At 44.4% G+C, this 115567-nt stretch overlaps 6 protein-coding genes and 1 pseudogene across 9 annotated transcripts; 5 read left to right on the top strand and 2 right to left on the bottom strand.

The window, feature by feature from the left end:
* Window positions 1–12685: 12685 nt before the first annotated feature.
* DKK4 (dickkopf Wnt signaling pathway inhibitor 4) lies at window positions 12686–19296 on the top strand. The gene is made up of 4 exons (XM_007430863.3): window positions 12686–13579; window positions 14532–14682; window positions 15266–15415; window positions 18001–19296. Exons 1-4 carry the CDS (start codon window positions 13469–13471, stop codon window positions 18252–18254), a joined length of 666 nt encoding a protein of 221 aa, XP_007430925.1. The 5' UTR covers window positions 12686–13468; the 3' UTR covers window positions 18255–19296.
* Window positions 19297–25939: 6643 nt separating this feature from the next.
* On the bottom strand, window positions 25940–47249 carry POLB (DNA polymerase beta). Its single transcript, XM_088152093.1, has 14 exons — window positions 47117–47249; window positions 45836–45893; window positions 45577–45643; window positions 45157–45231; window positions 44878–44936; window positions 43641–43690; window positions 43080–43131; window positions 42375–42429; window positions 42219–42291; window positions 31425–31495; window positions 28891–28977; window positions 27745–27809; window positions 26692–26831; window positions 25940–26230 (listed from the first exon to the last, which is right to left on the bottom strand). Exons 1-14 carry the CDS (start codon window positions 47175–47177, stop codon window positions 26136–26138), a joined length of 1008 nt encoding a protein of 335 aa, XP_088008219.1. The 5' UTR covers window positions 47178–47249; the 3' UTR covers window positions 25940–26135.
* Window positions 47123–52251, top strand: UFM1 (ubiquitin fold modifier 1). The gene is made up of 6 exons (XM_088152094.1): window positions 47123–47312; window positions 47391–47447; window positions 47938–47995; window positions 48254–48293; window positions 49780–49812; window positions 51199–52251. The coding sequence occupies exons 1-6, from the start codon at window positions 47134–47136 to the stop codon at window positions 51294–51296; spliced, it is 465 nt and encodes a 154-aa protein (XP_088008220.1). The 5' UTR covers window positions 47123–47133; the 3' UTR covers window positions 51297–52251.
* On the bottom strand, window positions 51860–75603 carry KANSL3 (KAT8 regulatory NSL complex subunit 3). 4 transcript variants are annotated; one of them, XM_088152089.1, is made up of 22 exons: window positions 75465–75603; window positions 73514–73791; window positions 73132–73302; window positions 68480–68570; window positions 68071–68256; window positions 67536–67667; window positions 66608–66724; window positions 64925–65026; window positions 64701–64772; window positions 64057–64131; window positions 63598–63755; window positions 62743–62806; window positions 62308–62511; window positions 61517–61670; window positions 59737–59916; window positions 57656–57740; window positions 57004–57161; window positions 55875–55987; window positions 55042–55264; window positions 54446–54591; window positions 54023–54185; window positions 51860–53316 (listed from the first exon to the last, which is right to left on the bottom strand). In XM_088152089.1, exons 2-22 carry the CDS (start codon window positions 73729–73731, stop codon window positions 52736–52738), a joined length of 3393 nt encoding a protein of 1130 aa, XP_088008215.1. In that variant the 5' UTR covers window positions 73732–73791; window positions 75465–75603; the 3' UTR covers window positions 51860–52735. The 4 variants fall into 4 exon arrangements, with proteins under 4 accessions (XP_088008215.1, XP_088008216.1, XP_025024126.1 ...); XM_088152090.1 differs by lacking the exon at window positions 75465–75603 and adding an exon at window positions 75078–75343; XM_025168358.2 differs by lacking the exon at window positions 75465–75603 and adding an exon at window positions 74829–75298.
* DUSP11 (dual specificity phosphatase 11) lies at window positions 75579–91060 on the top strand. The gene is made up of 10 exons (XM_088152092.1): window positions 75579–75952; window positions 78354–78429; window positions 80152–80283; window positions 81735–81858; window positions 82546–82606; window positions 84076–84122; window positions 84991–85066; window positions 87062–87178; window positions 89346–89384; window positions 90402–91060. Exons 1-10 carry the CDS (start codon window positions 75579–75581, stop codon window positions 90661–90663), a joined length of 1308 nt encoding a protein of 435 aa, XP_088008218.1. The 3' UTR covers window positions 90664–91060.
* A 1929-nt stretch (window positions 91061–92989) lies between these two features.
* STAMBP (STAM binding protein) lies at window positions 92990–114966 on the top strand. The gene is made up of 10 exons (XM_007430868.4): window positions 92990–93140; window positions 95222–95435; window positions 101239–101314; window positions 102487–102582; window positions 105997–106360; window positions 107431–107555; window positions 109389–109526; window positions 110362–110474; window positions 111005–111104; window positions 114696–114966. Exons 2-10 carry the CDS (start codon window positions 95233–95235, stop codon window positions 114750–114752), a joined length of 1272 nt encoding a protein of 423 aa, XP_007430930.1. The 5' UTR covers window positions 92990–93140; window positions 95222–95232; the 3' UTR covers window positions 114753–114966.
* On the top strand, window positions 93618–95012 carry LOC148214418 (uncharacterized; annotated as a pseudogene).
* Window positions 114967–115567: the final 601 nt, after the last annotated feature.

Genomic DNA, 115567 nt, shown 5'->3' with positions numbered 1-115567 from the left:
ATATAGATTTATAGGCTTAATATATATTAAGCCTATAAATATAGGCTTAAATTCATTACATATTCAAAAGTTGCTCTCATCAGAAAAGAGGACCTTGGACCACTGGGCAACAGACCAGTTCTTTTTTTCTGTAGCCCAGGTAAGATGCTTCTGACGTTCAGGAGCGGCTTGACAAGAGGAATACGACATTTGAAGCCCATGTCCAGGATCCGTCTGTGTGTGGTGGCTCTTGATGCACTAACTCCAGCCTCAGCCCACTCCTTGTGAAAGTCCCCAACACTTTTGAATGGCCTTTTCCTGACAATCCTCTCCAGGCTGCGGTCATCCCTGCTGCTTGTGGACCTTTTTCTTCCACACTTTCCCCTTCCACATAACCTTCTATTGATGTGCTTTGATACAGCACTTTGGGAACATCCAACTTCTTTTGCAATTACCTTTTGGGGATTTCCCTACTTATGGAGGGTGTCAATGATGGTTTTCTGCACAACTGTCAGGTCAGCAGTCTTTCCCATGCTTGTGATTCCTACTGAACCAGCCTGAGAGACCATTTAAAGGCTCAGGAACCCTTTGCAGGTGTTATGGATTCATTAGCTGATTAGAGTGGGACACTTTGAGCCTAGAATATTGAACCTTTTCACACTATTCTAATTTTCTGAGATTGTGAATTTGGGGTTTTCATAAGCTGTACGCCATAATCATCACAATTATACCAAAGTAAGGCTTGACATATCTTGCTTTGCATGTCATGCATCTATCTCATATATTGGTTTCACCTTTTGAGTTGCCTTACTGACATAAATGAACATTTGCATGATATTCTAATTTTTCGAGTTTCACCTGTATATTTCAGAAATAGATATACCACCACACTCATTTATGAGTAACGTGATGTGAACACTCCTGTGTTGCAGGCCCAGCCCAAGAACAACGGTGAGACGGTCCAGTTGAGTTCAGTTCCTTTATTTGCTTACACCATATAGACAGAATCTTGCCAGATTAAATCTATACTCCTGCAACTAATGGATATTCCCTGGGAGATTCTAGGGAGTGGCAACCCTGAACCTCTTATGTTTCCCGCGCTGCACCTCCGGACTGTGTTGTCTCTCGTCTCCTTTCCCCTCCTGGAATGCGCCCCCTCCTTCCTGACAGCCTTGCTCTCTGCTGCAGTCCACCACATCACCCTCCCCTTCGCAGATACATTCCATCACACGTGTCCTGAGCGTGTATCAGTACACTGCTTATACCTCGTAAGTGGTGGAATGCAGACCACAATATATTGTCTCAGGCCTGTAGCCATCAGAACTCTGTAACAATAAGGAGGACTAGAAATGAACAGCCAAAAAAGTTATTTATATTTATGAAGGAAAGTTAATGACAGCCCAAGAATTCCAATTGGTACCTTTGCTTTCAAATATGAGCCCCATCTATAAGTCATTCAAGACACTTAACTCACTCTCCCACACTTTTGGGGGAGGTGGGGTGGAGTCCCTCACTTCTGGAGTTGTGATCTGACTTGCACCTGGGCAGTATTTACACAGCGGTAAACACTAAATGATGAATGTGCTTTTGTGTGCACAGAAAAGTGAGCATGGCTGAGGTAAAATGGGGCTTCAGTTGTGCATATGGCCAAAAGGTGGCCAAACTGACTGGTAGCGCCCTTACTGTTAGCATGGAACGCTGCACAGGCCATGGAGGTGACTTAGATAACCTAGTCTACACCATCTCTGCCTTTCTATGTGTTATGTGAAAACCTCCATTTATCACCCACCATGATGGGCAACAGAGGTAAATATTTATTGGCCGATCTGGTGATGATAATGGTATCCAGAAGATTCCATCCTGGAATGTGAAAAGCATGAACTAATTAATGAAATGAAAGAAAAAGAGAAAAATAGGTATGTTGTATATCTGGGGAAACTAAAAGAAAGGGAAAGTGTGGAGTCCTTGGTGCTCTCTGAGCTTGGTGGTTTGCTTGCAGACATTTCATTACCTGACTAGGTCACATCATCAGTGCTATGATGAGCGTGGGGTCTGCTCCCTGTTTATATACAGTCGCTTGCCCTGCCAGTGTTGGTGGGGGTGTGGCTTTCTCCTTGGTAGTTCCTTGATTAGTTTTCTGCGTGATTGTTTGATGTATTGGTGTGTAAATGGTGTGTAAATGTGATTTATCTCTATGAGGCTACTGATGGGTGATTTGTCTGAATGCCAAGCTTCCAAGAATTCCCTAGCATTTTTGGATTTAGCTTGGTCTAGGATGCTCAGAGTTTCCCAATTGAAACTATGGTTGAGTCTATGTGTTGTGAGATTAAGGAGTTTTCATTGTGTCTTCTGACTGCTAGTTGGTGTTCATGGATGTGCTCTGCTAGACTTCTGTCCTACATAGTGGCTGTTACAGTCCTTACACTGTCTGTTGTAGATGACTCCTGTTTTTTCTTCTTGGGCTACTGGGTCTTTTTGTTTGCTTAAGATGTTTTGGGGGGCTTTAGTTGGTTTGTGTGCTACGGAGATGCCATGTGGTTGTAATAGTCTGTTGGTAGTTTCTGAGACATTTCTGATGTGTGGCAGTGTTATCCTTTCCATAGCTTGTGTTGGTTGTGCTGTACTGGGTTGAGTGGTCAGGCACATTTTGATAAAGTTGCGTGGGTATCCATTTTGTTGGAAGATGTTGTATAGGCGGTTTGTTTCCTTTTTCTGGTGTTCTGGTTGCTGCAGTGCGTTTGTACTTGTCTGAATAACATTCTTACAAAGCTCCTCTTGTGGGAGGTTGGATTGTTACTTTGGTAATGGAGCACTTGGTTAGTGTGGGTTGTTTTTCGATAGACTTGTGTTTCTAATTTGTCATGGTTTCCTCTGCTGATGAGGATATCCAGGAAGTGTAGTGAGTTGTTTTATTCATCCCTTGTGAATTTTATTCCTTTGAAGAAGTTGTTGATAGTTTCATGTCTTCTCTAGTTCCTTTTTTATTGTGACAAAGGTGTCATCTACATGATCTATATTTTGGTTGTATGCATGGAAGTGCTATAGTTTCTAGATGCTGCATTACGGTCTCTGCTATGAGTCCTGAGAGTGGTGATCCCATGGATGTTCTTTTGATTTGTTGGTATATTTGTCCATCACACCGAAAGTAGGTAGTGAGGCAGAGGTTGATGAGGTCCATGATTCTGGGTATTTCGATCTTAGTGTATTTGACTAGGTTGAGTGCATTGTGTAGTACTTCTGCCATGGATTCTTTCGCTAGTCCTAGAACTATGGACGTGAAGAGTGCTGTGACAACAAATGAAACCATACTTTCATCTTCTTCTATTTTTAGGTCTTTGATTTTCTGGAGGCACTAATAGACACACAGAAATAAACCACATTTACACACCATTAAAAAGAGACGATAAAAAAAAAGCTAAGAAAGAAACAAAAAGACCAGAACACATCCTCTCTAGCAGCCAACACCCAGATAACCAGGCAAACAATCACGCAGAAAACAATACCCTAATCAAGGAACTACCAAGGAGAAAAACACCACCCCCACCAACACAGGCAGAGCAAGCTGCTGTATATAAACGGAGAGCAAACCCACTCCCTTCTAGCACTGATGATGTTACCCAGATGGGTAACGAAATATCTGCAGGAAAACAACCAAGCACCAAGGACTCCAAAGTTCAACCCTGAGCTGCATATATTCTCTTCTATATGAGAAAGGGGAAGGATGTCATAGATCTGAATCAAACTGAATTCATTTATTACAGCTCCAATGCCAGATACAACAAAATATCTAATTGTAATTAGATTGTAATTGTAAATATCTAATTGTAACTTACATGCATACATGCATACATGCATACATGCATACATGCATACATACATACATACATACATACATACATATAAAACAGAAAAACAATAAGTATAATAGGATCTAAAATAATGAAGAACAAATAAAACAGAATAAAAATAGTATTATAAGAAGTTCCAAACTTAATTAATGATGCGGCATATTGTACAGATGGTAGCACAAAACTGGGCAACTTGGGAAAATATTTTTGAATCCTTGTCTGAAAGAAGTAACATTAAGTAGAAATCACATGTCCTACTCAGAAATTTCATCAAGATAGGATAAATGAAGGTCTGTCGAGAGTCCTTACAGAGGGAGCAGCACAGCAGCATGTGGCTTAGAGTTTCTCCTGAGCACCGCCACGTGGACGTAGCTGGAGAGACGTGGGAGCAATGTGAAAATGCCCAGAAAGGACTGCTGAGGTCCTTGCATCCAGCCTGGCTAAAGTGAAGGCCTTACGAAATTTCAGAATCATAATGGATGATAAATAAGAGACTGGAGCAGACTCTTTTGGAAGAATATGATAAATTTTGGGGTGTGACACCTTGCTTAAATTTGTTTGGAGATCTATATCCCAAATTTGTTATTTGAGGGCAGTTCTAGCATTGTTGAAACCTAATGGGCACAAGCTTTCCATAGAGAAGCCCAGCAATTGAATTTTATCTACGGCTTTTTTAAGCCATGATGATTTAAAACAATCTCTACTAATGAAGCCAAACCTATAAGAAGTAGGATTAACTTTTGCCAAAAAGTAGTAAAAAGAACCCATGCTCTAGCATCCAACAAGACTATACCTGTCTTTACACATAAGGTGGCATTTTGGATATTTTTTGGAACCATCAGTATGGCTCGAATAAACTTATTTTGAATAATTTCAAGAATGTTAAGCTTTGCAAAAGAGCAAATTTCAGAGCTATAAAGAAGCTGAGGGGCTACCTTAGCTTGGAAAACTTTGCAAGCTGCAAGGATATAATGGGCTCCTTTTGAGTGGTAAACCGTATGATAGCTGAAGAGGTACGCTGCGCGACACTTGCCCAGTAAAAGAAGTGAACATGGAACTGCACTCCGAGGTATTCATAGGTGTGCACCTGTTCAGTTTGAATCCTGTTTATTTGCCATTTGTGAATTCTATGATAACGTTGGGCAAACCCTAAAACTGTGGCTCTCTGATAGTTTGTTGATAGCTTTTGTTCTGTGCAAATAAAGCTAGAGCCGTAAGTGCTTTTCTCATTCCCACCTGTGAAGGAGACATAAGAACTACATTGTCGGCATACAGTAATGCTGGGATCGCACAATCAGCCCAAATGGGTGGGTGATGGGCTGGAACCGCAAGCCCTTGAATTATTGGATTTAGATATAAATTGAAAAGTAGTGGAGCTAAATGCAGCCTTGTCTTACACCTCTATAAGTTGGGACTGCTTTAAATAAATGTCCCCAAAGAGTACATCTAGTTCTCAGGGAGATATCTGAGTAAAGTGACTGAATACATAGGAGCAGCCTTTTGCCAATACAGTAGTGGACTGCCCCAGATTGTCCCACAGTCTTTCCCTTGGTATTAGGTCAAAAGCTGACTTAAAATCAACAAAATTTGCAAAAAGGGAACCTTGAGGGGGCACAGAATATTTTCCTGTCAAATGACAGAGAACCAAGCAATGATCTAATGCTGATTGCTCCCCTCTAAATCCAGTCTGTTCTTCAGCAATGATATTTTAATTTTGTACTCAATCCACTAATTTTAGATATAAAAATTCTGGTATAAAGTTTACACTAATAGGCCTATATTTGTAGGGTCAAGTCTATTTCCTTTATTTTTGTATAATGGTACAACAATAGCCTGATTCCAATTAGATGAGAATTGGCCTGTGGTATTAATATGTATGAATAAAGTCAGAAGAACCAGGGCCCACCAATCTTTGTTTCCCTTATTAATTCTGGGGGATGAAATCACCTCCAGATGCTTTACTTGGTTTTAATTGGGCAATAAGAACTTTAACCTCAGCTACGGACACTGGCAGCCAATCCAGGAGGTTACTATGTGAGGGAATCACGTCTGAAATTACAGCAGATTCCCTTTTAAACATGTTTCAGAAGTGATCCTCCCATTTATCCGAAGATACTTGTGCGATAGGGCTAAAATGTCTAACTATAAGGGACTGATTGATTAAGCACCAAAACCAACTGGAGTTCTTAAGTTTTGCTGCTGAAATTAAATTTCTCCAATTCTGTCTTATAGTCTGCCCTTTCTTTATCTTCAAAAGGTCTTTATAATTTTTTTTCCTGAACCTTAAGTAATTGAGAAGCACTCAAATAATTTTCCTAAGAAAAGGTTATTGCATTTAAGCGAGACTTTTTAGCCTTGATGCAATCATTATCATACCAAGGTTTGGACCTTTTACATGCATGAACACCACTGGCTGTTGAAAAACTTGTCAGGGGGACTTGGAGATCAACAATAATTGACTGATACAGTGACACCATTTTTTCTGAGCAGATTTGGGAGTGCATTTGAAGCAGGGCCTCTGAGGTCAAGAGCCCAGACGGAACTTTGGCCAGACCTTGAGACCGCTTGTTCTGCACTCGCCCCTTTGTTGTAACGTCAACAGGGCAGTGGGCTACTTCTAATGATTCAAGATTTGTTTTAGAATCAAAAAGACAAATTAGTTGGAAAGTAGTCAGTATCAGGGCGAGTTTCAATATAGAAGTCATCTATATGATGTACAACATTTTGGGAAATCATGATATAATCAACCACACTGGCCCTGTTTGGGCCAGAATATAAGCTCCCCTTTTATATCACCCCTGACAGCGCCACTAGATCTAAACTGTCCACAAGTTGGGTCAAACGAAATCCTGCAATGTTACAGTGCTGGTCTTTAGATTGTCTGGCCAATAAGTAGCCCACATCCATTTAAGGGGGCATTGGCCATTTAACATAATTTTGAAAAAGGGCATCGGATTGGCCAATACATGCGTTAAAGTCACGCATTATAAGCTATTATAATTCTGGATATTGTCTGGATATTGATATAACAAATTTAGGTAAGTATTAAACTGATCCCACAAATTATTTATTTCTCTATGCCCACAAACTGGGGGAAAGTGTAGGTTAACAAGTAGGACAGAGTAGGACTTAAATCTGAGCAGGAGGGCTACAGCCACATTTGAGCAAGACTCCAGCATAAGAACAGGAACATTGAGTTTGACAGAAAGCATAGAACTCAAGCCACCCAATGGCCTGCCCTTTTTCTTACTAGGTACTGCATTCAAACTATAGGGAATATATCCAGATATCAACAGATACTACATAGCCCATGTTCCTTGAAACATAAGACTATCAAAGGAAAGAATATATTCCATAAACGAAATATCCTTGGAGACCTTTGCTTTCCAGCCTGCAACGTTCCAGGAGAGGACAGAGATTCCCGCGTCTGTCAGAGTCACTCAGGCTCTCAGGGCACTCTCAGTGGATTAGCTGGACATGCAGCCTTTCATCAGTATAAGTATGTGGGTATTTGAGATGTGCTCTACACCCTCCAACATCTGGAAAGGGGCCAGAGCCAAAGTTTCATCTAGTATTGCCTGTTGTAATGCTACCTGGGTTTGCTTTGCTGTAAACTCTCTTGAATTTGGGAGCTTCTCCATATTCTGATTTTGCATCTTATTTTTAAACTCATTTCTATTTCCCTTGAGGTTAGCAGGTGAGCTAGCAAGTTGTACTGGAGATACACAAGTGAGAGACTGGGAGGGAATCCAGATTTTCATTCAGCTCTTCCCTGACAGGTAGTGAAAGGTCGAACAGCTGTTGTTTTTCAAGTTCTGTTTGAAAGCCCTGCCCCGTTCAGGGGCTGCAAATTTGTTCGAGGTGGGAGAAAAATTCGTTTTACTTACAGATACCTTTTGGATAAAATGTTCTTCTATCTTTGGTTGTTCAGCAGACTTCGATGAAGAAAGGGCCCGGACTGACGCCATGCCATTTCTTTCTTTTTCCCACGTTGTTCGGATCCACACAGAATCTCTTGTTTGCACCTTTTGCCTCCGTGTTTGTTTCACTAGAAAAAGTTAGATTAAATTTTTTAAAAGTCTAATAAGTCTAGTAGAAATCAAAATCTACTGTAGCCTAGGTTACTTATTTTAACTAAAATAAAGTAAAATTAAACAAAAGAGCTAAAATACACTATTTTAAAATAACATAAAATTGAGAGGGTGGGAGCTTAAAAAAACGTGTTGCTGGGCTGACGCGTTGGCTCCACCCCACAGATCTGCATGAAAGTGGTTTGATCTTGTGGAGAGGAGTTGACAAAAACATTCAGGGAAGTGAAGGTGTAGGTTTGATTATGAATGAAAGAGCTAAAATATATGTCAGGAAGTTAACTACGAGCCAGCAGTGATGCAGTTGCTACAAAGGCAAGTGCTATGTTGGGGTGCATTAATGGAAGCGTAGAGACAGAGCATTGCTCTGCCCTAGTCCTCAGAGTCTGGTGTCTGATTCTGGGCATCCCAGTTTAAAAAGGACGGTGACAAGAGAACCTTCCTAGAAGCACAGCCTGGCTTGACCTCCAGGGTTGACCCTTGCCTGAATCCTGAAGATGAAGGGCTTCTCCCCCCCCCCCCCCCACGAAGCACTTGGGTGCTTCCAAGGAGGAAACCTGAAACCAGCCAAGCTGTGATGTGTTGGGTGATTCAGTACCAGCACAAGGCTGAGTTGTAAGTCCACCACAGGAGCGTTGGGGAATCAGGAGGAAATTTGGTCCTAAAGTAAACACATCCAGTTGCCAAAATTTCTGCAACCCTTTTCCCTTTCAATAAATCTGGTCAAAAAGATTGTGAGAAACTAGCTGTTTGACTGTAAGCAGCTGCTAAGGGTTTGGCGCTGGGCCTCTCTTCCTGTTAAACCAACCTTTCAGCAAAGGACTACACTCCTTTAATAGAGGGCTAAACCCATGTTTAAAACGTAGGCCTGGTGGTCTTTCAAAAGACAATAACGGCAGAAAGTGTTGGTCAGACATGACATGGGAAGTGGAAACCAGGTGTCCAATCTCTTCTGCAACATAAGCCAAAATGGTGGGTAGCAATAAGTGACCAGAAGGGGTGGGACATATCGCAGCAGCCTAAAGTTACCCCCAGGAGTTGACCACATCAACAGTCAGATGTCAGTGAAGCAAAATTGTGTCAGGAGAAGAGGGAACCCATTCCTATTAATCAGAGGATGACCGGGCTGCTTCAGAAACGGGCTGGGAATGAGACAAAGACATTATGAAGACATGCCAGAAAAAAAGAGGTCACCAGAGCCCATTTACATTGTGGTTGCAAGCAAGTAAGATGAGCCCCCGTGTCTGTCCCAATCCAAAAAGTTAAAGAATGTCCCAAGTCTTATTTCATAGGGCTTGTTTTAGCTGTTAAGATTTATTTATTTATTTATTTGTATGTATGTATGTATGTCAGTCAAATTTGTCACTGCCCATTTCGTTAAAAAGCGACTGGGCAGTTTACAGAAGATATAAAATCAATTAAAATGCAATATAAAAACAGTCTTAAATAAATAATAACTATCTGGTTCTTTATGAAGATAAATATTGAAGAAACATGGACACAGGAAGCCAGTGACATTCATCATTTGAATTCCCAAATTCCCAAAGTTGACCCTGGCCACTTCTCCCAGGCATGAATCGCCTTTGGGGTCACAGTGGAGGGTTGGACAATGCAGTGATGTCCTCGATATTCCTCCTTTCCCATTAAAAGGCAGAAGGGGAGCTAAGCTGAGAGCCAGAGATGCCGTCACGTCAACAACCAATTGCACCTTCATGTTGACAGAGAACAATCAATTCTTTCAGGGACTTCTTCCTAGCATACAGGTAAAGATTGTTACCAGCTGTGCCATGTTGTGCGTCCGAGAGGCTTAAGCTGAATATAAGCCTGGAGTCTAATCCAACTGCACCATATCAAGAAATTATCCCAAGATCTTGCCATTAAGCCTGACACACCCATATTTGGCCCCAGTAATGTCTCTTGGCACAGAAGGAAGAAGAGGAGATGCAGGTCTTTATGCAATGCTACTATTAAGTGTCAGGTTCTTGACACTATTTAAAAATTATACAGTTTGTCATACATGAGAAAAGCGACCTGTCCAGCATCATCCCTTCAGACATCTCATTGAAAGCCAGACTGCCGTGTGTGCCTCATAAGAGAAAATGCCAAGGGTCCATGATGGCACTGCCCAATAGGGTGCACAATATGCCACATCTTTACACATCACGTATAAACCAATTTGAAGATCTGGACCAAATACATTTTTCTTCCCAGGATGTGTGCAACAATTACAAATACTGATGATATCTCATGCATTTTATGTGTTTTAAATGTATGTATGGAATTTCTTGCTGATCACCACTCCTTTAATCTTTTTAGCCTCAGTGTTGGAAATTGAAACCTTTAACTCCATTTGATGTTTCTAATGAACTTCTGTGAGGAAGGCAAAGACGCCTGATGCTGGTTTACATTTAACCTAATATTCTGGGGGACTTCTCCAGCAGTCCTCCCATCACAATAACAAGGACTTATCTCAGGCAGTCCCCAGGCTATTTTAAATGCTTAGCAGTTATCATCAGACTTCTTGGCAGTTAGTGTGGATGAAAAAGATGATACGTTCATGTAATTCCACAGGCTAAAGCTTCCTCAACCCTACTTCCAACTGCAAATATTTTGGATTTGTCCCCTGATACCACTCACTGGGCTATAGAGCTGCTCAACTCTTATCATTTCACTAGATCCCCTTCCTTGCCAGAGCTGGCAAACTCTGCTCTTTTTTTTCTCTGTGGGCATTAAAATGGGGGTGGGGGGAGGTTGTGAGCGACTTACTGGAGCGACTCGCAACCTTCCCTGCCAGCCTCCCCATTGGCTTGCTTGTGGGAAGCTGGCAGAGAAGGTCGCAAATGATGATCATATGACCACTGCAACCGCCATATGTGCGAGCCAGTTGCCAAGTGCCCAGATCACGATCACGTGACCACAGGGGTGGTGTGACGGCTGGAACTTTGAGGACTGGTCGTAGGTCCCCCTCGTTCAGCGCCATTGTAACTTCAAACGGTTGCTGAGCGAGTGGTCCTTAAAGAAGGACTACCTATAAGGGCAAAATTAATAGCATATATTCACAACAGAAGTTTAACCAAATTTAAGCAAGAGTGGCCTCCATACATATTATGCAGCAAGGCAAATATAAGTATTTAGAATATGGTTTTTAAGGGGAAAAAGAAGTGCCATTGATATAAACACCCCCAACCTTTAAATGTATAAATATTATACATCAGTTGGAGTACAACAAAGGGGAAGTTAGAAATGAATATGTATCTACAATGCATCTAGCAGTTTTTCTTCTTTTTCTGTATTCTTAAATAACAGTGACACAACTCAGATTCAAATCCTTTTTTATATAGTTACAATAATTTAATGTGTTTTTTATGGTTAATTTCTCATCAACTGAGCACAAACTATACAATCTTGGTAATTCCTTTGTCCATTTACTGATATTATATTTTTTTCTCTTTTCTCTTTTTCTCCTTTTGCTTGGTCATTCACTCTTTTTCTCCTCTTCTTCTTTTAAAAATGATTAATACATAAATTAAATTAATTATCTTAGGAATTCTTTAATTTCTGGGGCTGTGATAGAGTAACCAAGTGAAGAGGGTTGAGTGAGGGCATAAGTGGGAGATAAATGTTGCCCTGGAAGAGATGGAATAGCCCCCGAGGCCAATTAGAAGCTGCTAATATAAAATTGGCAACTGACCCTTCCTCACACCCCAAGGCACAGACAATGTTGGTCACAGGAACCCGTGTCTTTCTCCCTCTTTCCAGCCCCTGCCTCCCCAAAAGCTTGTAGCTCCAAACTACAGACCCCAGCCCCAGCCCCTAGAGACTTCCAGAATTCCTAATTAATGTGACAGAAGAGGAAATTATTAAATAGCATGACTGGAGAGTAATCATATGAACTATATTCAAGTTTTATATGTAAGTGAGATGAGATTTTTGCCCTACCTAGAACTTTTGAAGAGGTGAGGCTGGAAAATTACTTGGAGGTCAAGGGCTGTCCTGGGCCTGGAAAATGTGGCACGATTATTCTGCCATGGTGAGAATACTGCTCTGGAACCTGATACTTCTCACTCATGTCACTCCAGTGTTTTCTTCCTGTCCAAAATACTGTGTGCAGCAAGTTCAAGCTGAAGACATTCAGCTTAGAGATATAGTGGAAATACAGATGAAGATCCTTTCAGTTCAAGCAGGTGGTGGTTGCAGAGATGAAATGATGGGTCAATTGCAATAAAACAAGAATGACAGGGTAAAAAGAGTTTGTAAGTTCCCTGATGTAGACAGCTTTGCCATCACATCTCCCTAATGGGTAGATGTGATGGTATAAGCAGAGAACTCTTGGGTGTCTTTGAATTAGGTAGCATTCGGACTACACTAAGCACTGGGGGATTTTAGGAATTAAGAAGATGTGAGGTCGATTGGTCATAGTGTTAATATACATGGAGGTTTGTTTAGAGGGCCTGAAGTGACATGGAGGCAAAGGTGGTGGGCAGAACATCAACCAAATAAGGATGAAAAACAAGCTCCCTTGAGGAGAACAATAGGAAGCAGTTCAACTGCTCTGCAGACCACCTCTCCACAGACACATTCACACACCAAGGAAATGCATTGCTGGAAGGAGATACCTTGTCTGAATGGAGAACTGACTTTTTAGAATGGGTGTGAACCTGCCACAGGATGGGAAGGTGATACTGGGTCCTTGTTGTTCTCCTTATTTCAAATATTGGGGGAGAAGAGGGTGACCACTTGTGACACAGCATGGGTGAAACTAGAGCAGGAGACAGTTCACCATTTTGTAGGTCAAATGGTTTTATTTCAATGTGTGATGTAGAGTTTCTCTGTGTCACATGGGATTTGGCGGGTATTAAGGCCAGAAAGACTCAGGAAGTGTCTTCTTAATTCTTGAAAACAATAGCCGCCTCAGTGGCAAGAGGAAGGAGAGCTTCCTTCAAAGTAGGCCCCGCGTGGCTGCAGCAGGTGTTTCTGCGCAGCTGCTTAGAGCTGCAAATGCACCACGTTGCCGCTCTCTTCCTTCCCACTGCAGTGTGGTCAAGTGAATCATCTGTCAGCTGTGAAAGCAGATCTCAGAACAAAACCACTTTTGCAAAGGGATTACAAAGACCAGGAAATACAGGTGATTACCAACAGGTGCCTTTGATACCTACATCCGTCTCTTTTTCTGGCCCTTTGAACTGACTTTGATATGCTGTAATTAGGAATTGTTGGCGAGAGGAGGAGCTGGCCTCTGCTGGCCTGCTTCCCTCCTAGATCCCTTTGAATATTTGTTTTGAAGTAGTGATCAAAGGGATTTTCAGAGACTGGGGGGTCCAAAGAGGAAGAAAAAGTGAAGCAGGTCACTATAAATAAGGTGGTGGTATGGCCTGAGAGGCAGGTTAACTCCTCCATCTCTCACAAGCAGAGCATCAGTCTGACAGCAATCAAGCACGTGGCCCAAATGCTCTCTAAATGTATCATTAAGTGATGTTTTAGCCAGGAAACCAAGGGCTGAGGGTTGCTCCAGGGACCAGCTCCAGGGATCATCAACGTCCTGCAGGACAGAAGATGGAGGCTACCTTCCTTCTGGGGCTCACTTGCCTCTGCTCCCCGTTGACTGCGCTGGTTCTTGACTTCAACACCATCAGGGGCTCATCTGAAGTGTCCAGCTCCAGGAAGGTGAGAGTTCTTGTGGGAGCTATTTGCAAAGAATACTTGCAGAATGAGGAAGCTACGCTTAGTAGAAAGTCTTACTTTGGCTAGATTCTGGTACCACTAAGTGTATCGCCAATGACTTCTGAATCTGAAATGCATGTAACCCATTTCATATTGTTCTGGATTTGCATCCAGGATCAGGCACCAACTTAGCTGATTCTCAGGTTGGGTGTTTGCTTGTATACAATGTCCTTAATTTCTCTCCCCCTCTTTCTGTCTGCTGGGGATTTGGTCAGTGAACAATGCAGCTTATTCTCCTGTAGCTAAACAATATGGGTTCCCAAGCAAAAATTGTGAGTAATGGGGGAGTTTAGTCCGTGGACAAACCGCCCTCCTGATTCTGGGTATCTTTTGGAATAATAGCAACATGGCAAAAACCCCTCCTCTTGCCTAAGTAGCCCTATTTTGGCGGGGGAGGGGACAACCAACACATGGAGGGGCATGTCTGTTTGAGCCAGCCTGGACCACACCATTTAACTTGAATCATGGGGGGGCGGGGGAAGGAAATTTAAAGGGCTGCATCCCAGCCCCTCCTGGTATGGGTCTGCCCTTTTCCTTCCTTTTCTCTGCAGAAGTTTCTCACCAGGATGAAGGAATCTCCCGTGGGCCTCTCTTTTAAACCCCCACCCTGGGCCAAACCCAAGCAGAGCGGTTCAGCATTACTTGAAAGCGATTCCAATGCACCATAATTCCTCTAACACCCACCCTCCAATTAGCGACTAGCTTGGATTCCCTGGTCTGTCCCCTGTCCCCCAATTTAGACTGCAGTGATCAGCCCTCTGCCTCACTTCCCAGCAAAGCTCTTGAATTAAGACTTGGCACCTCTGGGTCTTGCTTCTTGCTGGTTCTCTTTCTCTCTGGACCTGGGGCTTCTGATCATGCAGTCTTCTCTCCCTCCCTCCCTCCCTTTCTACAGAGCGCACAGTGCTTGACCGACAAAGATTGCCTGTCGGGGAAATACTGTCACAAGCCTCAAGAGGAGCTGCCCTTCTGTGCTCCTTGCCTGGGCTTACGAAGAAGGTGCCAGGGAAATGCAATGTGTTGCCCAGGGATGATCTGCATAAATGGTAAGTTTTAGCAACAGCAGCCCCTCCAGGAACTTTCCTCAAGGCTAGAAGGGGAGGGTTAGGCTGGGCTGGGGGTCCACCACTTGTTTCCTAGCTGGGCAAAGTCTGATCTCTCCTGCAGAGTCTACCTGTGATCCATACTGTGGGCTGGGTGGGGTTGTGATTCCAACCCATCTGAGATCACCAGCCTACAGTTAAAATGAGCCATCTGGAATAAGTTGCAGGCCTTTATCCTGTCCAAGTGTTGACCAACTGGCCTTTGATGAAAAATATTATGCTGTGCTAGGGCAAGGTAAAATGGGAGAGGGGAATTCTTCTAACCCGTTTCAGAACACTGAAAGGACCAAGGTCACGGACATCCATGTGCCGCTCGTATTATGAATCTCTGCATAAACAGGCTGGGGATGAATGTTGTGGGTGGCGGTGGTGGGTTCAGGGAGGTGGCCAAAAGAAACCCCTCCTCCCTCTCCTGTTACGCTCTCCCCCTCTCTCCTGTGTCAGGGCCAACTTGAAGGAGTAGGTGGGCCAGGGAAGAACTCAGTTGCTTTGGAAAATTGTAACCCATGGCTCTTTTTGATGCCAGATGTGTGTGCCCAGGTTGAAAGGATGCCTTTGGCCGAGGAGCAGAGAGATGGGGAGCAGGCTGACTTGAGTGCCAAGGAACGGCTGCCACACCCAGCTCAAGCAGGCCATGTCCGGAAGGAGGGAGCCGGCCCCAGGCCACGCAGCCCAGGTAAGAGCAGGAGCAGGAACCCTCAGCACATCTGGAATGAAAAGGGAAGCCAGAAGGGCAGCCTTTTCTTTAAAGATCAATCATTGAATAGGGAATTTTAGATATGTTTCAGATTTTTAAACTTAAAATAATCCAGGAACAGTAAGTCCAAGCTGGGAGAGGAGTGATGAACGCAAAATCCATAATTTGGCAATGAGGACCCATATGTTGCCCAAATGCATTAAATTTTGATTAATGTGACAGTTGAGATAATCCCTTTTGGTTGCAGACTCAAAGGTGGTGGCGATAGAGGGCTTTAGCCAGATAACACCGCAGGGCATGACATGGACATAAAGCTATAAACAGCTAATGTGGAGGTTTGATTAAGATGCCAGACTAGATGGGAAGGGGCCAATTTCAAGATTTCCTTTAACCATGGAGGTCCTTGGGTGAGCCATAGACTTTCAGCCCAATCTTCCTCACAGGTGGTTGTGATGATGAAATAGGGGCCCCCCACTTATATTGCTTGAGCTCTTGAGAGGGAAAGTGCGCAATGCCCTAAATGTAGTCACAGCAGGGGCGCTGCCCACCTTGGGGCCTATAGGCACAGAGTCCCCAGCCAGGCCTTCATTCCTTAGAAACATGTCCTGGGATGTGGCCTGTTGCAGACTGACAGGGCCCAGGGAGGAACCAAGGCCTTTGCTAGGATGGTGTGACGCTGGGCAGGGTAGGGCGGTAGATGGGCAGGTGCAGCAGACAAGCCTTTGGGCATCTTGACCAGGGCGGCTCCCATGGGGCAGAAGCCATAACTCTCCACTCTCACCTGGGGTTGCCTGGAGTTTTGCAACCCAGACCTAGTAGTGCCTGAATGGGCATGACCTGCTGGCCAGCGGCACCCCAGAGAAGCCCCCGAGGTGCTGCCGGCACTGCTCTTCCTACCCCAGAGCGGCTTGCGTGCACCAGCCCTCTGTCCCTGAAAGGCAGCCCAGCTCTTGAAGGGACAACTAATGTTGGGGTGAGAGCCCATCCGAGCAGTATGTCTGCACCCCCGAAGGTGGGATGTCGTTGCGAGAGAGAGGGAGGGAGGGAGAGGGAGAGAGAGGGAGAGACCCTGCAGCCAGCAGTGGCGGGTCTCTGTCACGGCCTAACGTAGGGCTTGGGCTGCCGGCAGTCCCAGGGCTGATCTGGACTCACTCTCTTTTGGGCTGTTTCCAGAGCTGCTGAGCGAGCTGTGTGGTTTGTTAAAAAGGTGAGGTGGGAATTGCATAAACCAAACTTAGCTTTAGAGAAACCTTCCTAAGATGCAAGTGAGAGTGACCCTGAGGAAATCTCAGCCCCCCGAGTTTGCCCCTTTGGCAACCCGGCCAAGAGAAGGACGGAAAAGATTCTCGCCTGACTGTTCCCCACAAGCTCTTTCTCTTGCACGTGCTTCCAATACAAATCCCAACAAGTAAAGGCTTTTCCTTCCTCCAAATTCCATCTTAAAGAAACCTTTCCTTCCTCGGCTGCTGTTGGAGAGATTGATTTGAAGCGCGTGGTCTCCTAAGGTGCAGCTCCTGGTGGCTTCGTGGACGTGTCTCGGCCGAGATCTGGGGGAATGCTTGGCCTGAGTTTCCAGGCAGCGCCCCAGACGGCCAGGGGTCAACCGGATATGCTGCTTAGCTTTGGGAAAGCAGCCAGGTTCAGCTGGGACACAACTGTTTTGGTTCCTTTAAAGCGTTTCTTCAAGATTGGGATGGCGGAATAAGAGCAGGAGGCCCCCACCGTTGTTTCCTCTCCAGGCTTGGACACGGCACTTTGGGTGGAAATGATAGCTGTTTGGGTCTCAGAGGCCACTCTTAAAACCTCAAAAAAGACAAAAAGTGGGCTAGAAATGTTTTGCATCATCACATGCCTGGAAGGCCTCCTTCGGCCCCCTGGGAGGCGGGGAGGCAGAGCCGCCACCCTCGGCCTCCCAAATGCCGCTTACCCTGCACTAGGAGCAAAGCAAACGAGCTTTTGCACTGGCAGTATGGGAAATAACCGGCACGTTGCGGAGGGGGGAAATACCTGCTGAGCAAGCAGCCCTTTTTCTCATGTGATGCAGAAACAACTCTTTGCCCCCCCCCCGCAGGGACCACTAGCAGCCCACCAAGGCAATGGTCCAAATGGATGTTCAGTAGGAGATACCCTTTCCAAATCCACGAGTAAGTGGCAGGCCAAGTGGTGGGGCAGTGAACCCCATCGTGCGTTTGACAGAGACACCAGCTTCTTCCAGGAGCTGCAAGTGGTGGAGCAAACTTCCCTCTCGCAACCACTCCCCGGCAAGGTAGACTGGCCCATGTCACCTGGTAGCCCCCCGGTCTGAGTTCAGCTCGTAGCTACTTCAAGTAGCTGCTCTTAAGAACTCCCCACCATTAAGGCAGAGTGTGCAAGGGGGGCCCTCTGCTGCCTTGCCCACCTGCAAGGAGGGGATGCCTGCCTGCTGAAGTGGCTGTGCTCCAGGCCTCACTATGCCCAGCTGAACCCACCGCTGGCCCCACTCAACCTCATTGTCACCCAGCTATGCAGCCCCCGGAGCCAGGGCTTCCCCGTGGAAGGACTGATCGCTGTTCTGCTTCTCACAGCAGGCGCAGGAGAGCACTGCCTCCGCACCTCCGACTGCGCCCAAGGGCACTGCTGTGCCCGCCACTTCTGGGCAAAGATCTGCAAGCCTGTTCTCATCGAAGGGGCGGTGTGTTCCAGGCGAGGGCAGAAGGATGGTGGGGCTCCAGGCCCTGAAATCTTCCAGCGTTGTGGTTGTGCACCAGGTCTGGCTTGTCAACGGCCCCTCAGGGGTGCCCCACAGAGAGCTCGCCTGCGCGTCTGCCGCAGCAACTAAGGAGACGGGCATGCCTGCCTCCAGATTCTGCAGCCCGGAAGAGGGCAGAAGCAGAGGAAGCTGGAGCCTGAAGCCTGAAGCAAAGCGGATCTGGATCACTCCTGTCCTCCCACAACTGGCTGGGTGGGCACGGCAGCCATGGAATCGGGCACCCAGGCTCCCTGGACATTGTGCCCCCTTAGGGACTTACCCATCACTGAATTATCCATACCTGAGTTGGCAGAAAACTAACTAGCATGAATTTTGCTGTCCCCATTTCTGCTCCTAACTCTAACCTGGCTTATCACAGGGTGGGTGTCCTGATTACATCTGCACAAGGCACCATAAGTAAAGTGATCAACAGATTCCTCCAGCTTTGCTGCTTTCCCCTCTTTGGGAAAATATACCGATTTTGCAGGGTTACAGTGGGAGAGGGGGCTGTAGGCAGGAAGCCGGTCATCTTTTGGTTTTGGCACCCCGTCTTGGGCTCAGTGAAAGCTGGTTTGCCAAGAATGGAAAAAGGATAATGGAAGGGGAGCCCCCCATCCTCCAAAAATGCACATTTCATGCCAGACCTGCTCATATTAATGTTGTTGGTAACTCTGACTTGCTAGATCAGAGCTGGATTCTCTCCCCCTGCCTCTTTTTTTGGTCCAAGCATCAACAGAGGTCCTCCCCCCACTGCCCTTCACCCTTCATTGTTGCCTAATGCAGCAGAGGAAACCGCACCACTGGCTAAACAAGAAGGCGGGTGCGGCGCTCTCAGTGCCAAGAGGATTTGCTGAGCTGACCATCAGAGCATGCTCTCCCTGGATAAATCTTTTCGTCTGCTTTGGCTGAAGGGAGTAAAAAAAAGGATGACTTCTGCCTCTCCTTTTCATAAATTCTCCTTTCTTGCAACTCCTTTGCATCAATGTGAGGTTATTCATGGGCAAGAGTTGTATGTTTGACAATGTGCAAACTTCCCCTGGACAAAAAGGACTCTTTCATTTGCTCTGCTAAGAAAGCCAACTGTTCTGAGGATGGCAAAAATCCTAGCTTGTTGTCATTAAGGGAGTGGGGAGTGGGATTGGGGGGTAGAGAGAAAGTGCTTTTCTAGCAAGAACTTTGGCCAGGGAGGATTGAGCTGAACCCCCCTCCCTGTCTCCCCCAACCCCACCATCCCCTTCTGCCAGCATCTTTTGGAATCAAAGTGAGAAATGAAACTGAAAAGGCACAAAAGGAGCAAGTACTGACGTAATTCTAACCAAACCCTTTTTATTAACATATAAACTGGCCAAAGTAAATGCAAGGATTTGCGGAGACTCTGTCCTGCTGGGATCTGACTTCAGGGATCCAACCCCCTGAAAGGCTGACAAGGAAAGAGAAGGGAGTCCCATAGTGGGGTGCGCAGTGCGAGGGAAACAGGTGGCCACCTGTTTTGATTTTGGCAATAATGCACAGCAAATGTTTTTATTGCCATTCCACCCGCCTTCGTTCAGCGCTCAAGGAGCAGAAAGGTGATACCCAATAAGTGCCTCTGTTTATATCTATCCCAGTCATCTAACTTCACCTGTAGTGGAATGGATGGTGGCATGTCACCACCCTTATAAAACATTGGGCTCTTCCTCCCAGCTGTTACTGAGCTTTCCTCCGGTCCTTGAGGCTACCGAAAAGTAGGATGGTACAAATTTAATTATCCCAGTGGCCAAGCCCCATAGCACTTCAGGAGTGAGGCAGAAAAAGCAGTGTGTCTTTACAGATTTAAACAGGACAAATTAAGCAATTGGTGGGTTCCCTTAGCTTCATTTCTTTTCCCATTGCATATCAGTCATCTGCTGGGGATGGAAAAACATGCGTGAACCAACCTTCCTAACGTGGAAACTGGGGCTAGGAAGGGGTTCTGAGTTTGCACAAGTGTGCTGCTTTTAGGCATGAGTTTAATGCTATTCTGGAATAGCACTAAACCTGCATTTAGATGTAGCCTGAAAAAACAATCTGACAGGCACCAGGATGGGAGCTGCAAGGTGAAGTGGAGAAGAGCTCCCTCACTGCATCAAGCAACATGTTCCTGTATCTGTCCGCTGCTTTAAAAAGTGAAGTTGGTAGTAAAAAAATACTTTGTGAAGGTTGGAATGAGGGTTCCAATAAGAGATGGATTCAGAAAGAACATGTGTTATATAGAACAGGATGAAATGTCAGTCCCAGCCAGTTAGTACTTCCATGGATGTGCCCACAAGCCTGCCTGTCTGTCACCTTCTTCCCCTTTTTCTTGTCAATGACAACTTTCTTAATGCCAGGGAGATCACTGGATTTAAAGGTACTCCTACAATTCTTAAGCGATTTCAAGGTAATACCGGGGTGGGGGTGGGGGGAGCGGTTGGGGTCGTAAGCTTCAAAGTCACGGTATTCTGTGCTCCTGACAGCTTTGAAACTGTTCGGCTCTGAAACTCTTCAGTGCCAGCTGAATTGGCATTCAGGAAGGAGAGATTATTCTGTCCACATGGAACTAATCAATTTCACCTCTCTAATCAATTTTATAGCAAGTTTTTTCAGAGCATCCAGATTAATGCGGAGGGAGAGGGCGGGGGGGGGAGGACTGCTTAAGGTTTGCAGCAGCTTAATTGAAGGTGAAATGTTACTTGCAACCCCTCCCAGATAGTCTGAATATGGCATGGGGAAGGAGGCCATGACACATACACGTGTATTGTTACTGATTTTTTTTAGTGATGGATCTACTGCTCTTCCAAAAGACTGATAAATCTGTCTTTATAAGGAGCCTTTGTAAGATCTGCAAGTGCTTCAAAGAGCCCTGATCAGGCATTACGTGGACAAACGTCTGTTCAGAAGCCAGATCTAGCAGCCCAAGTGAAGTGACCATGGAGGGCAGTGCTCAATGATGGGAGGGGAGGGGTGTGTGCATACTGTCAGCTGCATGGCCAATAAGGTATCTTTCAATTGCTTGTGCAACAAAAGTATTTGGAAGAAGAGAAATTTAGGCTGCCTCTTCATTGGGCTGGGAAGGAGATGAAAGCAATCTCGTGAGGATGCATCCTTGGAAATAGTTAACAGGAGGCAAGGATGAGCCGGTTGAAGTTGCTGGTGTTGGAATAAGGGAGAAAACACTCCTTTAACATCAGCACACCTGCAGAAGACTTAAGCCAGTCTCGCTCAGCTGGGGGTGTTGGGAAGACAATGTGGGGCCATGGCGGAAAAAAAGGGGTTGCTTGGGCATATTTGCAGTCCTGGCTATGCAGCTGGCAGGCATGGCTCAAGGTTTGAGAAAGCCGGGTAGACTCTTGCAAGGTGGCAGGGCCTGTCTGCAGGATGCTCCCCGACTTACCTTTTTTTCCCACTCAAGCTCCTTCCTGGGCATGTAAATTCTTCCAACCATTTCCCTTACTCTTGTCTTTTTGTGTTTGGATGTGAACACCTCTAAAGCAAACTGAGAGCCAGTTTGGTGCAGTGGCGAAGGTGCTGGCCTGGAAACCAGAAAGCTGTGAGTTCTAGGCCCCTCTTAGGCAGGAAAGCCGGCTGGGGGACTTGGGGCCAGTCACTCTCTTTCAGCACAACACACCTCTCAGGGTTGTTGTTGTGGGGAAAAGAGGAGACAGGAGTATTAAGTATGTTTGCCACCTTAGCTGACCAAAATATATTTTTTTAAAAAGGTGGGATAAAAATATAATAATAATAATAATAATAATAATAATAATAATAATAATAATAATAGAAAATCACAAAATATAAAGACCTGCAAATAGAAGTAGAACAACTGGCAAAAGAAAGCAAAGATAGCCTTAGGTGCCATCCCAAAACATCTGGAGCCCCACTTGAACACCATCGGCATTGACAAAATCACCATCAGTCAATTGCAAAAGGCAGCTTTACTTGGAACAGCTTCCATCCTGTGACAATGCCTTAACGCCATCAAACAGCAACATCTGCCTATCTCAGGTCCTTGAGAAGGACTGGATAGGTGGATAAAAATGCCAAATCCAGTCTGAACATCTGGCTGACTGTGCAACCAACAATAATAGTATGGTTATCCATCATTATTACTTTCTAAGAAAGCTTGCATTGTGACATGGCAGCTTGTACTTTTTAGTTTATTTTATAAAGCGAAAAGTCAGCTGGGTCAAGGAAGGACTCCCTGAAGGTAGCTGTAGGATTGCTGTAGACCACAAGTATTAGAGGTCACCACCGGAAGGAAGAAGCCATTAAAAACAAGCCTAATTTCACTTACTGTGCTAAGTCATAACCTGGGTTGGTTGGTTTCAGCATGTATACAACACAACTGTTGTGGCTTATAAGCTATACAGTATTTATAACTTATAGCAATGTGTGAACAATTTGGGTTGACACACCATGGTTAAAGTGGGAAAACCCAGCCAGAAAGTCTTGTTGAAGTATGTTGAGCAAGTCAATTTAGTAGGAGATTCCCTGGCCCCGCAGACTCCCATTCCCAGTATCAGGCAGGCAGGATCCTTTGGGAAGCTCCCACAGTCCTGATAGGTTTCCCACTGCAGCCCCAGTAACAGTCCCACGTTGCTTATTTAGCAGCCACTTGGAACAGTGGCCAAGTTGTAGGCCGTCTTCAGAGTCTGGTGAAAAACTGGCTAGATCTTCTGGAAAACCCAGTGGCCACCCTGAAGGCCAACAACTGCATAGGCTTGCACCAATCAGGGCCTGGATGAGAGCTTTCCTTAATGGATGAGGGAGAGAGGAAATTCAAAATCCAGCAGTGAGAGGAAGTTCATCTCTGCAGCTGTAGGTCTGTGCCTGGTGGGGCTTTGCTGGCCTCACATCCATTCAGGGCTTTGAAATAACAGCTGGTGCTGCCCAGCAGTTCGGGGACACAGCTCAGTTCTTCTCTTTGACCCTGAAAAACCCTTGCAGGACAAAGGGAAAAAAGGCTGCCGCATACTAGAGTGACAGTGTGCCATGTGCAATTAGAGCCAGAGAATGCCAGGGATTTTTAAACTGCTTCCTCCGTTGAAATGCTACCCTGAAATCAACACAGTGCTGAGCCGAGCCCCACCGCATCGAGCTCCCTTCGTTACAAGGAGAGTGCTTAGGGGCCCGTGGCCTTCAGCAGAGAGTTTCCAGAAGACATAAACGAATCTCTGGTCTGCTGTGACAGCAGCCTGGGCTCACCTGTTCTGTCCGTTTCCTGCCTTCTGCTTGCAGTGCCTTGTTTTGGTGTAAGGTTACGGGTGGGGACCTGATCGGCTCCACGGCCTGCCCGTTTCCCAGCCGCTATGGGCGGGGGGAGATCAGGGCTCTCCCTCTGGGCTGAAGAGCCACCTTGCCCACTCCTCTCACCTGCTGTGCCAGACCCGGCAGCAGGTTCCCAGGCCACAGAGCTTGGAGAAATGCAGGCGGTGCCTGTGCACCAGGGCTGTGCGTGCCTGTCAGCAGCTAGCTGCCGGCTCTATCCCAGGAAGATGCTCTGTGGGGAGGGAAGACCGTTGGGGGAAGGCAACGGCTCCCTAGCCTCCACCCACCACCGCCAGGCTAGTGCCCAGGTTGCAGGGTTGGGTAGATGTATTTTTTGACGCATTTCCAGGGTGGTCTGGAAGACTCCTGGACACACATCCAAACATGTCAAAACATTTCTCCCCACTAGATTTGGTGCTGAAATGCCTAACCCATGGGGGAGTGGCTAAAGATATCCTTTCACCCCTCTCTTCTTCCCCCATGAGAGGTGGGGAGAAGCAGCTCTTAAGCCACCCCTCACAATAAAGCATGGGGAAAAAGGGGTCCAGCGTTCGGATCCTCCACAGCACTCTCAGGGGAGCAGAGAACTGGCAGAAGACCTGTTTCCCCCTTCCTCAAACCCCTTCTCTTACCAAGGAAGAGGGTCTTCTGCTGCATCCCTAGAGGTGCTTCCCACCCTACTTCTCTTTGGGGATGGATCCCCCATTCTCCCTGGTTGCTAAGGCAGAATAGTAAATGAAGATGTGGCGTTTTCTGCTGCTTGTGGGCTGGAGAAGAGTACTTTAATGCTGCAGTCTAGAAGTGCTCAAAGCGCAGAACAGTGAAGTTAAAATATTTGGTGTGTGTATCTGTACATACCTCCAAAATAGCATTGGAGCATTTTTAGCATAAGGACAGTGTAGACTTTGAAGAGTATCCCCTTCCTATTTCTTTGAACTGCCACCTGTTCTCTCCCAATTCAACTGGACTGGACTAAGCCCCCCACCTGATTCAGTTCTATGGCTGAATGCTGCTGCTATGTATCATGTGGAACTTTTCACTTGGATTCAGACACATCTCAAATGTAACTTCAAAGGTCTGCTGAGCTCTACATTCTTTTGTCACCTCGCAGTGGTATGAAGCGCACATGCCTGAGGCGAGAATGCCTGGCGCAGAGCTATTGTACGTAACTGGCCTGGAACCTTTCAACCGAAGCAGATATTTATACTTTTATAGGGTATTTTGATGGACTAACATTCTAGTGAACTCTTCTGCAAAATACTGAAAGCACAATTTTCTGAAATCAACAGCTCTTCTGGCAGAAGAAAGTAAAAACAAATTAAATCCGTATTTTTCAAGGTCTTATTCCATGGTTTAAACTATTTTGGATCTGCTGCAATTGGAACATTTGGCTAGGAGGGCCTTTGCATAGCTTCGCATTGTGCACCAGTTGTGCCCGTTCCTGGATTGTGGGGCTCTGCACACAGTGACTCACGCCCTGGTCACCTCCCATTTGGATTTCTGTAATTTGCTCTACATGGGACTGCCCTTGAAGAGTATCTGGAAGCTCCAGTTGGTGCAAAACGCAGCGGTGCAGGCAGCTATGTGTTCCTCTAGAACAGCACACATTATATGTCTGCTCCATGAGCTGCACTGGTTGCCAGTTTGCTTCCATGTCCAATTCAGGGTGCAGGTTTTGACTTTTAAAGCCCTTCATGGCATGGGGCTGGGTGACCTGAGGGACCGCCTCTCCCTGATTACATCTGTCCGCCCCATCAGGTCTGGCAGAGAAGGCATGCTGCGGGTCCCATCTGTCAGGCAACTACACTTGGCAGGTCCCAGGAGGCAGGCCTTCTCTGCCATGGCACCCACCTTATGGCACGTTCCCCCCCTCCCCCACCAAAGTGAGGTTACTCCATCCCTGTTGAATTTCTGGAAGTCTCCCAAGACCTGGCTATGTCATCAGGCCTGGGATCCCAGGGGATCTTGAGGTGGCTCCATTACCAATGTTACATCTTTTCTCTCTTATGCCTTGTGACTTTTACATTTTTAAAATAATGACTGTTTTTTATATGTTTACTGTTTTATCATTTTGTTGTACACTGCCCAGAGTCACTTTTTGTGAGATGGGTGGGCATATAAATTTGAGAGATGATAGATGATAGATAGATAGATATAAAAACAGGGTAATAAGCATTAGAAATGCATGCTTAAAATAAAACCACTAAAAGGTGTCTTTCTTTAGAGTTCTTGTAAGACCTTGATGCAGTTCCTGCAGTCTCAGCTTACTTGCTTTTTTGATGAAGGGAAGGGTTCAAGCAGGAATAAAAGTCTTGTCCAGAAGGTTTCTGGAGGGCAGAGCTGCCCAGCCTCTCTGATACAAGGACAGCTTCTAAGGAAGCAGCCAAGCTGAAAGTCCCTCTGTGTGATTTTAAATCCTGATTTGCTACTAATTATTTCAGGAACTTACAAACATGGTAACTTAAAGGGAAGATAAGAAGGTTGAACCTTCTTTTTAAACCAAACAAAAGTAGCGTTTCATGTTTATTGGTTACGGTGCATATTCTGCTTGCACACTTGAAGCAGGTTTAAAAGAGCCCTGTGTTCCCCCCACCTCAGCCACAGATTTTTCACAACAGGACCAAGCAGTCAAGTATAATCCCAGGCCAGCTTGCCACGTCCGCCATGGAAAGCGCCTTCCAGGGCCTGGTGTCGGGGGGGGGCAGACTATTCACTCCGCTCTCTCGGCTCCCGATACTGCCACTGGATGTAGTCAAAGATGTCCTTCTCGCAGTCCACAGGGAGTGGCTCTCCCGCAATTCCTGCCAGTTCAGAGCCAAAGAGTTCCACTTGGTTAACCGCCCCAGCAAGAGATCCCCAATTCTCCAGCCACGAGGTTCTGTTAAGTGGTGCTTTGTGGAAGCAGCTGCCACTTGCCCAAGTTTGACTGTGGCAGCTTCTGCTTCCTTCCAGAGGGAAGACCCTTCAGACCTTTTACCGTTCATTATAGGTGGGTGGGTGGGGAGAAGGACAGGAACCAGGAAAAGAGAACAAAGTTGTTGGGCTGCTGTTAGTGTTGTCAACACAAAGGCCCGTGGACCAAAGCATTCTTTCTTACCGACACCAGGAAGCCCTTTCCTCATCCTAAGCTTATCTTTAGTCATGAGGACTAGACAAGACGTGATTTTGCTTGAACAAAAAGTTGGGATTTGTGGCATTATACTCTGACAAAAAAGCTCTTTGTGGCTCAACTCTGTCCTAGAGAGCAATGAAGAATACTCACCAGTGATGCCGAGAGGCCGGATTGTGTACTCATTGAGAGTGAAGCCCATCTCCAAGGCGTGGGCCCGCATGTTCTTATTGAAGAGGTCACTTCCAGTGAAGTACAGGACTCCGCAGTAATACTGATCCTTGGGAATCAATCTATAATGCAATCAAGAGAGGGGCTGACTTTGGTAGCCTGGCAGTACAGGTAGTCCTCAACTAATCCCAACAGCAATTGGGATTGGAATTTCTGTTGCTAAGTAATGTGGTTGTAAAGCAGCCGGGGAGGGTGCACAAGGCTGCGAGGGAGGCATGTTGAGGCTGGAGGAGGGTGTGTGAAGGTGCCAGGGAGGCGCAGCGAGGCTTGGGGAGGGTGTGTGTGGGGGTGAGTGGCTGGCATGGCATGAGCGCAGAGGGCTGAGGGGCGGTGCACGGGTGGGTGAGACGTACCCCAGCGACTTGTGACCTTCCCTGCCAGCTTATCCATTGGCTTTCTTGGGAAGCCGGCAAGGAAGGACGCAAATAGCAATCATGTGACTACAGGGATGCTGGGATGGCCAGAACTCTGAGCACCGGTCGTAACCACCATTCATTCAGCACCATCGTAACTTCAAATGGTCACTGAATGAATGGTCCTAAGTTGAGAACTACCTGTATATAAACATAAGGAAACCTTTTGCTCAGCTTCAAGAAGTATTTTCCACTACTCTTCACAGATATGAGGTCCTGCATCATGGTCTGAACCACATTAGGGTTTACATCTACTTATTGAGGGTATTCAGAACCCAAGCCCCAAATGCCAGCCGCTGCTGGGAAGCAAAAGCAGAAAGTCACAAGGTGAGGGTTGTGGTTTACCCAGGTGGTTTAACTCTTTCAAGTACTCTGCTAACCCCGCCTACCACTCACGTTGCTGCTCAACTTCAGTTCTAAGGATGCTTGCAGTTAGACATCTATCAACCTTATCCTTTTGTTTTTTCACTGCTCCTAGTAAGTCTGCTATGCACAGATTATACGACTTCCCTTTAAAGTACTGCTAGATTTTTTACCTCATCTTGTTCCACGTGAGATTTACCTGATATCAATTCTCCTGTAAGGACAGACAGTGTCATCATCTCTGCTTGGGAGTTGACATACTCCCTAGAACCAAAAAACACAAGTAACAATTAACTGAAGGTCTCCTTTTTTCCAATATGGCAACTGATGAAATAAGAAATATAGAAAAGCAATAAACCTGTCAAAAGTTATAAAAAAAACTTTTAGATCATTCTGCCACACATCAATCCGTTGGACCATTAATTCAGTTAAACAGCCACTTTGGCTCCACCAAAACAGGATTTGGCCAGGATTCTGGGCTCTGAGATTCAGCTTGTTTTTGACAGATGGCTCAGAAGTCAGCAACTGGCATCTGGAGAAAGAGGATTTCAGGACTGGCTGCCTGCATTACAAAGCAGGACTCTTGGCCTCTCTCTAAGATCTCCCTTGTGTCTTCTAACATCAGCGCTGCTGCCTGTGTTTGCAAAGGAAGCAATCACAGAATGTGCATTTGATGTGCAATTTCCTTCATGCAAAATACAGAATTCAAGAGCATGTTAAATGTAAATTCAGCTTTTTTGGGAGCACTCTCAAAATAAGGCAATGCGAATCAGAGGTCAGTTATGACGTAAGGTAAAATTTAACTGTATTTACAGAGTACCACACATCCATTTTGTTCCAAATAACTCTGCAGCAAAAAACCATAGCAAAAATGTCTCCATCTTAATACCTTTCTACTGAACAACACAGCCAAAACTCTTCTGAAGCAGAAAACACATCTGAAACAAGCAAGGACATTTTAAGGAAATGTCTTCCCTTCTGAGGTTAAACCTGAAAGTTTTTTTCTCCTTGACTCTGATACTTAAGTGGAGTTCCAAGCTCACCAGCATTTGAAAGATGAGACAATTCTGGACTTTTCTGAATCTGTTTGCACAGCTCAGTGTTCTCCAATCTGATCCATTTTACTTGTGCTGGGATTGCAACTTCCCAAATTCCCAGGCAACACAGCCAACTATGGCAAAGCACACCAGGAGACCACCAGGTTGAGGAAGGCTGACGCTGGTCATAAACAACCTCTGAATCAGAAGGATTGGAGACCAGCCACTGGGGAGGCTATAATATTCCTCTACAAAGACAGGACTTTTTACGGCACAAAACATTTGTTTTGGAAAAAAAGAAGACTCACCATGAATTTGGTTTCTCCCTTTGACAGTGTGTCTGTAACAAAGTGGATGCTTTCCAGCTGCTCCACAACTTGATGCAAAAGCTTTGGCTTGAAAAGAAAGGAAGAGAACCAAACTGCTTGAGAATGTTATTGTGGTGCCTCATCTAGACCTCAGAAAAGTTTAGGACTGGTTTCAGCCCCTGCACAGGAAATTTGGAAACATGGGGATTTCTGTCCTTGGGACAATCCAGACAATAATAACTAGAAAAGTTATTCCAGAAGTGAACCACCTTCTTTGAGGAGCCTTTCTGGAATGACTAGAAGCTCTCATTCATTTCCAAGGCTTTAGTTGGCCGCCAAAAACATTGCAGGACTATACAAAGGGCAGGGGGGAGGCTGAACTGCATAGAAGAACAATTCTCAATTTTATACAATTCTCTCCGTTTTGCTAACCAGCAATGCAGCACTCAGTGCTGTAGCATGACCTAAGCTGTTCTGATCTGGTTCAGGATACGGAACCGTGTGGGAACCGTGCTGGAACCATTATCAGGTCAGGTTCACGTGGCATAAACTGCAAATCAGCCAACAGAACGTTGTGTAATCAAAATGTGAACGGTTAGTTCATGGCTCAGCATGTCACCCAACCCCCCCAAAGTGGGTTGAATAATCCATGGTTAATTTAACCATGAATAAGCCAGTTATGTAAAGACAATCTTCATCACATAAAGGCAATTTTCAATCAAATTCTGGAAACCTACAACCACTGAAACGAGTGGTTAAAGACAACAACCACATTCACATAACACTCAAAACACAGTTTAGTGTCATCCTTGGTTAAGACATCCACCCAACAGAGATGCCCCAGGCATCACAGCAAAACCCAGTGGGTCTTCTCTTGCTTTTTCATTTTTACTCCTCAAGCAATAGAGCCAGTGAGGGCCCAACTGGGGTCAAAGCCACTGTAGGTGGGACGGTGAAAGGCAAATTCTTTTCCTGGTGCCTTTGTTTTAAAAGAGCACTCCTTCTGCCAGAATGAGAAACAAACCTGGAGCAACAGAAAGCCTGTTGCAAGGGGCTCACCTTGCTGCTATAAACAACCCATTACTCTAGATGCAGGCCACATGCAAAGCCATGGCTGCCAGGGTGGCTTAAACAAGAACAAAGCATGCCACCAATTAGGGCTGGATGACAGGTCCTGAACCATTAACTCTGCCGGATCTTATTTCAAGGTTTGGATGACAGCAGTGTGCATTGCCTGCAGCTGGGCCATATATAGAAATCAGTCCCAGCTTTTAGCTCCAAATCCTTCTCTTATCTTAGTTCTTTTGCTTTGTTCCCTGTGAGATCAACAGCATTGCCCTTTCATGGCAACAGCCTGCAAGCTGTCCAGATCTTTGCCAGCAGAGCAGCTTGGCCACTCCAACATCCAGCCACAAGGACGATGCAATTAGACCGCCAACAAGAATTCCCCATGCAAGCATTCCGTTCCCTTGACCACCACGAAGCAGGCACAGGACCGGTTTCATCCTATTTGGGATCCCTCAGATTGGGCAGCCAGATGTTCTTCTATAGGTTTCAGACCCTCTACTGGGAATTGAATTCATGGCGCCATGCATTTAGATGACTGTGTGGAGTGCATTAATTCTGGGAGCTATCTAGGCCCTGTTGCTCTGTTGTTGCAGAAGCTATTAGATGCAGCTACAGAATTATATATAATCTGCCTACCCATAAGCAATCAGAGCAGAGAGACACAGATGTTACATCATGTCACACCTCTATGCGCACGGTTTTACATGATCACCTGACCAGTAGTGAGTTTGAACCCCACAGAATAGCATCTGGCTACCTTAGGAATCCTAAATAGTACAAAACCAGTCCTGAAGAGCCTGTCTCCTAGTGGTCAAGCTAACTGAAAATCCCACACTGTGAATTCCCCCTGCATCCAAATGATGGTGAAGTCATGTAAAACCCTATACAAGGGGTATGAAATAATTTAACATCTGTATCTCTCTGGTTTGAAAGGGTGAGCTGTATATACTGTTCTGAAATTTCTGCGCAAGCACTAGCTACTATTTTTACCGTGATGCAAACAAAACGAGAAATATTAAAAATTGTAAGGAAAAATATATTGCTCCTTTTGGCAATGAATATCTTCCTTTTATTCAGACAATGCTATGACTGTAACTTTTGAGATAGTCATCTCTAAAATGAGGCTGAGAATGAAATGGCAATATTCCTTAAGAGATTAATCCAAAAGTAATTTGCCATCTTATTTATTAAATTTATATTTATTAAAGCAATTTATATGGCCACCCAACTCACTCACGGTGACTCCGAGCAGCTTACAGAAATAAAACCCCAAATACAAACCCACTAAGCCCTCACGCCCCTGGCGACAGCAATACATTCAAACAAACCACTTTATGGGGTCCGTATCTTTCAGGTAGTTTCTTGGATTTCAGTGTCTGGGAACAGAAAACCCTTGGACTCCAGTGACTGCTGGTGGCTCTCAATGTGTCCTGATTACAACAGGATCGTCCCAAAAGAAAACCCACCTTTTTGGCAGATTCTGAAGTGAAGTCTGGGTGTGTCAGCAGGATATCCATATCTCCACTGGATTCTGCACCTTTCAAAGCAAGGCCAGTCAGCAAAAACAGTCAATCCTGCCTTGGAAACAGTTTCCAATTTAAGAAAAATCTGTGATGAACCAACAGTTATTCTGGTAGAAAGCAAGTAACTTTCTTTCTGCCAACCCTTTGGAATGAAGCCTGGAGGGGGAGGAGGGGAGGTTTTATGGATGAACCTCTTCAGAGAGACCAGCTTCTGTCCTATATTCTCTCTTCATGCAATGTTACTGCAATTATGGAAAATATTCTGGATACAAAATCAATGTTCAGAAAACAAAAATAATTACAAGATTTTTAACACAAGAAGAAATCAATTTTTTGCAAGAATCACCTGGTTATCATGTAGCCCATTCAGCAAAATATCTTGGTTTGCACATGACAGGAAACATATTTTGACATATATATATCAAAATAACTATGTTAAATTATGGCAAGAGATTAAAAGAGACCTTGAAAAGTGGAGGAACCTAAAGCTATCATGGTTAGGATCTACTGCAATTATCAAAATGCATGTATTACCCAAGATAAACTATTTGTTTCAAAGGGCACCAATTAGAATTTCAGAGAGAATCTTACAAGAATGGCAAGAAACTATGAGTAAATTCATATGGAGTGGGAAAAGACCCAGAGTCCAACAAAACTCATACAAGATTCCAAAGAGAGAGGTGGCCTTGCCCTTCCAAACTTTAAATTGTATCATAAAGCAAGCTGCCTGTCATGGATAACAAGAGTACCTAAAACCCCAAATACATTGCAGGATGGCAATTTTGGAGGGAGCCGACTTAGCCAATGGACTTCATAGATACTTATGGTACAGAAATACAAAGAAGAATGAAAACTTAGTAAACGCATACACACGCACAAAGTTAATAATACAATGGAGATTTTAATATTAAGTAATCAGCTTAAGATCAAAACCTCTATTATACAAGAAATACTTTGATGTGAATCCTAGTGGTTGTTTTTTCAATGTTATACTCATATTTGGATGAAAAAGCCAAACAATTTTACTGACATCCTAAACTGTAAATACTATTGATAGAGTTTTTTTTTTTCCTCTTCGCTCTTCTCAATACTCTAGGACAACAAAACGCTATATTGGATTTACTGTGAAGATCCTTTCTTTACTGTGGAGCTGGGAATTCTGCAATAGGATCTCACTTGTCTGGAGACAGGGCTGGAAGGTCCTGGTGGTTCCGCCTGCGGCAGGAAGGAATAGCACCACCCCTGGTTTTGGAATGGAAGGAAAGCTTGAAGAAAGTGTATCTGAGAAAGACAGGGAAAAGGAGGAGGTGCGTATGAAGCTACAGACAGCCGGTTGCTCTCTCAGTGCCTAGATGGACTAGATGCCCTGTCTTTACTACAGAAAAAAGACCCTCATCGTAAGAACAGTGTATACCAGAACTGTCCCTGAAAGAGCGGCCAAAATCCAAAGACTCTCAGTTCTTACATGGAACTATTTTCTGCAGCAACTTCTGCCGGGGGGGCTTTGGCAGAGGCTTATGACTTGAGCTCATACTAGTTTCTAAAGGAGGACATGTCAAAGATCATTTCTTTAAAATACTTATTAAATTTTTTTTTGCAATATTAAAAGGTAATACAAGCTCAAATCAGAAAAAGAAAAAAGAGAATAGAAAAAGAATATTTAAAGAAGCAATTCCCGATCTTCCTTGCAACAAGTACAAGCAAATTATTATTTTTCCGCCCTCTATAAAATTACATATATAGCTCATTCCTTCCCGTAATACCTTCATCCACTCACAGATCCAAAAATCATTGTAATTTTTGTCCAAGTGTCAGCAAAAAGTCCATAAAGGGTTTCCAGAATTTTATAAAAGTATTCCTTATTTTAACCCTGATCAAACAAGTCAACTTTATATTCCTTTCTTTTGCTATCTTAATCTTTAATTCATCAAGTAGTTATTATAGGACCGAGTCTCCATTTTAAACTTTCTTTCTCCCCTCTCAAAAATTTCTTCAGGTTTTTAGAAATCTTCTTTGGCAGGCCCAAAGGTCCTTGCCCAGGTCTTTTTTCATATCTTGGTTTGCCATTTGTATTACCATTCTGACTGTCATTTCCATTTCATAATCCACAATTTATTTTCCAATATTTCTAGCTCAGATATGATCTTTATCCTTTCTTCATCCTGTCTGTCCATAAATTCTTCCCTACTGTTTGTCATGTCCTTCACATCTTCTTTACATTCTTCTTCAAAAAAGTATATTTGCTGGTGCAGAAACTATTGCTGTCAATTTGGTTATAAATTTCTCAAAAATACTTCGAAATGTCTCAAGCAACATGCCTTTCTCCGTCATTTCGCAGATTTTTTTCCTTTTTGCCTGGAGCGTTACTGCCCCCTAGTGGCCTATTTCTATATTCACAAAGCATTAAGTTTCCTTGTTTTCAACTTTCAGCCAATAATCTCTCCTGATAGACTAAACAATTTGCATTCCCACAGAAATATTTTGTTTACTCAATTTTTCAAAAATCTTAGCAAAAGTCCTAATATTCCAAATATGTCTCGTTCCTTAATCCATTTAAAACTTCCTTAAATTCTTATTCAGCTTTTTGCCATTTGTTTTAGATTATTTAAGTTCTTTAAACTGCTAGTTAACTTTTCTTCTATTTTGGGATGAAGTTTTACTCATCAGGTAGTTTTTAAAATTTGTTTGGAAGACCTCTTTTAACTGTAAAATAATTGTAAATCCAAAGGTAATAATAAAAAGAGTAATCAAAGAAAGTGAGGTGGTTGATTCCGATGTCCTTAGAGGCTCTGCCACAGTTGAGAGTTTGACGGCTTCCCTTGTCTCCCAGTGCTCAAACCTGCGGGGTGACCACTGTCCTGCGGTCTCCTTGTGAGGAACAACTGTCCAGAGCAGCAGCGGGCAATGTCTTGTCCTCTCTGTCTGGAGAGGTCCTGTTGGATCGAGCTTGCCACTGGTCTGTCAGTCGTTGCCACATCGTCATCCCTGCTTTCAGAGACATCTAGTTTGCCATTTTCCTCACATGGAAGTCAGGACGTTCAAAGAATATTGTGCATCTACTGCAGTGGCCACAACTCCGAGGCAAACTTATTCTGACACTTGTAGGGTACTTTAATGCAAACTCTGATCCACCTGAAGTCATGGCTTGGTGAAGCTTCTTAGCCAGGGTGAGGCTGTCCAAAGGCTGCAAGGAAGCTATCAGAGACTCTAAACATCTCTGTTCTTTTCAAGTATATCTTGATGGCTTACCTACTTTGTTCCAGTCCCTCTCTACCTGGGGCAGGAAGAAGGGAAGATCACATCCTCATCCTGGTGGAAGACTGAAGTCACCTTGGGTATAAAGGTTGGATCAAGGTGCAAAGTAATGGTGCCCAGTTAGACGACGCACAACTCCTTCTTGACATCTATTTCTGACACTTGCTTGAGTTATCACTAATATGATTGCTATGTTCCACGTAGCGTGTTCTATGGTTGCTTCACAAATTGGTTCAAATATTAGGGCTTGAAGTCCTAGATGGAGGTTCCATGATGGATACTGTTGGATTGTAAGTGGTCATAGTAAGGAAATGCTTCTTAGGAACTTTTTTGATGTGATGGACTAAGAGAGGTTCATTGTTCCCTGGTGCAAAGACCAAGGATTGAGTAGGAAGGCCAGGACCTGAGGCTGGCAGCAGTGAGATCTCTTTCATTTGGCCCATTGCAGAAGGCTCACCAAATGACCCTATACATGGTCAAATGGCAGAAGCTCTTCTACATGTTAGGATGATCTACTGTATGTAGCTTATTATTGTATTCTAGACTGGTGAGGAGGTCCTGTTCATTATTCAGAAGTGTAATTGAAAACAGCTGGGATCTGCATCATTGATTCCCCTTTGGCTCAGCAGGTCTGGTGACGCTGTGGAGATCCAGAGTCAAGCTGCCAACAGGGGCTTCTGCGCCAATTGGGTGCCATCAGTATCTGGTCACACATTGGCCTCAGGAACCTGGGGATGCTGGAAATGGAAAGGCATATAGTAGATCCTTGGGCTAAGTAGCAGCTAAGGTATTTTTCATCTCTACTCTCTGCACCCAGAAGAGCAAACTGAACTGCTCCACCTTGCAAAAGGCAAGAGTTGTAGGAGGTGCATCACTGGCCTCCTGAAGACGGATACCGAAGCTTCACTCGTAGGTTCTAGGTCTTTGGGGCTGAGCCAATCTGTCATGTTTTGACATCCCTGGATGTATTCTGCTACAGAGAAAGTACATTTTCCTCAGCCTGGATGTAAGCCTTAGGATGGAGTTACCCCCTCTCTCCTAATGGGGCCTGTCTGATGAGTCACTCTGAACTGGATGAGTAGAAACTGACAGGTTCTGACCTTGCAAGCCAGGAGCCAGTGGGCTCTCAGATATCTGCAGATGAAGTTCAGAAAGAGCAGGACCTGATGGAAGATGAGCCTGCAGGTCTGGAGCAGTGAGGTAACTGGACACCTGTTGCATAGTGGAAGAACTGTCACCTTATGCATGATGACAACTGATTATATCAAGGAAGCCAAGAAACAATTTTCCAGTACCTTCATCTATCCCAATGCTTGGGGGAAAAACCAGCTAAAAAGGCCTTCTTAAAAAGGCTAAAAGGATGGGAGCCTTGCGGGGAGGATGTTCTACAGGATAGGGGCTCCTACTAAAAAGATGTACTTCCTAGGTCCTACTAAGTGTCCTGGAATGTGCCTACACTGTCTAACCTGGTGGGACGGCAGATACCCACAGGGAGAAGAGGACCCACAGATAATCTGGCCCTATGCTATCCCGGGCTTTCAAGGTGATAACCAGCTCCTTAAATTGCACCCAGAAAGAAACTGGAAGTCAATGCAGCAGCGATGGGGCAAACCAAGGGGTGCCCAAAACTGCACGTATCACTACATTCTGGACCAGCTGTAACTTCTGAATAGTCTTCAAAGACAGTCCCATATGGAGTGCATTGCAGTAAGACAACTGGGAAGTCAGCAAGTCTGTAAGTGAGGTCTCCCAGTCCAGGAATGGGCACAACTAGCACACAAGATGCAGCTGTGCAAAAGCCCCCCAGCAATGACTGCCACCTGCTCAAGCAGGAGCCTGAAGTCTAGGAGGACCCCCAAACTGTGCACGAGCTCTAAGGAAATACTACCCTTTCAAGAATCAAAGATATCACCAGATCTAGAGGGGCCAAAACCTAAAGCTGCTCCACCTTGCTAGGATTGAGCTGGAACCAGTTCCTCCCCATTTTGTATGTGGGAAAAACCTTGGGAGACTGGGCCAAGAAACGCTGTCTAGGGAATGATCAGATAAGAGACAGCATAGCCTGCAGCTGGATAGTGAGCGGGGCAAGAGACCCTCCCTAGTTTCTCAGGCTGTAAAGGAGACAGTGGGAGAATTGTACTTTCAGAGTTGCAAGACTGATGTCAGCCTTACTAGGTAGACCAGACAGGAAACATGAGCAGATGAGCTAACCATACTTTATTGTAAAGCTGCATTAACAGAATCTTGCAAGTCTGAAAGTACAATTCTCCCATCTCCTTTTGCAGCCCGAGAAACATCTTGCCCCACCCACTGTCGAGCTGTGGACAATGCTGTCTCTTGATCATTCCCTAGGCAGAGTTTCTTGGTCCATTCTCCCAAGGTCTTTCCCACATACCATTACACATCCAAAACCTCTCCACTTCCAGGCCCTGGGTCAGCACCTGAATGGCATTGCCTGCCCGGCCAGAGGTGAAAATGTATAACTGGGTAACATCAGCATACTGATGATACTGCACCCCGTGTCACCAAATGACCTCGCCCAGCACTTTCATGTAGATGTTAGACACCTGAACCCTGAGGCAGCCCACACTGCAGGGACCTAGGGTTTGACTTCTCCCCCCATCACCAACATTGATTGGAACTGGCTGTGGAGGAAGGAGGAGAACCACTGCAAACAGTGCCCCCCCAATCCTGAAGCCAGTCCAGAAGGATACAATGGTCAATGGTACTGAAAACCACAGAGGGATCCAGGACAGCCAGGATGGTTGCACTACCCCCCAAGGCTATCCACAAGCACGAGCAATGCCATCACAGTACTATAACACAGCCTGAACCCTGACTGAAATGGGTTCAGATAATATGATTCATATAGGACCCTCGATGCTGAGCACCCACCACCCTCTCAATAACCTTCCCTAAAAAGGTAAGGTTGGAGACTGAATGAAAATGATCTAACACTGTCAGGTCCAAGGATGGCCTCTTGAGAAGGGAGTGCACCACTGACTCCTTCGAGGTAGGTGGCATCATCCCCTCCCACAATGAAGCATGAAGCACTGTGTGGACCCAACCAGATATCACCTTCTGGGAGGCCTTAACCAATCAGGAGGGCCATGGGTCCAGGACACAGGTGACCAAGCTTCAGCCAGGCAATCCAGGCCTTTCCATTCTCTCTAGCACTGGTATCATCACAATTGGAATATCAGGTTTTGTGGACTCTGCTTAGATCTTATGCTACCAGCACTTCCATAACAGGCACCACACACTTCCTAAGAAAATTGAATTCCATAGTCAATCTTCCTAGCAACACCATTTTAGCCACCATGGATGTTGAGGCACCAAAATCCCCCACAAGCATGGACACCAATGGCAAAACAGCACATCTTGTCACCAGACTGTGTGACTTTGTACTCACCCTATTATACTTTTGTACTCACCCTACTATATCTACAACCACATGTACCTGCAAATCAGTGGCCCAGCCCATGGTCCCATGCATGGCTCCTCAATATGCTAACATCTTCATGACTGATCTAAAAGAATGCTTTCTCAAATCTTACCCCTGAAACCCCTCCTTTACCTGAGATTCATTGATGACATTTTTGTCATCTGGACCTATGGATATGAATCTTTCATCAAATTCCATCATGACTTCCATCCCACCATCACCCTCAGCAAAGGCCTATTAACAGAACAAGTTCACTTGATTTCATTGTAGAACTACACCATGGATAGGTAAACACCATATTATACAGGAAACTACAGATCACCACGCTTTCTACATGCTTTCAACTTCCACCCAGAATATACCACCAAATCTATCATCTATAGCCCAGTTCTGTGCTACAATTGCATTTGTTCTGACCCACTTGACAGAGATGCTCAACTGACAAAATTAAATCAGGCATTCAGGAGACTGAAATACCATCCAGCAAGATTAATAGATAAATCAATAGAGCCAGATCAATTCCCAGAGAGGACCTATTAAAAGACAGATCACAGAAACAGAACAACAGCAGAACACTACTGGCTGTCACCTACAGCTCACAGCTCAAACCATTCAAACATATTAATAACCTACAACCCATACTGAACAATGACACTGCACTTTCTAGGCACTGAGTGGCAGGCCCGCACATATAACCACCTAACCTAAAGCAGATTCTCACAAGCAACAAGAAACAACAGGACAATGATGCTAACATGGGAACCAGACTCTGCAACAAACCCAGATGTCTCTCTTGTCCCCACAACTACACCAATAGCACCACCATAGGCCCCAACAAGTACACACGCAAAATTAGAAGCCCCTTCACATGCTCTTCCTTCCACTGCAGCCCCTGCCCTATGGAACACCCCTCTGAGATCTGACAGGCCCATCTATCTTTCTGGAGATCACTAAAGACCTGGCTCTTCCCCCAGGTGTTGGAATAGGGCGAGGTCAGGGTGGGATGAGACTGTGGGTTGCATCAAAGAAGTGTGGTTGTGGCGCCAGGTTTTTTTGTTTTTAGTTTTACTGCTGTTCGTTTTACAGTGGGGCAAAAAAGTATTTAGTCAGCCACCAATTGTGCAAGTTCTCCCACTTAAAAAGATGAGAGAGGCCTGTAATTTTCATCATAGGTATACCTCAACTATGAGAGACAAAATGGGGAAAAAAATCCAGAAAATCACATTGTCTGATTTTTAAAGAATTTATTTGCAAATCATGGTGGAAAATAAGTATTTGGTCACCTGCAAACAAGCAAGAGGTCTGGCTCTCACAGACCTGTAACTACTTCTTTAAGAGGCTCCTCTGTCCTCCACTCGTTACCTGTAGTAATGGCACCTGTTTGACCTTGTTATCAGTATAAAAGACCCCTGTCCACAACCTCAAATAGTCACACTCCAAACTCCGCTATGGCCAAGACCAAAGAGCTGTTGAAGGACACCAGAAACAAAATTGTAGACCTGCACCAGGCTGGGAAGACTGAATCTGCAATAGGCAAGCAGCTTGGTGTGAAGACATCAACTGTGGGAGCAATAATTAGACAATGGAAGACATACAAGACCACTGATAATCTCCCTCGATCTGGGGCTCCACGCAAGATCTCACCCCGTGGGGTCAAAATGATCACAAGAACGGTGAGCAAAAATCCCAGAACCACACGGGGGGACCTCGTGAATGACCTGCCGAGAACTGGGACCAAAGTAACAAAGGCTACCATCAGTAACACACTATGCCACCAGGGACTCAAATCCTGCAGTGCCAGGCGTGTCCCCCTGCTTAAGCCAGTACATGTCCGGGCCAGTCTGAAGTTTGCTAGAGAGCATTTGGATGATCCAGAAGAGGACTGGAAGAATGTCATATGGTCAGATGAAACCAAAGTAGAACGTTTTAGTCTAAACTCAACTTGTCGTGTTTGGAAGAGAGAGAATGCTGAGTTGCATCCAACGAACACCATCCCTACTGTGAAGCATGGGGGTGGAAACATCATGCTTTGGGGCTGTTTTTCTGCAAAGGGACCAGGACGACTGATCCGTGTAAAGGAAAGAATGAATGGGGCCATGTATCGTGAGATTTTGAGTGAACACCTCCTTCCATCAGCAAGGGCATTGAAGATGAAACGTGGCTGGGTCTTTCAGCATGACCATGATCCCAAACACACCGCCCGGGCAACAAAGGAGTGGCTTCGTAAGAAGCATTTCAAGGTCCTGGAGTGGCCTAGCCAGTCTCCAGATCTCAACCCATGGAAAACCTTTGGAGGGAGTTGAAAGTCCGTGTTGCCCAGCAACAGCCCCAAAACATCACTGCTCTAGAGGAGATCTGCATGGAGGAATGGGCCAAAATACCAGCAACAGTGTGTGAAAACCTTGTGAAGACTTACAGAAAACGTTTTGACCTCTGTCATTGCCAACAAAGGATATATAACAAAGTATTGAGATGAACTTTTGATATTGACCAAATACTTATTTTCCACCATGATTTGCAAATAAATTCTTTAAAAATCAGACAATGTGCTTTTCTGGATTTTTTCCCCCCATTTTGTCTCTCATAGTTGAGGTATACCTATGATGAAAATTACAGGCCTCTCTCATCTTTTTAAGTGGGAGAACTTGCACAATTGGTGGCTGACTAAATACTTTTTTGCCCCACTGTATATCGTTTTACTGGTTGTAAGCCGCCCACAATTGTTTTAAGATGGGCAGCTATACAATGTAATAAATAGAGGGAGAGAGAGACCATCATCTGCCAGCAATGGTCCTCCAGATTCTATGTAGGACAAATTTTGTGCAAAATAATAAATGCACATAAATTTGACATCAGAACTCAAAATAAGTGCCAAGTAGTACAGGTAGTCTTGGTCATTCAAATTTGTGACTGTGCTGAATGAGGAGACTTACAGCTGGTCCTTGGAATTCCGGCCATCAGTATCCCCACGGTCACATGATTGTGATCTGGGGGCTCAGTGTCCAGCTTGTGATTAGAATGTCACAGCAGGCCACAGTCACGTGATCGTAACTGCCGATGCTCCTTGCCAGATTCCCACAAGCAAAATCAATGGAGAAGCCAGCAGGAAGTCAGAAGTTGAGGTCATGTAAGGTCCTCGCTTAATGACCTGCACGGTTCTTGCTTAATGATGGCAATTGAGACTGCCAGAACTGCCGTCACTAAGTGGCGCAGTAATGTGATGTCATGCTTTATGACTGCATCACTTAGCGATGGCAATTCTGGTCCCAACTGCCATCGTAAACTGAGGACTATTGTATCAGAGCATTTAAACCTTCCAAGACATTTTACAAGTAGTCCTCGCTTAACAATCATTCCTTTAGTGACTGTTTGAAGTTACAATGGTGCTAAAAAGTGACTTAGGACCAGTTCTCACACTTACAACTGTCACAGCACCCCTGCAGTCATGTGATCAAAATTCAGGTGCTTGGCAACCAGCTCGCACTTACGACAGTTGCAGCATCCTGGGGCCACACGATCACCATTTGTGATCTTCCAAGGGGGCTTCCAACAAGCAAAGCCAATGGGTGAAGCTGGATTTGCTTAATGACCATGTGATTTGCTTAACAACCGCTGCAAAAAAGGTCATAAAATCGGGTCTGATTCACTTAACAAACACCCCGCTTAACAACCAATTTTCTGGTCTCTATTGTGGTCATTAAGCAACAACTACCTGTATAAGAGACCTCAGTGTGACTGTTTTGAAAAACAGGACTTTAATTCCACCTTTGAGTGAGAGGTTGCTTAACACACATACATCAAAAGGTTTCAAGCAATCTCAGAAGGTCTCAAAAAACACAAGAAGTTCACACACACACACACACACTAGCTCCAGATGTGGAAACATGAAATACTGAAGATAGGGAGATCCATGGGGTAGCACAACACATCCAGCTTCCCCATGGAAGTCCTTCTAATCCACATTCTAGCAATAGATTCCAAAAGCCACATGCCAGGCTACAACTGCTACCAGGCAAGAAAAAATACGGAACACCAACCTCGGCGAAAACTGCCACAAACGGTAGCAATGTATGCAGGGTCTACTTTCTTCACTTCACTGAATACAATTTCCTGTTGTGAAGAAAACAGATCAAGTCATTTGATCTCTCATGGACTCTTATGCTTTCTCTTCAGAAGGAGTGATATTTGCTTACCTGCATTTCAAGCATCTCCTTTCTAGGAATTCTTTTTTCAAAGTCTTTGAAGTACCTGTGCATGCAAAATAAATTAGGATCAAGGATGAATAATGGCTGTGATCTACAACAGGTTTATCTTCATACAAGTTCTGCTGAAATAAAATGCTTAGATCGGCATCAAATGCTGCCTTGAGCACATCAAATTAAAGAAAGATTTACATGCATACTAGAAGAAAGGGATGCAGTTTAAAATATTCATTATATTAAATATTTCTGACATCGGACCAATTTTGCAGCAATGCATCCTAAGAATAAATATTGCAGCTAAAAATTCCACTGCTACAAAAGAACCCTTCCAAATATTAATCTCTTTGCTACCAGGAATTGAAATAATGAGGACCACTGCAAAGACCACGCAAGAGAGAATTCTTCATAAGCAGGGCCCAATTTTGCAAGTAATCCAACAGCACTGGCATTCACTTTGAGGACAGAAATTTCTATTTTTAAGAACACACTCTTAGGAATAGATTCAATACATCCATTTGACCCTCTAAAAAAACAAAATGGAAAATAATCTGCTTCCCCAAGTTCAGCCCCTCTCACTCTGGGGACAACTGTTATATCCCTAGACAAGCCTCCCGTGGGTCAAGATAATCATAATTCTCCCAGGCATGAAAACACTGTCTACTCTTCCCTCGGGGGAACTAAGTAAGCAGATCTTACTTTAATCCAATTTGTTGATGGTGGTTCAATTTATGTTCATTTTTCTTTAGGTCTAGAAAAACCAGAGTATGCAATCAGTTAAGCATTTCTTGAATACCAAGCTTGGAGGAAGCCACTTGCCAACCCTTTCCTGAAAGAGGCCTCTGCACTGTCTGAGATCTGTGGGATGCTGTCCCACAGAGATATCGGAGAGGGAGGAAGGAGTTAGAAGTTTAATTACTGCAGGAGCAATTTGATTTCTGTATGAAATTTAATATACCATCAACACACAGATTCTTTTTTAAAAAGCAAAAATACTATAAAAACCAACATGTCATACAAACGCTTAAGAAAAAAAATTAGAAGTCAGTTATACCAACATAACATCATCCTGCAGGAAAATCAAGCCAAACGAGCAACAAGTTTCTCTTCGACAGGGAAGTCAGACTTTGTTTTCAGATGTGCAGAAGGGTGCACATCCACTAATCTGTCTTAGGAGGGTGCTCAACAAATCTCTCAAAGTATCCATGTGCGTTCAGATGTAGATGCAGATATGCAGCTAATAACCTTCCGTTGGCTTACCTTCCAATGTTTTAATGCCTTCATCCACTAGTTTCCTGGCAGCAGCAGGACTGCAAAGGAAAAGGTAACTCATTACCAGATGGACAGAATTTCTACTGCAAAATCTCAGCAGAGCTCAAATTAACGGCATCTGAAACAGAGAACTGACAGATTACCTAACCAAAAGCCAATGGTAGAAGTAATTCAGAAAAGTGAATCAATGACAACTCAAAATCTGTGAGAGGCAGAGAGAATTAAAGTTATCCAGGGTAAGGAAAGTACCAAAAAAAGAGCGAACAATGACAGAGAGACTGCTAAGTGGACTGCTAATATTACAGATGAGACCATCTGTATGTCACCAGGTTCACTGTTTGTAGAGATGGAAAGGAACCTTGGAGAACATTTTCCACCAACATTCTATTCATTGCAGGATTGACAAAGCACTTTATGGTACTCATCACAAGTATGTTTTCTGGGCAGTATAAAAAAAAAACTCCATTCAAAATGAACTTAAAATTAAAAACTAAAACAGCAAAGAAATAAGGCAAGCAACCGTAGTTGTGAGATTATATGAAGTATTAGAACATGTTCTCAGATCTGAAAAGTCTCAATGTGTGTGTGTGTGCGTGCGTGCACGGAAATACATCACTTCACCTGTCACTGAAGAAACTACCAGGTAGGTCTCAGCAAGCCTCTCTGGAAAGGGCGCTGCACAGCCAAGGCACACCCACTGCATTCTTGGCTGCTGCTTGCTTAGCTCTGCTTCAACCTCTGAGGAAAAAGGCAGCCCAACCTTTTCTATAGAAGGAAGGTTTATCTGGTATTTAGCCAAAATTCATCCCTTCAACAAAAGCACACAGAATAGCTCTAGATTCAAAAAGCTCCCAATTTGATTTAGTAGTGCTTCCTCAGTCACAACAGAAAACAAACTGCAGCAGCTTCTTCTGAGCAACAGATCGAAGAATATTTACAGGTTCTAATTATTTCTTCCTTTAACAATCCATTGCTAGCAGTAACACCAGAAGAATACTTCAACTTTTCCAAGGAGAGTTCCGGTCAAGAAGAGTAGCCCCAACATGGGCATTCCAGAATTTAACTTTCTTGAATAGTAATATTTATTACTATTAAGAATAATAGTAATTACTTTTATTAGCATTATTTTCCCAGAAAACCTGAATCCTATCTTTTGGATTTAAATTATTTGACTTTCCAAAAACCTTGTTCTGGCCTTTGAAATTAAAAATGCACATAAATTTACCCTATGCCGCTAACTCTGGTCAGTAAATTGATAGAAGAGCTTGTGTCATCTTGTCGAATCTAAAGGAAGGAAAATACAATAGAATCATTAGTCTGAGTTTCATATGTACATATACATACGCAAAGAGGAAGGCTCATAGCATGGCTGGAAAATTATAGTACGATGCTTCTTGATATGTTCCTTGATATACGAGAGCTTCATGTTAGCATATGAATTGCAGAGATAAAGATGATATGAAATAAGTATATGAAATAAGATTCTAAAAACTCAAATATTTACCTTTTCTAGCTTACGTAATTTTCCAGTAGATAAAAATTCATCAATCTTTTCAGCAATTTTAGCTCCTACACCATCCTAAAAATATGAAGTTGACATTAAAAAAAAGATGACATGTCTGGTGACATCAGACTACAAGAGCTCTTAGCATATAAATATACGTAAATGCTTTTAACTTGGTAATCTTCTGCAAAATTTCTCAACTACCCTTTTCAGCACGGCAAGACCCGTTTTCTGTAAAGAAGTATAAGATTTCTCCTGAACCCGCCCAGTGAACTCTTTCTTGCTAAATAGATTTAATTATATTGTAAATGTTTAAGATCAAGCTATTTCTCAATAAAATCTGACTGAAGTACTAGCCATATCAACTAAAAACTCCTGAAGAATTTTGGAGAATTCCTTATTCTTAGCCCCAGAACTTACCAATTTTCTTGCTTCAGACCCACTTTTTATCTTGCTAGGGTATTTGGATATTACAGATGCTGCTTTCCTGCATGGCATAAGAAAAAAAAAGTCTGTTCCTATTTTGGCAGCACAGTCAGTCTATGGCAAAAGACTTCTGCAAAATGCACGCTAGAATTCCCAGAAGAAGAAATACCAGTAAAATTCTGCTGCATTTTCTAAAACACTGAGCTTCCATGTGAAGCAGATTAGGCGACTGTTCTGAAAATGCAAATCTTACCTGTAAGCATTGTATTTATGAATAGCTCTATTCACATTCCTTTCATAGTTCGCCAGTTCTGAAAAAGTTATAAAGAGGAGCATAAGTTAACACCAGGCTCAAGGTAAGTACAGTGGTACCTCTAGTTACGAACGCCCCTCCTTATGAATTTTTCAAGATATGATCAGCTCCAGCCCCAAAAATTTACCTCTACTTGCGAACTCTGCCTCTACTTATGAACCGGATCTGCAGCCATTTGCCCTGCTGCCACGCGGTCGCGGCTTCCTGTGGGCGAGATCGCGGTAGCAAGGAGACGTTCAGTGAGGCTTGTGGTGTGTTTTGTGGCGTTTGGAAGGTTTTTGTGGCGTTTGGAAGGTTTTTGAGGTTTAAAAATAAAATGCATATGTTTCAGAACTGTTTAGCCGTATTTACATTGAACCTTATGGGGAAATTTGCCTCGTGGTGCGACCAAATTCGGAGGGCGGAACGGATTAACCGTATTTACATTGAACCTTATGGGAAACTTTACCTCGACTTGAGACCAACTCGAGTTGCAACCAGAGTCACGGAACGGGATTAAGTTCGTAACTAGAGGTACCACTGTAGTAACTTAGATTGAATTATACTGATTTCAGGGGCACTCTTAAACCGCCTAACTGAAACGGAGGGGATCCAAAAGCGCTTTGGGAAACGGACCTTCAGTCCGATCCCAGCCTTCCTAAGGCAACCGACTTGTGCCCCCCGGATCCGCGCAGCCTAGAAGCATCCGAGGCTTCTGGCCCTCCGCTACAGCCACCTGCGCCTCTTGTTTGTCCCGGGTCCCGCTGGGGGAAGGAAGCCGCGAACCGGGCGCGGGGACCCCCAGCGCCCGGCAAGGCGCTCGCCGGGCCCTGCTGCGGGACTTCTGAAGCCCGGAGAGCCTCCTCGGGGCGAGCCTGAGTCCGGCCGCGGCAGCCGCGGGCAAGGCGCGACCTCAAGGGCAGGTCCGCAGCGCCGTCGGGAACGCCGCTCGGCGCCAAGCCCGCGTCGAGCGCCCGCGAGAGGGGCCGAGACGCGCCCGCAGCCAGGGCGGCCTCTTTCCCCGGCTTGTCCCCCCCCGCCGCTTCGCCCGCGAGGAGTCGGTGCGGCTTATCCGCAGGCGCCTTGCCCTCCCGCCGCCGCCGCCGCCGCCGCTCCGGGGGGCTTCCGGGCTCCAGCGCCCCGCTTCCAACCCGCCGAGGAGGCGTCCGCGCGCCCCCGCGGCGGAGAAGGCCCCGACGCCGCCCGAGGCTTCCCGCGGCCTCGCCGGCGCGGCGCACCCACCGCTCAGGAGGTCGGTGATGGCCTGGTTGGGGTTCTCCTGCGGCGCCTTGCGCTTGCTCATGGGGGCGCGGGGGCCGCGGCGCCTCTGCGCGTCCCCAGCCCTCTGGGGAAAGGCGGCGCCCGGAAGTGACGCGCGCGGCAGCTCCGGAAGTGGGGCCGCCGGCTGCGGAAGCGAGGCGAGGCGCGGCGAGGCGATGTGAGTGGGGCGGCGGGGCCCGCGGCGCCCCTCCCGCCCCCCCGGCGCTAACCGCGTGTTCTCCCTTTCTCCCCGCAGGGCGAAGGTCACCTTCAAGGTCACGCTCACTTCGGACCCGCGCCTGCCTTACAAAGTGTGAGTCCCCGCCAGGAGCGCGGCCCGCCTGGTGCGCGTGCGCGGCCCGGCTCGACACGACACGACACGTCGCGCCGCGCCGCGCGTGGAGGGCGGGAGGACTCCGGAGGAGCGGCTGCTGCCCCGCGGGGGCTTCGAGGGACGGGCGGCCGACCGGAAGCGGGCTGGGATGGCGGGCCATGCTGGGATGGGAGACCACCGGGAAATCCCGGAGCCGCGGGCTGGACTTCGCAGACGTGGCAGAGAAGCCTGGGGGAGTACCCGTTGCCCAGGAATCTGCGTTCCTGTAGATGCTGGGAGCTGAGCTCCCCTCGACCTGACCTTTTCTTCTGCAGTTACGCAGGAGAGCAAGGCCCAGCCTTCCCTAAGCCATATTTTTAGAGAGAGATTTTGGGACTGTGAGCTTTTGCCTAGAAAGATGTAGCTGTCATTAACTTTAGAGAACTAGGGTTCTGATCTAACCTGTACATTTTATCTGTGTTGTTTCTAGGTTAAGTGTGCCTGAAAACACACCTTTCACTGCTGTCCTGAAGTTTGCTGCGGAGGAAGTAAGTGGTTTTCAGAAACGTCAAAATAGATATTTTTAGCTATGTGGTATTGTTTAAAAGAGTGTTAAATTGCTTTTTTATTTGGCAGTTTTGAAATGGAATAAAAAGAACAAAATACAGTAGTACGGTAGTGTTACTTTTCTTTTTATAAAGTAGGATTAGCACAAAGAGGTGTTTGTATGAAGGAAACCCTAAGAGGAATGGCAAGGTATAATTTGACTGTATTCTTTTAACTTGTTGTATTTCTGTTTAACTTAGTTCAAAGTCCCTGCAGCTACAAGTGCCATTATAACGAACGGTGAGTTTGCATATGCCATAATTTATGAGATGCTCAGATAGGTTCCGGTGTTGGTCGTGGCAGGCACCAGTTGACCACCACAGCTGCTAAAATTTCAGAGCCCTGTGGCTTGAAGAATAAAATTGATAGTTTCTGCACATTTACACGTGGGGGAGGAGAAAGCAATTCAGGGCGAGTCAGTTCTTTCTGCCATAATTTTGGAAGGGTGGCAAGGAAGGTGGCCTGGAAGGCAAGCAGAGCAAAAGATGGTTTCCAAGTGTGGCTCTTTAAAGCCAATCCCAGCGCAGGTGGAGCAAAGCTGGTCTTGCAGAACAATGAGGCTGCCTCTGGAGGGTATGCAGTGGAAGAGGAGACCCCTTCCTCAGTTCCTGGCAGCCATTCAAAGGGTAGAAGAAAGAGTCCAAACTTCTGTGAGCTTAACTGTTGGTGGGGATTCTTGAACGGAAAAGGAGAACAGTCTTGAGGAGGAAAAGATTTGAATTAAGGGCTCCAGTTTGGAATAGTGTGAAATTTGATTTGGTTTGGTGGTTTGTTTTCCAGATTTTATATTTGTGCCCTAATCAACCTTACTCTATAAGGATTGTCCAGGTTAGGAATTATGCCTAACCTAGACCTAAATGAGGCTCACCCACATGAGTCAAGCCTGACAATAAACCATTAGAAGTATAAGGGCTTAATGTATTATCTTTCAGAAAATAAATCCCCTTTCATCACCAAATGAGTGTGAGGAATTTACCTATGAAGAAGAAAAAAAAAGCTTAAGTGGTTACTTTCAAGTATTTGGTTTTGTTTTGGGGTGGGGGGAAGTATTGGGGATGTTAGGGATCAAGAGAAAAAGGTGAGGGTGGAAACCAGAATCCTGATGGGCTCTCTATCCATCCATCCATCCATCCATCCATCTTGCCGGCCATCTCAGACCAGCGATTATAACAGGCGTCTCACAGTACTTTGGAACTTGGAACAGGTTCAGCAGTGCAGTGCTTTGGATTCAAGGCACGAATGCAACTCCTGTCCATAATGGCTTAAAGTAGCCCCCTTTTCTTGGGTTTGCATGGCTGCCATCTGGAGCCACCATATGATCCAGGAAATGGGCTGCTTTAAGGAGTTGCAGGTGGGAGCTGTCCTTTTGCTCAGTAGTACCTTTTTGCCTTCAACATCCAAAGTGCTGCACAGCCCTAGTTCTAAAAATAGCACTGGTAACTTGCTGTTCCAGAATCCAGAATAATGAATTTAAAACAGGGGTGTTTCAAAGCTTGGTGGGATACTGTTGGAGTCCAGTAATAAAGCTTGTCCACTTGTTTCTGACCACATGTGGTAAAGTTATGCTAGGTTTTGCATAGAGGGCACAATCTGTAATTTTTTTCTTATTTGTGAACTGGCCAAGAACTTGATTTTGTTTCAGTAATGATTCCATTCATTTTCATGGGATCTACAGAGGGGATATTCTGCAGAAGGATCTCACTAACCTCTTTAATTTTCTCCCCAGATGGAATAGGAATAAACCCTGATCAAACAGCTGGTAAGTATTTTGTAATGAATGCTACAGAGTGATTTTTAAAGATCTGGGTCAGCAAGAAATAATGAAATTTTCCACCTTATAACATCTATAAAGAATCAGCATGAGGCATCATCCTGACAGCCTTTTTCAAGCACTTCTGAATACAAAGCATTTATATTAGGACATGAATTGGCAGTTCCATGTGCTAGTGGTGGATGATTGGTTTTGTAGTCCAGCAGTATCTGGAAAGCTAGAGAATGACTGTGCAAGCCCCTCTGAGGTTAGATGGCATTTCTGAGTCATGCATAGGAATACAACTTGAACATTTGCAAGTGTGAACAAGCATTAACGCTTACAAAGCTTTCAGTATTTCCATGCCTGTACATTTTTTTCATTATTGCTGTTGAAAACAGTATTTTACAATCAGGTCATAAGTTGGCTGTGGTTCTACTGCCAGGTCCAGGCAAATCATAAACCACATCCCTGCAAGTTTTTTTTTTAATAATTTATGATAAATGATAAAATACTTAAGCTGACGTTGAATATGTCTACATCAGTTAAGAGTATCAGTTTTTAGGAGCAGGTTTTAATGTGTTTGGATTCTGAACTGAAAAATAAAAGTTGCAGATAGTTTTACAAGCAAAATGTTCATTAAGCTATGAGGTTCTCCAAACATTTGTATAGAGGAGGAGCTTGGCTTAGTTAAAGATACATCCTTTTTTCAACATGCTTATTTATTTACTCTGTTTCTGAGTTACCTCATAATGGTTGTTCCCTGGATTACTTGTAAAAATAATTTAAATGTCAACATCCTCAGATCAGCAAATACAAATATAGAAAATGCAATAGTGAAGTGATTATCTAATAACAGCAAAGTTCTATCAGCTGTAAATTGATTAAAAGCAGGAATTATAACTCTATATTAAACAAGAGAATGCAGGGTTTAAACATTTTATTTTTAAAAATGCCTTGAGAATAAAATTGTCTTTACCTAGATCTGCAAGCATAGTAGTGTAATGATATGCAGGCCTTGTTTGGAAAGTATTTTGTCTGGAAAGTATGAACAAAGGGCTACTGCTAAAAAGACCTTGTGAGGCCCCATGTCTTGAGTATGAGTGTAGAAGAATAAACAGTCTTGCAAAAAGCAGAGAAAATTCCTATTGACCATAGTTGTACTACAATTCTTTATAAAGGTCTGACCTGCTACCACATCCTGGTAGTAGTAGCTCTTCATTCTGCTTCATATTGATGAGTGAAAACATGCAAATCTTTTTAGAATTACCGTATTTCTTTTCTGCTGCATCTCTCAGAATCGTGTTTACTTATTTACCTGAAGCCTTTTATTAAAATGCAAGCAAAGATCTCTAGATATCCTTTTAGGTAATAACCTCCCTTTTCTTTCCCCAGGAAATGTTTTCCTGAAGCACGGTTCAGAATTGCGGCTCATTCCCAGAGATCGTGTGGGAAGATATTGGCACATGCAGGGTCTACTTACACTTAGATAACAGAAGTAGCAGACAAATAAATAGGCACTTCACCCAAGAATTGGCATCTTATGTAATTTGCATTTCTCTGTAAAATCATTGTTACCACAGTCAACTCGCAGTAAGAAAAGTAGGCAGAATGCCGTTTTTGAACAACACCTACAGGAGATCCTATCACCACTACAAAACTATCCCTGCCTTCTTCCTTTGAAGTCTCTAGGCTTCTGTTTGCTTTCAGACCTCCCCAGTTCACTTGGTTGGAGCAGGCATTACTACCGTGGGTAAACGGATGGAGTTTTCTGTTCCTTTGAAATGAATAGGAAAGCATCTTCTGTGTTTACCAGCAATGGGCAGCCACTTTTATAGTCATAGCAAAGTGGTTTGTTAATACATTGATGAAAGATTAACTTGGTTTAGACAATGTAATCATGTGTTTGACTATTATATTATAAAAAGTATTATGGCATATACTTCCAGTGCTTGCTAAAAGTTTGTGTAACTATTAGGAATTATTTATTACATTCCAAGAAAAAAAGTCCATTTGAATAGCAAGAAGTTACCATTATGGGGGGCTGTATGCTTAAATTGTGCTAATGGTGGTTCATAGAAATCAGAGATTTACGTTATATGATGTAGAGTTTCAGGAGACATGTTTTTATCAGGGAATGCATTTTACCATGGATAATAAATTGTATTTCTGAGCCCTACTGGTACAGAATGTAAGTTGCTCTGGTGTACCAAGCTTGTTCCCACTAATCTCCACACTTGGTAGGTTCAGATTTAAACCTTTCATTTGGTTTCTTTTCTTCAGATTTCCCAATTTCTGAGTGAAGTCTGCCATAGGAACTGCATACAAACTAAGGGGGTTTATTGTTAATTAAAAGCTGTGAGCATGCTTTCAGTGCTTTGTCTTAACAGGAACATGGTAAATGTTTTGTGTTCTTGGAAGCAAAATAAAGTTCCATCAGTAATGGAAGTTTTCTCTTGTGGGCTTGTTTGGTTCTCAAAATAAAGGTATACCGAGATATTTCTGCTCATACGCGATGCAGTAAAAGACTGGCAGATTTGCTCCTGAGCAAGATAAAACTTTTCAGTACCCCTCCAATCCATGACCTCCTTCCCATTTATGCCATTTCACCTGGTCTACTTAGGAAGGCCCAGAGGCATTGAATACAGTCTGACCCTGTTATTGTTAATGGAATTGTTATACTTCCCTGATATACACCGTGGATATCCACTGTAAGAACCCCAAATAGAAGCATCTAGTCTGTACTGAATACTTGTGAAAAATAGGTCAGTCCTTTATAGAACAATTAAAAGGTGCTACATACACAAAGGGTTTATTAAAAGGGCCCAAAAAAAAACAACCCCAAAAAACAATGTGTCCTCTTGTTATGGAAGCCAGGAATGATAGAGCTTAGACCTTAAATTTTACCTTCCATGGTAAAGCCAAAAATAAGTTAAATGGTGGGATGTCCTGGCTTCTGGCTGAGGGCAGGCCCAGCTGTGGGGATGATGGAGGAGCCAGCTAGGTTACTGCTCAAAGTAATAAGTGTGGTGCCGGCTGCTGTAGGCAACATGCCCTGAGGAAGCAAGTGTCTGTTTGTGAGACTCTCCCGGGTGTGAATGATGGTGCTGCTGTCATCCATTACAGATGGCACTCTGCCCAGAGTCTCCATAGACCCAAGTTCGTGCCCTTTGGGCAGAGTCATCTTCTCCCCTCTCTGTCCCAGGCTTCGGTCAGTCTTCATAGCTGTTAGTGTAGATGTGAGTATTACTGTCTTGGATGCTGTCTGCAAAACAGGTCCCACTTTAGAATGCCCCAGACTACAAGGTGTGCTGGTTGTAGTTGTGGCGGCAAAGGTCACAGCTCCAGGAGGGGACGAGGAAGAGGCAGAGGAAACAGCAGCAGCAGCAGCAGTTTGGACTGCTGTGGGTTTCAGGGGGACAGACGCAGCTTCTGCCATGACAGATTTTGTGAGTGCAGAGAGTTTGGCATCTGACATCACATAGAGGGTCTTCATGGGGCTTGTGGTAGTTACTAGATAAGGAGAAGGACAAAGGAGATGTTTCAGATGATGCTAAATATTCAACTCGTATAACTGAGCTCCTGGATTTTGCTTAGCATCATAGGCATAGATTCCTCAGAAGAATCCCCCCCTCAAATGAAAAATGGTTCTCTCTCTATAATTCTTAGCATGACCTCTGCTAGCAACCTTCAGATCAGCCAGGCATTCCAATCTACCTTCTAGTGACTAAGTGTCTTTATTCTCATAATTTAGGTGAACCTGTAAATGTGGCAAAGGTTCAAGGAAAGTCATGAAAATTATAATTAACTCTCCAGGATTTTTGGCCTTTCTCAGAAATACATAAATACACAATAGGATTGCTCATAAAACTTTTTTTAATGTCAGGCTTCCACTCCACCCTGATGATGCTGGCTGGAGTTAACAGAAGTTGAAGCGGCACAGTCCACCCCCCACCCGCCATTTGGCTTTGGATGGAGGTTACCCACTAGTCACTACAGATGTAATTTGGGAAGCAGCAGCTGTCAGGAAAGTTGATGTTTGATCCAACATGTGTAACACAAACCAGAGAGATTTAAAATCAGAAGAACCCACCCTCTATTCCTGGGCAACTATGCAGGGGTGAGTGTGTGTGCCACTTAACAGCAAGATGCATCTGATCACTGGTGGCTCTGCCAGTATGAAGGGAAAAAACTCTTCAAAGCCAGGATTGTCACTCACCTACAGACAGTGATGCAGCTGAGGATGGCTGAGATGCAGGATCAGCAGGAAGTCTCTCGGTAGCACTCTGGGTTTTGCCAAGTTCCAACTGAGGCAATCGTTTGCCGGGAGGAATGGGGTTGGCAGCTGGGCAGGCCAGATTCCCAGCTGCACTATCTGCAACCTGAAAAATGGGAAGGCACAAGGAACTGAAATGGAGGCTATTAAAATGATAGTCTGGTCAAAAGAACACTGCATAGCCACAATGGGTATGCTTCTCCTCTCATTACAGCAAGTTGTACCCAGAAGAGGAAAATACAGATTTTCACTGAATCAGCTTATGGCCATCAAGGTGGATGTCAAACACCCCTGACCCTCTCCAAAGGAAGCACGAGGCAGATCCCTCCCTGCCAGGACTGCAGATCATCCTGTCGCTCACGTTACCTGGGGCAACTGTGGTGGGGGAAGCAACAGCTGCGTCTGCTCCTCCAACTGGGGCTGGGCAGCCCCCATGGCTGTCTGGCTCAGAGTGGTGGCTCGATTGGTCTGTCCCCGGAGGGTCACTGTGATGGTAGTTGGGGCCTTTAAGCCTTGCAAAGAGGAGGCAAGAGTTACTGGGGGCCCTGAAATGGACATTCCGGCACAGAATTAGCAGTCCCAACAGGTTGTTGGGCAGCTTTTCCCAACAGCTACACTGACTGGACATGAGGACAGTATGTTTGGAATTTCCCAGATGGGGCCTCAATCTGAACACTGCAACTGTACCTTATTCTGTCTTCATGGCACTCCAGATGGTATGACTTTTATTAAATCTGTGAGGCGAGTTCGTATGAAACAGTAAAAGGGTGAAGGTTACCGGGCAAGCTTTGGTGGAGCCAAACTGGTTAGTTATTGGTTCAACTCCAACACTTTGGCTGCTATCCTACACTGATTCTCTTCTTAAATTGTTTGTGCTACTGAGATATGCAATCAGGCGTCAGCCTTATCAGCAACACCCAGAAGAACTATTCCTTGGTCTGCCCACGCAGCTCGAGTCTTACCTGCCCCCTGGCCAGAGATGTGAGCCAAACCAGGGAGGCTGCTTGCAAGTTTTGCCAGACCCCCATTTGTAAGCAGCTGATGAATGGTGGTGGGCTTCCCACTAGCCGAGGCTCCAAGAGATGATAAAGATGTGGCAACCGGGATTGTTCGAACAATGGTGCCTGCACTGGTGGTGATTGTACTCAGGCTCTGGAGTGGTGCTGAGGTCTTCAAGGCTGAGTTCTGCAAGGTGGGAAAGAGGAACAGGTCACAACAAGAGGCATTTTCCTCTATCCTCTCAGGATATCCAAGAGTTTAAATGAAGGCCTGCCTAGTCTGCCACACTCAAGTCTTCAGATCACACCTAGCCAACTGGTCCAACAAAGCCATGTATGGACACCCTGTAAAAAGTAAGAATAAAAACATTCTCCACAATGAGAATAAAGGAACCCTCATTCACCTCCATCCTATATGTAAGCAGAGCCCAGTTATAACTTTCCTTAAACTCAGTTTCTCTCAAGCTTCCCACCCAGCTTTCCATTTGGTCAGTCTGCATGGCTGAAATCAAACTCTGTCCATTATCTCATACTTCCAAGTTCTATTAAAATGCTCATTCTCCACCTACTGAAGACCAGGTCCCCTTAGGCAGTGGTGTGGTGGTAAACGTTTAAAGAACTGGCTCTGCTGGCTCCATTGCCACTGCCTCACATCCAGCTGTGGAACAGCCGACTGGCGCACCAGATAGATGTCTAGCTTAGCTCTGCTCTCAACCGGCTCACAAAATTCCAGAAGATTTAACCACTGACTCTTGTGAGCCGGTGCAAGCCACTGCCCTTGGGCCTCTGCTGCCTACCTGTGCCAAGGGCCCAGCGGCAGCAACACTGGCTGGAAGAGCAGCAGACTTTGTGCTGATGTCCTGCAGACTGAAGCTCAAACCTTGTAGAAGGCTGCTGGCCGAAGCTGCCCCTAAAGAGAAACCCAAGAAAATTAAGAAACAGACGACAGAAACTCCACATCAGGAAATTCAAGAGCTCCTTTAGACACGGCCATCCAGAACAGCCAGCCAAAGGTCCGTCAGCTGATTCGTTGGGATTATGTCTGAAGCACATCCACACTTGCTTTCAAGTCCCTCTGAATTGGAATCAGAGCCTCTTGGATGGGGTGCTGCTTCTGGAACGTTCTTACCAAGAAGGATCATCTGGTGCCTGCATTCTTGTCTTTTCGGGAGCAAGCCAAAACAATTCCTTCTAAAGCCACAGGGAAATTATTCGCTCTCCTTTATTTATTCTGACTATAGTCAATATTTCATTTGCTGCTATCTTTGTTACCGTGTGTTTTAATTGAGGATTTTGTTTCCAACAAAAGCATGACACAAAGGATGTAGGAGGGACTGCCTCTCCCCGGTTAAGTGCCCGTCCCACCAGGTCCAGCAGGAGAGGTGTGTTCTGAGTTCTGCTGGCCAGAGAGTTTTGTCAGGTGGGACCTAGGAGGAAAGCCTTCCACCAGAGGTGAGGCTGGCTCCAACCCTGTTGGCCTTCCAGAAGGCCCTCAAAACATGGTTTTGTCAATTGGCCTGGAGATCCCATGATAGAGTGAAGCCTGCTAGATGGCTGCATGATGGTTAACTGGAATGCACTCTCTGTATGTTTTTTTCACCATCTTTTTTATCTTTTTAATTTATTTTGGATGTATTTTTAATTGATTTTTTAAAATCTATATGGATTGTTTTATTGTGTATGCTGTCCAGAGTCAGTACATGAGATGGGCAGTGAGACTCAAACAGACTCAAACAGCGCCACTTTTCTAAAAATTCCTTTTCCCCACAAGACTTAAAATGAAGAGGCGCATCTGCTCTGCCGTGCCTGCGCCAGCAATACCCGTCTGGCCAAGCCTTTCCCAGACCTGGTCAAAGAGAAGGAAGCCTCCCTGTGCCCCTCTCTGAGGGCTGCCTCTCCCTGACTGCAACCACAGCCTGCGCTTACCTGGGAGTGCACCGGCGGATTGGGTCTGCAGGCAAGGGGTGCCGCTGGCAACGAGTCTGTTCTGCAGAGCATGGAAAGCACTGGGAGCTGCGTTGCTGGGGATTGTAGCCGCGGGGGTGGGACTGGCAGAGGAGGGGCTGTCTGTTGCAGGACTTGGCCTAGGAAATGGAAAAGAGAATGCAGATACCCAAGCGAGGAAGCTGGTCTGAGGCAGGTAACCTGGGTGGATTACACATACGCTTTCTTGCACAAATGAGCTGTTTGTATTAGGCAGCTGTGGAACTGGCTGCATACAAAATATGGTTTTCCCCAAGTCTCAACTTCCCTGCAAGCAGCAGCTGGAGCACCTGCTCTTTAGGCATCCCTTCAGTTACACACCTGCCTTCTCTTTGTGCAGCTGGATTGCAGCATTTCTTCTGTGCCAGTTTAGACACAGTTCATACGTCACAAGTACCTCTCTTAAAAACAAAGGAGAGTCCTGCTGGGTCAGGCCAATACCCCATTAATAAGAGGGCCATCATCATCATCATCATCATCATCATCGGTTCCTACTGGAGCCCAGGCAGATGCTCCCTGAAAGCCCACTACCGGGGAAGAAAGGGGGAAGAAAGGCATCTAAACCAGCAACCCTGGTGCATTTGCAGATACTCACATTGAGGTGGCAAGCAATCCTGTCACCTCCTTTGTACCAGCCATCGTCTGTCCCAAGGTCACAGCAACAGGCTTTCCTGCAGCTACTGTAAAATTAAAACATAGATTAAGAAGAATCTTCTAACATATCAAAATCAGTCTCATTCTAATAATATGTACAAAGGATTGGGAAAATAGATCTACTGTACATTCATCAAGCAGTTCGTAAGCTGTCATGACTCTGAAAAAGGCACAAAAGGCCACCATGCCTTGCTGCTTATTCAGCAGCAAGAATTTACACGTGAAACTTCAGCTGCTTTACAGCATGCAAAAAACAAATTAAGCTCAACATCTGCCTTCACAGGTAAGACACAGCAGCCCTACTTCTACCATTGCTTTTTCCATTTTACTTCTCTACCCTTGAACACCTCTTCTCATCAGTCAGTCATTCACAGCAGGACTTGTCTTAATCTGTCAGCATTCTCCTAAAATATTTATAAAATACACAGGAACAGAAGTGAGTTAAAATTATATATTTATTGCAGTGTTTGGATACAAATGAAAAATTGTCTTGCTCATTCCTCCTGTCCACGTATGGTAAGAGGGAATTCTTGTTTGGTTCAAGTTTACTTCTGTATTTCATTATTTTCTGTAAAGAGAAATAAAGTTCGGATAATTACTTTTTTTAAAAAAAAGCTGAGACTTTCAAAGCTGATAAATTTATGCTTCAGTGATCAAATACAAATTAGTTAATTTGTACAGTAAAAAAAATCTACTGTTGAATTAACCAAAGGGGGATTTTCAAAAGTATAATATTTTACAGCTTTGGAAGTCTCCAGGTCCCAATGTGCTGAGGTGGATTTATTCAGTCCTGCTCCATGTGAAGGGCTGTTGTAGAAGGGTGGAAACAACTCCAAAGCCTTAACCTCACCCAGAATTACCCTCCAGTAATATGCAACTGCTTCTGCTGCTGCCACTGCTGCCAGAGGTTGCATTCATCTACAGCTGTGACCAGCTGTTTCAGATATCAACCCTTCTGACTGCTCTTCCAGCAAGCTGTGGCTAAACCCAACACTTGGGCCAGCAGAACTTGCAAGAGACACAAAGAATTTCTTACACCCTGGTCCCCCAAATACACGTGGGGTCCTTTGAAATGTATTATCAGTACTGTTTAATAGTGTTTTTCAACAATTAGAAGGAAATCTATCAAAACTGTTGCTGATCTCACTTAAGGCAGACAAGCTGGAAAATCTCTAATCACTTATCAATTTGGGAAATATTCTTGTGGTCTGAAAAACAAACTGCTAACCACATCCAAAAGCAAGTTATGCCAAAACACTTACTAAAACAAAGACTTTTCCAGTGAGAAATACTGAGAGAGTCCATGGAAGTACTTGTCCTCCTAGAATGAAAACTTGAGGGGAAATGCCGGCATGGTATCTTTGAGGAAGCTATTTTTATTGGCCATGGAAAAAAACAAACTTGAAAGTCAACTAGATGAACCATCAGAGTTTTTAAAAACTCTCAGGCAGATTCCATGAAGTTCCATTCTGCTTTCCATCAATCAACTTCACCACATGGTTAGGGAATGGCAACTCACAAAACACAAACATCCTTTCACTGCACACATCATGGAGAGGATAACAGGTTCAGAAGTATCTTCCAGAATCGGGCAAGACCCGTTCTGAGCCATGACCTGCCTCTCATCAACCAACATTCACAAAAAACTTCAGTTTCACAATGGTTATGCCACTTGTCCCTTTGTCTTTGTAAGGAGTTGTATAGTTATGTTTACGCTTTATAAATAACAGGAACACATGCCTGCTTTCAACTGTTTACATTATTCCACAAAATCAAAACTGCAGCTAAGAAATGCTCACAAATTATAATACTAAAGTATTCTTTAGAACAAGCTCACCACCAAGTCCCTGCAGGCCTGAAAATACAGGATTTCAGGAGCTTCCTATTCCATGTTCCCTCCAGCCACCAGATCAAACCTGCTTTGCTCACAGCTGACCAGAACAAAGCATAACCTGGGATACTGGTGACTCCGATGCCCTTCTTTATCTTCTTCACTGCCCAGCTGCAGTTCCCAGGACTCACTTTCGGGTGGTCCATCCAAGGATGTGCCGTTTCCGGGGCCAGCAGCTTCTCCATGAGAGACGATGGTCACCTTTATTTTAGCTCGCTTGGAAGATTTGCTGCCATGAGTGGGGCTGGGGGCCTGATGTCTCTTCAGCTGCTTCCGCAGCTCTTCTTTCTCCCCTGCGTCTGGTGACTGCTCTGAAGAGAGAATGACACAAGAGAAGTGACTGAAAACGGGGGGCATCTGAAACAGGCCTGTACGCAGGTCCCTGCCCTGGGTAGATCAGCAGCTTCCTTCCTGCTGCTTGCGCAAGGAAGCACCCGGACTCCTCATCTCTGCCTTCAGAATCCCTGCTGGTTTTACTGAGGAAATCAGTTACATGAACAACAAACTCTTGGCACGTGCTCTGTTCTGATGAAGGGTAGAGACTAAAGGTCAACACACACACAAAGTTTTGTAATGGACATATCAGATCCCACCACAGACCACTACAACCCCGAGCAATTAGCTCATACTTAGAGCCCAATCCTAATTTTTACTGATGTCAACACAACAAGATGTCTAGGATTCTTTCTTCTAACGTCCCTCAAAACACAGCACAAGCAATTCTTCATACTATACACAGGGTTAATAATAAAGAGAAGACATGTTCCAAATCTCTAAGTCACCCTGTAATCAGAAATCAGAGCTCTCTCCCAGTTAAATCAAGTAACGAACTGGACGGAGACAGGATTATTTGACTCTTCTGGGAATCAATCTAGCAAGAACCAACATCATTCTGTGCCATTCAAAGCAGCCTAACCACTTCCTCAGATGTGGGTTGCACTGAACTCAGCTATTTACTTTTGAGTAGACCTGGTTTGAAGTGTGCTATTATGATTCTGCATCTCATACAAACAAAATCTAGAGGCTTGAATAAGTTTACATGTTGTATTTGTAACATGACTGATATTTAAAACAAATCGAGTGATTAGATGGACAGGAAGGATACACATCCATTTTAAACCGAAACAAATATTTAGGGTAGTCAGAAAAACATTCTGACACATAAGGGGACTAATGAGAAAAAGAGGCAATGAAGTAGAGTTGAGCCGCCCAAATAATTATTAAAATAATTTAATAATTAAAATAATTTAATAATTAATCATTTATTAAATTTTCGTGGCAGCATATAAATTTAAAAAACAAACTATTTATTTATTAAATTTATATGCCGCCCATCTCCCCCAGATAAATAATAAATAAGTATGTAACTCATGGATTTCCCACTAAGGAGCGATTCCGTGTTTTGAGAGAAATTTAAACATCCCTCTCAAGAATATGGATTTGAATGTGTCTGGATTGTCTTTAATTCTGACCCTATTTAGTCAAACAAAAGGAGAGGTTCCCCATCTTGCTGAGCATGCCATTTCACCAATTCTGCTCATTCAGGAAGTCGTCTTGATCGTTATCTTCATCCTCTCACCATACTAACAGAGTTTACGATGTGCAGAAAAAAGCAGACCAGCAGGGCAGACCCACCTCTGCCCCGTGACAGCCAGTGAAGGGAAACCAATGGGGAGCGGCTGCTCTCTCCAGGCTGAACGTGAGAGCTGCGTTTGCTTAGGCCGGCGTCCCAAAGGGGCATTTGGCTCTGCCTACCGTTTGTCGCCTGGCCTCTGCCCCCAAGCTGTCACTGGGATCCCCCTGGAGAAGGAAGCCCCATCCTGAAGACTGCCTGCAGAGCAAAGCAGGAACTTGATGGAAGCCACTGGGAGATGGCCCGTCTGCAGCACCGCAACAGGGGCTCAGGCTTACCTTGGGCTTGCTTGTGCATCACAGCTCCCTCCGTTCGCTGCACAGACCTTTTCAGCAATTGGCTGGCACCAACCTGGCTGGATTTCTGAAGAGAAGACACTGCCATTTTAGCCTTGGGACTGGAGGCAGGGCTGCTGGAGACACTAGAAAACTCCTGGAAAGGAAAGGAGAGCCCCCAGGTTGTTAGACTGGCGGCACGTGGAAAAGGCTTAATGCTCACCAGCCTGCCCCCTCTGTCCGTCCTAGCCCTGCTCATCCAGTCACATCCCACAAAGAAGAGACTCCAAAGGAGAGCACAGCTCAAAATGATCGTCTTCCCAAAAGCAGCCTGATGGTCTAGCCAAAGGTGATGGACCTTCAATCAGAAGGTCAATATTTGCCGTGCTATTGACTTCCATGCAGAAACTTTTGCTTCCCCAGCCACAGAATGCACCACACAGATGCAGGTTTGACTGGATTTTTCATTTCCACGCTATCATGCAATCTGTAAGGAACTCAGAACGGGGTCCTCTCCAAGTAAAAGCTACTGGAAAAAAATCCTGCTGGATCAGATCCCAAATTTACTGAATTCCAGCTGCAGCCAATTTGATGCCTCTGCTTCAGGAACACAAACACCACCTTGACACTTGGAGAACTTGCAGGATAAAACGAAGATCACAAGAAAAAGGAATCTCACATACAACTGTCTTCTAGCCAGGATTTGCTGTGTGGCTGGGGAGGGGACACATGGTTTACTTCCCCTCCCCAATTATTGTTTGTTACTTCTGCCTCCTCTCCATCAATTCCCTCACCTCTGACCCGGAAGGTGAAGCCGGAATCTTGGCTGCTGGAGAGGCCGGCCGGCTGTTTCTGTCTGGCAGGTCGAAGGACAGATCCCGCCTAGCCGCGTCCCGGGCTGTTTTTTTCTTTTTCTCCATGTCTAGGTCCCGAGGATCAGAGCCTGAGTGGGTGTCTGCTCGAGTAAGCACTCCCGTCAGAAAGTCAGCTATTTCGTCCTACAGAGGGAACAAGAAGCCCCATCTTTTCACAGACCGTAAGGCAGAGAGGTGATTCTGCAAAACCAGCCAAACAGTGAGATCACACTGCTGGTCAAAGAGGCCCCCGAGAGAAAAACTGCAGGTCTTTGCAGACAGTTGCACACTCCTGGGTCCCAGAAGAAAAGGAGAAGCCTCATTAGCTTGATGGAGGATAAAGTTCACACCAGCAGAGGAGAGGAAGCTACTCACCTGAATGCACCTGTCCACCATACTTTGGGTCAAGCCTTCTGACTTTTTTTTGGCTTTGCTTATCCTATTAAAAAGAACAGCTTGTCAACATCCGATTGATATTTCACTTCCTTTTCCTTATCTTCAGCTGTCAGCCCTTCAAAGTAGACCAGGTCAGGAAACAGACACAAGAAGGACTTATTGTCATAAAGTCTAATAACAGACTCTTGAAAGCCTGACAGTTTCTCTCTCCCTCCTTCTTATAATAAAGACAGTCGGTGTGTGTGGGGGGCAATCTTGAGTTTCTTCCTCATCCCCCTCTCTCTTTCTACACTAAGCTGATTTTCCTAATGGCTGTCACATTCCTTCCTCAAGGCTATCTCTTCTCCATCATCCCTCCATGCTTCTTGGAACCATACTCCATCAAAGAGCCAATAGCAGTGGACAACTCAGACAAACAGTCTAGTATTATTGACATTTCTCTCAACTTGGGCAGATGATTCTTACCTCAATGTGCACAGATCCATGCACACACACAAAAATTAGTTGAAAAGCTATTTATTTTTCACAGAAACTAGCATTGCAGAACTATATTATTTCCATCAGAAACATCACTTCCTATTCTTTAAGTTGGGTTCTTCATTGCATGCCCCTCATATTCTTGTGACCTCTATCCCTCCTAGTTTATTTCCCCAGATTTTTAAGAAATTCAACTAAGGGCTGATACCAGAGAAATTGAGAAGATCACTGAGACTTTCTCTGCCTGTCACTCATTAAGTTAAGTTCCCTGGGAACTGTGTACCTGTAGAATCAAACGCAGCATTCTCTCAAGACATCAGAAAAAAGGATGCTGTGATTTGCCCTGACTCCACACACCTGAGATTATCATCAGCTCCCCCAACCACCACCAGGCTGTTTTCAGCTCGCAGCTTCTCTCGGAAATCTTCCATTGCTTCAGTGTTGCACTGGAGAGCATTCTGACCAACCACGAAGAGAACCGGTGCCTTCATATCCAGAAGAGGGTCATCAACATCCTGCTCCCCAAAACAAAATCAGGCTATGGCTACTCTGATTTTCGGAAGATGTTATAGCAGGGAGCATTTCACAGCAAATATGAGATATGCTAGAATTCTCTCAGCATTTGTCTTGTAAAAGGAGGAAGACAACTGGCAGAGCAGTTCAACACAAAGTTGGTAATGTAAGCAAACAAGATAAAATAGCAAGATTAAGAATGTGATTAAAAACAGAAATTAAAAATGTTGTCATTAGCAACATTCCACCCCAACCATACCAATGTAAAGACAGGTTTCCTTCTGGCCCCCATTTCATTCTTACCCCTCTGGGCCCGTCTATCGTTAACAGGGGGAATCCAAGACACACAACTGCAGTGACATCCTCCATCACAGAAACCTGGACAGGGAAACAAAAGGGTCTGATGACTGCTACAAGGTAGCTCAACTCTACGACAGCACTACGGATCCACATACCCTAGACCGGAAGTGACCAGCAAAGCCATCTTGGTTTCTGCAACTTCCTGCCAGCTTCCCTTCTGACTTTGGATGTGGGAAGCTGGCAGGAAATTGCCTTGCCTAACAACCGTGGGATTCAGTTAATGATGGCAACTGGGACTGCTGGGATTGCTGTTGCTAAGCAATGCGATGGAAATTCTGGTCCCAATTGCCATCGTAAGTCAAGGATTATCTGAATCAACTAAATTCTTGGTCTGATGTGCCTTAAAAATGCAGCAGTCAGACTAATTACTTGCATTGTGAAGACTTTTGGGCAGCGTGCAAGGCCATTTTTTCTTGTGATCATTAATTCTGAAGGTATACTGTGCTGTTAATATTACTGTGCCCCAAGTAATTCTCTTTGGTCCCCAGCAACATTTTCCAGAAGGGCCTTTGTTGCAATTCTGAAGGCATAGGTGGGGACAGAGCAACCAGCCCAGGAACAGGAGGAAAGGCGATGAAGATACTTACGTGACAGGCTAGCAGAGCTCCCGTGTTCCATCCAATCAGGATCACTGGCTTGTGAGAGAAATGGTTGTGGATCTGGGGAGAGGGGGGAGAAAGAAGTGAAGTCAAGCCACTGAGGTCCATCTTTTTAAAGATCACAATTAGAAGCTTATTTTGAAGTAACAAAGGAAGAAGCGCCAGGGAACAGATTTGGATTAACAGGACAAAATACGGTGCTGCCATCTCACCTCCAGCACTTTGCCTCTCATGGCACCAATCATATGTTCCAGGCACTGCAACACCCCAACTCCACTGCCATTGTTCATTATGTGGGTAGCGACTGGGATCACCTGGGAGCCCAAAAGAAGAAACAACAATTGGACTCAGCAGTAATGTTTCCGCTGCCTCTCTGATGAAATCCCACTTCTTCATCTAGTCTGTTCATCTGGCTTTTACCTTTATCTGCAGCCACTTGCCCTTATTTGTTTATTTATTAAACATTACTGTGGTATCCTGCAAACTTCCCAGAGTCATACAGAAGACATATTGGCTGCCCCAATCTTCTGTATGGCTCTGGGTAGTTTATAGGATACAACAGTAAAAAGTTATAGAAACACAAAATATATATAATCCAAAAGACAGTCTGCAGAAAAATAACGATCAGTTAAACAACTGAAGCATCCCACAAGGAGTCTAACACCCACTCTGGCCCAAGGCTTGGGGACAGAGCCAGATTTTAAGGGTTTGCTTAAGAAAGGGCAGGGTGGGGGCTGTACGAAACATGGAGGAACGGTGTTCTAGAGAGCAGGTGCCATGACAGAGAAGGCCTGCTTCCTGGGTCCCACTAGGTGACCCTGTGTCATTGATGAGTCCTTCTGGCAAATGTGGTGGGGTGGGCAGAGAGTGTTGGAAAGAGGCGGTCCCGCAAGTAGCCCGGCCCCATGCCATGAAGGGCTTTCTAGTAATCACCAGCACCTCGAGTTGCACAACCAGCGCAGCTCACGAAGCAGAAGCCCTGCATTAAAGAGGACCACCTGGTGGAACCCAGGAAGAAAGCCTTTTCTGCCATGGCACCTGCCCTGGGGAACCTTAACACCCCCCCGGAGTATCAGGTGGAGCATGTGAAACGGCTGTGCTGAGGTTGATTCCATGGTTTCCTTATCTCGGTTGCCAATTGTCTGTTCTGTACTTTCTGGTGTTTTCTACTGATTTTTTAAATTGCTGTTTAGCCACCCAGAGCCACTTGTTTGAGACGGGTGGACCAAGAAATTGAATAAAATAAATATGTAGCATCCAAGTGGTCCTCAGGGCAGACTCATGTACCGTGCACTACGATAATCCAATTATGAAGTAACCAAAGCAGGAATGACTGTCAGACAGGGAAGCCCTTACGACAGTCATTCATGATTTGGTTACCCCATAACTGGAGTACTGTAGTGCACGGTACATGAGTATCAGAGAAACTGGCACCCTAGGTGAATTTGTGCAAAGGCCATCTTGGCCACAGCTGCCACCTGCTGATGACCTGCTAAGCCAGCTTCTGACTCCTCCGACATCTTGGATTTCTGGTGCTCTCTGCTTCCTGCAAATCAGATCATGCTACAGCCAAGGATGGAACATATCTGAGCAGAGGGAAAATGAGATCATCCCCAGCAGGAGGGAGGAGGAAAGCTGCGCATGCATCCAACACAAAACAGGCAGGGCTGCCCTCATCAATTTTGCTGCTGGAGGCAAAGGACAGCCTGGCTGCTTCTTGCTTCAGTTTCACAGCTCCCGGCAGCAGATGAATTAGAAGGGGACGGGGGTGGCCAAGTGGCCCTCATAGTGTCACCTGCAAACACAGTGACTGCTTTCTTTCCCTCCCAGCACCTGCCAATGGAGGCTTGGGCCTAATGGAAGACTCAGTTTCAGGGCGCCAAAGTTACACAAACCTTTCCCAGACAAGAGAGTTGTGACTGCCAGAATCGATGCCGCCGAGAAGTGGGGAACATGGAATTGGAGGGTCCAGATGATGCCAGTAAGATGAGGGGAGAACCAGGTAACTTGCTCTGGGAAAAAACAAGAGATTCAAAAGTCCTTGTAGCTAACAGATCAGAAAGCTGTTCTTTGAGCTGTTCCAGCCCCTTCCTCACTCATGCTCAGACGATGCTCTAGGGATTGTATTTTTAAGACTGATTACAGTTGTCAGCTAAGAGAAGACTTTTTAAAAACATTAAAATGAATTTCCAGCAGGTTTACTTTGCTGTTCTGCAGGATGGCCTTTGCCCTCTGAGTAGCTGAATCAAGAGAAACTGCTTTCCCCTGACTGAATGGGTGCAGGCAACCATCTTCCTAGCAGTGTTCTGCCTCCCTCCTACATCTTAATGTAGAACATGCGGGGTTCTCTTCTCAGATGCAGCCTCTCTTGCTCCTGTAGACGAATCCCCTCATTTGTCCTCTGGAGACCAATTAAGACCACAGTTGCTGCAGAAGAGAACCTTCTAGAACAACCAGTCATCATTTGCAGCGGCAGAGTGACCTGTGCTTCTGCTGACCCCCGGTCTGACCCGAAGGAATCAGGGCCCGCCGAAGAAATGTAACCGGAGAGCTAGGAAGTGTACTTTAGGGGTGCAAAGCTGCCGGAGAATGCTGAGAAAGGGCAGGACCAGGTTTCATAACATTTGTCTGGAAGGAGTCTTTTGTTTTCTACCTATCTCTGCTTTAAAGAACAACAACAATTTACAGGAACTGATCCTTGTGTGTACATTTGACTACGTGAGAGCACTTGGATGGACAGTATGGTTCATACTGTCACTAGCTGCTTATTAATAACAGTGTAACTTAGAGCCCCCCTTTTCTTAAGGCTCATCGTGCACTTACCGGTTTGTTATGTGAAAGAACGCCAATAGCTGGATCCCACGGCCTCTTTAGCAAGAGGGACAACGCCTCGGCACCTGCCGCACCCGTCTTTGCAGTGGAAGATAACAGCATCCGGTCGATCAGGGTGGGAATCTGAAACCCAGTGACAAACAGGCTGTGGAAGTCCAGACCTTTCTCTGAACCACCGACTATCTCCCTTTCCTTTTTTTTTTTTAACATCATTTTTGAGGTCTGCCAAATGAAAAAAAAATGAGACAACTCTCTCGGAATGGATAAGATTACTCTCTTGAACACAGACGTCAGACCATTTTTCATCCGCTCTTATGAGGACCTCAGTCCACTTTTTGGGGTGTTGCATCTACATTTAATACCCTCCCATTGGTGTCTTCCCTTCCTCAATCAATTCCACCTCCACATTACAATACAAAAGGGGGACAGAAATGACACTTGGGGCTCTACTGTCAAAAAGGAGAGGAAACGCTGAAATAGAAGGCATAGAAAACCCACCCACTTCCAAACATCTCGCATCCATCACCTTTCCCTTGAGAGTCTGCAGAGCATCCAGGTACGCAGCCAGCATTGGCAAACTGAGCGTTTCTACCAAAGTTGCATGAAGCCACTGGATCAGCTTGGTCTCCCAACTGATGCTGGCCAAAGCCTGGCGGACCCGCCGAGCACACTTGTCCACCGCTATTCTTCGAAGCACCGGTTCATTGCAAGCCTTGTGAAAAGCAACCAGGAAGATGCTCAATAAGTTATGGCACCACAGCTGCTTCTTTTCAAGTTTAGAGGTAAAGCAGAGACTTCCAGATTCAGTTGGATAAAATGTGGAGTACAAAGAACATGGACACTCTTCATAATTTTGGCACAACTGACTGAGCAGCTACAGGCGCAGAAATGAGGGAAGGCAGGTGGAAAATGAACAGGAGCCGGGAGGTTCTTACCCCTTCGTTAGCTAATCGGGCCAGTCGGTCAGACTGCAAGGCTTTGAGGATCTTATTAAACAGCTTGTTTTGGGCCACTGTCCAGCCAGATCTGTAAAGGAAAGATCCATTAGAAAGTCAGGCTCCCAAAGAGATCAGGACTGCATTACAAGTTTCTAACTTGTACTCAGATCTAACAGAAAATCTACTTCTCCCCTTGCTTTTGCACACGAAGGCAAGGAACCTGCAAGTTTACACTTTCATATCCCTGATGTTTCTTGCGCATCTGAATGTGGGGGATTATGATTTGTTTGAACCTGGAGTAACTTCCCCCCACTCCACAAGGTCTCCTCAACCAGCCCACAAAAGCCCCCCACAGAGCAGGCCTCGTGTGCCTTCTGTCTTTCTGCTGCACCTCCATCACATGCTGCTGCCTTGAGGCATTGTGGCACCTAGAAGCAGTGACTGTGAAACACTCCCACTGCGCTATCCCAACTGGTGACAGGACTGTGCCTACCAAGCAGAAGGGGCATCTCATAGGGGCAGTTCCTAAACAGCAGCCTCTTCATTAATTAATTAATCTGCGCTCAGTCGTTACCGACTCTGCAGTGACTGCTTGGACAAGTCCTTGCAGTTTTCAAGGCAATTGTTTTTCGGAAGTGGTTTGCCAGAGCCTCCTTCCTAGAGTAGAGCCCAGCTGGCGAGCGCAGGAGGCGGGGTTTCCATTGCTTCGCGCCCTTTTCGGGCATGCACGGTTTTTCGCGCTTACTGGCAACTGCTCCCGACTCCCGTGCAAGCGCCCCCAGCATTTTTCCTCCCACTGGAGTGAGAGTCCCCATTTATCTACTCACGTGAGTTTTCGACCTGTTGGGTTGACAGGAACTGGGGAGGAAACAGGAGCTCACCCTGCTAACGCGAAGGCTGGACTCGAACCGCCGAAGCGTCAGCCATTTCTGGCCAGCAACTTTCAGCGTCATTAAGCCACTGCGCCACCGCGTCCCCCTCTCCTCTTCATAGCTCGTGTTAAGTCTGTGCATGCATGCACACAGCCACACACATGTAGGTGGCAGTGAAGAATTTTCCATTTAAATACCATCTCCAAAGTAGCACAGCTATTAAGTTGTACTGATTTATTTAGTACATTCATATCTATGGTATTTTTTTATGGTATTTATGGTATACGTTAAGTTGTACTGATTTATTTAGTACATTCATATCTATGGTATTTCTTCCACCATAGACGGAACTGTAAGGCCTGCAGCTGGTGAGGCAGGAACCAGCAATTTCCCAGGTTAGACAGAACTATGATATGAACAGTGAGCACACATCTTCCAGTTTCAAGGCTTCTTACTTCTAGACAAGCAAGAGACAGTGACATTTCCTCTGATGGGAAAAGTGGAAGGAAAAGACTAGAATTTTAATCCTGGAGTAAACATTTATAAAGGACTTAATTTCTGCATTCTGCAACAGACAGGTCTTCTGCATATACATACTCATACTTCATTGCCTGTAATGAAGCAACCTATCATGGTTGTGAGGCTTCTGCTATAAGCACATTCCTGAATATTAGGCTAAATATCTGGGGATATACTGCCATGGCTGGCATGAAGTTTGACAAAGCCAACATGTTAACATTCTTATGGGATCTCTGACTGAAGTTCTGACAGAGGCTAAGTACATGCCTATCATCAACACGATACCGGTTTAGCTGCACGTGTATGTATATTACATATGGACTGTAATATACATATCAACCTCAACATGGGTAGTCACACATTTTCCTGCACTGAAATCTCCAGGCAAGAGACCAGCTGATATGAAACAAATCTGAGTTTGCTACCGCATAATAAAACATCTCATACATCTATGTGCCCCAATACCTCCTCTCCCAAAGCATGATGATCACCCAACATTTTTGGTGAACATGCAGATTGTTCTATGTCTGAACATAAAGCCTGTGGCTGAATTGATTAAAGACTATGAGCCACTGAATGTGCTCAGCTGCAAGCCAGGGGAAAGGGTGGGGGAGCAAAGAGCCGCCATCTTCTCTTTCTGCATCATTTTGAGAGCTTACCTGCTACCCCAAGCCTACCCAAAGCCACCAAGTACCCACCTTCTTGATTGCTAGATCCCACCAGACAGTTATGATGTTCCTTATTTTTTCATTGTGATTCATACCCAGGGGTTCTTTATCTCAGACTGCCACATGGCACAGCCTGAACCTTTGGGGAGGAGCCTCTCTGCCCCCATTCAAGCATTGCTCGAAAGGGCAGAGATCTCACGTCACCTCAGCCAATGGTCAGTAGTGCTTCTTGTATTTCACTCTGCTCAAGGTAAGAGGGCTGGTGGCAAACTCCCCTTGCTACCAACAGGCCTTTCTTGTCTCAGGAATTCCCTACCATGTTTTTTCAGAGACTAGGACTAGGTATAACCAAAACAGGGTGTCTAAACCAGGACCCCATCAGGGCTTTCACAACTTGTTCCCCAAGAGCAGCTCAAAATTGCAGGAGCTGATGCAGTGGCCCCCGACCGTGGGAGCAAGACTCTACAGCCTAGCCTTCCCCTGAGCAACGTGAGAATCCCAGAGAAGAAACGGTTATTTACTTATAATTGATTTTCTGAACGATCTTCCATATTCTTTCACATAACCTGCCTCTTCTCCCTTCTTGGACCGCACAGCTGTTTCGAAGCCTGGGGGGAGTCAGCAGTTGGCAAGAATTCCACCATTCATACAAAATGGTTTGATGTGGGCAGGGCTCTCACCCAAATGCTCACACTCTGATCTGAGTTACTGTGCAGGCACAGAAGTTGCATCTGTGAAATCACAGATGATTTGAAGGGTCACAGTTACAGGCAAGTAATGTTTTTCTTATGGTTTCTATGCCACTTTTTCTCTTAGAAAGCCACCAAAGTAGTGCAAAATGGCGGGGGGGGGGGGGACACACACCTTAAAGCCCCCTTAAAAATAGTAAAACAATAAGATGCAAAAAGGGATTGAAATACCCCCTTAAAATACTCCCACTCTTACGTCTTTTCAAAAAAATCAAGTAAGGGCTAATAATAATTGTAGAATTTGGGAGTGATGCATTAAAAAACTTCTTTCACATATGCCTAATGGAAATGAAATGAATCTCTTCTCAAGATTTCTAGTACCTTTGTAAAACAAACTCTTTTTTAGCTTTTACAGGGTAGAATCCACCGTTATACAATAATAAAGTTATATTTTTAAATTTATTTAAATTCTTAGACTATTCAATAGCTGAAGTTCTCTGGGCATTTATAATAAATACACCAAAAAATAAATAATACAATTTGAGTTAAAACATATTGAATAAAATCAAATAAAATACAAAATAAAAACACCATATAAACTAAAGGCAGCAGCAAGGCAGGCATCAAAATCTAACACAATATGAATACAATTAGAATATGATTAAAAATAATGGAAAATAAAACGGTCTTCACCTGGAACCAAATGATTCTAATGTGGGTACCAGTTCAGCCTCTCTTGAGGAGGGAATTTCATGAATGGGGTGCCATCACAGAAAAAGACTTCTCCCTTGGAAAGACCCACCTCACCTTATTTGTGGGAGGGGACCTGGAAGAGGGTCTTGTTAGAAGATCTTAAGGTCCAGGTAGGTATATACGGGAGAAAACACTCCTTCAGGTAACCTGATCCTAAGCCGTTGACTGCTTTAAAGGTTAAATTGCTAGAGCATACATTATTGTTTTTGTTGCCAAAGACAAATACACTTATGCCCCTGAAAATTTCTTGGTAATTTCACAACTACTAGTTGCTGACCTAGAATAATTAAGGAACGATTCTCACACCAAGGGCTGGCAAACACCTCCAGTACTATTTGTTTTCTTTTTAATTTACAGACTCAAACATAACAAAAGCAGGTTTACAACTTTCACTGATCGCATTCTGAATCAAAAGCTCCGCTCATTCATATACCCATGCAGGCCTCCCTAGTTCAGAGTCTAGCTAGCTAGGCTAAGTTTGAGCTCCATAAGAGTCAGGGTGGGACCGAAATACAAAATGCTTCTTCTGTGTGATGGCGCCCCAGGACTACAGTTCCCACGGATGCTTATATCTTCCAACAAGGCTTGACCAGTCTATCCTGGCATTTTCTCACACCTCTGGTACATTTCCAACTGGAATGCCACTGCCTCATCAATTCACATGGAAACTATCTGTGCTTTGAGAACCACCTTTTGTTGTGGTTTCAGTTCAAACTCTTCCTACTGCTACTTTTCCATTTGCTGTGGAGGATGAAAGTGTTCCGACCAAACCTTCCTGCTTCTCTGGCCTGTGCTGAGTGAGTCTCAATACTCCACCTTTCATACATGTTCATTCACATAAATAAACGGCATAAAACTGCACATTATCAGTCTAGTGTGGTTTGGGTGGAATTATACGCTACTCATCGTACACTGTCATTATTATACTGAACCATGGATCATTTATTAACATGGTTAGAACTACGAGTAGTTCAGAGTATAATCTGAGATGACTAGAAGAATCTTTTGGAATTCAAAATTAATTTACAAAGTCTAATATTATATCATCCCAAATTATACGCAGGGTTAGAAACAGCACCATCAAGGTAGAGACAACATCAGCACTTATAACGATTTTCCTCCATGCCTCCCGCCACTCATGTTCATACCTGTTCATATGCTCCTCCCAGTCATCAGGTGGAGGAGGTGTATCAGTATCTGTACGGGCAAAAATCACATGGCGTTCACACTCATTCATCACAGTTCGGGCCTTCTGGTTGTCATAGAGGGGCACCGGTGTAGGTGTCACTGTTTCTACGTCAATAGGAACATCTGCCTCTCTGAAAAGAGATACTGGAGTTTCAAGAAAAACATTTTGTAACCCTCTGTTCCTCTTTAATGGCTTGGCAGCTTGAAGAAAATCAGCACACCAGTAACATGTACTCAAAATAACATGTGGAAAGAGAGATCTGCAACATGGTCTAGTCAAGTGTTGGTTCCATTAAATGTTCAGCTCAAAATGAAAGGCAGGGAAAGAAAGAGACAACTCACATAGCGCTATTATCCTGATGTCGCCTGGGAGTGACAAACAGCAGGCGTGTGGGACGGGCATTACTGGCATCAGGGTGGGCGCTCCATGGCTTAGCATAGCTGTGGTCCAAGAAGACCAAGTCTAGTTCCCTCTCATGGACTGACAGCTGAAAAAGCAGGGATGTCCCCATCCTCCGTGCTGAGGTTTGAAAGTCACGCTCATTCCCTCGATAAGACATGTTTCAGTCTTTGCCTTTAGCAATGGCGCACCCTGCTCTTAGAGCCTCGCATCATTCTGTCTGGAAGGGAAGGCGAAAGAATGAGTAAGTATCATGAAGAGATACAAGCTCGGGCTGTGTTCTCTCTCAGACCACATTTACTTATTCATTAATCACATTTGTAGACTACTACAATTCTGAAGTACTCTTGGCAGTTTCAAGAAAAAATGCACAATGAAATAGATTATAAAATATATATCAAATCAATTTAAAAAACATAGAATGCAATTAAGGAACAAAGCCAAACTATAATCCAACGAGATGGAATCACAACCCAAATGCTCTCCAGAAGAGCTGTGAACTGATGTCCACCGGAAGACCACTGCAAAGGACCAGCACTGCCTCCAAAAAGCAGTGCTGCTGAGCCCTGCCCCCCCCCCCAAAGTGGAGAACCACTACCAGGTAAATCAAATTGGCTGGGCCAATTCCAACAGAAGAATGTGGCCCAGCACATAACTTGGTGGCAAGCCATGTGGGGCTTTATAGATTAACACCAGCACTTTAAATTGCACCCGGGAGCCACTGGTAATCAGTGTAGAGCCCGCAGCATAAAGTGTTTCTGCTGGCGAACACCAGTTAGCATATGGGCCTCTGCGCTCTGAACCAAATGCAGCCTTTGAGTGGTCTTCAAAGGCACCCCCACGTACAACGCTGCAGCAGTCTAAACAGGTGGAGGTGAGGGCCCTGGGACAAGATCTCCTGCCCCAGGCAGGACCACAACTCGCGTACCAGGCAAAGCTGAACAAAGCCCCTTTGGCCACAGCCGCTACCTGCTGTTCTTGCAGGAGCTGTTAGTCCAAAAGGAGCCCAAGTCACAGACTTGCCCTTCAGGGAGAGCGACAACAACACTGGAGCAGACCGAGAGCCCCGATGGACAAGCAGGACTTTTGTCTTGCGGGCGTCTCTCGCTCAGACCCCCGCAGCCTCCGCATGCCAGAGCGGCCTGGGGTGGCAACGTAAAGCTGGGCGTCATCAGGACACCGACGGTGCCCGCGCCCACGTCGCTGGGTGGCCCTTCCCGTTTAAGCTTCCCGGAGATGTTAAGGGGGGTGACTAACCCTCCCCCGCCGCCCTGAGCAGACCCCGCTTGGCTTGGCTTGGCTTGGCGAGTGACTCTCCTCTCCCCGCGCTGGTGCTCCAGGAGCCGCTTCTGCCCTCGTCTCCCCAAAGCTCTCGCCAAACCTAGAGGCCACCCGGGACCCGCCCGCAGAGAGGCCGCCTCGCGCTGCCCGCGGCAGCCCGGCCCTCCACGCGCCCGACGGCCAGGAGATCCCCAGCGCCCGCCAGAAGCCGCCCGGATCCGGCACCTGGGGCAGGAAGGGCCCACCAGGCCGAAGGGCGGGCGAGGAGCAGCCGCCTGCGCCCCCGGGGCCGGGCCCTGCCCAGCCTCCACTGTCGCCGCGGCCGGGACCCGGGGCGGGGAGCTGCCCCGTCGCCACAGAGGGCCCTGCGGGGCGCCGGCAGGTCGCTTCCGTGGCCCGGGCGGGCACCGGAGCCTTCGGCCAGTCCGGCCCGGGAAAGGGCGGCTCAAGCGCGGCGCGCTCCGCCTCCCCGGGCGGCCGACCCGCCGCCGCCCGCTCCTTCCCCTACGCGCAGGGGCGGCCGGCGCTCCGAGCATGTGCAAACTGCAGGCCCCTCCCGGACGGCGGCTCCCATCGAGCACTACGCGGCCCCCCGGCGGAAGCGCCTCTCACCCGCTTCCCAGCCGAGCAGGGCGGCGGCGGCGGCGGCGCCACGGCGGGGCAGGCCGCGCGCTCCTGCGCACGCGCGGGTCGGAGGCCGCCTGATCGGACGCGGAGCCGGCGGCGATGGCGTTCAGGCCCGGAGGCTGGTTGGGCGCGCGCGCCGGCAGGCTCGGCCTTCCTTTTCGGGCGGCAGAGCAGCTTTCCCTGCCGGCGGCGAAGCGGAACGGCGGCGACTGGGCGCATGCGCGCTACCCCGGCCCGCCTGCTGGCGGCGCTGCGCCCGGGGGGAGGGGCGGAGGCGGAGTCCCGCGGGCGCCCCCGCTGCGCCCCAGCGATTGGCAGGAGCGCACCGGAAGCTCCGGGTCAGCCCACGGCCGGAAGCCGGAAGCGGAGGAAGCCGCCCCTCCCTGCCAGCCGCCTCAGGGCGACGCGCGGGGCGACCGTGGCTCCGGCTCGAGCGGAGCCATGGGCAAGCGGAAGACCGGCCTGCCGGACAGGTGAGCGGAGCGGCGCCTTCGGGCCCGGCCGTCGCCCTCGCTCCGCCAGCCAGCGAGTGGCCCGGCGGGGCGGGGCGGGGGGCACAGCCTCCGCTGTCGTTGGGGTTTGGGGGGAGGCCGAGGGGAAGATCCGCCAGCAGACGCACGGCCGCTCCCGGGAATCGGATCTGTCGTCCGTCCTCCGGCCCTGCCGTTTCGCTGACTGAGGCGGTTCCTTGGAGGCCGCGGTTCCCGCTGGAAGAGGCTGAAGTAGCCCGCTTTGGTGCCTCTGAGCCAGCGCACGGCCCGCTTTGTCGGACGGCTCCGGCTAGCCTTGGTGGGGGAGCCCCCCTCATTTTGCCCCCATAATCGCGAGCGGACTGAAGCGTCTGACCCGCACGGAGGCTTGAAGTTGGGACTCCCTGGTCGCGTCTGATCCTGTAACGTCCCCAGAGTCAAGTTAAAATAAGCGTCCGATGAATTAAAGTTTCAGTTCTACTCAAGTTCAGAAACCTTTCTCATTATTTTCAGGACTTGGGGAAAAAAACCTGGTTTGATTAAGTTCAGGGTTTACTGAAGGCACCCAACCCGTATTAAAATCTTTAGGATCCCTGGTGGGGGCATCACTAAATCTCTTGGATTCATTTCTGTTGCTGCCTTGCATCAAGTTTTTTACTTAAACATCATGTGCTGTATGTGTGATATTTAACCTCTTCCCATAGTATTTCCAATTCGTTCTCAGCTGTTAATCTGTTAAGAGGAGATTGCTTGATGTGCCTTATTTTTCAAATATTTTGATGTAATGCAAGTTAAAAAATGGGAAGCTCACATACTGCTAGGCAAAGTAATAGCCTTCCAGGAACTGGGGCCAAATCTGTTCTTTATATGTGCATCAAGAGTGGAATTAGACATAATGAGGCCCCACCCCAACTGAGAAGAACCAACTCATCTTGTACTGTGAACTAGAGGTAGACCTCGCTTACCGACTGCCTTGTGCAGTAACTGTTTAGTTATAAGGATGCTGAAAAAATAACTTTACGACCAATGCCCGCATTTACAACCTTCACAGTGTCCCCCAGTCACATGATCACCATTACAATCAGTATATGTTGTCCTGTGCCTCACCTGTTGTTTTTCTTTTTCCCTCACGCAGAGTGGAGGGATTGGAGAGGAAGGGATTACAAGAGAGTAAGCAAGCACACAATGAGGAATATACATCAAAAGGAATGTGCTGGCACCAGGAGTCAGGAGCACGCTGTGCAAACAGCCCAGCACATTCCCCTGCTTACTCTCTTGTAATCCCTTCCTCTCCAGTCTCTCCACTCTGCAAGTGGGGGGGAGAAAAAAAAAAGGCACAGGAGAGATTGCCTAGAGATCACTTCCTCTCCCCACTTGTTTAAGCAATCTCTCCACTCTGCGAGGCACCATTGCATTCCTTTCAACATGTATCCCCCATTGTGTACCTGCTTACTCTCTTGTAATCTCTTCCTCTCCAATGAATCTAAATACAAACATTAATTCTCTTCTTGCTAATTATGCCGGCAGATTCCAAAGGGTGGGGGAGTGGGGGAAAAAGGGAAGCTGGAGTAAAACTGTTAGGAGGCAAACAAAAGTGGAAGAGGTAAAACTGATTAGTCTTATCAGTTACAGGCAGGAGTTGCCAGCTGGCTATCCCAGCCTTAGGGTGAGCATTCCAAGGGGCAGGAGAGTGGGGAAAAGGAAAGCACACATGATTTTCCACTTAGCAACTGCTTCGCTTAACAACAGAACTGCCGGTCCCAATTGTGGTCACTAAACGAGGACTACTTGTAGTCCCTTGCTCTCAGCCCAGGGGTGTGTTGCTAAGGGTTAAAATGAATGGAGATTCTGCATGTGCATCTTTCTTCATTTGAGAAATTGTTAGATGAACTGGCAGGAGATCCCTCACAGCTCTCTCACTGGCAGGGTGTGGGGTGGCTCATGGCAATCCTGTGGCATCGGCCATCCTGTTCTGCAGGGTTAGTTTACTCCTTCTCTCCAAGGGAAGGGCAGGATTGCCGCTAAAGTGTACCGAGTCATTCAGCAGCGGTGAGTGGAGCAGCCTTCTGGGCTGGATGGGCCGACCGGGCAAGACAGATTAGACCACTGACTGGAAGCAGTTTTCCCGAATCTGCTGCAGCATAGTATTTCCTTTGGAAATATGTCTGCCTGCTCAGAAAAGAAGACACAAATAATTTGGGATGGTAGAGATTATTTCAGGGAGTAACATCAATAGTTTGATTTCTGGAAATGGGTGACAGCTGTTTTCCAAAGATGCCTACAACGTTTGAAATGTGTTCACTGGCTCAAAAGAGTTGCCAGCTTCTCTGTTATCCTTCCTTACTGCAACCCTGTCCTAATCACGTTGAAGCCAAAACAATAAATTGTGAAGTTTCATTTCTAGATGGACGGATTACTTGCCTCTTGGAAAAAGAATGCCTGGAACACGCTTTATTGCCTTTAAAGTTCCCCTTAAGAAGGTAGGTAAGGTGCAGAATGTAGTCACTCAATTACTTTAATTTTTCAGTACCTTTTTAACGTAGAAATGTCACTTTGGGGGTAGGTGGATTTGCTGGCAATATCATATCAGCAATTTGTAGATATGTAGCTTCAACATAGTGTACGTTTTTAAGTTTTTTTCCCCCAAGGGGAAGAAATATTTTGAGAGAAAGCAAATTTAAATTAGTGAATTTGTAAGCCACAGAGTCAAGTAGAGCAAAGTAGTCTAAATAAATATATAAATAAATAAAAATAAACAAACATTGATGGAGACTAAAGGTATTTTGCCAGAAAAGCATGAAAACCTAAATATTGGGTTCCACAGAGTGAATTTCAGCCTGAACATTGACAATATTAATTAGGGGTAAGTTTTGCAGGCCAGTTTTGGTTCATATGTACTGGCTAGCCTAACATGATTGCTGTCCAAGACCAAGGAGAAGCCTCCTTTCTTGTCTCGAGGTCAGATGAGTGAGCGTTTCTGGGTCTGCAGGTTTACCATTCCAACTCCAGGGTGCTGCCATTAGGGTAGGTTTTCTTTATTTTGGCTGGTATTGTGCTGCGATCCAGATGTGGTTGCTTTAGTGGCAGGTGCTTCTTGTGTTGGACAGTTACAGAGAGGTGGAATTTGACGTGTTCGAGTTCAAGGGAACTTCCCTGTCATGATCCCTGTTGTAGTGTCAAACACCTTACTCTGTAATGTTTGTTTGAAAAATAAATTTGCTGAAATAGTAAAAAGCAGGCCATTAATGATTACAAATATTATTATAGGTAGATTTTAGCCCAGGCATTTGGATATCTCTGGTAAAAAAGTGTATACAGGTAGTCCTTGCATAACGACCCTAATTGGGACTGGAATTTCCATCACTAAGTAAAGCAGTCATTAGGCGAAACATCACGTGACCACACTGCTTAGTGACAGCAGTTCCAGTAGTCCCAGTTGTGATTGCTAGGTGAGCTCCTCACTCTTCTGCCCTGCTGCACTCACCTCTACTTCAACTCCCCCAACCCGCCTATCTCCCCACCATCTCTGCCCTTTCGGGTGCCCTGCACTCCACGACTAAAAGGGCAGAGATGGGGGGGATAGGTGGGGGTTGCAAAGGCCTTGCAAAGGGCCAGCAGCTGCCTCAGCCAGGCACACCTCAACAGCAGCAGAAGGAAAAAGATGGCAAAGGTCAGCTGGGGGTGGCAGATGGCTGCAGGGGTAGGTGGCGGAGTGCAGGGCGGCCAAAAGGGCAGACATAGGGAAAGATAGGTGGGTGGGGAGAGTTGAAGTGCACCCTGCGGTCGTAAGTGCAGGTGGGCTGCCAAGTGGCTGAATCACAATCACATGACTGCAAGGACACTGCAATAGCCACAACTTCAAGGGTGGGTTGTAACTGCCATTCGTTCAGCGCCATTACTTCAAATGGTTGCTGAACGAATGATTGTTAAGCGAGAACCACCTATACTAATCAGTTGCATCATATACAGGTAGTCCTTGCTTAGTAACCACTCGTTCAACAATTGTTCAAAATTATGACGGCGCTGAACAAGGAAACTTATGGCCAGTCCTCAAAGTTGTGGCTATCCCAATTATAGTTGTTAACTGAGGACTACCTGTACTCATGTAACACAAGGTTATGCAAATACAACTATGCTTTGCTTCTGATATGTATTAGAGTATCTGAGAGTTTAGCAGCAACCTTGGATAATTTTTTTTCCAGAGTTTTGAATGGAGGCTTGCCCCAGATAAGCGTTTTTCTCCCTTAGACCTTATCACTCAAGTGAAAGAGCAGAAAGAGGAACTTGGTTTGATCATTGATTTAACATACACAACACGCTATTATGAGCCAATGGTAAGTTTCCTTTAACAGCGTTAAAGGGGTAAGTTGTTATATGATCTTAATTCTTAATACAGTCATCGGTTTGGGATTACAAAGGCAATTTTGAGAAAAAGGATTTTCAGGTTGAAGTTGTTTTCCTGCATATAGTAATTTTAAGCAGTGTCTTGGCAGTGGTTAAAACTGGGTGTCTGTTTGACATGTTATGTGTTCCATTGATTTGTATTCCTCTCCATTTCCAGTGTGAATCCTGTTTGGGAATTAAACTTAATTCAATTACAGTCATTGTTACTAATTTAGACTACAAAAGCCTTGCCAAAGAGGAAGGTCTTGATTCCTTATGTAAACAGAGAAATCTACTCCCAGTGTACTACAGCTTGAGAACCACACAGGAGAAGGCCCTTTCCCTTGTGTCTGATGGATGAACCTCAAAAAACTAGAATATCCTTAAGGAGGGCCTTCTTGCTGCTGACCATAATGCTTCATTTTGAAGTCTAGATTGAGAGAGGAAGCCTGATGGATAAGTAGGCCCAAGCTGTTTAGGACTTCAAAGGTCAAATGCAACACCTTAAATTGTGCTCAGAGAACAATTTCAGGTACATCTCAGTAGTAGCCTTACATACAGCACATTGTATTAAATCAGTCTGGGTGTAACTAAGACATAGGTGACTGATGCACAGCTAGCCAGCTCAGAGAGAGCTTGATAGGTAGTGATGGCTACCATTGCTACCTGGGAATCCAGAAATAGTTAGGTCCAAGAAGCAGCCCTTGTCTGCAAACCTGCTTTTTCAGGGGAGTGCAACTTTCTGCAGAAGGTTGAACCCCAATTCCAGAGCCCTGTTTCCTATCAGCCAGCAGCACCTCCATCTTGGCTGGATTTAGTTTCAGCTGGTTTACTTCTGTCTACTTTGATATCAGTATTAGTCAAGAAAATCTCTTGGAGTTAGATAGCAAGGAACCATAGAACTGAGTGTATCAGCATATTGATGGGACATCACTCCAAAGCTCTATCTGACCTACTGTATACGAGTATCTTCTGATTCAATCCAATGAGATACAAGCATTGCTTGATCCTGCAGTTGAGCAAGGCTTTCAAAGGAAATTTCTCTATGGAAAATATGGTGGGACAAGGAAAAGGGTGCATACTGATTGCTAGACTTAAGTTTTCAGTCATAGTGATATGAAATGTTTCAAGGCCAAACAGCTAAACAGCAAAATCATTCCAGTAAGGTAAACCATTCTAGCACTGGAATCCTTCTAGTAGGGTTGGAACAGGAGTTTCGGTTATGGTAGGTGGAAATGCAAGAAGAGTCACTAGCTTCTTTTCTGTAGTCCTTTGCTCCCTAAACAAAAGGAGGCATTGTAAGCTTGGAAATTGGTACAATAGGTATCATAACTGATTTATTTTCTCTAAGTGGCCATTTTGGTATTCACTTCAATCATTTCTGCTTTGCATTTTCTTTTAGGAACTACCAGATACACTGCAATATTGTAAAATTTTAACAGTTGGACATGAAGTACCTAATAATGCTACAGTTTCTAAATTCAAAAGTGCTGTAAAAAAATTCCTCAAAGAAAACCAGCATAATGGTGAGCCTGATCTGATGTGCAAACTTTTTGATTTAGTAACAGAATGTTCTATTAAACTCCAAAACATTCCATTCCTGAACCTGTTCCTGGACCATCTCGGGGGGGTTGGTGTGCAGCAGTTTCTGGAAATAACTTTTCCAGGTGTAAGTGGTTTGAGGAGGATGAAAAAAGTCTGTTTTGGGGGCTAGTCCAGCCTAGAAAACCTCAAATTATTTCCAGTTTGGAGAATTTACATCCATAAATAGCTGCATTTAACCATCATCTACCAACACATCTAAACAATACTGAGCAGAAAAGGGCTGGTAAAAACAGAAAGATTCCCTGAAATAATAAAATTGGATACTGAAGCAAGAAAAGACAGAAGAAATGAACAAGAAATAGGGATACTTGTACTACTTCTGGAACATATCAGTCAATCCTTGGCTAGAAGCTAAGCTGGCACTATTAAATAATGCAATGCATCTCCATTTTCATAGAGAGTTTCTGCATATTGTAGTTTGTCAAGAGTGCTGTATGTGATTAGTAGCTTGCACGTCACATTACTAGTTTTTGCTCATAAATACTACTGCCTCTTCCAACACATGAAAATAACAGATATATTCGTTCATGTATAAAAGCAACTAAAAAGTAAAATTATCTTTGTAGTTGGGCCTTTAGAAAGACATTATTTGCATTTCCTATCTCTAGACAAACTTATTGGAGTCCACTGTACACATGGCTTGAATCGAACAGGATACCTTGTTTGCAGGTAAATTTTCCTTAGGAACAAAGGGGATTCATCTGTCTGGTTTGATAAATTCATCTCTGCTGCATAAATGTCATTTAGTTTATGTCTATCTTCAGTTGATGGATTGCAATTTAAAACTGGATTGTAGCTCAATTAATTATAATCCCTCTAGCAGCATTATTTTCTGGTAGTCTTAATACTTTAAAAGAGCAAAGGAAGGACGGGAAGAAGAAGTTACAGACATTTCTTGCTACAGTTGCAAACTTAAATCACATGCTATAATTAAAAGTGGGGTTTTCATTTAGAAAAGTTGCTGATTGCTTTTCTAGGCAACCCAGATTTACCTATTTGTCAGAGGCCCTAATTTCTCAATATGGTTTTGTGCCTTAAATCAGGCATTTCACCAGGTATTGCATTGGGTAGGACTCTGGACCTTTGATTCTTGTTAAAGGTGCTTCCCAGGAGAGCTTATCCATCAATTTCAATAGGACAGTGAGAGGGAGAGAATTGGTAGGCATATTTTTATAATCCTTAAAATAATGTTGAAATTAGGAAGTATTTAATATTTCTTAAATTGTGCACACTTACTGAATTTTGTATTTCCAAGAAATAGTATTTCAGCCAAGCAGTTAGTAGTTAGACTCTTATTTAGTGATGTGTCTAATTTCTCTGTTGGTCTTTAATGCACAGTAACTATTCAAGGTTATTATCCAATTAATAATGCATTTTTTAAACTGAGCCTATTTTTAAAAACATGTTATAATTAAACATTTCAGTGGAGTAATGAGGGATGAGGATCACATAAATGATGCTATTTGTGTTCATTTATCTCATTTGTGTGATGACATCATTGCACAAATGTTAACTGACACAAACTGCACAAAGTCTCATTTTACTGGACCTCAGTGCAACGGACTGTATTCAGCAGACCAGATTTCCCACCAGATGATCCATTATCACGCAGATGATATAAATTCGAGGGGAAATTTGGTCTGCTGCACTGAGGTCTGGTAAATGAGGTTGCGATGCACAGGTAGTCCTTACTCGATGACTACAGTTGGGACTGGAATTTAGGTTGCTAAGCAACGCAGTCATTAAGCGAATCATCATGAGACTGGACCCGATTTTACAACCTATTTTGTGGCGGTCATTAAGCAAATCACCGCAGTTGTTAAGTGAATTACACGGTTCCCCATTGACTTTGCTTGTAGGAAGCCATCAGGGAAGGTCACAAATGGTGATCACGTGACCCTAGGATGCTGCAACCATCACAAGTGTAAGCTGGTTGCCAAGTGTTTGGATCGTGATCATGTGACCGCTGGGGCACAGTGACAGCCGTAACTTCAGGCAACAGTCATAAGTCACATTTTTTAGTGCCGTTGTAACTTCAAATGGTCCTTAAATGAATGGTCATGAAGCAAGGACTACCTGTATTGTCATTTTTTCTTGTTACCTTTCTTCTATCGCTAATATACTGCTGTTGTGTTAAGGTATCTTATTGATGTTGAAGGAATGGATCCAAACAGGGCAGTAGAGTGTAAGTATTGTGCCCTTAAATCTAGTGCTCTTTATTGCCCACACTAATCAGTAGGATAGATAAAACAGTAGATAGCTAATAAACGCAACAGTTTGCACAGCCAGAAAAAGAAAAGAAAGAAAAAAACATTAAGCCCTAACAAAGGAGCATTGTGAATTAACCTTTCTAATCCACGGTGCCCTACTTGATTAAAATACTAGGATTGTGGGATATGATAGCCATGGAAAAACTACCTATTAATTGCAGGCATGTTTTACAAGCTGTCATGGAAAAAGAAACATTTTTGAGTCCTGATCAGACAAATCATATTGGGGATACAATCCATCAGGTTGTCTAGAAAAGAAAGCATTCCCATTGCTGCTTCAAGTTAAACTTTTTTTAAAATTAAAGAACTCCACAACTCTCCCTTTGCCACTGAAACATCTGTAATATGTATGAAATCTGAATTGCACTGATAGAGAAAAGGGCCCATAATGCTTCCTCTAAAGATTTATTTTTCATGTTGTATGTCGTGTGCATTGCTGTAGTCTAATACTGGGTCAACAGTAACCTCTACTGCGTTTTACAGTAGGGGTGTGCAAAACAGTGAGGCATAGAATGTTCCATTGACAAAATGATGTGTTTTGCATGCAGCTACTTTCTAATAGAGAACTAGCTTGGTCTCTCTGTTGCAAACCTAGATGGTGCCCAGAGAAACTTACAAGCGCCCTGCTCTGGGCCCCATGATGCAAAATTGCCTGTGGGGAGAAAGCCGCCTGTTTTAAAAATCAGGTGTGATGCTGCTTGTACTTTAATGGAAATAGTATGTTTAGAAATAACATCTATACATCTATACACAGAACATCAACGTTTTTTTTTCTTTTCATAGTATTTAACAGATGCAGGGGACATTCTATAGAGAGGAAGAACTATATTTCTGCTCTTCAGGAAACATCTGGAAAAAGGTGATTTGCTTTTCCAAAGTGGCTTGCTGAAATGGAGCCCTGCAGCATCTTTTACATTTTGTACCTTCTAATTCCTGCCTGTGAAATGGGGTTCCATAGCTATCAGTTCTTGCCTATTGTCCTACAAGCAACATACAGACATACCCCTCACACTGTTTCCCTTCAAGATAAATAACGTTACATAATAATGTCACACGATGTGCAAAAAAAGAGTAAGTAGTAATAAGCAACAGAAATTGTAGGCACTAGATACCAGGAAATCTAACTGAATCTAGTCTACACAAACACTATTCATTATACCTCTCCATATAATGCTATTCCTGTAAATTATCCTGGCTTTCACCAAACCCATACATTGCTTTGTTTTGCTTGAATTTCTCATCCCTCTCTTTTTGGGTATCTCTATCAACTCCATCCAACCGCAGTTTTCTCTACAGGTAGTCCTTGGCTTATGACCACTCATTCAACTTCCATTCAAAGTTATGACAGCCCTGAACAAGGGGGATTTACATCCAGTCCTCGAAGTTGTGCCCATTGCAGTGTCCCATGGTCACATGATCACAATTTGGGCACTTGGCTACTGCCTCACAATTATGATGGTTGCAGTGTCCCATGGTCACACGATCACCATTTGCAATCTTCCCTCCCGGCTTCCCACAAATAAAGTCAATGGGGAAGCCAGTGGGAGGTTATGAGTCACTCCCGTGAGTCACTCCTGCTCCCACTCCTTTTTTGCCTGCCCGCCTGCTCTCTGTAGCGCCTGCCCATAGTACCATCCTCTTGCCCATGCTCTGTAGTGCCCACCCGCAGCACCCACCCACCGACCCATAGCTCTTGCCCTCCAGCCTGCTTGCCTGGGATTCCCACCTCTCAGTCATGTGAGGTCCTCGCTTGACAACCCATGCAGTCCTGGAGTTACGATGGCAACCAGGACTGCCGGGATTGCCTTCACTAAGTGATGCGGTCATCTCACATTACACTTTACAACTGCATTGTTTAGCAACAGAAATTCCAGCCCCAATTGCCATCATAACCTGAGGTCTACCTGTATCTTCTCCTTTCTCTCAGTCCGTTAATCCCCTCTTCACTTACTTGTTTTGTGATTCAATCATGATTCATTCTGTATGATTAAACTAATTCAAACCAAATTCATCTACTTACTCTAATTTTTCACCATTTATAACTTCCAATATTTTAATCTGTTTTGCTGTCAAAAATAACTACCTTGGTCTTCAAAAGATTAATTTTCAGAACCATGTCCTCATTGCAGTGTACAGTCTGTGTAACATCAACTGCAAATTATTTGGCCAACAACACATTGTCTACTTACAAAGTACGTGTATGTTGACATCCCCAACTGGCATACCACCATCACAGACATTTCCTACATATTTATCCATAAATACATTAAACAACCACTTCCGTGCACATGTTCTTCAAATGGATTAGACCACCTTCATTTAGTTCTTTTTCATCCTTCCTGTTTCTTTTAGTTTCACAGACACAAAGTATTTCTACTGCTTCCCATTCATTTCATTCCTTAATTCATGCTCTTTACTGCTGACTCCTCTTACATTCAACGTCACAATTTCCCACTTGCCATAGTCGTCACCAGGTCACCATAGATATTAGCTTCCACTGTTCATCATGACTTTCATCAACCAAGACTTTAACATCATGTTTTTCATAAGATAGAGAAGGCGTAGGCTAATTACTGCTTGGACATAAACACATCACAATGCAGCACTTCCCACTAATAAGCTGGTCAGTTTGAGCACAATTTGGATAGCTTGCTACAGTGTAATGAAAGTCCAGTTTTACACTGTGTATACATTCTCTTCTAGGCAAACTAGGATTGATCTACCAGAGACTCCCTTGCAAGCCAAAAGACTGTTGCTTGCATCCCACTGGCAGAAGTTACTGACAGATACTCTAAACCCCCACAAGCAGTATTTTAAATAATTGTGTTTGATTTCCTTAATCTTTTCTTTAAAGGAACCGTCATATGGCTGTTTCACAATGTGACTGGATGAAACGGCATGTTGGTCATACCCCAAGTGCTGATTCTGGAGTTGTTGAATACAGACCACAAAACTGGGAACACACATCAAGGTTTTTCTTTCTTTTTTTTCTTTTCTTTCCATGGATCCAATATGGTTAAGTGAAAATAGAACCTTCTGAGGTTCTGGATAAAAACACTTGTTAAAGTAGGAAAGGTTAGGGCAAGGTTAGATGTTGACATGTCCTCAAGTCATTTCCAGAAGCATCTCAGTTCCCCCCTCCCCCCTCAGAACAGTGTAGAGTCCTTCATGCTGTTTCTTCCTTAAGAAACCTTGATTTGTACTCCAGAGGGACTGGGGAGAATTGGCAGTTCATTGGGTCCCTGCCTGTTGTCCTTGCCTCTAGAACCTGTTTTCCCAAGAAAACATTTGACTAGCAGAGAGGGGTCAGTAGGGTTCTGATTTAACATCTCCTTCCCACAAGCTCCCTATCCTGTATCACTCAGCTGACTTAGGAGGAGGCATAGTGGTCTGGTGTAGTGGTTAAGACACCAGGCTGTGGGAGGGGCATTGTTTGCACAAAGCAGGATACCTCTGCAGAGTAGGGGAAGGAAGGATTAACCCTCTTCTCCCCTTGGCTGGCTTTTTTCAAGCTTATTACAAAATTTTGCAAAATCTTTATCTTGCTTAAATCTTTAAGTCTCCTGTAAAATAAACCACAATGGATGGGTAGATGTTTTATTTTTGACATATTGTGATATATGAATGGTACCAGTGAATAAATCCTGATGTTTAGAACAGTAACCCCAGTTTGAAATCATTGGATTGTTGTCAGTTTTATGGGGAAGAACTGTCTGCTGCATCTTCTGCTGCTCTATTGAAAAAATATCCTAGGATTCTCCAATTCTGTTTATACCTCATGCAGCCATGCATTAGTTTTTTGTGTCTTGAGTGAGTGTTGACTCCTGGCAACTACCTGGACTAGTCTCTGCAGTTTTCTTTGCAAGATTTTTGGAAGTGGTTTGCCACTGCCTTCTTCCTAGGACTGAGAAAGAGTGACTGGCTCAAGATCAGCCAACCAGCTTCATGCCTAAGGCAGGACTAGAACTCAGTCTCCTGGTTTCTAGCCTGGTGCACTGTTTTAATCATGGTTTATTGAACAAGTCAGTTGTCTTCATCTTCATACTATGCATAGATGGGCAATGCTTGGGGGAACCAGTGGAATCAATTCAGCTTGTCACAACATCCTAGAAAGGCACAGCTACTTTTTTTGTGTATTTGTTCATGGTTCTAAGGCTAAGAAGGGAAGCAGGAGATCTACTACATGCAAGATGCACACAACCCCACCCTTATCCCCCAAGTGGCCTCAAATAACCACAATAACTTTTAACATTGCAGAAAAGATAAACATTGCTGGGCCAAAATTTTGCTGCCAAAATTCAGCAACACAATCTCGAGGCTGTTGGGGTTGCATATCTTCATACCACCCTAACCCAGTTTACAAACAGCTGGGTTAATGCATGTGAACCCATCTGTTTAGTTCCCAAATTCTAGGGTTTAACACCTGTTTGTTTTTGCTGAAATGTTGCAAGATTTTGCTTGAGAACAGTGTGAGGGGATTCTTTGGAGAAATAGTACAGATCACCAATAAAGGGTTTCCAGGGAGGCTTTTATTATATAAAAGTTTAACAAACTTATTTTCCTAACCTCTATCTCAACACATCACTAAGTCTATGAACAATTCTGTTCTCCTTTGTTGCATGAGTAATAGTAGATTGCTTTAGTAACAGTCATGATCAATGAACTTTAGCCACTATTTACCCCTTCAAGTTAGTTGGCTTCTGTTGCTCTTGGCTTTGCAGTTTCTCAGACTGTGCTGGGGTGGAGAAAGAAGGTCCTTTATCAGCTGGCTGTCAGCTGTTAGCATCTCTGCTGCGTTGATGAGGCTGCGGGGCTGTGCTTCTCTTGTCAGCTTGTCTGCTGTGGTTTGCTGAAGTCCAACCTGCTTCTCCTTCACCACCAGTTGCCTGCTAAGCTGATGGCTACTCCACTGCTCTCCCACATGACACAAATCTTGCCCCAACAACACCCCATTGTGGTGCTGTCAGCTTTTATAACTGGAAACCAGGTGTGGTCCAGTGCTCTTCAGGCTGACTTAAAGTCCCAGGGAAGAAAACAAAGGGAAGGAAGAGCTCACGCTGGCCACTGCAAAGCTCTCTTTCCACAAATGGTCCCGAGTTATTTGTGCATCAGCAGTTTTTGCCTTTTTTCTGTTTCAGGCATCTTCCATTAAGGAGAGGTGGACGAAACCAACACAGGTAAATTGCTGAGGATTCATGGAAACATCTTCAGACAAGGCATGGTGTCTGTGGTTGGTCTTAGATGAAGAGGACATCTGTTCCATGTTATACCACGACAGACTGTCATAAATTAATTGTCATGATGAATTGTGCAATTGAAATCTGAATGTTACCTTGATTTTGCATAACTATTTCTAGAATAAGGATCTGGGTTTCCAATATTCCTTTTTGACAATGCTGAGAGAGAGAGAAAGTATGATTCCTGGGACAAATGCTGTTCCAAACTTTCATGTTCTAATTTTGCAATAAATACTGGCTTTTTTACGTATCTAGCAGACTCTCACAATGCCCCAAATACACAAACCCTCCCTAATTTGTGTGGTGACCCAAGTTCCAGGAAGTGATGAAGTGCAGCAAATCAACTGAATACTTTTATATCTGCTGTGTTGTTGTTATTGTCCATTAAGAAGAGTAGGCTCCTGGTGATTACAGGGACAGGTCCCTTTTTGAAGTGGCTTGACAGTACCTTCTTCCTAGGGTGGGCAGACAGTAGCTGCCAGTCACCAGCCAACCCCCATGTGCCTAAGGCAGGACTAGAACCCATGGTTTCCTGGCTTCTAATCCAGCACCTTAACCCCTGGACCAAACTTGGCTCTCTCTGCTCCTCCAATATGCAAATCACAGCAAGAGTTGCTGTACTGTTAATTGCCGCTGCTTCCCTGAATAAAATGATGACAGAATGAAAAGAACGGCCTTTGAGATGAATCTGCAGTGATTTGTGGGTGGAGTGGAGATCACCCTGTAACTAAATCAAGTCTTGTTTGATAGAGTCCTGGCATTTACCAATAGCTATCAGCAACATTTTTATTTGCTTTAATGTGTCTCTTCAAAGCTTGGTGGAGGTGCAGCAGGGGGCTCATCCACTGCAATTTGATCCATTAAGTTCAAAACCTTAAGTTGAGGGGCCCAAGGTTGGCAGCACAAGTTCTTCAAGATCAGTTGTTCTGCTCTGAAATCTAGTGCTTTTTCTTTAAGGAAACGTTCTCAGACTTGGAACCAGAATCTCGTCACCTGTTACAATGGAGGGAACCAAGCTTACAGCCCACAACATCACCCTGCAGCCAACATCATCCATCGAAGATCAGGTCATAATGCCAGGCCTGGCAATGGGCTATTCTTCTCTTCCCAGCAACAATTTCAAGGATGTCAAAGACCCTGTTTTCAAATACAAAATCCTCACTGCTCCCTGCAACAACATAGAAATCAATTAGACAAGCAACACTATTGGAGCCCTTAGTTATGAAAAAGTAATTGGCAGGAAAATATAATCTAATTGTGGAATTCATCCTTAAATTAAATTACACCATTGCTGTTTGGACAGAATGCTTCCTGAGTTGCATCCAATTCTACTGGTGCTGCCTCATCGTTTAGTTGACTTTTTGGAAGGATGGAAAAAAAAAAAGAAGCTAACTGGAAACCTGCTAATAAACAATTGTATCACTTCCAATAGAAGAATTCTGTTAATAAAGGAAAGAATATTCAATTGATTAATTCACCAAAAATATTTTTTATGTCATTTTGAAGAAAAGGATTAGACTTCCTTTTAAGACAAATGCTTATATATTGATCTTTAGCTATTAAATTTATTGTTCTTCATACAGTTAATATGGTAGTAAAAAGTCTTCACAAGGAAACTGGTTTGGTTCTTTTGAAATTTATTTCTACCGTCTCAGATTTGTGAGGTTCAAGCTTGTAAAGAGATTCAAAGAAGCTACAGTTGTAACTTGGGAAAACTTCCTTTTGGATTACAATTCTCACAGTCCTTTGGCATTAGCTGTGCTGTCTGGAACGGATAGAAGTTGAATCCAAAAACTGGGAGGCATCAGGTTGCTAATCCCTGATCAAATTAGTTACAGCTCCATAGAGGTAGCTCTTTTGAAACTAGAAATAACGTTATTCTTGAACTAACCATAAGTGGCTGTATGTGACTGAAGTAGAGTGGATGGAATTATGGGATGCATTTCCTGCTGGAGGAAAAAGGGTGTCCTTAAGGCTTAGAATTTGTGGTCTGGAAAAAGCAGTAGCTGAAATATATAATGCCATTAAAATAAAATTTGCAGCATATATAATACAATACAATAATGCGTGTGTGTGTGCGCCTTCGAGTCAGTGTTGACTCCTGGCAACTGCCTGGATGAGTCCCTGTGGTTTTCTTGGCAAGATTTCAGAAGTGGTTTGCCATTGCCTGCTTCCTAGGGCTGAGAGAAAGTAACTGGCCAAGGTCACCCAGCTGGCTTTGTACCTAAGGCAGGACTAGAACTCAGAGTCTCCCAGTTTCTAGCCTGGTGCCTTAACTGTTACATCAAGCTTGCTCTATAACACTACATACATACGTACATACATACATACAGTGGAAAGTAAAGGCCAGAGTGGTCCCAGTGGTGGTAGGAACACCTGGGGCCGTGACTCCTAAGCTGGGCGAGGGGCTCCAACAGATCCCAGGAACAACATCAGAACACCACACAAAATGTAAATAGTCCTCGCTTAACGACTGCCCTGTTTAGCAACCATTCAAAGTTACGATGGCACTGAAAAAGTAACTTCATGACCTGTCTTCTTATTTACAACTTGCAGTGTCCCCGTGGTCAAGTGATCAAGATTCACGCGCTTCGCACCCATTGGATGTTTATGACCACTGCAGCATCATGAGATCGCCATTTGCATGCTTCACGGATGGCTTCTGACAAACAGAGTCAATGAAGAAGCCAACAGCAAAATCACAAATCGTCGTCATGGGATGTCTCACTTAATGATTGTGGCGGACGTGAGGTCAATCCCATCGCACTTGTGATGTCTTGCTTAATGATCTCACTGCTTAGTTGCCAGTTCCAACTGTGGTCGTTAAGCAAGAACTACCATGTACCAAAATGTGTTTACCTTTTGGGAGCCAGATGGTGAAATTAACACACTTCTGTTTCGCTTTCTGTACTCTCTGATCGAACAGAGGCCTATGGCAAAGCCCAAAAGTAAAACCAAAGGGCAAAAGCCTTCTTCCCCCATCAGTTTCTGAGAAGTAAAAGAAAGAACCTGGAAACACAATGCTGCTCGTTCTGTAGGTAGCATTTTGACGAGTCTTTATCAGTGCCTGCGGGGGGCCGACTCGAGGGACAGCCTGATCCCTTCCCGTCACTCCAGGATCATTCTTGGAAGGAGGGCGGGCGGGATTGCAGGCAGTGATTAATCGAGCAAGGAGGCAGGCCTAATGAAATGATGCGGTAGGGCAGCGTTTCTCACACTTGGCATGCTGGCTGGGGAATTCTGGGAGTTGAAGTCCACACGTCTTAAGGCCGCCAAGTTTGAGAAACGCTGCGGCAGAGGAAGCCGCCCTTTGGAGCCACAGGCCTCGTCCCGCCGAAGCCTCCCCGCAAAGGAAACCCGTCTCCCGCGTTGGCGTGGGGCTTATAAAGCTACGAAGGCTGCCTGAAGCTCTTCGAAACCTTCGCAGCCCCGGCAAGGAACGAGGCCGCCGCTTAGGGGGACGGGCAAGCGGCGCGCGCAGGCCGTCGTGACTGTCCGAAGCCTCAGCTGGGGCCCCACTCTCACGGGCAGCCCAGGAAAAACTTCCGGGTTGATTGTGGTAACCGAAGGAAGCGGAAGCTCGTCGCCTCGACTTCCGGCCACCATCCCCGTCTCCGAGAGCTGGCTTAGAGAACCCGGAAGCGACTCTTGCTCGGTCCCGCTGCAGCCCGTCGCCGGCCGGGAGCCCTTGTGCAGGTCAGCCGGCGGGGGCGGGTCGCCTTTCCCCCTCCCGCTCCCTCAGGACGGCGGGCAGCGCTGGCCCCGAGGGGCTCCTGCGCCTCCGCCCGTCCCGTCCCGGTCTGGCGAAGGGGGCCTGGGCGACGGGCTCCTGGGGAGGAGGAGTTTCCCTCGAGGGGAGGCCGGAGGGACGCGGCTCCTTCCCGCCCGAGTCCTCTGAGCGAAGAACGCTCAGCCGGCGGTGTAAACCACGATTTGCTCAATTAACAGTGTTTTGGGGGGCCCGTAACGTACTGAACCACAACTAACTACACGGGCTGGATTCACACGAAACGGGAGACTTACACGCGTGTCTTCTGCAAACCCAAGTCGAATGTGGTATCCTTAATCAGAGCCGGAATGAAATAGGCAGGATGAAGTCCTTTTTCCACAGCTTCCTAAGGAGGAGAACTTTCTTTAGATCTCCTTAAGGCCTAAAGTTTGAAGTATGAAAGTATGAAAAGGATCTATGCTTGTACAAAGTATAACGGCCCAAGATCCATTTAGCAGTCCTTGAAACAAAATTCTTTGGGAAGGGGCAAATTTTGCAACTAAAATGTTGCAGGAAAGTCACCCTGGACTGTATTCCTAGGAGCAGATCTCATGAACAAGACAGTTGCCTGCCTCTGTGGTTTGTAGAATTATCTGACTATACTCTGCATCTGTGCGCTGAAAGGAAGCTTCAGCTAAAGTTTTCTCACTGAAATTGCTTTAATAGCAGGAGGGTGTAGGTTGCCATTTCCTGCTTCCAGAGACAAGGCTGATAGGGAAAAACATTCCTTGATGTCATGTGTTTTGAAAAAGACTGTGTAAAGCTAGTGCTTTGAGCCTCTTTGATTTCGGATATAAGTTTTCCTTATTATTCCTTGGTTATTCAACGTTATACTTGCACATCTAAGAAAACTGGAGTATACGTATAAGCCACTGGGTGAGGTGATCCTACAGTTTGGGACGAGGTACCATCAATATGCAGATGATACCCAGTTATATATCTCCACCCCAGGCCCATTGAGTGATGCCGTGGAGGTCCTGTCCCAGCGTCTGGAGGCTGTGCGGGCCTGGATGCGGCACAACAGGCTCCGGCTCAGTCCAAGCAGGACAGAGTGGCTTTGGGTATTTGGTCCTCCTGGCGACAGGGTTTTCCCATCTTTGGTATTGGATGGGGTGGCACTGCCCCAGACAGAGCCAGTGCGCAATCTCAGGGTCCTCTTGGACTCGTGGCTCCTGCTCAAAGAGCAGGTGGCAGCCATGGCTGAGAGGACCTTTGCACACCTTCAGGTTGTATGCCAGCTGCGCCCATTCCTGGACTGGGAGGCTCTGCTCACAGTCACTCATGCACTTGTTACCTCCCATTTAGATTACTGCCCCACGCTCTACATTGGGCTGCCCTTGAAGAGTGTTCGGAAACTTCAGTTGGTGTAAAATGCAGCTGCATGGGTAGTAAATGGTGCCAGATATACAGCACATGTAACATCACTACTATGGGAGCTGCATTGGTTACCAGTGTGTTTCCAGGTGCAATTCAAGGTGCTGGTTGTCACCTTTATAGCCCTGCATGGCTTGGGACCAGGTTACCTAAGGGATTGCCTTCTTTCAATAGTTTCTACCTGTCCAATTTGTTCTAGTAGATTGGGGGTGCTGCAGATCCCATTGGCCAAAGAATGTCGGCTGGTGGGCACCAGAAGGCGTGCCTTTTCAGCAGTAGCCCCTGCCTTTTGGAACATTCTTCCTTTGGAGCTCAGGATGGCCCCGACCCTGCTAGACTTTTATAAGACTTTAAAAGCCTGGCTATGTGCCCAAACCTGGGGTCCCAAAAGTGTAAAGGGCCCCGTTTCCTGGTTGCACTGTTGATTTTTATGTAATTTTTATGATAATTCTCTGCTGCCTATATGTATGATTTGTAATGGTTTTAATGGTTTTAATTATTGAAATTGTTCGCCACCCAGAGTCACTTGGATTGAGATGGGCAGCTATAGAAATGGCATAAATAAATAAAAATATGGAATAAATAACTTACTTCGATACAAATGATGTCATTCAGATAATATCACTTCTTACAGATTGAACCTATATGCCTGACCATGCTGATGTCAGCCTGCCCCCAGAAGACCGGGTCAGAGGTCTTATTCAAATGGGGAGCAGTGTGGAGGTGAATGAAGATATTCCACCACGAAGATACTACCGTTCAGGTGTTGAAATTATCCGGATGGCAACTATTTATTCTGAAGAAGGCAACATCGAACGTGCCTTTATATTGTACAACAAATACATTACGTAAGAAATAAGTATTGCTCAATAATAAGCCTCTATTCTGACAAATCAGTAGAATAACTTTGTGTTACAAAACCAGCTAGTCACCTGGAATTTGTAAAAGATTTGGCTAAACTTCTTATTCATTGAGTTCATCCATTTTTGTCTCAGCTTTTAAATAAAAAGAGGGAGGTGACTGTTGCATCATCCAGCTAAAATAAATAGGAGCCAAAACTAGAATTTCTCCAAAAAGTTTGTTTGGTTGTTTTGTCAGAACATTTCTCACTTGAATTTTGACATTGATGAATAATTGCCCCATCCCTGATTTAGGAGATTAATAAAAAGGTAATAGTCTTACTTGAGCAGGGACACCAGCTCCTTGGAGGCACTCACCAAGGAAGAACTGTTTTCCACACGTTCCTGAATGACTTGTGAAAGTGAAGTGATATGTGAAGCTTATGAATGGCCTTATGGTCGGGGCTAACCCTAACTCAAGACCTTCTTCTCCCACTTAAGCATTGCAACAGGATTTCCCTGGGCCAGAAGCTACTACCCAACCGCAGAGGGGAAGAATTTCCAGTGGGAGGCAAACTGGCAACCATCCTGCTTGCATGCGTGCAAAATGGCAGCTGCTGTCACTTCCTGCAAACAATCCTGCAGATACCCATTATTTTGTAAATCAAAATTCAAATGCAGTGGCGTTTTTAGTTAACAAGGTCACAGCCATTATTTGTCCCTGTCCTAAATCAACAGCTGCCATCCTTAATCTGCAAAGTATTGTTAGTTTCTTTTCTCTGTGTTTTCTTTATGATACATTAAACTTCCTTATATATGATACACTCATTTTATATAAGGTTGTGCAGAAGTCTTGTATTCAAAGTAAGTGTGAAACAATTGCTTTGAGTCTGGAACAGGTTCTTCTGATTCTGGGGGTGTTCTAATCATTCCAGATTAGAGCTCAAAACAGTTGAATACTTTCAGCAAGATTAGAGTAGCTATTTGAATTAGAATCAGGGTGTTTCATTCTTAAGATATTTCACGTTCAATGTGCTTCGTACATTATAACTTTATACCTACTTGAGACACCACAGAGAACCACTTACAATTAATCAGATAATTTATTCCATAGAGAGCCAGTTTGGTGTAGTGGTTAAGGCAACCCAGGCTAGAAACTGGGAGGCTGTGAGTTCTAGTCCTGCCTGGCTGTGTAACCTTGGGCCATTCACTCTCTCTCAGCCCTAAGAAGCAGGCAATGGCAAACTACTTCTGAAAATGTTGCCAAGAAAACTACAGGGACTAGTCCAGGCAGCCGCCACAGAATCGGTCATGCTTGAGTGCGGGGGGAAAAAAACCTGACAACTCATAAGCCATAGTTAGCTTGTCTTCAAAACATGGTCAGAATCAAATATCCAGCTTGCACGGAGTGGGCTGTGGAATGAGTTATTTTGCTGAGGATGGATTGTTCACTTTGTTTTCAATATTGTGAGGAAAAGTTAGTGCTGGAAAGAAAATACTAGCTTCAACAAAATGGTAAAATACCAAAACTTTCCACAATTTTCCCACCAGTAGTTTAGCCATCAACTTCTTTTAACCTTGGTTCTTCAACTTTTATGGTGTTATTGGGAGGTAAAAGTGAAAATCTGCTTTATTTATCAAATTTTATTTATCAAAGCTTGAGACAAATACATGCAGATTATTTTGCGCGTTCTGCTGATCCATGTTTGTGAATGTCCTAATGGGAAATTGTCTTACGGAACTCAGTGTACCCTAAATTAAATGTCTGTGGGGGCTTACTCTGTTTTCTAATTCCATTTAATTACTTCAGTCATCATATTCATTCAAATAGGTTCACTGCCTGAAGCAATGATGCCAATAGATGCTTACACTGTGTACTGTCCATTGCTAGAATGTTCCAGCTGGGCCCAAGGTTTTTAAATATTTCATCTCCCCGTTTTATAAGAGATTGACCTTGTTGACATACAATGTTATATGACCACCAGAATGTTTTTTGGGCCTATCTGTAGCCAGGCCGGAATACAACGTGCCTTGCCTATTTGTATTTGCGTTTCTGGCTACTTTGATTATGTCTTTAAGGCTGGTTTTGCAACACATTTCTACATTTTGGATTAAATCTCTGAGTGAGATTTGTAGCACTCCTTCTCCGTTGCACGCTACATAACTCAAAGCCACTTTGCTTTTGATTTTCTGGGGTTCCACACTTTGCAGTTGTAGGTCAGCACTGGTATTGAAGACGTCCACTCCCACCCTGGTGTTTCCCATCTGTTGTAGCAAGCTGAGCCATGCCACAGTTTTTGGGTGTGATGTGTCTTGGTCAGTTAGTCCATGGTGTTGATTTCCTGGCCGAGGTAGATGTAGGAATTAACATCCCATACCATCTAGTTTCATTGCATGGTCTAGGTTTCACAAGTACTTAGGTTTTTTTCCAATTGATTTTCAGGCTGACTGCACTAGTCGCCATATTGAGCTCATTAAGACACTGCTTGGCTCCTTCAGCATTGTGTCTGATGATCCCAATGCCATCAGCAAAGATCTAAATTTGTCTTTGATGATCAAATGTTTGAATGGGATTCATCAGGGAGGGCTTTAAAAATTCATAGTAACCGTGCTCCAGTTATATGATTTCATGAAGAAGAAGTTGCTGAGAAACAAATGTGTTTCCTAAAGGGCTATTTTCAGAGGCAAAATGTTAGTTGATCCTTCGTTGTACTAGAATGCAAATTAAAATGCAACTTGTATTAAAATTAAGCTGTAAGTAGTTTTGATTATTATGGTATGATTAAGATTTGGGGCTTTTCTTTTTTAATAGTAATTTTATTAAAGATTTTAATGACAACAGTAAAAACTAATGCCAACTGAAAAGATAAAAGAATTTTAAAAAGTAGAAGGTGCAGAGAAGAAAGAAAAAAGTAAGAAAGAGAAATAGAAATAGAAATAGAAAAGAAAGAAAAGTAAGAATATAGCAAAGAAAGGAAATTAAAAAGAAGTGACTTCCCACCTTCAGCACAAGTATAAACTATTATAGTAACTTATCACCTCCTCTTATAATACAACAAACGATCTCTTCTTCCCATGTCCCATCTCTTATCTCTAAGCAAATCCTTAAAGCCTTGTAATTTCAATCCTGGTGCCAGCAAAAGTCCAATATAGGAATTTTTATTGAAAATTTTATTGAAAATTTTATTTATAAAATTTTATTTATAAATCCAATATAGGAAAATTATCCAGGTCACTCTCTTGGTTTATTGTTTGTATATCCCTTTAAATTATTAAGACATCAGCCAGTTTCTTTTGTATGTCCCGTGTAACGTCTTTTTCTATGTCATTCTTGTAACCTGTCATTTGTAAATCTACTTTCAACTCAGTCACGTACTCATCAGGTAGAACTTGTTCCTCTTCCATAACATCTTTTCAATAGAAGAGAATATACGTAACTCAGGGTTGAACTGTGGAGTACTTGGTGCTTTCTGATCTTGGTTGTTTGATTGCAGACATTTCATTACCTGACTAGGTAACATCATCAGTGCAAGGGAGTGTGGGGTCTGCTCCCTGTTTATATAGAGTAGCTTGCCCTGCCAGTGTTGGTGGAGGTGTGGTTTTCTCCTTGGTAGTTCCTTGATTAGAGTATTGTTTTCTGCTTGATTGTTTGTCTGGTGTTAATCCCTGTTTATCTGGGTGTAGGCTGCTGGAGAGGATGTGTTCTGGTCTTTTTGTTTCTTTCTTAGCTTTTTTATTGTCTCTTTTGAATGGTGTATAAATGTGGTTTTTCTCTATGTGTCTATTGATGGCTGATGTGTCTGAGTGGCAAGCTTCCAGGAATTCCCTAGCATTTTTGGATTTAGCTTTGTCTAGGATGCTCACAGTTTCCCAACTGAAACTATGGTTGAGTCTGTCTATGTGTTGTGAAATTAAGGAGTTTTCATCGTGTCTTCTGACTGCTAGTTGGTGTTAACCCTAACCTTAACCCAGACAATCAAGGAGAAAACAATACCCTAATCAAGGAACTACCAAGAAGAAAACTACACCTCCACCAACACTGGCAAGGCAAACTACTGTATATAAACAGTGAGCAAACTCCACACTCATTAGCACTAATGACATGACCTAGTTGGGTAATGAAACATCTGCAGTCAAACAACCAAGCTCAGAGAGCACCAAGGACTCCGCAAAATATATTTTAGACACAGTCTCTCCATAGAGGCAGATGTCTCTGTTGACACTCTTAAAATTAACTTCTGAGCCCATTGTTCAAAAATATCCTTCAATATGTCCAATATTAGAATATTTTGCTTCATTCTGTACTTGTAAGTTGAGTTTAATTGTAATCTTTAGTTCCCTCTAGTTCTCTCTAGTGTCCAATTTTTAAAATCTTATGTTTTAAAAAAAATTCAGAACAAAAGCATTTTCCCATGGGAAGGATTCTTTATAATTAATTCCAAAATCTTCTTTCAAATTTATCTAGAACCTTAGTCCGTTTGTAACTTTCTAAAATCAAAGTTTAAATCTCCTTTTGCTGTTTATTCCAAACAATTTTTTTAAAGTTCTTAAAATTGTGGTTATAAATTTATTTTGCTAAGGGTTGAAGGAAACTCACCCAGTGCTGTCAGACCTATAGATCCAAAGGTCTCTAATAGCTGGAAAACAGTTAACAAGCAATTTCTGAAAGTGATTAGAAAAGGAAGTATGTGAACCCAGTATCCTTTGAAGACACTGACCCCGGTTTGAGCAAGACGGTTATTCCTTCATCTCCTAGAGCTCTAAACCCACTGGAGGCTGCTATCTTGTGGTCCCATTGCGAGAAGCAACTGTCTAGAGCACTTGTAGGTGATCTCAAGTTCACTCCTTGTCCGGAGAGGAATTATTGAAGAGCTGGTCTACTCACCGACTCTTCATTCTGCAGCAGTCATTGGCTCTGCGAAATCCACCATTTCTTCCTCCAGAAGTTTCACAAAACTGTTCTGAACTGTTACGTGTAGGAGCGAGAACCCATTAATTTACACAAGCAGTGTCTGGAGTAAGTTAGAGTATGCTTTCTGTGAACTTGTTTGCAATGAAACAACAGTTATTTTCTTAATTGTAAGAATTCCAGAATTTTGCATGTGAGTAGGAGCAAACTAGGTTATATAGATCTAATATTACGGTCTCCTGAAAGGGAAGAGTGTGTTTTGCTGCTTATCTTACAATAACCCCCAGTTCTGGCTTGAAGGCTGTTTGTTTGTTTGTTTTGCATCAAATTAAATTTCTCTTTGGTGACAGGACTGGATCTTCAGGATCGTATTAGCAAAAGAGATGTAATTTCTCAGGGAGAATTAGTGATTCTATGCCAGATTCAGCTGGTCAGGGATTGTCTGCACTGGCTTTGAAGAAGAGTACTGTGTTGCCACAGTGTAAGATGAGGTTTCCTGGAACTATCCTCTCATGCCAGATATTTAAGGAAAGAGAAGTGGTTTGGTTGTGGAAAGTAATCTTGTCTCTAGAAATATGCTTTTAAGAGTATGACCCAAGGATGTATGCCCTCTGGCCTTGCTACTAGCCTTACCGGCTTGGCCAGTGATAAGGAATAAAGGGAGGCGCAGTGAACAGTAGAGCCATTCAAGTGGACAGTATACAATATTTGCATTAAAAAATTGAGTATAATAAATAACACATCTGAAGAGCCTCACATTTCTCATTTTTAGTGTAAGTATTCTGATCAAAATGGGCAGATATGTTCTTAGCCATCCAGGATTTCTACTGGCCATAAATATGCTACAGCACATCAAGCATACTTTGTGCTCTCTTAATGTCCCTTTGTGCTCTGTTCTCCCAGACTATTCCTAGAGAAACTCCCCAAGCATCATGAATATAAAACTGCAATCATTCCAGAGAAGAGAGAGACAGTGAAAGTAAGTGACAAAAATATTTTTCTTATTATAATGGTTTCCCCTAAAAATTGCCCATATGTTGGCAATGAGAAAAGGTAAATTGACTTGCCCACTTAGTATGTTCAGAAGCCCTCTCTTGAGAGAGTCCTGCATGAGAATTTTAACCTAGTAAAGCTTCACAAACAAGTTATCTGCCTTGATCCTTCTCCTGAAAATACTGTTGGAGTGAAACTGAACATCTCTGTTTAAACTCACGTTTACTCTTTCAGCTTTGCCAGTGCAATGTGAGAAACTCTGCTTGTTTCACTCTGGATGTGATGCCTCTGCTCTTCTTACCAAGCTAAGGCAGAGGGGAGCAGGGCAGTCTATGGCTCGCTGTTGCTCATGCCTTTGATCCTGAACTATTGCTCAGTGTGCAGAAGAGCCTAGGATTTACCAGCTTCTCTGTCCTCCTCTGGCATGGCTAGAAAGAAAGCATAAACATCTGCTTCTGGTCTGAAACTCACGTTTTGTTGTATCTGAACTGGGATTGTCCTGCTGAGCTTGAGCAGGCCAGGATCATAACTGCATGACATCACAGATCAAACTAGGCTGACTTAAATTAAGTCTGGTTAATTTAAAAATGGAAGTGAATAATCTTGTATCTATGGCAGGGAAGGAAAGGGGAGCATGAAAATGGAGTCTGTCTAGAGCCAAGCCATGGTTTAGTTTGGGGTCTGAAACATTTGTGACTCTTCTAGAAGATTCAGAAGGATCAGTCTGTGTCCTGTCTTTGGGGTATGAATGTTGCTTAGCCTGTCAAAGTCTTGTTGACCTTAACCTGCAGTAGCTCTCTTGGAGCCTCTCCCAGGTGTGCCATTGGTAATGGAGGCTCCTTGAGAGAGGTGGGGGCAGAAAGCCACTTTCTTTCTGGCTTGAACCCAGGATCTTCTAGACGTTGGAGGGATGCACCTGGTGACAAGAAGACTTGTTGCTCTTTTCTCTATGTTTCAGTACCGGATTCCCTCCTTTCTGATAAGCTTGCATGGATTCCATGAATTTCCATGCAGAATTTGTTTAGAAATATGTCCAGGAGGATTGGCTATCATGGTCTTCTGGTGATGCTTTTCAATGATAAGCTGCACTGCTCTTCATTGCAACTTTACTTCTAGTTCCAAAAGTCTAATTTTGTGCTATTTTTTCCCTTAACTCAGAAGCTAAAAGAAGTTGCATTCCCTAGAGCAGAAGAGTTGAAAAAGGAGCTTCTAGAAAAATACAACAAAGAATATGCAGAGTATAATATACGGAAGGTGAGTAACAGGATGTTCTGGAGCTCTCTGTTGCTTTGGCCCTAATCTGGCTGTGCCAGAAGCACACAGCTTGGCTGTCACGCTCACAGTTCAATTCTGGTGGTTTGGACTGCTTCTCCTTAACTTCTGGAAGTTATGCTCTGTTGAGGACGCCCAGTTGTATCTTTGGAGATACTGAGAAAATGCACAGCCAAGGGACAAAATAAGCTGCATCGAGATAAAAAGTGGATAGGGCCAGAACAAAAACTAAAAATGATTTAATTTAACTGTAACTACAGTGGCATATACCTGATCTGGTTATTGTTTCAATATAAATTGTGGCAGCTAGCTGATGTTGTCTGGGTTCAGTATCTAAGCAGAGTTGGGCCTGATTAATATTTGAATAAGAGCCAGAGAAATGTAATTGAAGAAGTTGCTAAGAAAACTACGTGGACCATAGAATCTAGGGATTGGATTGGATCCAACCCTCTGTCCATTGCAGGAATCCACTACTGTGACTTCTTCAAGAGACACCCTTCAGTCTATGTCTGAATACCTCCAGCAAAGGAGGCTTCATCACCTCATAAGACAGGCTGTTCCATTGGTGAACAACTCTTAACATTAGGAAATTCTTGCAGTCCCACCAAAATCTGTTTCCTTGTTATTTAAACCCATACCACTCTGAATGGTTCTGCTCCATCTTTCATGACAGCCCTTCAGAAGATAGCTACCACATGTCCTTGTAGTTTTCTTCTGGAAAAACATACCTCCCCTCCTTCGTCGTAAGATTTTCTTCTCTTTTCGTGGTTGCTCTCTTCTAGGCGCACTTCAGTTTGTCAGCGTCCTTCCTAAACTGCAGTGCTCAGTCATGAGTGCTATATTCTAGGTTTGAAATGACCAGTGCAGAACAGAGAAAATAGTGACTTCACTTGATTTTGGCAATATGCTTCTGTTGATGCAACTAGGATTGTGTTTGGTTTTTTTTGCAGCTGCATCACACTCTCACCTCATGTTCAGTTAGTGATTCTTTTCACATGCACGATTGCCCTGTGTGGTTTTCCCCAATCCTTTAATTGCCTTCAATTTTTTCTATTCAAAATGTAGAATTTTGCCCCTGCCCCTGTTGAAATTAATTTTGATGGTTTCTGCCTATTGTTCCAGTTTGTCAAGGTTCTCCTCAATTCTGATACTACTCTCTAAACATGTTTGATGTTCCCCACTCTTTGTGTTTTTTGCATATTTGATAATCATATTTTCTAATCCCTTCTCCAAGTCATTTAGATTGAACAGCACAGGGCTTAAAACAGTCCCCCCGGATGCCACTCAATCTCCCCTCCAGCTTGATTGGGAAGCCAGTGACATACATTCATTCTGTGTGGTTGTTCAAACAGCACTGTATTAATCTAATGGTGACATAGTCCATCCCATGTTTTGTCATACTTTCTACTAGAATTTCATGGGAGAATTTGTTGAATACATTGCCGAAGTCATAGTAAACTGCATTTCCATGGTTAGCTAAGCCAGCTGCTTTAGCAGAAAAGGAGATCAGGTTGGTTTGGCATAATTCCTTCTTGATCAACCCATATTACTGTCCACTTTGTCCCAGCACCAGGTCCATCTCTCCTTTCCCCCCACCTCCACTTTTTCCACTTTTTTCATTGCTTTTAGCTTCTCTTGCAGCCCAAGTTCCTTTTGTACATTAGCTTTTCTAACTATTTTCCTGTTTGTTGATACCCCTCCCTGATGATTACACCCATCCTCCACACCATATACATGTCCCTTTTATCTCTTTGTTCCGCTGAAAGCTCCACAAAGATTGCCAAATCTGCCTCCCATTTTTCTTCATTAGAATGATGTACTTCTACTTTCTGTATTTCATTTTTTAGAATTTCCGAACCCTCTTGTACTTCCTTTGACCTGATAATTTCTGCCCATGGGATCCCATCGAGTATTTCTCTTAAACTAATTGAAGCTTAAGCTTTTTCTTAAGTTTACTGAAATTGGCTGTCCTAAAGTCAGTGTGCATGTATGACTGTGCCCCAGTTTCTCTGTAGTATCTTGAAACCCAAAATAACACGATCACTTCATCTCAGGTTTTCAGTGCTTGTACCTCTTCAACCGGCTGTTCTCTATTAGTTAGGATCAGATTTAAGAGAGCCAGTCCCCTTGTCTCTTCTTAAAGCTTCTGGGACGATAAAGCCTGTGAGTGATGAGGTGTCCAATTCTGGACACAACACATTAACAATAATTTTAAGAAATCTGGAACAGTTTCAGAGAAGGGCAATGACAATCACCAGGACTAAAGACTAAGTCCTAGAAAGACAGATTGAGGGAGGTGGGCTTATTTGAATACAAAATCAAATATAAGTTAAGCGAAAGGCAGATGTATTTGTAAAGGGCACCAACAGAAATACAGTTTCCAAATGAGAGAGCCACAGCTGCTGAGAGTCGAACTGATTGTGGCAGGGCAATTTTTGCTTCCACAGCTTGTCTCACAACTGGGTGCTGGCATAGTTGTGAGCCGACATGTCTTTGCCAAAGGTGGGCTCATTTCCGGAAAGTTCCCACGGCGGCACATACATGGGTTACCTTTTGCCCAGAATATTGGAAACGACTGTAGATAGGGTTGTTTTTAAAGAATGCCCATAAACTTCAGCTGGTTCAGAATGCAGCAGCCGGGTTGCTTGCAGGCACGGGACAATGCAGGTCAGTTATTTGAAGGGCTTCCGGTTTGTTTCTATGTCAGAAGATCTAATTATTTCTTGTAAAGCCCTACACATTTTGGATCTGGGATGCTTTAAATACTACTTTCTCCTGCAGGAGCCAGTTCACACGTTCAGATTACCCTAAATGTGTTCCACCAGTGAAGCATGTCTGGTTGGGATCAGAGAGACAACACTTGAGGGAGTTTCCTGAGCTCTGGAACTCTCCCTGACGAGGCCCATTCTTTGGTGGCCTTCTTCCTGCGGAATTCAGATCTTTGTTTTTAGGAAAGATTTTATTGACAGGAGCGTTTGGTGAAGTGAATTATGAAGCTAATCTGTAGGAAATAATCTTTGCTAGCCCATTTCTTTTCTTTTTTTTTTCATATATCCATCATTATAGTTACTTGCTTGGCTCTGGATTTTATTTACTTTTTTCTCTTAGCCATTAATGTGGCATCTGTTGTTTTCTAAGTTTTTAGCTCTCTTGAACACAAGGGAAGAGTTAAAACAATGCAAACAATACATAGGAAGCTGCTTCACAAACTAATCGTGTTATTAGTTCAGTTAGCCTGTTCTAGCTAGCTAAGACCCACAGGTTGAATCTGGACCATATTCTCCCAAAGATGTGCTCCCCTCCTCAAATCTTGCCCAGTTCTTAGAGATGCCCAAAGGGTGTTGCTCCTGCTGTCATTTTCCACATCCACTGGTGACTCTTCTCTTCCCATTACAGAAGAAGCAAGAGGAGGAATTTGCACGTAGCTTGGCCCTGCAGCAACAGCTGGAGGAGGAGAGGCAAAGAGTGGCCCGCATGAAACAGCAGCAGGCTGAACAGGAGCAGTTCCATGCCTTTGAAGACATGATCAGGCGCCAGGAGCTTGAGAAGGAGCGCCTGAGAGTGGTGCAGCAATTTGGGACAGCAACTACAGACCTCTTGGAGGGGCCCTTAGTAACTGGTGTGCTCAAGCCCCCCACTGACCCCCGAACTCTCATGTCTGCTGGTCAACCTTTGAGCCCTGGTGGAGGAAGTGGACTGCCAAAGCCACCTATTGTGGACAGGTCTCTAAAACCTGGAGCTTTGGGAAACTCAGAAAACAGTATGTTTTGGAATGAATTTGATACACCTTCTATGGGAATGCAATGATAGTCTTGTCAGAGCTGACTCACAAAGCTCAAAAGAATCCCCCCTCCCCACAGTGATGAAATGTTTAAGATGCTAACATTTGATCTGTTTAAAATACTGGTTCTAATGAACTGGACATTTCTTAGCAGATCTTCTGGATTGCTTGGCATTTATTTTGCCATCTGAAATCTGTTGTTTCCCAAAACCTAAATCCTCCCAAAATCAAATCTGCTTGAAGAATTCTCCAGTCTTTGCCTCCTGTTTGAGTCTCTCCTACCAGCTTTATAGCTAGCTAGTGTTGTGCCACTGTCCCAGAGCTGGTTCTTGCCATCTGCCTTCTAAGCAAGATGGCCTGGAAGCAGATGTGTTGGGCTTGGGGAGAGAGTCTCCAAATGAAAGCCCATCCTGTTCCTACCACACCTCCACCTTCTGAAGAGATCAAGGTGGGCAAGTGTTATGTTACCTGGCCTTGGAGAAAGTTTTTCCTCAAGGAAAGGTTTAGCAAGGTGACAGTCTTCAGCTGTTAACTGGAAAACCCTGGCCTTTAACCAAATGGTGGGTCCTGGCAATAACTCTGCTCCCTGCCCATATTCCTGTCGCAGAAATGTTTTCAGATTTCCCAGAAAGTTTTCTAGGATGTAGATGGTGCTGTTGCAGTGATCTGTTTTTGTAACAGGGTTAGAAGTAATGATTTTTATTGAAGACTTTAAAAAAACAGCCCTGTCTTTGGAATAGCACAAAACCACTTTTGAAAAAGATTTCTAGCACTGATGTTGGGTAGCTGATTAAATCTCACTATTTTTGGTTGCTGTTTGCTCTAGTTAAAATAACACTTGGCCATTTAAAAGCATAGATGTCAGGTCAGCATTTTTCTGTGCCCTGTTTTTGCAAATACCAAGAGAGACTACGCCTTTTAGGTTGCAGGTTCAGTTTGTGATGAATGCTCCATATAAAACGGTCTCTGCTTAGAAAATTAGCAAGTTGGGGAGGCAGCTAGGCTGGAATTGGGCCTGTAACACCTGTGATCTTGCTCTTTCCCTCCAGATGCAGTTATAGAAGGTCTTCGCCACATCATTGTCCCCAGGGAGCTCTGTCATAAATTTCTGCAGCTGGCAGATGCAAACACAGCCAGAGGTGTGGAGACATGTGGGATCCTTTGTGGGAAGCTGGTAAGATGATGTCATAAATCCTGAAGGGAGTATGTGGTTGTCTTCTCTTCAGTTCTCCTGAACTGGTAACTTGCTCACTTGGAAATGACCTAAATAATAATACAGGTCTCCCTATTCATCATAGAAGGAAGTATATAAGTATATGGGGACAGGAAACCGGCCTGATTGGACAGAAGAACTACAGGGTCCTATTTTGATCCTGGTAGTTTTAGAAACTGCTGCCTTCCATAATGGATTTTTGTAATTTAAGTATGTCTCATGATTACATGCTATTATTACATTCATACCAGGAGTCTCTAATTTTTTTAGGCCTAGAGTGAATTCAGGGTTTGAATGGTTGCAGATGGTAAGGAATTTGCCCCATAAATTCAGTGAAAGCGGAAGTTGTGCCCGAGCTGCGCCTTTAATTTAAGGACAGCAAAATACCATTTCACAGAAGGAAAAACTGGATGAGGTTCAGAAGCACAATCATCCATACAGGCAGAGATGCAACGTGAGCTAGGTAGAAATTGGGCCTCTTTTAAATATTTTTCTCTTTTCTTGCACGGGCATGCTGGAAGATGAAATCCTAGACTCCATTAACAGCCACATTACTTTTCTAACAACATACATTCTGTTCTATTTTGGGGTAAGCAACATTATGCAGAGTGCAGAAAAAGAGTGAGAAATAGTGGAAAAAGAAACTAAAGGAAAAAGATGAGAGAAAAGGAAATCTAGTTTATATCAGCACAATTCACTATATGTCTCTTATGACTTTCTGTGTTTGCAAAAAAAACATTGTTGCTCTCATTGCATCCGTATAGCAATTCACACTTTTGTACTTCAAATGTCTCACCTCTTTCTTCTTGAGGCTCTCATCATCTCTACGCAACCAAGACATTCTTGATTTCCCCCTTCCTTTTAATATATTCACTCTTCCTTCTTATGTTTGTTTTGGAATTCAGTCCTCATTCATTTTCTTTATGTTAAACCACTTCAACATACTTCTTTTGTAGTGGTTTCTCAGTTTTTACCCATTCCTGTCTCTTCTTCTCTCTTCCACTGCATTCAACTTTTGTGTTTCTCCTGACATGAGAACTCTCATTGCCATATAACTAAAGCGAAGAGAGGTATGCTCTTATACACAGCCATTTTCCTTTTTGACAAGCATTCCTTGTAGCAGGCCACATGCTGCCTATTTCTTCTGTGCTATGTTCTTAAAAGTTCTCCATCCTTTTCCCCATATTTAGTAAATTTAAATGTATAACTGGCAGTTGTTCAGTCTGTTTTCCTTTGTCTTCAGTATACTAATTTTCAGATCCATTCTCCATATTGCATCATGCACTCTAACAGAGGTGGCAGTCAGTGGGCTCTCAGCCAGTGATGCTGCATCACCTGCATGCAAAAGGAGACATACCTTTACATCTCCAACCAACATATTTTTTCCTCAATAACTTTCATCAGAAGTTTGTACATTTTTTCCCAAAACTCATTCTTGGTCCTTTCATTATCATCATTCACATGCAGCTGTCACCAACATATGAATTTGTACTTTAATATACTCTCACAGTTGACACCAGTTCCTACATTCTGACATTTTAATTCTTTCATTCATGATTAAACCTATACCTTCTCTTCCCTGTGTGTATTTATCAATTCCTCTGTTCCTAAAGCTGCAGCCAAGTTGTGCTTCTGAAATTCTGTGGAGGAACTTTAAAACCAACCTATCTTAGAGGATGCTGATTACATTTAATCTGAGTATATGCCCAAGCCTGCCTGCCAAACATTTACCTCAAAAGGCTATTTGCTGATTCTCCTTTTGTGACCTTTGATCCTCTTTCTCTCTCCCATCAGATGAGGAATGAATTCACAGTAACCCACGTCATTGTTCCCAAGCAGTACGGAGGCCCTGACTACTGCAACACCGAGAACGAGGAGGAGCTCTTCCTAATCCAGGATCAGAACAGCCTGATCACGTTGGGATGGATCCACGTAAGCCTCCTTGGCCCAGGGCCTTCCGGGGCCCAAAACCTGCCTGCAGGGGGTGGGGGAATCTCCTTTGAACCCCAGACAGAATAGCTGCAAGGCAGAGGAAGACTGTTGGGGCGCAGAGCCTCTTTTTAGGCAGTTCCTCTCGGTTTCTGAGCAGCCAGGCACAACCATTCCCAGTGCCTTTGTGCCTGTATCCCCTTCAAGTGCTCGCCTCCGGTCTTGCCCAGGTCCTCTCCCTCAGAAGCTGTTTCTTCAAAGTAGAGTCTCCAGGTGGGTTGCCTCTGGGTCCTACAGTCGATGTCATTCACATGCCCTTAGGGAGGACCCCTGCCAGCCAACACTCTGTGTCCCCACTGGGTAGCCCTTTTTGGAGATTACAGAAGCTTTGATAACAGTTTGCAGAGGACCATGTTCATGTTTTCTCGTGTTCATTTGGGTGCTCTGGAGAACGACTTGATTTAGGGAAGAGAAATGCAATTCAGTGATTCTTATCCCTTGATCCTATATGCAAACAGAATTGCTGTAATACTCTTCATGATTCATATTTTCCACATTTTAGATTTTTTTTCTCATTGAATGGGTACAAAAAGCATCTGTTAATGAGTGGACAGGTGTCTCAAAACTATACACAAAAATACATTTTTGAGAATAAAATCCAGCAATATATTAAGGGACACTGCTTAAAAAATGTTTATCCCCAGAAAGTACAGAAGAAAATTTTTGTTCAGCCTTTAAAAAAAATAGAATGGAAAAATGATAAGCAGAGTGAAACAAAGTTAAGCAAAATGCGGTTTTTTGCTTCATCTTGACATCTACCCTCCTTTTCCTCCTTTAGACTCATCCTACCCAAACTGCTTTCCTTTCCAGTGTGGATTTGCACACCCATTGCTCCTATCAAATGATGTTGCCAGAGTCTATAGCTATTGTTTGTTCACCAAAATATCAAGAGTAAGTTATTGCATTGGGAGTATCCGGATTGGTTTTAAGACTGGGCAAGATCACAGGGTTCCATTTGGGATCTAATATTGATTTAAGGGGCAGAGTACCAAAGCTCAGACCCACTCTGTGCCTCCCTGAATAACGAATGAAGTTGAGAGAGATTGTGATCCAGAGGGGTCCCAGCTCAGTTTAAGCATTTCATTAATGAGGCTAGTTTGTTCAAATCCTGTGGCAATTCCAATTCTATTCCAGTCTACCTGTTGGGGGTTACTTAGCCAAAATTGAGAATGCGTGGAGCATAGAAGAACAAAACATAACGAATGATCCCTATGGTAGATAACCAGGGTTGCACTGTTGTAGGCATGAAGTAATTTTTCAGTTTTGGACAGGTTCCTTCAAGGTATAGCTCTCCGTCTGTTCTTCTGAACTTGTTTAAAACTGTTCTTGGCCCTATACAAAGATAATAAAGAAGGGGTCCACCTGAAGCCATTTGCAGAGTTTGAGGTCAGCTGATTTTGTCCACAATTACTGTTGCCTAGGACTGGATTCTTTAAACTGACAGACCATGGGATGGACGAGATCTCTTCCTGCAGACAGAAAGGGTTCCATCCCCACTGCAGAGACCCTCCCCTCTTCACGGTGAGTATCCGAGAGAGGAGACGGGCCCGTCTCCGGGTTGCAGGTGCTTCCCCAAGCCTTGCTTGTGCTGAACCCAGCTCCTTCTCCAGGCCTTGGGTTGGAACGGGGAGCGCGTCCTGCGTGTTTGGTCACTCTTTTGGTACTTGGGTGGGTTTTCTGTTTTTGCGTTTCTTAATTGTATGATTTGATTCTTTTTACTCTACGCGGTTCAGCATCATCATAGAGTTGGGCAGCTTTATATGTTCCATAAATAAATAAGCAAAGCAGTGGTCCTTTAGTGGGAAGGTGGTCTGCCTGTTCAGGTCAACAAACAATTTGTTCCCATCTCTTCCCCCCTCCTCCCTAAATTTTCCACCTCCAAACCTTCCTAAAAAAGGCGTCCAACTGCCATTAAAGTGCGAAAGATCAGTGTAGATCTGACTCCCACTCAAAGTGCTGTTAGGAAGTGGTTTTTTTTTCTTGACAATAAGAAACAGGCTTCTGATGCATCATTGAGTAACCACCTCAGATTATTTAAACTGGGGCAGCAGGAAGTAAATTCCAGTCACCTCTCACTCTGCGAGATGCCCCTGAACTGCAACAGCCGATCCATTGCCAGGCATCCTCCTCCCTTGATTTTGCCATTTGTTTTCTTTGTTTTGTGTTTTGTTTCCCGTCTGCCCTCTGAGCATTTTGAAGTAAAGTAAAGTCTAAGTTGCTTGTGCCTGAACTTTGCAGGCAGTCAGGAAGGCAAACAGTTTCCCATTGCCCTGGGTGATTGGTAAGTTTACAGTTGTGCTTAAAAGTTTGTGAACTTCTGAATTTTCAGTATTTCTGCATAAATGTGACCTAAAATGTGGCCTGTTCTCCACACAATCCCTAAAACTAGATAAAGAGAACACAATTAAACCGATAAGTCAGAAACATTATACTTGTTCATTATTGAGATAGTCCCTTCAGTGCTTCTAAGTGTAAACCGACTGCAGCAAACCAACAAAGTCAAGGATGTGTTTGCAGTAGACGCACCATGGGTTGGATCGAGAGGGCAGAGGACCGTGAACAAAATGCCAAAGCGACCAGCATAGAATCTCTGCAATTTTAAATGCACTCTGCAGTCTCCACAAATGAAAAGCCACACAAAAATGGACAGAGTACAATATACACTGAAACTCAAATTAGGGCCATTTTGCACGTTTGATTCTGCATACGCAACTTTGAAAAATGTGCAGCTTAACATTAAATAGATCAGTGTCTGAATTATAAATTTAAGCTAATATAAGTTATCCCTAAACCCTAAATGCATGTAATCCTGGATATTTTTCATTTTTCTTTTTCTTTTTTCTGATATAGAAAGGCTGCTTTTAAGCAGTTTGGTACTGAAATTGCTAGCAAAGCAGAATGCCATCAATTTCCAATATCATGTTAGTTCACGTCTGAGATAGGATGCATCTGTAGGAACTTCAGAATCAAAGCTATGTGCCTCCCATCCCCACCCCCATTCCATAGACAGCATTAATCATTCCGCTGCACGTAAATGGCTTCAGCTTCTTATTATTTGTGCAGAGTTCTCAGCAAGCCACATCAAATCAAATCCTTATCTATTCATTCACCCGGATTCTGGTCCCACAGGCAACACTCCCCATTTTTCCCCAATTGGCTTGCAATCATGGCCGATCCCTTTTGTCATCTCTCAGAATAAACAATGCACAAATTCTGTGGCAAGCAGGGTAGAAATGGATTATGAACAGGGGGTGGGGCTCATGCATTCCTGTACGCATAGGTTAGATCCTCTTTGTGTCCCCATCAGTACTGCTCTTCACTCAAATTATTTTTTTATTTATATTTCAAATTTGGTCACTGCCCATCTCACTAGGAAGTGACTCTGGGCGGTTTACAATAAAAACAAAAAATAAATATTAATTAAAATGCAGTAAAAATAGTATAAAAACACAATAAAAAACAAATGCATACATAAATAACCATATCTTCCAAGGTGCTACTGATAGAAAAGGCATTAACATACAGGAGCATCTTCAAGGTGTTAGCCACCCCCAGGGTTGGCTGCCTCTTTTCTTGCCCCACGCAGGTTGGCAGGGCCAGTATCTGCCAGACAGAATGAACTATACCCTCCAAAATCCCTAATCTCTGGGGGATGGTGTTCTAAAGGGCAGGCACATCGACAGAAAAGGCTCTCTTCCTGGGCCCCGCCAGACAACGTTCCATTGCAGAGGGCACCCAGAACATGCCTCTTATGCCAGACCTAATGGGAAGGGTAGACATAATCAGGGAGAGATGGTCCTGGCCCCAAGCCATGAAGGGCTTTATAGGCCATCACCAGGACCTTAAATTGAAACTGGAATAATACTGGCAGCCAGTGCAGCTCACAGAGCAGAAGTGTAACATGCACTGATTGAGAAGTGGAGTCACCCGTTGGGGGAGATGGGCGGCATACAACTTTAATAATAAATTTAAAAAATAAAATAATAAAATAACTGCCCACACCGCTGCATTCTGCACCAGCTGTAGCTTCCAGATGCTCTATAAGAGCCACTCCATGTTAAAACACATTGCACAATAGTCCATTCAGGAGCTGACCCAGGTGTGAGTGACTCTGAACAGAGTCTCCGGTCCAGGAACAGGCATAACTGGTGCATAACATGGAGTTGCACAAAGGCCCTCCTGGCCACAGCTACCACCACCTCCTGAAACAGAAGCCATGAGTCCAGGAGGATCCTCAAATTGCACACAGGTCTGTTTGGGGTAGCACAACCCCATCCAGAACAAGAGATGGAAAGTCCCTCGAACCAGAGACCCCTAAAAACCAAACCCCCTCATCTTGTTGGGGTTGAGCTAAGCCTATTGTTCCCCATCCAACGCCCCACAGCCTCCAAAACAGGACCTCCACAGCGTCACTTGGAGGGTTTGGGATGGAAATATAAATCTGGATATCATCAATGTACTGATGGCACCTTACCTGGTGCTGTTGGGTGACCTCACCCAGTGGCTTTATGTAGATGTTAAACAGGAGCAGAGAGAGTACTGAACCCTGCAGAACCCCACAAAGCAGGGGCTAAGGGCAGGACCTCTTCCCCTCCCCGATCAACACTGACTGGAACTGGCCCCAGAGGGAGGAAGAGAACCAGTACAACACAATGCCCCCACTCCCAACCCCTGGAGCCAATCCAGAAAGATACCATGGTTGATGGTATTGAAAGCTGCCAAGAGGTCAAGAGCAAGGATGGACACCAAACCCCCACCAGAGGTCATCCAGAAGTGCGACCATTGCTGCTTACCATACACAGGCCTGAATCCAGACTAAAAAGCATCCAGATAATCTGCTTCTTCCAGGATTCTCTGGAGCTGCTGCGTGACCATCTTCTCAACAACCTTTTCTAGTAAGAGAAGGTTGGAGACTAGACAAAAATTGTCCAGAACAGTTGGGTCTAGCGAAGGCTTCTTGGGAGGGGGTGAACCACTGCCTCTTTAGGAGATAGGAGGACAGCCCCCTCTCCAAGGAAGAATTCCTCAGTTACAGATAAGGATCTTGCCCTTCAGTTTGTATGTGTCTGTTGTTCCCAACTGCCATGATTTTCTTTTCTCTCTCTTTTTCAGACTTGCAACCATGTGACCGTCATGGAACAAGAAGTGGTAGTATTGGACCTTCGATAAGACTGCCTTTATGCCTCTATCAGCTATTACTGTCCTTCTTAAAGCTAATTTATGGTTGCTTCTCTCACTTTCTATGCAGTGATACCCAGAATCTTACCTGTAACATCAAAGAAATGTTGCATTCTCTTTGATCACATGCAAATAATAGTTTGGGGCATCAGAACATTGAGATCAGTAAAACAAAATTATAAACTGAAATTAACCTTAACCTTGATACAGCAAGTCATGGCTGCTGACTGATTTTTTTCAACAAACCAGGCTCCAGAACACACATAGAGGTACAAAGAAACAGGAACAACTTCTCAGAAGTGTTTTCCTTGACTCAGAACACATCCATCCTTCTCTGTGTTAAGATCTCAGCTCTTGCATGTTCTTGGAAAACTGCATCAATCCTATCAATGGTTTGGAGTTCTCATGCTTGACTGTGCTGTGCCAAAAATGTTGACTTTAGTGAGCAGTAATAAAGCAGTTTTTGTGTTGGACAGAAGTAAGTGCCCACAAAGAAAATCAGACCATTGTCTATTGTGATCAGATTTCTCTTCCCCAGATAATGACATCTTGTTCTAAGGAAGGAATTTGTGGAGTTAAGGAGAGAGAATCCAAAGGAGTTTCTTGAAATAACTAGCTGGCTCTTTTGTTAGACATCTTCCTTTTTAAGAATATATACATTTTAAAATAATATATCAATCAAGCTTAATGTTCCTACAGTTATGTTTTAAAGCCTGTGAAGGGCTAGACTACATTTTGATACATTCTTAGTAGTTTGCACTTGTTAAACTGATTGCAACATCCCATGTGCAGAAAAGGATGTGACA

The sequence above is a fragment of the Python bivittatus genome, unplaced genomic scaffold (assembly GCF_059951505.1).
Source record: "Python bivittatus isolate LINGU-HERP-01145 unplaced genomic scaffold, Pbiv_v1 ctg000680_np1212, whole genome shotgun sequence".
Classification (NCBI taxonomy): domain Eukaryota; kingdom Metazoa; phylum Chordata; class Lepidosauria; order Squamata; family Pythonidae; genus Python; species Python bivittatus.
Note: the sequence above shows the minus strand (reverse complement) of the source record. Positions and strands in the feature narration are given on the sequence as shown.

Bases quoted from the DNA above. Each gene is read 5' to 3' on its own strand.
- DKK4 (XM_007430863.3), top strand. From the start codon at position 13,469: ATGGAGGCTACCTTCCTTCTGGGGCTCACTTGCCTCTGCTCCCCGTTG. The intron at 13,580-14,531 runs GTGAGAGTTCTT...CCCTTTCTACAG, and splicing joins AAGTGTCCAGCTCCAGGAAG to AGCGCACAGTGCTTGACCGA. The intron at 14,683-15,265 runs GTAAGTTTTAGC...TTTTGATGCCAG, and splicing joins AGGGATGATCTGCATAAATG to ATGTGTGTGCCCAGGTTGAA.
- UFM1 (XM_088152094.1), top strand. From the start codon at position 47,134: ATGGCCTGGTTGGGGTTCTCCTGCGGCGCCTTGCGCTTGCTCATGGGG. The intron at 47,996-48,253 runs GTAAGTGGTTTT...TGTTTAACTTAG, and splicing joins TGAAGTTTGCTGCGGAGGAA to TTCAAAGTCCCTGCAGCTAC. The intron at 49,813-51,198 runs GTAAGTATTTTG...TTCTTTCCCCAG, and splicing joins AAACCCTGATCAAACAGCTG to GAAATGTTTTCCTGAAGCAC.
- POLB (XM_088152093.1), bottom strand. From the start codon at position 47,177: ATGAGCAAGCGCAAGGCGCCGCAGGAGAACCCCAACCAGGCCATCACC. The intron at 44,937-45,156 runs GTAAATATTTGA...TCCTTCCTTTAG, and splicing joins AATTACGTAAGCTAGAAAAG to ATTCGACAAGATGACACAAG. The intron at 43,132-43,640 runs GTAAGCCAACGG...TGGTTTTTCTAG, and splicing joins AGGCATTAAAACATTGGAAG to ACCTAAAGAAAAATGAACAT.
- KANSL3 (XM_088152089.1), bottom strand. From the start codon at position 73,731: ATGTCTTATCGAGGGAATGAGCGTGACTTTCAAACCTCAGCACGGAGG. The intron at 62,807-63,597 runs GTGTGTGGAGTC...TCTTTTTAATAG, and splicing joins GGAGCTGATGATAATCTCAG to GATAAGCAAAGCCAAAAAAA. The intron at 53,317-54,022 runs GTGAGTGACAAT...CTCCTTATCTAG, and splicing joins AGCTGCATCACTGTCTGTAG to TAACTACCACAAGCCCCATG.
- DUSP11 (XM_088152092.1), top strand. From the start codon at position 75,579: ATGGCGTTCAGGCCCGGAGGCTGGTTGGGCGCGCGCGCCGGCAGGCTC. The intron at 81,859-82,545 runs GTGAGCCTGATC...TCCTATCTCTAG, and splicing joins CAAAGAAAACCAGCATAATG to ACAAACTTATTGGAGTCCAC. The intron at 89,385-90,401 runs GTAAATTGCTGA...TTTTTCTTTAAG, and splicing joins GGTGGACGAAACCAACACAG to GAAACGTTCTCAGACTTGGA.
- STAMBP (XM_007430868.4), top strand. From the start codon at position 95,233: ATGCCTGACCATGCTGATGTCAGCCTGCCCCCAGAAGACCGGGTCAGA. The intron at 106,361-107,430 runs GTATGTTTTGGA...CTTTCCCTCCAG, and splicing joins TTTGGGAAACTCAGAAAACA to ATGCAGTTATAGAAGGTCTT. The intron at 107,556-109,388 runs GTAAGATGATGT...CTCTCCCATCAG, and splicing joins GGATCCTTTGTGGGAAGCTG to ATGAGGAATGAATTCACAGT.